The 144,179-nt window shown below is 41.2% G+C and overlaps 1 protein-coding gene across 1 annotated transcript; it reads left to right on the forward strand.

Annotated features, from left to right (window-relative positions):
* Positions 1–21,312: 21,312 nt before the first annotated feature.
* On the forward strand, positions 21,313–72,582 carry ZNF37A (zinc finger protein 37A). Its single transcript, XM_060108455.1, has 5 exons — positions 21,313–21,538; positions 23,271–23,329; positions 56,200–56,326; positions 56,605–56,700; positions 67,989–72,582. Exons 2-5 carry the CDS (start codon positions 23,315–23,317, stop codon positions 69,437–69,439), a joined length of 1,689 nt encoding a protein of 562 aa, XP_059964438.1. The 5' UTR covers positions 21,313–21,538; positions 23,271–23,314; the 3' UTR covers positions 69,440–72,582.
* Positions 72,583–144,179: the final 71,597 nt, after the last annotated feature.

The raw sequence follows: 144,179 nt of genomic DNA on the forward strand, positions 1-144,179 counted from the left end.
AAATCAGAAAATATTAGGCCCAGATGTTTTCACTGGTGAATTCTACCAAATTAAGGAAGAAGTGGTATCAGTTCTCTACAATCTCTAACAGAATGTAAAAGCAGAGAGAATACTTCTTACTCATTGTATGAGGCCAGCATTACCCTAGTTATAAAACCAGGCAAAGACATAACAAGAAAGGGAAACTACAGACCAATATCTCATGAACATAGATATAGAAATTTTCAACAAAATATCTGCAAATTGAATCCAACAATGTATAAAAAGAATTACATGCCATGATCAAGTGGGATTTATCCAGGTATGCAAGACTGGTTCAACATTTAATAATCAGTTAATGTAACCCATCATGTCAACAGGCTAAAGAAGAAATATTATATGATCATAACAATAGGTGCAGAAAAACATTTCAAAAAATCCTAACACCCATTCGTGATAAATAAGAAACTCTCAGTAAGCTAGTAATACTAGCTTACTATAAATAAATCCTAAGGAATTTCCTTAACTTGGTAATGAACATCTATAAAAATCCTACAGCTAGCATCAAACTTAATGGTGAGAAACTAGATGCTTTCCCAGTAAGATAAGGAGCAATGCAAGGAGGTTCCCTCTCACTACACCTTTTCAGCATCCTTCAGGAAGTCCTAGCTAATGCAGTAAGACAAGGGAAATAAAAGGTACAGATTTGGAAGGAAGAGATAAAACTATCTACGTTCACAGATAACACGATTGTCTGTAGAAAATTCCAGAGAATCAACAACAACAAAACCTCCTGACACTAGTAAGCAATTACAACAAGGTTACAGGATATAATGCTCAAGCAGATGATAAAAAGAAATGAGCTATCAAGTAACAGACACACGGAAGAACAGTAGATGCGTATTGCTAAATGAAGTCAATCTGAAAAGACTTTATACTGTATAATTCCAACTGTAATGCATTCTCATAAAGGCAAAATTGTGGAGACAGCAAGAAGATCAGGGGTCCAGGGTGAAGGTGGGAGGGATGAATAAGTGGATTACAGAGAATTTTTAGGATGGTTAAACTATCCTGTAGGATACTGTAATGGTGGATACATGTTATTGATTTGTCAAAACCTACAAAATGTAAAACACAAAGGGTCAATCCTAATGTAAACTATGGATTTCAGTTGTAAAACTGTATCAGTATTGGCTCATCAGTTGTAAAAATGTACCACACTAATATATTAATAATATGGAACACTGTGGAGGGAGGTGGAGGTGAAGGGGTATATAGGAATTCTGTGCCTTCTGCTCATTTTTTCTGTAACCCTAAAACTACTCGAAAAAATGGAGTGTATTAAATAAATAAACAACACTGCCGCATATAACAGTATAGATTAATCTGTGAGGATGCTTTCTTACATATTTACAAAATTGAAAACTCACATCACTCAGTACCAATTTTCCCATGTGGGGTTGGGCTGGGGAGGGGAATGCATTCTCAGAAATCATATATTGACAACCACTGAAGCATATCTTCAATTACAGCTTTCTGCTTTTCTAAGGCTTATTACCTTTTTTTTGAATTATCTTAAATTCCTTACCTCTCATTATAACATCTTGTTTCTGTACTAAAGGTTTTGTTTGTCAGTCATATGTTTTTGCACTGCAGCTGTAATCACCACTAATGAATATTTGGGTTGTTTTTATAGTCTTCATAATACTTTATTTTAATATTTATTTAATTATTTATTTGGCTGTGCTGGGTCTTGGTTGCAGCCTGCAGGATCTTTGTTGCAGCATCCGGACCCCCTGCATTGGGAGTGCAGGGTCTTAACCACTGGACCACCAGGGAAGTCCCCAAAATACTTTAAATTATAGCAGCTTAAGGCCCAGTGTAATAGTCTCTTAACACCTGAAACTAAAAGGGCCTCTAATGTCCTAACTGCACATTTCCCTCCCCATTCTACTCCCACAGATAAGGTCCTGTAATCAGACAATCCTCCTGTCTTACCAAGGCAACCGGGTGTACCTGTGGTTCTTGCTTTTCCCTGAGTAGCAAGTTTCACTTCCCTACCAGCCTGCAAGATTATTCAGAAAAGCCAGTCCCATCCTCTCACAGGAACCAGGGGTCGCTGCACCCTCTTGATAGTACAGAGCCATTTCCCACAACCCCTAGTTGTTCCCTCTGTTCCCAAGTGCGCTACCTGTGTGACCTTGGATGGCACGTGGTGCCCTCTTGCCTGGCCTGTGAATATGCATAACTAGTAAACTTATGTAGATCTCACCTGTCCAGTGTGAGATGTCATGTGTTCAGCTATTCCATTACCCCAGGGCAGGAACCCCGCCACCAACAGAGTGACTAGAAGGCAGTTAATACAGTTGGCATCATGAGCAGGATTATCCATCCAAGACAGGTCACCTAGCCAGTGTTAGCTAATTGCTCTTGGCTAACTGGTTCTGTGATGTGGCAGAGGCCACTTGGGATAGAACCACCAATTGCTGGTAGGCTTGCACTTTGGCCTGCTCTGCTCTGTGTTCTTTTTTTGGAGCGTCGCTCTCCCTTCCCACTCTGAGAGGCTGTTGTCGCTAAGAGAGAATTATTAATTGGCTATGCCCCTGTGTGGCTTGCCATTGGGTTCAGTCTGTTTGGCAGGTGGTCTCTGAGCTACCTATGAGGCCGGCTCCTGGACTTTGATACTCTCCCTTGTAACCACCCAGAAGGTCCATGCCATGGGTGATTGGATAGAGACAAAAACTGAAAGCCAAGACTTTATGTGGCTAGAAATCCAAAATAACGGAGGAAATTTGCACAGAGAAAACTGAGGGAGAAAGAAACCTGCGTGGCAGAAAAAAAGACCACAGCCATGGTAGACAGAGGATGTTCAATCAATCAGCCACTGGGTTATGGGCCCAGCATGCTTTTGCTGCACAACCTGCTACCTATTTCTATGTTGTAAAAAAAAAAAAAAGAAGAAAAAAAGTTCTGTGCTCATAGTTAGAGGGGAAAACTCCCATCCTGTGGCACAGCAAAGAGGTTAATTCAAATGCAACTTAAGCCTGGGATCCTTAAGCCATATGCAGAAACTATTGCCATGGAGCAGGCCCCTAACCCTGACGATCCTGATCGGAGGCTCTCTGGAGACAGAAATTTGTAAGTTTGATTAGAGTAAAAAGAACACCCCCTCCTCAGAAGTATATCCAGTAACCACAAAAAGAAAAGAAATGGAAAGAAACAATGAAGGGAGGGAGGCAGACTTAGACACAGGGAGAGGAAACAACAAAATAACTGATACAAAGGTCCACAGCTTTTTGTTTTTGTTTTTAATTGAGGTATAGTTGCTGTACAATATTATGTAAGTTAGGTCCACAGTTTGACCCAATTGGAAATCCAGAATTTACTAAAATAATTTATACAACAAAAGATAAAAGGTTGCTGATTGGCTTTTATACCTTCCAAATTAACTTTAATGTTAACTCTAGTATCTGCTGAAATGTACCATTGGCAAACTTTCATAGCCTTAATACAGGGTTCAATTTATAGTTATACCTGGGCATCCCACTAAATGTAATCACGTTACCCCCTAAAATCTTAGAGGAGTTACTGAACATAAAATAATGCTATAGACTCAATTGTGTATTGCTCCAAATTCGTAATATTGAAATCTAATCGCCAGTGTGATAGTATTTGGAGGTTGGGCTTTTGGGGGTGATTGGGTTATGAGGACAGAACCCTCATGAATGGGGTTAGTGCCCTTACAATAGAAACTCCAGAGAATTCCCTTGCTGCTTCTGTCATATGAGGACTTAGGAAAAGACAGCCATCTGTGAACCAGGAAATGGGTCCTCACCAGACATCTGGCACCTTGATCTTGGACTTCTCAGCCTCTAGAACTGTGAGAAATAATTTTTTTTTGTTTATAAGGCACCCAGTCCATTGTATTTTATTATAGCAGCCCAAACAGACTGAGCCATTTAGGACAAATAGACAGTATTTCTGTTGGTTAAGGTGAAACATCCTAAGATTCATAGTACCCATTGATTTAATTTTAACATAATCCCATAGAAGGCATGGATGCTCTGATTATTATTATAATTTTATAATAATAAAATTATATTTTTGGCACTTACAAATTGGATTGACAAAATGGGACCCCGTGTACCATATACCCCAACTGAAACCATTATAAAGACCTATCTAGAGAAGTGGTTATCACCTCTGCTTCTCTGTTTAATGGTCCAGTTTAGCTTATTCTTAGTCTGGAAATAATGATGATGCTTCACAAGGGATTATCACAACCTTAATGCTATGGCCCATCTGTTAAGGACCCAGTACCCAATTTATTAAAATTACTGCTTCCATCCAAATAGCAAGTAGTAAATATTTTGTTATTCTAGGTTTGGCTAATATGTTCTGTTCAGTGCTCTTTTCAACAGCCTCTCAGCCACAGTTTGCCTTCACCTCTGAAGGGACACCAGACACCTTTACCAGGCTACCGGTGGGATACCTCAGCAACTCTGCCATTGCACAGTCTTCGTGGGCAATACCTTAACTGCATCCAGTTTTCTCCAGGAGCACAGGTATGACATTACATTGATGACATCCTCCTCTGAGGAAATTCGTTTCACAAATCCATTTGGAACATATAAATACCCACAAAAGAACTCACAAAAAGAGGCATAAATTATATCACCACACATAACACAAAGATCTACTCCCTCAGTTAAGTTCCTGAAAATTATTTGTAAACCAAGGGCCGCTCCATCCCTGACACCGTCAGGAAACAGCTATCGACTGTTTTTTTTTTCATTGTGTGTTCTTAACACACACAGTGTTAATACACATATGTCCTTTAGTCCTTTTTGGGTTCTGTAGGCAACATTTCCTCACTTAAAATTTTTTTTTAATCTCACTGATGCTGTTACTTTCAAATTGGCCCAACTTGTGTAGGGCCTCCTCCAAAAGCAGGCTCAAGAATCAGTCCAAATTGAAATAAACAGGTACTCCCATTCATGCCCTCAGAGACTCTTTCACTGTGGGGGCTTTAGCAGCCTCCTCTCATGCCTCCTGGAATCCAAACCAAGGCTGCAAGGAATACCATGCTGGTGGATGAGGCATTTTGTAAATCTCTTGATGTTGGTTTTGACAGATGCATTGCAGGCAGGGAAGGCAAATCCATGTACTCTAAATCTTTTGATGGTAGGTATAAAATACTATCTGTTTTGCGATGGGAATGATCTAATGCAGTCACCCTGATAACAAGTAGCTGAACTAGTCCATCCATGGAATGGTGCCAAGTTGGTTGGTAATTGGTGGTCTCTACTGCTGGCAGATTAGGCACTTAACGGTGACTTTAGCCAGATCGGCCTTGACGACAGTAAGTCCGTTTTGCTGAGCCCATGCATAATCTCCTTCACTGCCGCTGTGGCCACTTCATTCATGAGCCCACTGGGCAGTGCCAGAAGTGTCTGGGAAAAAGGTCTGACTGACAGAAGGAGATGGGCATCCACAGAATGTGTCCTTAATTATGCAGTCCTCCAGTGAAGTTACTCTTTGGTGAGCATTCACATGGTACACAAATACCTTCACTCTGCCCATTTGGAAAGGTCTGGGCATGCACCTCTTCCCAAGAACTCCTTTTCAAAAATTTTCCAGTGTACCCCTTCTTAGTCCTTGACCATTTAGCTAAACCATTAGCCACTGTACATAAATACGTGTAGACCCATAACTTGGCCATCTCTGCTTCCAGGCAAAATAAACCAGGTGCACTGCTCAAATTTCTGCCCCTTTGGATGATTTCCTTTTACCACTGACTTTCAGGACCATCTCAGAGTGGGGCTGCATACTGTGCAGAATCATCTAACCCAAGCCTGAGGTTTTTTCTTTCTCAGTCATCTGGTCATAGGGAACTCCTCATGAGGCCATAGCTGTGGATTTTGGGGGGGGGGGGGCGTGGGGTTAACAGATATACCGAAAGCATTTGTAGGCATTGAGGATCTCAGCCCCATTGAAATCTGTTCTTATCTTCCCATCCCAGTTTTTAGGATTCTGTTCCCTACCAGTCAGTGCCCTAACTTTTAATGAGGCCGTGCAAGGTTGGAAATTCAGTTTGCATAGTAACTAAGCTACCCAACAGATTTGTCACTGGGTTTCCTTTCATAAATCTCAGCCCTGCAGCTTTAGGGGATGAGGTGCTTTCAAGATTATCATTGAAGCTTTAAGGTCCCTGTGTGGATCTTGAGCTGGGAATTTAAATCCCCGAGCTTCTCATCTTCTTTCCCCAAAGTTCTCCAGCACATTTAGAAGTAACAACCAGTTCCATTTTACTCCTTGTGTTCACTAAAATATCTAGGGGAGAAAATACTTGATTTCCCAGAGCCTTGGTTTCTATAGGCACTTGATTACAGGTATCTAAAGGTAATAATTTGAGTATCTGTATTGCCACTGCATGTCATGGACTATCACTGCCCCTTTACAACTGAAACAGGATCTTTAATAGCTTTAAATCTGACTCTAGTCAGATAACAGAATCTAATTAAGAAAAACCAGACCCAGTTCAGAAAAGCCAGATCCAATTTGGTACAAATTTATGATTCAGGAAGGATTTAATTAGAGACATAGAACCATAAGAAGAGTGTGTATATCTAAAGGGATTTATTACAGGGCTTTGGCTTTCTACAGCTGTGGGAACTGGTTGAGCAGTCTCTATAAGGTTGTTGTCTTCATGTCTGATGAAGGCACTTGAAGTCCACAAGGCAGACAATAAGGAAAGGAAGGTGGATGTAATGGGAAAAGAGTAAAAACAAACGAGAACTCACAACCATGAGTAGCGCCGACGAGGATGGGTTAAAACTGGAGTCAGTTCTCATTGCCTCTGACCTTGATGGTGTGGTGTCCTACAGAAGCTTGGTCCCTTAGTCACTGAGGTGGTGTGTGCATTGGAGGAGCTGAAGGATCCATGTAGAACACAGTCCTAGAGGTGTCTCATGCCAATGAAGTGGTCAGGAGATCAGCAGTAGCATGTGTGAGATACAAAATGGCTGTTACATCACTTATGCCCTCCAAGTCTTGCACAAGAATCTCTTTTATGGTCCACCCCATGGGAAACATAGGAAAAGGAATTTTGGGAAATGTAATTCAGCCTCGCCTAGGTAACACATTACAAAGCAACCACATTGGCCTATGAAGGAACTGTGAAATCAGTTCAATGAATCAGAGCTAATATTTTTAAAGAAATAAAACATAATATCAGAATTCATTATAGATATAGGTAAATACTGTTTTATGAAAAATATTTGAAGTCAGTTATATGTTATCCTGGACTGAAGTGGTTTTCCTCCAGATCCATCCTAATGTGACTGTTTTGGAGGTAGAGCCCTTAAAGAGAGAAAGTTAAATGAGGTCATAAGGGTGGGGCCCTAATCCAACATGATTGGAGTCCTTATAAGAAGAGGAGGAGACCCAGGGACGATCATTGCACAAAGAAAAGGCCATGCAAGGACACAGTGAGAATGCAGCCATTTGCAAGCCAAGGAGAGAGGCCTCAGGAGAAAACAAATCTACCGACACCTTGACCTTGGACTTCAGCTTCCAAAACTGAGCCAAATAAATTTCAGTTAAGTCACCTAGTCTGTGGTGATATTTTGTTATGGCAGCTGAATGTTTGTGTCCCACCACCCCAATTCATATGTTGAAATCTAATCTCCAGTGTGATGGCATTAGAAGGTGGGGCAGTTGGGAAGTGATTATGTCTGGAGAGTAGAGCCCTCATGAATGGGATCCCCAGCCTTTCCACCATGTGAGGACACAGTGAGAAATTGCTGTCTGTTAACCAGGAAGACAGTTCTCACCAGAATGCAACCATACTTGTGCATTAATCTTGGACTTCCCAGCCTCCAGAACTGTGCAAAATAAATTTCTGTTGTTTATAAGCTATCCAGTCTGTGGTATTTTGTTATAGCAGCCTGAATGACTAAGACAGTAGCCTTAGCAGACTAGTACGTGTGAGTACTAAAGATTGAATCAGTCTTCTGGCAGCTTTTTTAAAAAAAACGAAGATAATCTTTCTAGAGCGGTTTCAGGTTCATAGCAAAATTGAGGGGAAGGTACAGAGAGTTCCCATTTCCCACACATGCACAGCCTCCCGTGTTACCAACATCCTGCACCAGAGTGGTGTGTGTTATAATTGATGAGCCTACATTGACACATCGTAAAAGTCCATCATTTACATTGCAGTTCACTCTTGGTATTGTACATCCTATGGTTTGGACAAATGTATTGATGACATTTATCCATCATTATGGTATACTGAGTATTTTCACTGCCCTAGAATTCCTCCGCACTCTGCCTTTTCGTCCTTCCATCTCCACCCCCAACTCCTGATTTTTTTATTGTCTCCATAGTTTTTCGTTTTCTGTAAACTCTTTATCCCACTTTAATACTTTAGTTTTTTGCCAAGGTATCATTTAGTATACAAAATATTTTACTTAGTCTCTTTATTATTTTATAGTCCCTCACTAGAATATAAACTCCATCAGAACTGGGAGTTTTATCTATTTTACACACTACTGTGAATCCAGTGCCTAAAACTGGCACATTGTTAATATTCAATGAGTGGGGGGATTCCCTGGTGGTCCAGTGGTAAAGAATCTGCCTTCCAGTGCAGGGGACACGGGTTCAATCCCTGGTCGGGGAACTGAGATCCCACATGCCGTGGGGCAACTAAGCCCGCATGCCGCAACTACTGAGCTCGTACGCCTCAACTAGAGAGGTTGCGTGCCACAAACAGCAGACCTCACGCACTCTGGAACTCACGCACCACAACTACAGAGGCCATGCGCCCTGGAACCTGCTCGCCACAACTAGAGAAAACCTGCGCGTCGCAACGAAGAGCCCACACGCTGAAACCTAAGATCCTGCGTGCCTCAATGAAGATCCCACGTGCTGCAAGTAAGACCCTACGCAGCCAAAAACAAATCTTTAAAAAAAAATGTTGAATGTTTGTATTGGATCATGAATTTAAATGTATTTCTTACTGTAAATTGAGGTTGAAGATACTTGCAAACTTTGGCAATGTCTTACAAAAGTAAACCTAGTCTTATCATACAATTCAGCCATTGCTCTCCTGGGTAATTACTCAACTTATTTGAAAATTTAGTTTCACACAGAAGCCTGCATACAAATATTTATAGCAGGTTTATTTCCAAAATTGGAAGTAACCACGGTATGCTTCAGTAGGTGAATGGTTAAGCAAACTGTGGTACATCTATACAATGGAATATTATTCACTGATAAGAAGTGAGGTGTTAAGTCACTAAAAGTCATGGAGGAATCTTAAATGCATATTGCTTAGTGAAAGAAGCCAGTCTCAAAGGGCTGTACAATGTATGATTCATATTATATGACCTTGGAAGAGGCAAAACTATAGAGATAGTAAAAAGATAAGTATTTGCAAGACCTTTAGGGGGACGTTGGGAGGGTTAGATAGATGAAGCACAGAATATTTTTTCCTGATTGGTGAAGCTGTTTATTATTCTATGTGATACCATAATGATAGATACATGACATTATGCATTTGTCCAAACCCACAGAAGTTTACAGCACAAATAGGGAGCCTTAATGTAGGCAAATTTAAAAATCATTGAGGAGTTCAAAGAATACCAGGAAGTATTGCAGACTATGACAAGAGAATCTATGTAACAACTTCCCTGAAGGAGGTGGGCAGAGCAGGTGCTAAGTAACTTTGGAAATGAGACTGTTAGCCTCAAGACAAAAGAAACTGCACATAAGCACTCTAGATGATATAAAGTTGTTTTCCATGGGTTACAGGTTAGCAATTCTGATTTATACTGGATTGAAACAGTTAAGTAAGTGGATGGCAGATAAGGGAGCCAGGTTTATCACTATTGCATTGGAAGGTTACTTATCAGCAAGAAGAGGAGGCTAGAATGATCCACAAGATACTCTGGATTAGAGTTGGAAACATCAGTATGAACTCATGTTTAATTTAATATAGATACATATGGTTATATATGAGAATTATATAAATAGGCTTATATACACGTTAGTATACACAAAATATTACCTTGCTCTGTCATCTGAGACTATAAAAACACCAAAACCCTAATAGCAGTATGTACATGTAGTGCCCAGATCTTGGTTCCTAAAACCATATTCCCATAAAAGGAACCAGGGCTTCTTGGAGAGGTTGCTGATTGTAGGACTTGGGCAGGAAATAAATAGAAGCCTGGAGTATCTTATAGTACCAGAATGTAAGGAAGTGCTCAAACAAAAAAAATACCACCTTGATGAGGATATGTCAGAGGACCACAGGAGCCAATCATACTGATACAAATTATTGAATAAATGGGGGAGAACAGAGCTCCTATGTAAAATTCCAAATAATTTATGTAGATTGCCACCAAGGAAGAAGAGCGTAACTCCCCATTCCTGTGGCTGTGCATGGTTACTTCTAAAGTGTACCGTATGGAAAGAAGGACATAAAAATATAACAACCATGGAGAAACTGGACAAACAAGTGATCAAAGTCAGTATCAGCAGTGGTAAATCATGTTGATAGTGTGTACCTCCGGTCTGATGTGATGAAAGTGGCATTTTATGTGGTTTTCCTCCCCAAATCCCGCAACCACAGTTTAATCTTAAGAAAAAATTCAAATTTCAGCTAAGAGGCATACTGAAACGTACCTGACCAGTACATCTCAAAACTGTGAAGTTCATATAAAACAAGGAAAGTCTGAGAAACTATCATAGCCAAGAAATGCTTAAGTTGATATGACAACCAAATGTAATGTGATATTCTGGGTGGGGTCCTGGAACAGAAGACGACATTAGATGAAAACCAAGGAAATCTGAGTAAAGTGTGGATGTTAATTAATAGTAATTGATCAATATTGGTTCATTAATTGTAACAAATGTACCATACTGATATAAAATGTTAATAATATTAGGAGCTAGATAGTGTGGGTTATATGGGAACTTGCTGTACTATCTTCTCTTTTCTATAAATCTAAAATTATTCTAAACTTAAAGTCTATTTATAAAAATGTAATGATAGAATTAGGACATCATTATTTTGCCTCATCCAGTGAATTAATGGCATCATCAGTTGTTACATCACAAAGAGAGACTACTAGTTAATTATATGCCTCATGGTAAAAGGACACACACTGCATATGGTCTTGCTAAAGTGATTACCCTCAGCATGATTAGGCCTGTCAATCCAGCAGCCAGTTTGCATGGAGTACAGAGGACAAAGGAACACAGTGACTGCACCATGAATGTGTAAGCAGCAAAATATGGACTGCACCATGTCAGATGCCCCAGGTTTTTCAAGCCAAATTGAAAAGAACAGAAAGATACAGAAGAAAATCTGTAGAAAAAATTTAAAGCCATAATCAGTTCTTATTTTTTTGCTTTTTTAAATGGGAAAGACTAAACCATAATTCGAGAGATGCACACTTAGAGATAACACATGCTGTAAAGAAACGAAAAAAGAATGACTCTAAATTTCAAGATGGTATTACTATGGGGAGAGGTAAACTGGGCAAGGGAAAGGTTTTTAGGGTGGCTGGTAAAGTTCTATTTCTTGACCTAGTGGTGATTACTAGGATGTTTGCCTAATAACATTTATTTATGCTGTATATTTGTGTGGTTTTCTGTATATGTGTTTTATTTAGTAAAAAAAGATTTTTTTTTTTTTTTTTTTTTTTTGTGGTACGCAGGCCTCTCACTGTTGTGGCCTCTCCCGTTGCGGAGCACAGGCTCCGGATGCGCAGTCTCAGCGGCCATGCCTCACGGGCCCAGCCACTCCACGGCATGTGGGATCTTCCCGGACCGGGGCACGAACCCGTGTCCCCTGCATCGGCAGGCGGACTCTCAACCACTGCGCCACCAGGGAAGCCCCAAAAAAAGATTTTTAAAAATTGAATATACAGGATGAATTGGAGTTCAGGTGAGGAAGGGAAACCAGGAAGGAGTCTTTTATAATAGTTTAGATGAGAAGTGATGAATGCCTAGTATGAGGAAATGGTGGTGTGGAAGGGCTCTAAATAAGAGAGAAAGGCAAGAGGCATAATGAGTAAGATTGAGTAGACATTTGGGTGTTTGGTGTGAGATAGAGACAGATCAGGGAGTAGGTATCTTATATCGAGAAGACTTGAACTTTTATTCTTTTGAAAAGAGTAGGAGGTAATAATAGTTTCCACGGGGAACCAAAGGGCAGAGAGTATGTGCTGAACTTTGTTTTATTCATCTTCCTTCCACACTTCTTATCGGTCTGATGCTTGAGAGCAAAAAAAGTTTTTTCATTTTCTTCAATTCTGCCTCCCTCTATTAACTGCAGCCCTTCAGTGTAACTTCACCGTCTCTGCTATCTATAGAACAGAAGCTGAGGAGTCTGAGGTATCTTCATTCCAAGTGGATTTTATAAGATCACATATATGGAATTACATGAGTGCATGCACATTTATTTAATGGTTTCTTGGCTGTTACTGTTACTTTCAAATAAAGTGACCCTAACTGATATTGACATGTAATTTAATGATAGAGGTATAATTGCCTATAAACGTAGAAGAAAATTAAATGACCCCATCCTCTTTTAAAATAGGCATAATTAAATTAAATATGCATAAACTCCAGAGAGATTGATTAATTGATTGATTGATTTTAAGGAACTGGCTCACAAGAAGTGAGCTTACCAAAGGCTCCAAACAGCATCCCTATCTGCCACTAACACTTTAAGCATGTATAGAAGGATATCTTGACATGCTCCACACCACTGAACCCCTAGAAATTTCACTAAGGTAAAATTCCCCTGAATTTTTTCAGATTTATTTTTCACCTTTTGACATGCAAATATATTTCGGCTGTCTTTCTCTTGTCCTTCTGGGACTTCCATAATGTATTGCATATATTGGTTTTCATCCATGGATTGTTGTTAAATTGGTGTTTCTAGGGAGAGAGAGGGCTGGAATCTTATTTTTGCCATCTTGCCGATTTTCCATTTATTTAGATCTCTAAAACTCTTTCAGTGAACTTTTCATCAGGCAAGCCTTGTACAGGTCTTTCAGTTTTCTTTGTAGAAATGTTACACTCCTTTTATTAAATTCACTCCTAAGAATTGTTTTCTTTTGATGCTATTGCAAATGAGTTTGTTTTCTTAATTTTGTTTTTGGCTTGCTCATTGCTAGTGTATACAAGATCAATTGATACATATATATTGATCTTGTGTCCTGTAACTTTGCTGAACTCATTCTAATATTTTTCAGTGGGTTTCTAAGCATTTTCTATATACAAGATCATGCCATCTGCATATAGCAATAGCATTACCTCTGTTTCCCATCTGTATGCCTTTTGTTGCATCTTCTTTCCTAATTGCCGTAAGACCTTCAGTACAATATGAACTAGAAGTGGTGAGAGTGGTATAAGGGCAAATAGAAATGAAAAATAAGAGGATTATTATTCTCTGTTAAAAATAATGGAAGAGACATCCCCCTTTCGTTTTTGTAGAGCATTTTCTTTTGTAAACTTGTAAATTCTTTATCCCTTTGAGATGAATATGAACCTTTTAAAAAGCCTCTTGGCAGTTTTGCACCCCTACAGTATCTTTCTCAAGGAGCCTCAGAGCCATCTCTTTGAAATACTTCCAGGGAGATAGCACTCCTTTTTCCCAGTTTCTGGGGGAGGGTGGGAGCCTAACTTCAATGGGTTCCTTGCTCCAAGTTGCAAAATTGCCGCCTGTCATAAAGATATGAGAAGCTTGTTTTTCCTTTTATAAAGACAACAGATGGTCATCCCAATTACCAGACGAATTTTGGGTGAACTATGTGCAATAAATGGTACTGTCAAGTCCTCTTACTTAAGGACTAGTTATTGTTTATCTTGAGAACATGTATGTAATGAGTTGTACTTGCTTGGCTTTATAAAAAGGTGAGATTTCTCTCTGTCTTTGCAATCTCTTAGCAGATTGCCTGTAATGCACATCACATTCTGGTTTTATGCTTATTCTATAATAAAATTCACTGTCTTCTACCTTTGTAAGTAGGTTTTCTGTGTTGAGAGAAATTTTTATTTTTAATTATATTTCTCCAACAATTTTGGTAATAAGAATGGGATGAGGCTGGCAGTTCCTGATTTGAGCAAATCAGCTGAAAGTCTGTGGCCTCACAATAGTCAGTAAAAGACCCTAAGTTATTTTAGCTCTATGCTCCTTTGGAATACTGGCTAAACAAACCTCCCTGTTCAAATTCAAGATTTTACTATTGAATGAACATGGGTAATAATGGGCTCTAAAATCTCATCACGATCACCATATGGTTGGAAAATATGGGAAGCCAGGAATGTTGCCTGCAGGTCTCCTTTTTAAAAGCAGTTAATATCTGTCGGTCACATTGGGAATGGGCCTACACGTGAGACTCCAATCCTGCAGTGGCCAGAGGACAATTCTTTTGATTTGCAGAAGTTCTTAGAAGGACTTTATTCCAGTAAATGAGTTGCTGATATTTATGGGATGAATATCATTCTAACTATCCTAAGAGGAGTTAAAAATTATTTGGATAGCCAGAAGGAAATATTGAAAAAACAGAAGAGAAAAATATGAGAATTAAATACATTTTCTCTTTCACAGAACCCTACTCCTCCTCACTCTGCTTGTCCCTCCTCCTGCTTTCCCTGAATGTCTTTACCCCTCCGTGCCTCAAACTGACTCAGGGGAAGTGAGGTGATGATCTTTCAGATGGGTGGTTCCCTTCAGGGCACACCTTTTTTTTTTTTTTTTGCGGTTCGCGGATCTCTCACTGTTGCGGCCTCTCCCATTGCGAAGCACAGGCTCCGGACATGCAGGCTCAGCGGCCATGGCTCACGGGCCCAGCCGCTCCCGCGGCATGTGGGATCTTCCCGGACCAGGGCATGAACCCATGTCCCCTGCATCGGCAGGTGGACTCTCAACCACTGTGCCACCAGGGAAGCCCAGGGCACAACTTCTTTAGCTGGTAATAAATTACCTGCTCGGTTTGAGGACACAGAGTTATGTACTTTGTGGCCTAGACTGGGTCCATTTCATGTCTTAAACCAGGTGACCCCTTAAGTAGTCCCTTATTATCCACACATAGCTAGGAAGGCACAAATGATAAAGGGAGAATCATGGAAAGATTAAGAGCTTGGATAAAAGAGTCTGCGTAGGAAGGCAGCATATGGAGACTAGCTGTACTAGTCACTTGGAAAAAGGCAAACAAGGTGTTCAACTAATTAATGTAAACACAGGAAGGGAAACCAAAGTGCCCACATGATTCATATTTTTCTTGTCTCAACATGCAGGAAACCAGCCCATCCTATTTGGATCACCAGCACAGCTGATGCCATTGAGAAGCCACCCAGGACTCCTGGGTAATTCAAGTGCCTTTCTCACCAGCTGATGTTACTCACTTAAAGGCTTCTTTTCCCCATGCCCAGAACTTTGCATACACCTCAGTGTCTTTTCAATTTACAGCCCACGCATGGGAATGTATACTGATTATTGCATAGAATTCAGCAACCAGCAGCTGCATGGAATCCTGTAATTAGCAGATTTTGCTCCTTTGATAGAGCAGTCACATTAGGGTCTGGAAGATCACTACATAAAGGGGTGTGGTGGCCAGAGGGGAAGCTGAGTATCTGCCACGCCACCCCTCATAACTGTGGAGTAACTAAGGAAGTTACAAACTCTTTGAGAAGGGTTGCTAACAGCTGTACTTGAAGCCTTTCCACTGAAGTTGAACTGGGAGATGTTGCAACAGTGTACCCAGAAGACATGTGAGTCCCCCACTGATTTCCGTCAGTGGTTTGTTGAGGCTTTGTCAAAATTCCCTGATGTGAACCTGGGGTCAGGTCAAAATATGCTCTGGTTTTAGCAACCTTTGTTTTGACTCTCTAGCCAACTGTTCAAATCCAAATTAAGGAAAAGTGGGAGGATGGCAAGGACAGACTGTTAGTCAAATCTGAGCAGCAGCTACTCACTTTGGGGATAATCTAGAGAAAGTGAAAAAAAAAAGAAATTAAAGACTTCTGTGTTGGCTGCTCAGTTAGAACTCCTTGCTAAAGGGAATGCTCCCTACTCTAGTCAGCCTGTGATGGGATCAGTGAGAGGGGACCGTAGACAGAGACTCCGGAGGAGGCAGGGGTTGCAGGGACAAGAGAATCCGCAGGACCTAGAACAAAACCTTCAGCCAGGAAATACTTGGCAAATGGCTCAACATTGGCGGATTGTGAGACTCTCAGAGGTGGGACTGGTGAACCACATGTGTCAGTAACTTTCCTCAGGCTAGTCTCTGCCTGTTCTAATAAAGCCTGGTGCTACTTATTCTGCAATTTCCTCAGGAATTTCTCATTTTCCATCTGGCAGCAGATCGATACAGATGGTTGGTATTTTGCATCAGTCTCCTATTTGTTCCTTTTCCTCCACAGTTCCCATGCAGATAGGTCCTCTAACTTGGGAATGCATGTTCTTACTTTCTCCTGATTCTTCTATAAACCTACTGGGGAGAGACCTGTTGTGCAACTAAAGGGCTATCATATTCTGTACTCTGGATGGAGTAGCTGTGGAGCTCCTTGGGGAAAAGACACCTGATTTGGTCATGATGAGCCCTTTTGAAAGAAAAGGGGTATGGCAGAGAGTGGCAGTTTCACACCATGCTGGGCAAGCACACCAAGTGAAATGAATCGGTGCATCATGTTGGGCCTAGGAAATGATTTTTCTTTCCTTCTACCTATGTGGAGAGGTTTTCTGAATTGGAAGATTTTGTTTTGTCTTGTTCCTGATCTTTGTCTTGATTTTGTCTTTGTCTTGTTCCTGATCTTAAGAGGAAAGCGTTCAGTCTTCCATAATCAAATATGATGTTAGCTGTGGGTTTTTCAAAAATGGCCTTTATTAGGTTGAGGCAATTCCATTCTATTCCTAGTTCTGTCTTGTATCATGAAAGGGTGCTGGATTTTGTTGAATGCTTTCTTGCATCTATTGAGATAATCATATATTATTAAATGAGATAACAATATGAGTTTTTTCTGTTAGTATGATGTATTAATGTAATAGTCATTTTTGATATTCTGTAATTGATGGTTTAGCATCTTGAAATCATGGTCCAAGTTAATGGCTAAAGATGTTGGCATACATACCATCCCTGTGTTTCCACAGGTGCATAAAAACCCCACCATCTGTGTTTTGCTTCCTGCCCAATAGGGCACTTCCCCACCTAACATAGTATAGTTAGGTTACTATAGTTTATCACCACCACTGTAGTAAGAAAGGCTTTCATTCATGATTTCTCTTCATGTCTTCTGTCTCTTGACTGATGTTTCCCCATGTGGCCCTGCATGGTGTGGTGCCTCCCCTCCTCTTGAACATTGTAAGTAATGAAGTCTTCTTTCAAAGGCAATTGTCTCCATGTCTATCATTTTATCATGCCTGATTAAAACAAATCCCAGGTACGTCTTAAAACAATTGGTGCAGTGAGCAGGGTGGTTCAGTGACAGATGAGGATGACATGTCTCCAGACGGCTTTTGGCTTACTAACTGGATCCAACTGACAGCAAATAATGCTTGGGAAGGCTCTGCTGGCTGTTGACATACTTGTGCTTTAGCAGCCACCGCGTAGTGTTGTATCTGTTGGGTATTTCTGGTTATCCAGTCCAATTGTGTCAGAGCTCAGAAAGCTGAGCCCACCCTGAGCTTAGGGTGCTGTAGTCTGAGCAAAGAGGTCCCCACTTGGTCCCTATGTGTTGTGATGCACCTAGTCTGGATGCAGTCTCCAGGGGTGCTTAGGGTAATTGGCTATCATACTGAGCAAAGGTTCCCTAAAGGGATGGGAACAGTTACCCTCCCACCCTCACCTGGCAAGCTTGATCTGTAGGTAGGGGCTGCTCCAATATTCTCCCTTATTTTCCTTGTATGCAAAAGACATACTAGCCTGTCTCATTAGGTAGCAGGATGCTACCTGGCTAGGCATCCTTAAATTGGAAGGACCTAGTGACGATCAGTTTGAGGGCACCCACCCTACAGAGACCATGGCTCCCACAAATGTTATGTTATTGCAGAATCCTCTGCTGTTCTCCACCGTGCTGTTGTCACAGTTTGATCCCAGACCCAGTGATATAAGATATGAGAGCCCATCCCTGGAGACCAATGGCCCAGTGTTTAATGAAAAAGGGGAAAGGAATATCTGTTTCGAACTCCCCCCGCAAACTAAGGATGTGGTCCAATTAATAAAAACTTATAAAATACTAATAATTATATCTCCTAAATGCTGCTGATTATCGGTACACAAAAGGTGTTATACTCTTAACAAAAAATTTTAAAGCTAAGGCTGATGCCACTCTTGCAAATTCACAATGCTTTCAATGGTTCAACCTGTTTGTGGTTAGTTGTGAGTTCAGACGTGTGAATGACAGACACATTAATGTGTCATAGGATTATCAAGTTCAATCATTTCAATTTTTGCAGTGGTTGGTATTATCTGTTTTTATTTGTGTACATTTGAATCCTAAAACGCCAAAATGCAAGTGTAAACTTTACGATGAATTTTCTGAAAAGTGGAAATTTATTAAGCAAGGAAAAATTCCCTTTGAAGATTTTTTACAGTATGTAAAAATGGTAGTGGGAATTCCCTGGTGGTCCAGTGGTTAGGACTCCGTGCTTTCACTGCCAAGGGTATGGGTTCAGTCCCTGGTTGGAGAACTAAGATCCCACAAGCTGCGCAGTGTGGCCAAAGGCATAAAAAAAAAATGTAGTGAGTCAGATATAAACCGGCATATACTAACAGCTAAGCATAAGGGATGTATAATTTCTTCAGCTAGTACTATAGAAAGAGATAAAATAAATTTTTTGATTAATAGGAATTCAGATTGAGATATAGTAATCGCAGCGGAAGCTGTAAACACCCTCCATGCCATACATCATCACCAGTCTTTCAGCTCAAATGACTGAATGTAGTGCTGCTGGAGTATTTTCTAATTCCAGAGTTGCAATCAAAATTTCAAGTACCAGGGCTTCCCTGGTGGTGCAGTGGTTAAGAATCCGCCTGTCAATGCAGGGGACACGGGTTTGAGCCCTGGTCGGGGAAGATCCCACATGCTGCAGAGCAACTAAGCCCGTGCGCCACAACTACTGAACCTGTGCTCCAGAGCCCAGGAGCCACAACTCCTGAAGCCCAGGCGCCTACAGCCCGTGCTCCACAACAAGAGAAGTCACCGCAATGAGAAGCCGGCGCACTGCAACGAAGAGCAGCCCCCGCTCACCGCAACTAGAGAAAGCCCACGCACAGCAACAAAGACCCACTGCAACTAGAGAAAGCCCACGCACAGCAATGAAGACCCAATGCAGCCAAAAATTAAAAACCTTTTTTAAAAAAATTGCAAGTGCCAGGATAAAGTCCACTGCAGCAACAACAAAAATAATAGCTTCAGTTATGATTACAGAGATTATCACTGTTCTAAATGCTTCATCTTTTTTCTTTTTTTTTTTCTTAGCATCATCACTGTGGATGTAAGCAATTACAGTGCAGAAAATACATATTTTCCCCTTGCTTCTACATTGCTTTTGGTTGAGGTAATAAAAATACAAATTTTGGTGGATATTTGCATAAAGGTGCAGACATGTTTATTCCAAGGTTAAACAAAGCATGAATGATTCTGTGGAAGATGTTGACTCTGCTGCCCATATTCTGCACAATGCTTGCTGTTCAAATAGCTTCTGATGTTCTTTCTATTGATGTTGAAGTAATTGTCATGAAGTTGTTCTCTTCAGCACTTATGCGATTTGAATTGAGTGATTAAAGGATTTTTGTGATTTTTTTTTATTGGCATTCAGTATTTTTCATTTCTCTTGCATTCAGAAACTCATTGACTCTCTTTAACAAACACAGCTGTAAGAGTTCTCAGTTTATTTAAAGCACTGAAATAATATTTTAATTCTCAAGAAAAGGCTTCCAATTCTTGTTTAACCTTTAAATATTCCATTGAATGAAGCTAATTTGCTTATTTCTTGTACATAGATTTCAATATCTTTTTTGCAATAGGATTATGGAAATTGAAAGAAGAGCAAAAAGTGTTAGTGAAATATTCCACTGTTCAATGAAACTTAGTGAAATCTTCATGTCAGACTGTTCTTAAAAGGGAAAACATTACTTATGGAATAATCGGAATAGGAAAATAAATTTTGACTTGTGGATAATCATTATTGTACTTGCCATGACTGTATTTTGAAATGAGTTTCATCTCTGGAAGAATTTGATTCTTTTACATGGATGTTACTAACTGCTCTTATAGCATGAGGACAAGTGGAATTGTCATGTGTGGTGTTAAGAAGGAAAGGAAAAAATTGACAAAAAGTTTTCTTTTATCAGTGGACAGCATGTTAAAAACTTGTTAATCAAGAGATCCATCGTAATCCTGAAGAATGGAACAGGCAAGTTCTGCCATGAATAATGGTATTATGTGTTTCAACAAATCAAATCTGAAGAGCAATTCCTAGAGTTGTTAACTTTATGCCATTATATCTGCTCAGAACGCTAAAGTTGAATGTCTTTTCTCATTAATGAATGTCCAGTGGACAAAGAACGAAGTAAGTGAGATGTGACTACTGTAGAAGATATGTTATAATGAAAATGGAGCAATGTAACAGTCTCTGGAAGAAATTCTATAACTCAATTCTGCAAGGAACTGTTAAGGAGAGCCAATATATCAGGAAGATAGTTAATGAAAGATATGTAATTTAGATACTTAAAATTTATTTCAGATGAACAACGAATAAAAGTATGTCTCATGGCTTGTATTTGCTAAATCTGGCAATTTTACCCAATGTGCCCAAAGTCACAGACCCTTCTCTTTTTTTAATTGAAGGAAGTATACTTGATTTAGTGTTGTATTAGTTTCAGGTGCACAGCAAAGTGATTCAGTTATATATGTGTGTGTTTATATATATATAGAACTTCAGTTATATATAATCTATATACATACACATAAAAATACTCTCAGATTCTTTTCCATTATGGGTTATTACAAGAAACTGAATATTATTCCCCTGTGCTATACAGTAGGTCCTTGTTTATTTTACATATAGTAATCCCAAACTCCTAATTTATCCCTCCCCCCTTCCCCTTTAGTAACCATAAGTTTATTTCCATCGCAGAGCCTTTTCTAATTGAGGTGGCTCTAAGGCTTGCAGGAAATGTACCATACGCAGCTTTCTGGCACAGGACGGGGCTTTCACTATGGGCCTTCTGCGCATGTGCACTGCCTCCCCCCTCCCCCCGGATGCCGGGCGTGTTCCCGTTCCGCGGCCGCTGTCTCGCGAGGAGAAGGTTGCGGAGCCTCCGGCGGCTGCGGGCCCGGCGGCTGGCGAGCAGGACGCTGCTGCGGAGAACCGGGGGAACATGAAGCTCCAGGCCAGAGTGGGGGTGAAAGAGGAAACGGCTTTGTGTCCAGATTCGGTTTAAGTCTGGCCCCGTTTTTATGCACCTGATGAGAACCTGCACGTCCCAGCGCTTAATTTTCTCAACTCCAAGGTGCCCTGTCGTTTGAGGCCTCGGTAAGACCGCGCGGAAACTAGTCTTTGGCTGTCAGTAGATGCGCGCTTTTCTTCTCAGCAGAGACCCTTGTTCTTTTCCACTCAGGATATCGCTGAATCCTCCTCTCCTAACCACCTGTGGTTAGCGTCGCGTCCCCTTTCTAACAGTGAGGCTCCAAGACGGGGTAGGAATTCAAAGTGGCGAGGGGAGCAGGGGCAGGAGCAAGGATAGACCCCATGCCTCGTTCTCTGCCCAGCAGAAAATCTGAGCATGAGTCGGTCGCAGCAGTAAGCAGCTTGAGTACCCTAACCCCTCAAGGAAATAGTTTTGAAGTGAATGCAGCATTGGTTTGGGGGGGATTTCTTATTTCTAAAGAACCTGTGAACATAAATGGAGGCGTCCAGGCCCCTCTGACCCCCTCCAGCTTTGCCTGCGCCCTCAGTAGCACCAGTTTGCTTTTACAGGAGGTCCTGCTTAAGATCCAGGAGCTTTCGATCTTGGATGAATATTCTAACTGGCTTAGGTTCCACCTTTCTTGCAACAAAGCGGCTTTTGTGAGGTAGCAAGGGGGATTCCCGGGAGCGGGAATTGTCCCGGTAGGACAATCAGTTCGCCTGAGACCTCAGGAGAGATACAGAGCCCAGGTGCAAAGATGCTTGTTGCTCAGCCGGAAGCAATTTGGGTCCTCCTGCCGGAACCACTGTCATATGCAGACTGTCACAGACTGGGTGATGGTGGAAACTTTGGGCCAACTCTCCAGAGAGATGTAAGCTGTGGTTGGGATAGGAGGACAAGACAAAAGGAACAGAAGATACTGCTTCTTGGGGAGTTGTGAAGGCATCGTGTGGAGGGAAGAGCTAACCAGCCACAGGGGAGGGAATTACCTTCTTCCTCCCTTCACTCTTTACTCCACTCTTTCTGAGCTCTGAGCTGTTCCCACACTCGGCACAACTAGAGATATACTGATGCCCCCTGTATCCCGATCTTACAGAAGCACAGATGGTACTGCAAGACAGGTCGTTAAGACTTGGACTTAAGACAGGTCTATTTCTGCTTTACTTAAAAGATGGAGTTGGGTTCGGGTGGGCAAGAAGTGGGTCAAAAATGTTAAGTGGTTACAATTCTACATTTTGTTATGGCAGAATCAAGAGGAGACATGGAGTCTCTTGATGGTCTAGGCAGGTCTTTTCTGCATTAACAACAGATAAGTCAAAACCAGTTTTGTTTGGTTTGGTTGTTTTTTAATTAAAAAATACTTTTGAGACCTGAAACCAATTTAAGAGTAAACCCTTTTTTTCCTTCCAAAAAAGACCAGCCCTTTTTTCCTTCCAAAAATACCCCATCCTTTTTTTCAGAACCTTGTTGAGATTCTCTGGTTTGTAATGAACATTACAAATTTTTGTGCTGAATATTTTTGCTCAGCATCAGTTTTAATGAAAGCATTGTGTTCTATTCCTTGGCTTTTCCTAATTGACTTAATTAGTTTAATGTGTTGTTTATATTTTTTCTGTATTAGAGCATACATTGTTAACAAATCAGCAGAAAACAAATGTTTTTACATTTGAAAACTGGCTTGTCCAAACATTACATAGTCATCCCAGAGTCATGCATGGATACCTGAGTGCTTCCCTCCCTCACTGTTATCCTTTCTGCTCCTTCTCAAAGTGTCTCCCATTCTGAGGTGTTTTGCCAGCTGCTATGTGGAGCTTTCTAGGCAGGTGATGTCACTCATGAGCTTTCCTTCTTTTTCAGGTGTACCCCCTCAGTTCTCTACATTCTTGCAGGAACAGCAGAAAATGATCACATCCCAGGTGAGTCTAATTTATGCACAGTTTTGCTTAACACTGATTATTTAAGGTTTATAAAATATCTATGCATTCGTATGAAATAGTAGAAATAAATATGTTAACATCAGGAAAAATGTAGAACAGAAGTCAGCAAATTGCAGTCCATGGCCCAAATGTAGCATGCTGCCTGTTTTTTTATGGCCCACAAACTAAGAATTTTTAATCATTGAGAAACAAATCAAGAGTAATAGTCTGTGATGTGAAAATTGCATGAAATTCAAATCTCAGTGTCTGTAAAGTCTTTTGGGTTTTTTTTGTTTTTGTTTTTTTTTTGGTTTTGCAGTACATGGGCCTCTCACTGTTGTGGCCTCTCCCATTGCGAAGCACAGGCTCCTGACGTGCAGGCTCAGCGGCCATGGCTCACGGGCCCAGCCGCTCCACAGCATGTGGGATCTTCCAGGACCGGGGCACGAACCCGTGTCCCCTGCATCGGCAGGCAGACTCTCAACCACTGCGCCACCAGGGGAGCCCTGTAAAGTTTTATTGGGACACAGCCATGCTCATTCATTTATGCTGCCGTCAAATTACAAGGGCAGAGTTGAGTGGTTGTGACAGAGATTGTGGTTCACAGGACTAAAATGTTTACTATGTGGACATTTACTGAAAAGGTTTGCTGACTTCTGATATAGAACAGCAGATCAACAGTAGGACAAAGGTGCCATGTAGGTAAATGCAGATCCTGTGATCTTACTGAGTTGTGAAACTGGGCTATAAAAAAGTTTTTTGATAGACTTCATTAGGTGACATTGTGAACCTTTTTTTCCTTAATTTTTGGCTGCGTTGGGTCATCGTTGCTGCACGCGGGCTTTTTCTAGTTGCAGCAAGTGGGGGCTACTCTTCGTTGTGGCATGCAGGCTCAGTAGTTGTGGCACACGGGCTTAGTTGCTCCGCAGCATGTGGGATCTTCCTGGACCAGGGCTCAAACCCATGTCCCCTGCATTGGCAGGCAGATTCTTAACCACTACGCCTCCAGGGATGTCCAGTGACATTGTTAACCTTCTAGTGACTGTCTTGCAGTTGCGTAAAGAAGTGGTAGGAATAAAATGAATGATTTTTGTCTAATCCAGGGGAAAAGTTGAGATGTCAAAAGAAAATATGTGATAAATAATTCAAGTGAATTAGAGCAGCATTAGGACTCATGGTTGTTCAAAGAAGGGACAAGTCTGGGTAGACCAGGGCGACCTAGGTTGGTTAGTAGGATGAGGCAGGCTATGTGACAGTACTGAGGACTGGGCAGAATATAAATCTCTGTAGAATATGGCAAGGGATTCCTCTATTTTAATTGTGGCAAAATACATATAACATGAAATTCACATTTCAACCATGTAAAAGTGTAGAAATTAGTGGCATTTTGTACATTCATGATGTTATGCAACCATAAACACCACCTACTTCCAGAATATATTCATCACACCAAAAGGAAAACCCATACCCTTAATAAGCAGTACTATATAGCTTAATAAACAGTTACTCCCCATTCCCCTCAGCCCCTAGCAACTGCTAATCTGTTTTCTGTTTATGGATTTGCCTTTTCTGGATAGCTCATATAAATGGAATCATGAAGCCTTTTGTGGGTGGCTTCTTTCACTGATCATGTTTTCAAGACCCATCCATGTTGTAGCTTGTATTACTACTTCATCCCTTTTATGACTGAATAAATATTCCATTGTATGTATATACTACCTTTTGTTTATCCATCATTTGATGGGCATTTGGGGGTGACTCCATGTTTGGTTATTGAGAATAGTGCTGCTGTGAGCATTCATGTACAAGTTTTTGTTTGAAGACCTATTTTCAGTTCTTTCCTGGGAGTGAAATTGATGGATCATGTGATAATTCTGTGTTTAACTTATTTTGAAACTGCTAAACTGTGTTCTGCAGCAAGTCCCTTGCAAGGCTTTATGAATTTTATGTTAGCTTTCCTATTTCCGCACAAAAAGGCTGTTGAGATTTTATAATTTTTTAAACTAATTAATTACTTGTTTTATTTTTTTGGCTGAGTTGGGTCTTCGTTGCTGCACGCGGGCTTTCTCTAGTTGCGGCAAGTGGGGGCTACTCTTTGTTGTGGTGCGCGGGCTTCTCATTGCGGTGGCTTCTCTTTGTTGCAGAGCACAGGCACTAGGCACGCGGGCTTCAGTAGTTGTGGTGCACGGGCTCAGTAGTTGTGGTGCACAAGCTTAGTTGCTCCACAGCATGTGGGGTCTTCCCAAACCAGGGCTCAAACCCGTGTCCCCTGCATTGACAGGCAGGTTCCTAACCACTGCGCCACCAGGAAGGTCCAAGACGAGATTTTGATAAGGATTGCATTGAATCTGTAGACCACTTTGGGGAATCTTGCCACTTTAAGAATATTAAGTATTAGAATCCATGAACATGAGATGTTTTTCCATTAATTTAGGTTTTTAATTACTTTCAGCAATGTTTTGTAGTTATCAGAGTACACATCTTACATATGCTTGCTTACATTTATTCTTAAGCATTTTGTTCTTTCAATTTTTGTTTAAATTATTTTTAACATCTTTATTGGAGTATAATTGCTTTACAATGGTGTGTTAGTTTCTGCTTTATAACAAAGTGAATGAGTTATACATATACATATGTTCCCATATCTCTTCCCTCTTGGTCTCCCTCCCTCCCACTCTCCCTATCCCACCCCTCTAGGTGGTCACAAAGCACCGAGTTGATCTCCCTGTGCTATGTGGCTGCTTCCCACTAGCTATCTATTTTACATTTGGTAGTGTATATATGTCCATGCCTCTCTCTCACTTCGTCCCAGCTTACCCTTCTCCCTCCCCATATCCTCAAGTCCATTCTCTAATAGATCTCTGTCTTTATTCCCGTCTTGCCCCTAGGTTCTTCATGACCATTTTTTTTTCTTAGATTCCATATATATGTGTTAGCATATGGTATTTGTTTTTCTCTTTCTGACTTACTTCACTCTGTATGACAGGCTCTAGGTCCATCCACCTCACTATAAATAACTCAATTTTGTTTCTTTTTGTGGCAGAGTAATATTCCATTGTATATATGTGCCACATCTTCTTTATCCATTCATCTGTCCATGGACAATTAGGTTGCTTGCACGTCCTGGATATAGTACATAGAGCTGCAGTGAACATTGTGGTACATGACTATTTTTGAATTATGGTTTTCTCAGGGTATATGCCCAATAGTGGGATTGCTGGGTCATATGGTAGTTCTATTTTTAGTTTTTTAAGGAACCTCCATACTGTTCTCCATGGTGGTTGTATCAATTTACATTCCCACCAACAGTGCAAGAGGGTTTCCTTTTCTCCACACCCTCTCCAGTATTTATTGTTTGTAGATTTTTTGATGATGGCCCTTTGACCGCTGTGAGATGATATCTCATTGTAGTTTTGATTTGCATTTCTCTAGTGATTAATGATGTTGAGCATTCTTTCATGTGTTTGTTGGCAATCTGTATATCTTCTTTGGAGAAATGTCTATTTAGATCGTCTGCCCATTTTTGGATTGGGGTGTTTGTTTTTTTAATATTGAGCTGCATGAGCTGCTTGTAAATTTTGGAGATTAATCCTTTGTCAGTTGCTTCATTTGCAAATATTTTCTCCCATTCTGAGGGTTGTCTTTTGGTCTTGTTTATGGTTTCCTTTGCTGTGCAAAAGCTTTGAAATTTCATTAGTTCCCATTTGTCTACTTTTGTTTTTATTTCCATTTCTCTAGGAGGTGGGTCAAAAAGGATCTTGCTGTGATTTATGTCATAGAGTGTTCTGCCTATGTTTTCCTCTAAGAGTTTGATAGTGTCTGGCCTTACATTTAGGTCTTTAATCCATTTTGAGTTTACTTTTGTGGGTGTTATGGAGTGTTCTAATTTCATACTTTTACATGTACCTGTCCAGTTTTCCCAGCACCACTTATTGAAGAGGCTGTCTTTTCTCCACTGTATATTCTTGCCTCCTTTATCAAAGATAAGGTGACCATATGTGTGTGGGTTTATCTCTGGGCTTTCTATCCTATTCCATTGATCTATATTTCTGTTTTTGTGCTAGTACCATACTGTCTTGATGACTGTAGCTTTGTAGTATAGTCTGAAGTCAGGGAGCCTGATTCCCCCAGCTCCGTTTTTCTTTCTCAAGATTGCTTTGGCTATTTGGAGTCTTTTGTGTTTCCATACAAATTGTTAAATTTTTTGTTCTACTTCTGTGAAAAATGCCAGTGGTAGTTTGATAGGGATTGCATTGAATGTGTAGATTGCTTTGGGTAGTATAGTCATTTTCACAATGTTGATTCTTTCAATCCAAGAACATGATATATCTCTCCATCTATTTGTATCATCTTTAATTTCTTTCATCAGTGTCTTTTAATTTTCTGCATACGGGTCTTTTGTCTCTTTAGGTAGGTTTATTCCTAGATATTTTATACTTTTTGTTGCAATGGTAAATGGGAGTGTTTTCTTAATTTCACTTTCAGATTTTTCACCGTTAGTGTATAGGAATGCTAGAGATTTCTGTGCATTAATTTTGTATCCTGCTACTTTACCATATTCATTAATTAGCCCTAGTAGTTTTCTGGTAGCATCTTTAGGATTCTCTATGTTTAGTATCATGTCATCTGCAGACAGTGACAGCTTTACATCTTCTTTTCCAATTTGGATTCCTTTTGTTTCTTTTTCTTCTCTGATTGCTGTGGCTAAACTTCCAAAACTATGTTGAATAATAGTGGTGAGAGTGGGCTGCCTTGTCTTGTTCCTGATCTTAGTGGAAATGCTTTCAGTTTTTCACCATTGAGGATGATGTTGGCTGTGGGTTTGTCATATATGGCCTTTATTATTTTGAGGAAAGTTCCCTCTATGCCTACTTTCTGGAGGGTTTTTATCATAAATGTGTGTTGAATTTTGTCGAAAGCTTTCTCTGCATCTATTGAGATGATTGTATGGTTTTTCTCCTTCAATTTGTTAATATGGTGTATCACATTGATTGATGTGCATATATTGAAGAATTCTTGCATTCCTGGGATAAACCCCACTTGATCCTGGTGTATGATCCTTTTAATGTCCTGTTGGATTCTGTTTGCTAGTATGTTGTTGAGGATTTTTGCATCTATGTACATCAGTGATATTGGCCTGTAGTTTTCTTTCTTTGTGACATCTTTGTCTGGTTTTGGTATCAGGGTGATGGTGCCCTTGTAGAATGAGTTTGGAGGTGATCCTCCCTCTGCTATATTTTGGAAGAGTTTGAGAAGGATAGTTGTGAGCTCTTCTCTAATTGTTTGATGGAATTCGCCTGTGAAGCCATCTGGTCCTGGGCTTTTGTTGGAAGATTTTTAATCACACTTTCAATTGCAGTGCTTGTAATTGTCTGTTCATCTTTTCTATTTCTTCCTGGTTCAGTCTCGGAAGGTTGTGCATTTCTAAGAATTTGTCCATCTCTTCCTGGTTGTCCATTTTATTGGCATAGAGTTGCCTGTAGTACTCTCTCATGATCCTTTATATTTCTGTGGTGTCAGTTGTAACTTCTCCTTTTTCATTTCTAATTCTATTGATTTGAGTCTTTTCCCCTTTTTTCTTGATGAATCTGGCTAATTGTTTATCAATTTTGTTTATCTTATCAAAGAAACAGCTTTTAGTTTTATTTATCTTTGCTATAGTTTCCTTCATTTCTTTTTCATTTATTTCTGATCTGATCTTTATGATTTCTTTCCTTCTGCTAACTTTGGGGGTTTTTTGTTCTTCTTTCTCTAATTGCTTTAGGTGTAGGGTTAGGTTGTTTATTTGAGATGTTTCTTGTTTCTTAAGGTAGGATTGTATTGCTATAAACTTCCCTCTTAGAACTGCTTTTGCTACATTCCATAGGTTTTGGGTCATCGTGTTTTCATTGTCATTTGTTTCTAGGTATTTTTTGATTTCCTCTTTGATTTCATTAGTGATCTGTTGGTTATTAAGGTGTGTATTATTTAACATCCATGTGTTTGTATTTTTTACAGATTTTTTCCTGTAATTGATAGCTAGTCTCATAGCATTGTTGTTTGAATAGATACTTGATATGATTTCAAATTTCTTAAATTTACCAAGGCTTGATTTGTGACCCAAGATATGATCTATTCTGGAGAACATTGCATGAGCACTTGCGAGAAATGTGTATTCTGTTGTTTTTGGATGGAATGTCCTATAAATATGAATTAAGTCCATCTTGTTTAATGTATCATTTCAAGCTTGTGTTTCCTTATTTATTTTCATTTTGGATGATCTGTCCATTGGTGAAAGTGGGGTGTTAAAGTCCCCTACTATGAGTGTGTTACTGTCGATTTCCCCTTTTATGGCTGTTAGTATTTGCCTTATGTATTGAGGTGCTCCTATGTTGGGTGCATAAATATATGCAGTTGTTATATCTTCTTCTAGTATCGATCCCTTGATCATTATGTAGTGTCCTTCTTTGTCTCTTCTAATAGTCTGTATTTTAAAGTCTGTTTTGTCTGATATGAGAATTGCTACTCCAGCTTTCTTTTCATTTCCATTTTCATGGAATATCTTTCTCCATCCCCTCACTTTCAGTCTGTGTATGTCCCTAGGTCTGAAGTGGGTCTCTTGTAGACAGCATATATATGGGTCTTGTTTTTGTATCCATTCAGCCAGTCTGTATCTTTTGGTTGGAGCATTTAATCCATTTACATTTAAGGTAATTATCAATATGTATGTTCCTATTACCATTTTCTTAATTGTTTTAGGTTTGTTATTGTAGGTCTTTTCCTTCTCTCGTGTTTCCTGCCTAGAGAAGTTCCTTTACATTTGTTGTACAGCTGGTTTGGTGGTGCTGAATTGTCTTAGCTTTTGCTCGTCTCTAATGGTTTTAATTTCTCTGTCAAATCTGAATGAGATCCTTGCTGGATAGAGTAATCTTGGTTGTAGGCTTTTCTCCTTCATCACTTTAAATATGTCCTGCCAGTCCCATCTGGCTTGCAGAGTTTCTGCTGCAAGATCAGCTGTTAACCTTATGGGGATTCCCTTGTGTGTTATTTGTTTTTCCCTTGCTGCTTTTTTTTCTTTTTTTGCGGTACGCGGGCCTCTCACTGTTGTGGCCTCTCCCGTTGCGGAGCACAGGCTCCGATGCGCAGGTTCGGAGGCCACGGCTCATGGGCCCAGCCGCTCTGTGGCATGTGGGATCTTCCCAGACCGGGGCATGAACCCGTGTCCCCTGCATCGGCAGGTGGACTCTCAACCACTGAGCCACCAGGGAAGCCCCACCCTTGCTGCTTTTAGTATTTTTTCTTTGTATTTAATTTCTGATAGTTTGATTAATATTGTCTTGGCATGTTTCTCTTTGGATTTATCCTGTATGGGACTCTCTGTGCTTCTTGGAGTTGATTAACTATTTCCTTTCCCATATTAGGGAAGTTTTCGACTATAGTCTCTTCAAATATTTTCTCAGTCCCTTTCTTTTTCTCTTCTTCTTCTGGGACCCCTTTAATTCGAATGTTGGTGTGTTTAATGTTGTCCCAGAGGTCTCTGAGACTCTCCTCAATTCTTTTCATTCTTTTTTCTTTATTCTGCTCTGCAGTAGTTAATTTCCACTATTTTATCTTCCAGGTCACTTATCCGTTTTTCTGCCTCAGTTATTCTGCTATTGATTGCTTCTAGAGAAGTTTTAATTTCATTTATTGTGTTGTTCATCAGTGTTTGTTTGCTCTTTAGTTCTTCTAGGTCCTTGTTAAACGTTTCTTGTATTTTCTCAATTCTATTTCCAAGATTTTGGATCGTCTTTACTATCATTATTCTGAATTCTTTTTCAGGTAGACTGCCTATTTCCTCTTCATTTGTTAGGTCTGGTGGGTTTTTGCCTTGCTCCTTCATCTGCTGTGTGTTTTTCTGTCTTCTCATTTTGCTTAACTTACTGTGTTTGGGGTCTCCTTTTCGCAGCCTGCAGGTTCGTAGTTCCGGTTTTTTTTGGTGTCTGTCCCCAGTGGCTAAGGTTGGTTCATTGGGTTGTGTAGGCTTCCTGGTAGAGGGGACTAGTGCCTGTGTTCTGGTGGATGAGGCTGGATCTTGTCTTTCTGGTGGGCAGGTCCACGTCTGGTGGTGTGTTTTGGGGTGTCTGTGGCCTTGTTATGATTTTAGGCAGCTTCTCTGGTAATGGGTGGGGTTTTGTTCCTGTCTTGCTAATTGTTTGGCATAGGGTGTCCAGCACTGTAGCTTGCTGGTCGTTGAGTGAAGCTGGGTCTTGGCGTTGAGATGGAGATCGCTGGGAGATTTTCGCCATTTGATATTACATGGAGCTGGGAGGTCTCTTGTGGACCAGTGTCCTGAAATTGGCTCTCCCACCTCAGAGGCACAGCCCTGATGCCTGGCTGGAGCACCAAGAGCCTTCCATGCACACAGCCTGGGAAAGCTGAGACAATGCTCTGGTGTATCATGGGCGCAGGTGGGTGAGCCCAGCTGGACACGACCTGTGTTATGACCGTAACAGAGCCTGGATGGATCCTCTGACCCCTACACGGCCTCGTGCTGGGATCTAAGAACTCCTGCGGAATGTCCTACCCATGCTTGGGTCACTGCAGACATCTACTGAAGTTGGGGTCTGTCCTGCAAGGTGACCTGCTAGTGTTCGAGGGTCTCCTGCAGAGGCAGGGGTGGCTGTGGCTCACTGTAAGGACAAGGACACTGGCAGCAGAAGTTCTGGGAAGTACTCCTTGGCGTGAGCCCTTCCAGAGTCTGCCATTGGCCCCACCAAAGAGCCAGGTAGGCTTGTATTTTGTTCTTTTAGATGGTATTGCAAATGGAATTGTTTTCTTAATTTCTTTTTTGATTGCTTACTGAGAGTGTGTTGAGGTACAACTGATTTTCGAGTGTTAATCTTATACCCTGCTTGGCTGAATTTGTTCTAGTTCTAATAGTTGCTTTGTAGATTCTTTAGGATTTTCTATATTTGCTATCATGTCGTCTGCAAATAGAGATAGTTTTACTTCTTCCTTTCCAGTTTGAATACCTTTTATTGATATTTATTTAATTTTTTGCCTAATAGCTCTGGCTAGAATTTCCAGTACAAAGTTGAATATAAGTGACCAACACAGGCATCCTTGTTTGTTTTCTTACCATCTTAATGTTCTTAAGTGTACAGTTCAGTAGTGTTAAGTTTATTCACACTGTTGTATAACCAACCTCGAAAACATTTTCATCTTGCAAAACTGAAACTCTCTACTCATTAAACAAAAACTTCCTGTTCCCCTCTGCCCCCTAGCCAGTGGCATCCTCCATTCTACTTTCTGTTTCTATGAGTTTGACTACTCTTGATACTTCATATAGATGAAATCATACAGGACTTGTCTTTTTATGACTGGCTTATTTTACTTAGCATTAATGTCATCATGGTTCATCCATGTTGTAGTATGTGTTAGAATTTCCTCTTTTAAGGTTGAATAATAGTCCATGTGTGTATATATCACATTTTTGTTTATTCATGCATCTGTTGATGGACATTTGGTTTGCTTCTGCCTTTTGGCTGTTGTGCATAATGCTTCTACGAGCATGGGTGTACAGGTACCTCTTTGAGACTCTGCTTTCAGTTCTTTTGTATATATACCAAGAAATGGTATTGCTGGATCACATGGTAATTAAATTTTATTTTTTGAAGAACCACCATACTCTTCTTCACAGCAGCTGCACCATTTTATATTCCACAAACAGTGCACAAGAGTTCCAATTTCTACGTATCTTTACCAACACTTGCTATTTGTTTTTAGATTCCACATATAAGTGATATCATATGATATTTGTCTTTCTGTGTCTGACTTACTTCACTCAGTATGATAATTTCCAGGTCCATCCATGTTGCTGCTAATGGCATTATTTTATTCTTTCTAATGACTGAGTAATATTCCACTGTATGTATGTACCACATTTTCTTTATCCATTCCTCTGTCAATGGACATTTACATTGCTTCCATGTCTTGGCTATTGTAAACAGCACTTCGGTGAACACTGGGGTGCATAGATCCTTTCGAACCATGGTTTTCACTGGATATATGCCCAGGAATGGGATTGCTGGATCATGTGGTAGCTCTATTTTTAGTTTTATAAGGAACCTCTATACTGTTCTCCATAGTGGCTGTTTCAGTTTACATTCCCACCAACAGTGTAGGCGGGTTCCGTTTTCTCCACACCCTCTCCAGCATTTATTGTTTGTAGACTTTTTGATGATGGCCATACTGTCTGGTGTGAGGTGTTATCTCAGTGTAGTTTGATTTGAATTTCTCTAATAATTAGTGATGTTGAGCAGCTTTTCATGTGCCTCTTGGCCGTATGTCTGTCTTCTTTGGAGAAATGTCTATTTAGATCTTGCACCTGCTTTTTGATTGGGTTGTTTGTTTTCTTGATATTGAGCTGCATGAGCTGTTTGTAAATTTTGGAGATTAATCCGTTGTTGGTTGCATCATTTGCAAATACTTTCTCATTCTGTGGGTTGTCTTTTTGTTTTGTTTATGGTTTCCTTTGTGCAAAAGCTTTTGAGTTTAATTAGCTCCCATTTGTTTAGTTTTGTTTTTATTTCCATTGCTCTAGGAGACAGATCAAAAAAGATATTGCTGTGATTTATGTCAGAGTGTTCTATGTTTTCCTCTAAGAGTTTTTTGGTATCCAGTCTTAGATTTAGGTCTTTAATCCATTTTGAGTTTATTTTTGTGTATGGTGTAAGAAAATGTTCTAGTTTCATTCTTTTACATGTAGCTGTCCAGTTTTCCCAGCACCACTTATTGACTAGACAGTTTCTTTTCCATTGTATATTCTTGCCTCCTTTGTTTTACATTAATTGACCATAGATGTATGGGTTTATTTCTGGGCTTTCTATCCTGTTCCATTGATCTATATTTCTCTTTTTGTGCCAGTACAATGCTCTTTTGATGACTGTAGCTTTGTAGTGTAGTCTGAAGTCTGGGAGCCTGATTCCTCCAGCTCCGTTTTTCTTAGGATTGCTTTGGCTATTTGGGTTCTTTTGTGTTTCCGTACAAATTTTAAGACTTTTTTTCTAGTTCTGTGAAAAATGCCATTGGTAATTTGATAGGTATTGCATTGACTCTGTAGATTGCCTTGGGTGATTATTGTCATTTTACACTATTGAGTCTTCCAATACAAGAACATGGTATAACCTTCCATCTGTTTGTATCAGCTTCAGTTTCTTTCATCAGTATCTTACAGTTTTCAGAGTACAGTCTTTTGCCTCCTTAGGTAGGTTTATTCCTAGGTATTTTATTCTTCTTGAGGTGATGGTAAATGGGATCGTTTTTAAATTTCTCTTTCTGATCTCTCATTATTAGTGTATAGAAATGCAACAGATTTCTGTGTATTAGTTTTGTATCCTGCAACTTTGCCAAATTCGTTGATGAGCTCTGGTAGTTTTCTGGTAGCATATATTAGGATTTTCTATGTATAATATCATGTCACCTGCAAACAGAGTTCTACTTCTTCTTTTCTAATTTAGATTCCTTTTATTTCTTTTTCTTCTCTGATTGCAATGGCTAGAACTTCCAAAACTATGTTGAATAAAAGTTGCAAGAGGGACATCCTTCTCTTGTTCCTGATCTTAGAGGAAATGCTTTCAGCTTTTTATCATTGAGTATGATGTTAGCTGTAGGTTTGTCATATATGGCCTTTATTATGTTGAGGTATGTTCTCTCTATATTTATTTTCTGAGGAGTTTTATCATAAATGGATATTGAATTTTGTCAAAAGCTTTTTCTGCATCTATTGAGATAATCATATGGATTTTATTCTTTAAGTTATTAACGTGGTCTATCACATTGGTTGATTCGCAGATATTGAAAAATCCTTGCATCCCTGAGATAAATTCTACTTGATTATGGTGTGTGATCCTTTTAATATATTGTTGAATTCGGTTTGCCAATATTTTATCAAGGATTTTTACATCAATGTTCATCAGTGATATTATCCTGTAATTTCTTTTTTGTGGTGTCCAGTAACTGGGTAATGCTGGTCTTGTAGAATGAGTTTGGAAGCATTCCTTCCTCTGCAATTTTTGGGAACAGGTTGAGAAGAATAGGTGTTAACTCTTTTCTAAATGTTTGGTAAAATTCACCTGTGAAGCCATCTGGTCCTGGACTGTTGTTTGTTGGGAGGTTTGTTTGTTTGTTTTGCTTTGTTTTTAATTGCAGATTCAATTCAGTTGCTGGTAAGTGGTCTGTTCATACTTTCTCTGTCATCCCGGTTCAGTCTTGGGAGATTTTCATTTATTGTAATTTGTCCATTTCTTTTAGGTTGTTCATTTTATTGGCATATAGTTGTTCATAGTAATCTCTTATGATGCTTTGTATTTCTGTGGTGTCAGTTGTAACTTCTACTGTTTCATTTGTGATATTGATTTGGGCCCTTTCTTTTTTCCTTGATGAGTCTGGCTAAAAGTTTATCAATTTTGTTTATCTTTTTGAAGAACCAGCTCTGAGTTTCTTTGCACTTTTTTATTCTCTGTTTCATTTTTTATTACTCTGATTTTTATGATTTCATTCCTTCTACCTTTGGGTTTTGTTCTTTTTCTAGTTCTTTTAGGTGTAAGCTTAGGGTGTCCATTTTTTCTTGTTTCCTGAGGTAAGCTTGCATCACTATAAACTTCCTTTTTAGAACTGCTTTTTCTACATCCTATATATTTTGGATCATTGTGTTTTAGTTTTCATTTGTCTACAGGTAGTTTTTTAATTTCCCTTTGATTTCTTCAGTGATCCATTGGTTGTTTAGTACCATATTGTCTAGACTCCACATGTTTGTGCTTTTTGCAGTGTCTTCTTGTAGTTGATTTCTAATTTCATGGCATTGTGGTCAGAAAAGATGCGTGATATGATTTCAGTTTTCTTAAATTTACTGAGGCTTATTTTTTTTTTTTGGTGTCCTATCATGTGATCTATCCTGGAGAATGTTCCATGTGCACTTGAAACGAATGTGTATTCTGTTACTTTTGGATGGAATGCTATATAAATATCAATTAAGTCCATTTGGTCTAAAGTGTCATTTATGGCCAGTGTTTCCTTGCTAATTTTCTGTCTGTATGGACTGTCCATTGATTCAAGTGAGGTGTTAAAGTCCCCCCTATTATTGTGTTACTGTCGATTTCTCCCTTTATATTTAATATTTGTTTTATGTATTTAGGTGCTCCTGTATTGGGTACATATATGTTAACGAGTGTTGTTTCCTCTTTTTGTATTGATCCCTCGTTATGTAACTTTCTTTGTCTTTTGTTAAATACTTTGTTCTAAAATGTACTTTGTGTGATAAGGGTATTGTTACCCCTGCTTTCTTGTTGTTTGCATGAAATACGTTTTTCCATCCCCTCACTTTCAGTCTGTATGTGGCTTTAGCTCTGAAGTGAGTCTCTTCCAAGCAGCATATAGATTGGTCTTGTTTTTTAATCAGTCATCCACACCATGTATTTTGATTGCAGAATTTAGTCCATTGATTTTCAAGTAATTATTCATAGGTACATACTTATTGCCATTTTATTATTTGCTTTATTCTCATTACTAATGCTTCACGGTCTTTAGTAAATTGCTTATTTCTATTTCAGTATTTGCTTTTTCAGGGATTTTCTCTTGCTCTTTCAATTGAGACAAATTCTTCTGTCTTCTCATTTTGCTTAACTTACTCTGTCTCTATGAAATAGGTGAAGCAGTTATCTACTGCAATCCTGAAGAGGTGTCCTTACGTGGGAGCATTCCCATACTGTCTGCGTGTGCCCAGTGGCTTTGGTGGTATAGCTGGATTTGACTTGAACACAAGTCATGTCTTTTCTCAGGTTGTGCTGGCAATTATCACCTTGGTAGTAGGTGTTGCTGGAGATGTAGGGACTAGGGCTGGATACAGGTTTGAGCTCAGGCTTCCCCTCTGCTCAGTGGCTATCTCTGCCTTGTTGGGGATGGGGGTGGGTTCTGTGTTGCTGGTCTAGAAGCCCTGAGGGCTGGGTCCAAGCTGGCTCCATTCTCTTTAAGTATGTGCTCTCCCACTCCCAGCACTGGCACCCTTACTCCAGAGGGAAGCAGCTCTGGAGCAAGGTAGGGTACTTGGCTTGAGTCCTGTGCACAGACCATGGCAGTCCTGCCCGGGCAGAGATCTGGACTGCTGATGCACTGCCTGTGTGAGTGCCAGCAATGTCTGCCCCCACCTTTCTCCAATGCTGCTTTGGGTCTGAGCCTCCTTTTTCCCTCACAGCTGGGCTCTTCCCTTGGCCTCTGCTTCCCTTGACCTGGTGTGGAGTTGTGCTGTAGAACAAGTAGGGCCCATGTGGGCTCTCAGTGTGGGTCTGGGCATGGGCTGTGGTGTTCTGACTGCAGATGGAGATCATGGCTGTTTCTGATGTGCTAACTGTGTAAGCACCAGTAATGGCTGTCCCTGCTCTGTTCAGATGCCATATTGGGTTTGAGCCACCTCTGTTACACACATCTGGGACCTCACCCAGTGAGGAGGTGCGTTGTGAAGCAAGTGGTGCTTGAGCGTTTGCTGGGCTCAGGCTTGGGTGCCTGCTGGGTCAGTCGCAGGAAATTGGTCAGCCATGAATGCAGTTTTCAATCTGCCTTGCTTCAGGAGCAAGCAAGCATGTGCATGCTCCTCACTGGCAAAGTCCAGGTTTCCCATAGCCCTCCTGTTACTCTTACTGGCACTCCAACCAGCCGAGGGGCTCATCTTTCCTATGTTGGGTCCCTGAATTTGTTGCTCGACCATTCGCTCCCCAGAGAGGATTTCCATCTGTCTGATCTCCCTTTTCTTCCATGTCTTCTCTCAGGGGCACAGGTTCCAGCCTGATCACTTCTCTGAACTTCCTACCTGATTCTTTGTGGATCTTTCTTACAGCCTTGGTTGTACAGGATTCTTTCTGCCAGTCTCCAGTTACTTTTAAGTGAGAATTGTTCCACATCTAGGTGTATGTTTGGTTTGTGGGGAGAGGTGAGCTCCACATCATACTGTGCTATGTTGATCTCCTTCCTCTGTCAAGTGAATAGTTTGCCCACTAAGTTAAATCTGGTCTCACTTATTTACAAAGACCTATAATATAGATGTAGTTGGAGACATTCTTAAAGTAACTAGGAGATTTGTGTATAATACTAGGGTTTTACAAAGTTACAAAGCAAAGAATAATAAAAACAAATCACCAAGAAGTAGTTATTGAATCCAGAGAATCCTCAAGGGATCAGGATAAGATGGATCATTTTTCATATGAAAGTTAGAATTATTTTTCATCCTTAAATTCTCCAGTTTTCTCAGAAATATCTTGTACTGATATTTAAAGTATAAGAAATGAATGAACCCTTCAACTGATTTTATCACAACTTTATTCATCACAAAAATAAATCTTTGTAATTAGTTTATTTAATTTAACTCAGGTATTCATTCAGCAACTACTTATGAGAACCTACTAAGTATCCTTTGCTCTGTACTGTAGGTTCTAACAAAAATGAAATACTGGCCCCTGCAAAAGAGCCGCTCTCAGTGGGGCACAAGTGGGAGACGGGTGCACTGACAGGATACTTGAAAAGCCTTGTAACTGAGGTGCACACAAAATTCTGCTTCATATTCTTTTTTAAGAAATTGCAGCTGTTTTATTGATCACCTTATCACACTACCCTGTAGTAAAAAAATATGAATAAGTTGATATTTAAGTGCTGTTTGAAAAAGTTTCCCATCATGATAAAACTCTCAGTCTTATTATTTCAACTAATCAAAGTGAATATATTTCAAATATTTATGAATAAGTATTAAATACAAAGTAAAATTTTACTGGAAAATCATCTTACAGAGATGGAGTTAGATTTTTTTTACAAACTAGTTTATCAGTGGATGAGAATTACTAAAATGAGAAATAGTCGGCATTAATTCTATTCCAAGTTCAATTCCATGGATGTAAGCATTGAGAAAATTTGTTTGCATAAATAAGTAGATATGAATGAATGGAGTTTTATTATAGTAATGCCTCTAAATTTTTTGAATCCTTACAAATCATATGCCACTAAAGATCTAACAAAGAAAAATATACTTTTAATGATCTGTCAGCTGGTAACTCTGATTAGGTTCTCTCTCATCTTAACTGAAAGCAAGTATAGTCATCCCTTGGTATTTACAGGGGTTTGGTTCCAGGATCCCCTCTGAGGATACCAAAATTGACTGATGGCCTAAGTCCCTTAGTTGGCCCTCTGTATCTGCGGGTTCAGCATCCTTACATATGGAGGGTGACTGTAACTGAAAACCACTTGACTTGTAAAATGGTAAGTTCTCACTCACCAGTCAGTTGTTCCTTTCTTTGATGTGCTTGAGGGTTTTGCATCATGGGGATATTTCACCTTAGTAAGGTTTTCCATATTCTTTATGAGTATGTTTTTTGGTAAAGAACATGTATCCTGACATTTTAATTCTAATATGAAGTACTCTGCCCTTTATATTGAGAATTTAACCTGTTTTCATTTTGTTATGGTTACTTATTTGAATTTATAGTAGCTTGACTTCAATAACCTGCAAAAAACTGCTCCTTTATATCTCTGTCCCCACCCCTTTTGGTTGTTGATGTCACAAAATTACATCTTTCTCTTTCTTTCTTTTCCTTCTTTCTTTCTTCCTTTCTTTCTTCCTTCCTTCCAGTATAATTGCTTTACAATGGTGTGTTAGTTTCTGCTTTATAACAAAGTGAATCAGCTATACATATACATATATCCCCATATCTCTTCCCTCTTGCATCTCCCTCCCTCCCACCACAAAATTACATCTTTATATAATGTGTGCTCCAAAACGAAAATGAATACTTTTAAATGTCTTAGTCTCCAAATTATGTAGGAAAAAAAAGATTTCGAATTACAAACCAAAGTTACATTAATACTAACTTTTATTCTAAATTTTAAAAAACGTATAACTCTCTTAAATCGCATAGAAAAGATCAAGTACAGTTAAAAATGATTGCTATAGTAATACTAGTTCTATAATTACCTATGTATTTGCCTTTATTGGATCTTTATTTGTACGGCTTCAAGTTACTGTCTAGTGTCTTTTCATTTTACTTTGCAGGACTCCCTTGAGCATTTCTTGCAGGGCACATCTAGTGGTCATGAACTCGCTCAGCTTTTGTTTATCTGGAAATATCTTGGTTTCTTCCTGACTTTTTGAAGGACAGTTTTGCTGGATATAGTATTCTTAGTTGACAGGTGTTTTCATTTAGCCCTTGAATATACGGATCTGCTGTCTTCTGACTGTCAAAGTTTCTGATGAGAAGTCTGAAGATAATCTTAATTGAGGATCTGTTGTATGTGATGACTCTCTTCTCTCTTGCTGCTTTCAAGATTAACTCTGTCTTTTGAAAGTATGATTATAAAGCGTCTTGATATGGGTCTCTGATTTCATTTTACTTGGAGTTTGTCGAGCTTCTTGGATGTTTATATTCATGTATCATTAAATTTGGGAACTTTTCATTCAAATATTAGTTTGTCAAATATTTTTTGTATATTTCTGTGAATTTCTTCAAAGATTCTCTGTGCCCCTTTCTCTCTCTCTCCTTCTTCTTCTGAGACTCCCATGATGCGTATTTTGCTCCAATTGATGGTGTTTCACAGGTCCTATATGCTCTGTTCACTTTTCTTCAATCTTTGTTCTTTCTGTTCCTCAGCATTGATAATTTCCATTGTCCTATCTTCAAGTTCACTGATTCTTTTTTTCTACCACCTCAAATCTGCCTTTGAATATCTGTATGAATTTTTCATCTCAGTTATTATACTTTTCAGCTGCATAATTTCTTTCTGGTTTATTTTTAGGTTTTCTGTATCACTGACATTTCCATTTTGCTCACACATCATGTTCTTGACTTTCTCCACATCTTCTTCAAGTTCTTTGAGCATTGGTAAGACGGTGGTTTTAAAGTCTTTGTCTAATATATCTGCCATTAAGTCTTTTGCAGGGACAGATTCTGTTGATTTATATTTTTCTTTTTCATGGACCATACTTTCCTGCTTTTTTGTATACTTTCCTCTGTGTGTGTGTGTGTGTGTATAAACATGGAATTTCTGGCTCATATGGCAATTTTATGTTTAACTTTTTGAGGAACAGCTAAACTGTTTTCCACAGTATCTTGAACCATTTTTCATTTCCACCAGAAATGTGTGATGGTTCCAGATTCTCTAATCCTGGCCAAAATGTGTTTTCTGCTTTTTGATTATAGTTATCCTAGTGTGGGTAGAGTGGTACCTCATTGTGGTTTTGATTTGCATTTCCTAAATAACTAATGATGTTGAGCATTTTTTCATGATTTGCACATTAAAAAAATCTTCAGAGAAATATCCATTCAAGTCCTTTACACGTATTTTATTTGGGCTGTTTTTCCTTTTTGTTGAGTTGTAAGAGTTCTATGTATATTCTGGATAATCAGATATTAGATACATGATTTGAAAATATTTTCATCCATTCTGGAGATCGTCTTTTTTCTTTCTTGATAAGATACTTTCATTTTAATTTTGATGAAGTCTAATTTATCTGTTTTTACTTTTATTGTTTATGTGTTAGTGTCATATCTCAAAATACATTACCAAATTTTATATTTTATTCTAAGAGTTTTATGGCTTTACCTCTTATATTTAGATCCATGTGGATTTAATTTTTGAATATGGTGTTGACATAGTTGTCTAACATCATTCTTTCCTTGAGATATACTGTTGACCCAGGTCCAGACTATTCTTTCCCCATTGAATGGTCTTGGCCCCCTTGTTGAAAATCAGTGGTCCAGAGTTATGTGTTTATTTCTGGATTCTCTGTACTGTTCTGGTGGTCTTTGTATTTGTTTTTTTTAATATTATTTATTTGGTTGCATGGGGTCTTAGTTGTAGCAGGCGGGCTCCTTAGTTGTGGCTTGTGGGCTCCTTAGTTGAGGCTGCAGGGCTCATTAGTTGTGGCACGTGGGCTCCTTAGTTGTGGCATGCGAACTCTTAGTTGCAGCATGCATGTGGGATCTACTTCCCTGACCAGGGATCAAACCTGGGCCCCCTGCATTGGGAGCATGGAGTCTTATCCACTGCGCCAGCAGGGAAGTCCCTGGTCTTCATGTTTATACTTACACCAGTACCTATAGCTTTGTACTAAGTTTTGAAATCAGGAAAGTGTGACTGTTCCCAATTTGTTATTTTTGTTTGTTTAAGATTGTTTGTGCTATTTAGGACTGCTTGCAGTACCATAATTTTTAGTATCAGGTTTTCCATTTGTGCGGAAAAGGCTGTTGGAATTTTAATAGGGATTGCATTGAATCTTCAGATCACTCTTGGTAGTACTGCCTTTTTTTTTTAAATATTTGTTTATTTGGCTGGATCTTTAGTTGCAGCATGCATGTGGGATCTAGTTCCCTGACCAAGGATCAAACCTGGCCCCCTGGCATTGGGAGTGCGGAGACTTAGCCACTGGACCGCCAGGGAAGTCCCAGTACTGCCATTTTAACAATACAAAGTCTTCCAATCTATGGGCATGGAATATCCTTCCATTTATTTAGGTCTTCTTCAAGTTCTTTTCACAGTTTTTTGTAGTTTTGCATATCCCTGGTTAAATTTATTACTAGGTATTTTACTCTACCGGATAATATTGTAAATAGAATTTTTTTTAATTTACTTTTTGTGTTGTTCATTGCTAGTATAGAAAAAAAAAAACCTGATTGTTGTGTGTTGATTTTGCACTGTTATATAAATAAGTTCCTTTGTACCTTTTTTAAAAAAATGGATTCCACATATGAGTGACATATGATATTTGTCTTCATCTGTCTTAACTTTGCTTAGTATGATAATCTCTAGGTCCATCCGTGTTGCTACAAATGGCATTATTACATTCTTTTTTATGGTTGAGTAATACTGCATTGTATATATGTACCACATCTTATTTATCTATTCCTCTGTCAATAGACATTTAGGTTGCTCCCATGTCTTGGCTATTGTAAACAGTGCTGCAATGAACATAGGCATGCACGTATCTATTCGGATTATGGTCTTCTCTAGGTATATGCCCAGGAGTGGGATTGCTGGATCATATGGTAGTTCTATTTTTAGTTTTTCAAGGAACCTCCATACTGCTCTCCATAGTGGTTGTACCAATTTACATTCCCACCAACAGTATAGATGGGTTTCCTTTTCTCCACACCCTCTCCAGCATTTATTGTTTTTTAGACTTTTTGGTGATAGCCATTCTGACTGGTGTGAGGTGATACCTCATTGTAGTTCTCATTTGCATTTCTCTGATAATTAGTGATGTTGAGCATCTTTTCTTATGCTTTTTGGCAATCTTTATTTCTTCTTTGGAGAAATGTCTATTTAGATCTTCTGCCCATTTTTTTTTTTTTTTGACATACGTAGAGCTGCATGAGCTGTTTGAATATTTTGGAGATTAATCCCTTGTCAGTCACGTCATTTGCAAATATTTTCTCCCATTCTTTGGGTTGTTTTTCCATTTTGTTGATGGTTTCTTTTCTGTGCAGAAGCTTTTAAGTTTCATTAGGTCCCATTTGTTTGTTTTTATTTCCGTTATTCTAGGAGATGGATCAAACAAGATATTGCTGCAATTTATGTCAAAGAGTGTTCTTCCTATGTTTTCCTCTAAGAGTTTTACAGTATCTGATCTTACATTTAGGTCTTTCATCCATTTTGAGTTTATTTTTGTATGTGGTGTTAAAGAGTGTTCTAATTTCATTATTTTGCATGTAGCTGTCCAGTTTTCCCAGCACACCATTTTTTGAAGAGACTGTCTTTTCTCCATTGTATAGTCTTGCTCCTTTGTCGCATATTAATTTTTTTGTGTGTCACTTAGATGTGATTTACAATTTCACTTCCAAAGGTCCTTTTCAGAAGATGGCTTTTCAATGAATTTTTTTAAATTTTGTTTTTGTATTTTTTTGCAGTACGTGGGCCTCTCACTGTTGTGGCCTCTCCCGTTGCAGAGCACAGGCTCCGGACGTGCAGGCTCAGTGGCCATGGCTCATGGGCCTAGCCGCTCCACGGCACGTGGGATCCTCCCGGATCGGGGCACGAACCCGTGTCCCCTGCATCGGCAGGCGGACTCTCAACCACTGTGCCACCAGGGAAGCCATTTTCAATGAATTTTAACACAAAGTGTAGAAGTTTGTTAGTTTACTAATTCTACTTTTGTCATACATTGGCAATCTCTTTACTATCTAGAGACTAGATGTTATAAAATTGGGACCCATTTGTCCAGTATATATATAATATATACAGTAAAGTTAAATGAAATGCATATAACATATAGAGCAATGGGTAAGTTGAAATGTTCTAGTACACACTGGCAAAACATCCTTTGCCATCTTCCCTCCCACCTCCCTCAACCCAATGAACAAGCACAGAGTACACTGTTCAGAGGGGAGGTTTAACAATTCCATTTCCAAAGACAGTATTTCCCATCAGTTTTTAAAAGATATTTACAAGAAGCATTATTCTACTGCTTCTACTTTTAAATACATAAAGCACTTCTAAATATCTAGAAAGACTAGATATTTCACATAAGAACTTACTTGTGCACTATGTACATAGCACTGTTAAATAAAATTGCACACATGTAACAATGGTTATAATCTGAGGTATCTTCTAAATATGACCATTTTGGCCTGAACTATTCCTTCCCTCACTTCCTTCTCTCCACCACCAATCCAGTGGACAAGTACAGGCATGTGTAATCTGAGGTGGTTGAGCAAATTCATATCCAAAAGTCATTTACAGAAGATAAGTTTCCCAAGCTTCCCTATGAATTTCAACACAAATTGTACAAAATGTGCTAATTGTACTACTTTGTCATACACTAGCAACCTCTTTAACATCTAGAGACTAGATGTTGCAAAATTAGGACTCATTTGTCCATTATATACACTATATACACAGCAAAACAAAATATACATAACATACAAAAAATGATTTTGTCTGAAAATGTCCAGGTACAAACACACTAGCATATTACCTTTTGCAATTCTTTCCCTCCCATCTCCTCCAAACCACTGAACAAGTTAGACAGTAGTATACTGCTCACAGAGGTGGTTTAACATTTAACATTCCCCAAGATAGTACTTCCTATGAATTTTAGCAAAAATATATTTACAGAGCGATATTTTACTACCTCTACATTTACCATACATTGGGCACTTCTAAACATATAGCTGGACTAGATGTTTCAAATAAGGACTTAATTTGTCACTATATACAGAGCAGTCTTGAATAAACTGCACACATGTGACAGTTATAATCTGAAAGTGTCTTCATCATATGTGCATTCTAGCCTAAGACCAACCCCCTTCCCTTCTCTCCCATCTCCACCAACCCAGAGAGCTATAATGCCCAAGTTTTCAGAGGACAATCTTTCCTAGAAATTTTAACACAAAATGTATTATTTACTAACTCTATTTTTGTCATATTCTGGCAACCTTTATAACATCTAGAAAGACTAGACACGAACCCATGTCCCCTGCATCGGCAGGCGGCCTCCCAACCACTGTACCACCAGGGAAGCCCCAGTCTTTATTTTGAAGTCTATTTTGTCTGATATGCTTATTGCTACTCCAGCTTTCTTATGATTTCCATTTGCATGGAATATCTTTTTGCATCCCCTCACTTTCAGTTTGTATGTGTCCCTAGATCTGAAGTGGGTCTCTTGTAGACAGCATATATATGGGTCTTGTTTTTGCATCCATTCAGCCAGTCTCTATCTTTTGGTTGGAGCATTTAATCCATTGGCATTTAAGGTAGTTATTGATTTGTTTGTTCCTATTGCCATTTTCTGAATATTTTTGGATTTGTTTTTGTAGGTCTTTTTTCTTTTTCTGTTTCGTTCTCTTGAGGTTTGATGACTATCTTTAGTGTTATGTTTGGGTTGCTTTTTCTTTTTTTGTGTGTGTATCTATTGTAGTTTTTTGGTTTGCAGTTCCCAAGTGGTTTTGATATAGTAGTCTATATAAGATTGTTTCAAGTTGCTGGTCTCTGAATTTCAAATGCAATCCCCTTTTCCTGCATTTGTACTCTCCTCTTCTAATGGTTGCTGGTTTTGATATCATATTTGTGTGTGGATGATTTCCTACTTTTACTGTATCCTTCCCTTTACTGGTGAGGTTTCCCATTTGTGATTTTCTTATTTCTAGTTGTGGCCTCTTTTTTTTTCCCCCTGCCTAGAGAAGTTTCTTAGCATTTGTTGTAAAACTGGTTTGGTGATGCTAAATTCTCGTAGCTTTTGCCTGTCTGTAAAGCTTTTGATTTCTCCATCAAGTCTGAATGAGAGCCTTGGTGGGTCAAGAATTCTTGGCTTTAGGTTTCTCTTTTTCATCACTTCAAATATATTGTGTCACTCCCTTCTGGCCTGCAGAGTTTCTGCTAAGAAATCAGCTGATAACCTTGTGGGGATTCCCTTTTATGTTATTTGATGCTTTTCCCTTTTTGCTTTTAAGGTTTTTTTCTTTGTATTTAATTTTTGTTAGTTTGATTAATATGTGTCTCAGCATGTTCCTCCTTGTGTTTATCCCGGATGGGACTCTCTGCACTTCCTGGACTTGGGTGACTGTTTCCTTTCTCATGTTAGGGAAGTTTTCAGCTATTATCTCTTCAGATATTTTCTCAGGCCATTTCTCTTTCTCTTCTTCTTCTGGGACCCCATAATGCAATTGTTGGTGCATTTAATATTGCCCCAGAGGTCTCTGAGACTGTCCTCAATTCTTTTCATTCTTTTTCGCTTTATTCTGCTCTGTGGAAGTGATTTCCACCACTCTATTTTCCAGCTCAGTTATTCATTCTTTCACCTCAGTTATTCTGCTATTGATTCCTTCTAGGATAGTTTTCATTTCAGTTATTGTGTTGTTCATCTCTATTTGTTTGTTCTTTAAGTATTGTAGTTCTTTGTTAAACATTTCTTGTATCTTCTCAGTCTGCACCTCCATTCTTTTTCTGAGATTTTGGATCATCTTTACTATCATTACTCTGAATTCTTTTTCAGGTAGATTGTCTATCTCCTTTTCATTTAGTTCTTCTTTGGGTTTTTAGGTTGTTCCTCTGTCTGCAATATATTTCTCTATCCTCTCATTTTGTCTAAATTTCTGTGCTTGTGGTTTCCTTTCTGCAGGCTTCAGGATAGTTGTTCCTCTTGCTTCTGGTGTCTGACCCCTGGTGGGTGAGGTTGGTTTAGGGGCTTGTGCAGGCTTCCTCATTGGAGGGACTGTTGACTGCTCTCTGGAGGGTGGAGCTGGGTCTGGTTCTTCTGGTGGGCAGGGCCATGTCAAAGGGTTGGTTTTGAGATGGTTGTGAGCTCAGTACAACTTTAGACAGCCTGTCTGCTGAGGAGTGGGGCTGTGCTCCTATCTTGCTGGTTGTTTGACCTGAGGCTTTCTAGCACTGGAGCCTTCAGGCTGTTGGGTGGGGTCGGGTCTTGGTGCTGAAATGGGGACCTCCGGGAGTGCTCACACTGATCACTATTCCCTGGGGCCTCCACTGCCAGTGTCCTTGCCCCCACAGTGAGCTACAGTCGATCCCCGCCTCCCCAGGAGCCCTCCAAGACCCCTAGATAGGTCTGCCAGGTTCCTTTGGAGGTACTGCTTTGTGCTGTGTCCCAGTGCACATGAGGCCTAGTGTGCACGCCCTCCAAGAGTGGAGTCTGTTTCCCCCAGCCCTGTGGAGCTCCTGCACTCAAGCCCTGCTGGCCTTCAAGGCTAAATGCTCTAGGGGTTTTTCCTCTCAGTGTCAAACCCTCAGACTGTCTTGGAGGGCGATTTTTTTTATTTAATTATTTTATGTATTTATTTTTGGCTGCACTGGGTCTTCGTTGCTGCACACGGGCTTTCTCTAGTTTTGGTGAGCGGGGGCTACTCTGCGTTGCAGTGTGCGGGCTTCTCAATGCAGTGGCTTTTCTTGTTGCGGAGCACGGGCTCTAGGCGCACAGGCTTCAGTAGTTGTTGCACGCAGGCTCAATAGTTGTGGCTCATGGGCTCTAAAGTGCAGGCTCAGTAGTTGTAGCGCACAGGCTTAGTTGCTCGGCAGCATGTGGGATCTTCCCAGACCAGGGCTCAAACCCGAGTCCCCTGCATTGGCAGGTGGTTTCTTAACCACTATGCCACCAGGGAAGCCCTGCAGGACTATTTTTATGTGGGAAAGTCCGTGTAGCCTGCATGGGTTTAACATTTTTTGGTCCGAGGGCTGTTTTCAGTATGGGTGTCTGCCATCTTTTTTTTCAGCTTATGCTTATCACCTTGGTAAGAGGTGTGACTGATGTTTTAGTGACCAGATCCTGCACTGGGTATTGAGTGGGGCCTCGTCTTTGCTCTGTGGTTGTCACTGCCCTGTTGGGGGGGGGGGGTCTGCTCCCTAGCTGTTGTTGAAGAGGCCCCCAGTCTGTTTCTTAGCTGTGTTTCTGATCCGTGGTGCAAGGTAGGCTGTATTGGACCACTTCCACTGGGAGAGAAGCCACTGAGTACACCTCCTCTGCATGTGTTTACTTCTGAGCATGCTCTGCTGCGTCACCTTTCACCTGTTGTCTGAGCTCACAAATTCCAATCTTATTGGCACTGCTTTCAGCCCCACCTTAACTGTGGGTATGCCAGCAATTGGCCCTCGTGTCTCTAAGGCATTGTTTTCACCAGGCCACCAGCATAGATCCACTGAGGTCAGTTCCCAGGACTGCAGTAATCATGCATCTGGAACCACTGTGGGCACTGTGGAGGCAACGCAGACTCTGGCCTAGCCAATCTCCCACGTGTACTTGCTCACAAAGTCCACAGCTGCTAAAGCTAGACCCATCTCAGCTGCAGGAACACTTTTTGTCCCTTCAGATGTTCCTGAGGTGCTGAGTTTACAAAGCCAGTCATGGGGGTGTAATTCCGTGGTTCATGCAGTGGGAGGAGAGATTTCAGCTCTTCTTTCTTAGTTGCACGGCTCCTGGGGCTCTGCTGTGGTTTCAGCCTCACCTCTGCACATGCATCTGCTCCCGGGGCTGCCCTGGAGCACACGAAGCCCTCCCAGGGGGGTGGGGGCTGAGGCAGCAACCAGGGGCGCATGAGCCTGCCCAGGCAGGAGGTGGCCACTGACTGTGCCATGCGTGCCCGCCCAGGCGGGAGGGGCCACCGGGGGCACACAAGCCTGCTCTGGCAGGAGCCCCTCCTAGTGCCCACGGAAGAAGTAGCCAGCACATGGGGAAAGAGGCAACAGTAGCAGCCCTGCTCTCTGTGTGTCACTCAGCAATGATGCTTCGTGTCTAGGACAGCCTGGGCTTTGTCCCTGAGCATTCGCAGTTACGGAGCTCCTCACTCCCACCCCTTCACGTTGTCTGCTTGCAGCCAACAGCAGTCCTCTTTTCGGATCTGTTCTCCAAGCACCCTGTTCCAGCACGCAGCCCCCGTTGTACTGGTGGACACACCTCAGCCTGGGGTGCACAGGGCTGTGGCACGGACCACCTTTATAGGTCTCACTCTGTCCTGCCTGCCACAGACAGATTGCTGCTCTCTCCTGCAAGCCCCTGAAGCTCCCCTTTTGTCCCACTTGATCTCGCCACTGGTTAGGGGGCTCTCGGGTGTGGCAACCTCTCCTCTCCTTTAGCTCCGCAACAGGGGTGCCGTCCATCCTGTTTCTGGGCTTTTTTTTTTTTCCTTTTGTCCTACGTGGTTACATGGGGTTCTTTCTTGTCCTTTTAGGTGTCTGAGGACCTCTGCTAGTGTTCAGCAGGTGCTCTGTGAGAATTGTTCCATTGGTAGATGTGTTCTTGATGCGTTTGTGGGGGGAGGTGAACTCCACGTCCTCCTACTCCATCATCTTGACTCCTACCTCTCTTTTATTTTTTAGAGCATATTTAATACAGTTGATTTAAAGCCTTTGTTTAGGAAGTTCAATGTCTGGTCTTCTCAGGGACATTTCTGTCAATTTATATTTTTCCTTTGATTGGGCCATACTTTTTTCTTTGTTCTTTTTGTTTCTTTGTGTGCTTTTTGATTTTGTTGTTGAAACTGGACATTTGTGTATCATAATGTTGTAATTTTAGAAATTACTTTCTTGCTCTTCTCCAAATTTTGCTGTTCTTGATTGTTGAAGACTACAGTTATCCAAATGACTTTTCCAAACTGCTTTTGTTTGTTTGCAAAATCTGTATTTCTTATCTGTGGTCACTGAATTCTCTGTTCCTTTAGCTTGTGTTCAGTTAGTGTTTTGAACATCCATCATCTCATATAGGTACGAAACTAAAGAAATAGAAAAAAAATTTTTTTCCTTGTGATGAGAATGCTTAGGATTTAGTACTCTCTTAACTTTCATTTATAACATACAGCAGTGTTACTTATCTTTATCATGTTGTACATTACATCCCTAGTACTTATCTTATAACTGAAAGTTTGTATGTTTTGTCTACCTTCATCTAATTCCCCTTCCCCCTCCTCCCCACCTCTAGTAGCCACAAATCTGATCTCTTTTTCTATGAGTTGGTCTGTTTGTTTTTGAAGTATAATTGACTAACAGCACTATTTTAGTTCCTTGTATACAACATAGTGATTCTACATTCCTATACGTTTCAAAATGATCACCAGTAATATGTCATTTGTTACTATATGAAAATATTATATAATTATGTTCCCCACACTCTACATTTTATACCTGTGACTCTTTTATTTTGTTAACTAGAAGTTTGCACCTCTTAGTCTCCCTCACCTATTTCTCTCCTTCCCCTACCAACCTCCCCTCTGGCAACCACCTATTTGTTCTCTTCACCTATGACTGTTTCTGTTTGGTTATATTTGTTCATTTGTTTTGTTTTTTGGATTCCAGATATAAGTGAAATCATGCAGTATTTGTCTTTCTCTGACTTATTTCACTTAGCACAGTACCCTCTAGGTACACCCATGTTGTCACAAATGGAAAGATTTCATTCTTTTTATGGCTGAGTAATATTCCATTGTGTACATGTGTATGTGTTTGTGTGTATGTATACACACACATACATACCATATTTTCATTATACATTCATCTGTTGATGAACAATTAGGTAGCTTCCATATCTTGGCTGTTGTAAATGATGCTGCAGTGAACATGTGGGGGGGGGATGAGCGAATATATTTTCAAATTAGCATTTTAATTTTCTTCAGATAAATAGCCAGTAATAGCCAGAAATGGAGTTGCTGGGTTGTATGGTAGTTGTTTTTAGTTTTTTGAGGACTCTCCATACTGTTTTCCATAGTGGCTTTACCAGTTTACATTCCCACCAACAGCGTGTAAGGGTTCCCTTTTCTTCATATCCTCCCCAACACTTGTTATTTGTTTTCTTTTTGGTAATGGGCATTCTGACAGATGTGAGGTGCTATCTCATTGTGGTTTTGATTTGCATTTCCCTGATGATCAGTGGTGTTGAGCATCTTTTTGTGTGTCTATTGGCCATCTGTGTATCTTCTTTAGATAAATGTCTGTTCAGTTCCTTGCCTGGGTTTAATTGGATTGTTTTTCCGATGTCAAATTGTATGAGTTCTTTGTATATTTTGGATGTTAACCCCTTGTTGGAGATAACCATTTGCAAATATCTTCTCCCATTCATTAGGCGGCCTTTTCATTTTGTTGATAGTTTCCTTCATTGTACAAAGCTTTTTAGTCTGACGTAGTCCCACTGGGTAGTTTTTGCTTTTGTTTCCCTTGCCTGAGCAGAATATCCAAACCATTGCTAAGATTGATGTCAGAGAGCCTATTTATTTTTGAATTTTATTTATTTTTTTATATAGCAGGTTCTTAATAGTTATCCATTTTATACATATTAATGTATACATGTCAATCCCAATCTCCCAACTCATCACACCACCACCACCCCTTGCCACTTTCCCCCCTTGGTGTCCACACGTTTGTTCAGAGAGCCTATTTTTTGTTTGTTTTTGCCACACAGCACAGCTTACAGGATGTTAGTTCCCTGACCAGGGATTGAACTCATGCCCCCTGCAATGGAAATTCAGAGTCCTAACCACTGTACTGCCAGGGAAGTCCCCTGTGTATGTTTTCTTCCTTTTTTTTTTTAATTAATTTTATTTATTCATTTTTGGCTGGTTGGGTCTTCATTGCTGTGTGTGGGCTTTCTCTAGTTGCATTGAGCAGGGGCTACTCTTTGTTGCGGTGTGCGGGCTTCTCATTGCAGTGGCTTCTCTTGTTGTGGAGCATGGGCTCTAGGTGCACAGGCTTCAGTAGTTGTGGCTCGCAGGCTGTAGAGCACAGGCTCAGTAGTTGTGGCACATGGGCCTTGTTGCTCTGAGGCATGTGGGATCTTCCCAGACCAGGGCTTGTACCGGCAAGTCCCCCTGCGTATGTTTTCTTATAGAAGTTTTATGGTTTCAGGTCTTACATTTAAGTCTTTAATTCATTTTGAGTTTATTTTCTATGGTGTGAGAAAGTAGTCCAGTTTTCCCAGCAAGAAGCTGTCTTTTCCCCATTGTATATTCTAACCTCCTTTGTGGTAGATCGTCTCATACACTTTAAATTGTCTCTAGATTACTTATAATACCTAATACAATGTAAATGCCATGTAAATAGTTGTAAATAAAATGTAAATTCTATATAAATTATTGCTGGTATGTGGCAAATTCAGTTTTGCTTTTTGGAACTTTCTGGAGTTTTTCTTCCCCCAAATATTTTCATTCTGTGGTTGGTTGAATCTGTGGAGGTGGAACCTGTGCATATGGAGGGCCAACTGTATATTGATATGTTAAAAAAAAAAAAGTGTCCTGACTTTATAGAACGGCTGCACTTCAGCTTTGGTCTTCATTAACTGCTGGATCTCCACAGAGTGGAGGTCCACCAAGGTGCCCTAGGAGTCAGTTACTTTGTCAGTGAGTTACTTTGCCAGTCATTCATCTTAGCACCTATGCTGACCCCTGGCCCTGGTTGGAGGGCTTAGAGATTGGTAGTCTCTGGCTGTGGTTGGAAGCTGCTGCTTCTGCCCACTTCTGTGCTTGTATAAATTGTAGGTACCATGCTTCTAGTTTCTTTTGTCTGATACTATCCACTTATATCACCCAGAAGTTGCATAAAATTGTCTTTCTGGTGTATTCTGTTATTGGCACATTTGTTTGTTTTACTTTTGTTTCTTCCACTTATATTGTTGGAGGCATCAGAGATAGATGTGTGTTTTAAGTCCACCATCTTTAATTGGAAGTGTCAGTTATTTGTGAAACTGTGTTATTATTTCCCACTATTCTCTTGTCATCTGGTTCTGTTCTTACATTTCAGAAAATTTCTTCTCAGCCTTCATAGCCTATTTTTCTTTTTTCTGCCAGCCTCTCAAATATTGGTGATCCCTCAGATTCTGTGCTGTTATTTTTTCTTTCCTGAATTTCTCTCCTCTGTGACCATCTGATTCACTCTGGTGACTCCAGTGACAGAGTTGTGATTTTCACCCAAATCCTTATTTTCATACTACACTTCTAAATTCCAGATTCATCTATCCAAACTTCCAGTTGATATTTCTACTTCCATGTTCTGAAGACATCTGGCATACTGTATGTCTAGCATCTGTTTCATTGTCACTATGCGTCTACCCTGCTCTTCCTCCCGTTTCCCCAGACTTGACAAGAGGTTTCCAGAGCCTCCAAGGCAGATCATGCAGACCCTCTGGGAGTAACTCTTCCTCTCTCCCTTTGCTCAGCAAGTTCCCTGTTTAGCATCTCTGCTAATAATATAGGCGACTCCCCTCTTAATACAGGCGATCCAGCACAGATATTTACAGCGTTCGGATTACAGCATGTGAATTGGCCAGTGGGCAGGTACCTTTCCAGGACATGCACAGGACTCAGATGTTGTTACAGAAACTGAAAGGTCCTCCTCAGAGCCCACTGGATATCAGTATTTTCCCTCAATCAGAATCCAGAATGAAAAGTTCCCCATCAGGTGTAGACTCTGGGATTGGAGAAAGTGTACACGTCTCCAGGGGAACTCGCACAGTAAATTGTGACAGATTGCAAACACTGCCCTCAAAAATATTCTCTCCTGCCTTCCTTAGCTTGGTACGGCTCTGTCTGCAACAAGATCCTGAGAAAAGGCCATCAGCAAGCAGTGTATTATCCCACGTTTTCTTCATACAGCCTTATTTTGAGTTTCTGTAGCAGATGAAGGAAGAAAGCCAGAGTTTAGCACTTACACTGTTGCCTCCTGCTTGTCACAGGCCATCCATAGCACCACCTCCAGCCTCACCTTGGACTGAGCTGGAATGGGATTTTCCTGATGATAAAGATTCAAACTGGGAATTCTAGGGCTGCCAAATCCTTTCATGTCCTATATACTTGACACTTCCTCCCTGCTGCTTTTTCTTCTGTATTGCTAGGTACAAATACTAGAATTATACTTGAAAATACAGCTGGGTGCACTGGAGAATCTATCATTTAGAACCACTCTGTTCAAAGGAGCATGAGTTTATAGCCCCTTTGGTTAGCTCAGAGTACTATTATAACTCTAGGGAAACTTTGGAATTATTCATCTAACTACATTTAGTGTCACCTGTTCTCCAAATTTTTTCCCAAGCTGTGACTAGCTCTTCTTTTTGATCTCTCAATATAATTTTTGAGCCAGTTAAATTTTTCAGCATTTTGCTGCCCTTAGGAGAATGAAGCCTCAGAAGACATTGCTTCCAAGTACATTTTTTTACTTCCAGATTCTCTAGCCTTTTTAATCAGCTATGTTAAATCAACAGGCTAGTTTATCCTGGCATCAAACCCATTTTTGATAGAAGGGGAAATGTTTATACTTTCCCATTTTATTCTGTTAATACTTATAGTAATATCAAACTGAGCCTCACACATTAAATGATTCACCTGAAAAAAAAAAAAACCAACTTTGGGATCATTGCTTCCTCGGCAACAATTAGTTTATATAACTAGGACGGAAGTGTGTATTTCCATTTCACTATTGGCTTCATGGTATTCACAGCAATGACCTAGGGTGAGTGGAGATGGGGGGAAGAGAGAGAGGCTGTGCCCTAAGGGAGTGTGCAAGAGGATTCTGCATACATCATATACTGTCAGTCCTTTAGGGCATGGGAAGAAAATATTAGCTTGTTTATTTACATTTCTATCTGAAAAGTAAGAACAGAATTAAGCTCTCCTCATATATGAATTGACAATATTTAATTTATAGATAAATATAAATAAAAACTGGTGGTTCCTCAAGAATTTTATGGATTAGATGAGTGATGAAATATTTGGAGATCACCAACAGAATTTAAGCCAAATATATTCCCTAGTTTCCTCCCCTGAACCTTTTGCCCCTGCCTCTGCAGCCTTTATCTCATCACAGGTTCAGACCTGTTCTCCTGTCCTGCTGTACAGTCCATTGACTTGCCACATGTTTTTTCAGGTCTTCTTAACGTTTCTTGCAGTTTTGCCGCATATTTGCAAAGAAACTACTATTTATATTTAAGCACTGAAAGTTTTATCTGCTCAGTGAAATCCAGGGTGCTGACACTCTCACATGAACTTGCACGGAACCCCTTTATGATCTGTCTGCATTGTACCTATTTGTGATATGGGTCCTTTAAGTCCTATGGTAGGTATATCTTTATATCTTTCCTTATGAGAATAAGCTCTTTGAGACCAGGAAGAGTATATTTTTCAACTTGGAATTCTCAAAAACTAGGACACTTTCAGGCACATAAAAGCATGCAGGTATTTTTCCATTAAGTAATAAATTAATCCACCAATGGTATTTCTACCATGGTTTCTTGTTTAATCACAAAGTGTAACACAAAACATGCTATATAGTAGAGGTCCTTTGTAACATGTTCTGGTCAATTTTCAGCAGGAAAAATGGTAAGAATTAGTTTTTAAACTTCTTTTTCCACATCACCTGACTCTGACCACTGCAGATTGAACAGAAGTGTGTTTTTCTAGGGATCACTGTCATTCAGGGATGTGACTGTAGGCTTCACCCAGGAGGAGTGGCAGCACCTGGACCCTGCTCAGAGGACGCTGTACAGGGAAGTGATGCTGGAGAACTACAGCCACCTCATCTCAGTAGGTAGGTAGTGCTTATTTCCCATGTAGACCCCCAGTATACATGTCCTTTCTTATTTACAGAAACCTGTGGAATTTTTGTAGAATATAATAATATTTAGTTTTGGGATTTACAGGCCAAGGACAATTTATCCCTTTTGGGTAGCAGAAAGAATGTGTTGTCCTCTGCCCCATAACAAGATGAGATGAGCTTTTTTTTTATTGTATACTCTTCGAGAACAGTATCTCAAAGACCCTGACGCTCATCCAATTTGTCTCATGTCATATAATTCTCATTCACAGGGTTTTTCATCCCTAAACCAGAAGTCATCCTCAAGTTGGAGCAAGGAGAGGAGCCATGGATATTGGAGGAAGAGTCCCCAAGCCAGAGTGTCCCAGGTGAGTCTTAGAGTATGAGCCAGACGGAGTTTAGGAGGAAATCAGATCACAAAGGGGTAGTTCAGAGATTAAGGCCATTGAAATGGTCTTCAGAAATCATGTTTTAGTGGCTCTGGACCTTTGGAAGTAGCATGTTAACATGACTCAAATATCCAGTGTCACTCTTATACAAAAATGGTATCCTTTTTTTAAGGTGTAAATTACATAGAGTTAAATACACAGATGTTTAAGTGTTCAAGTAAATAAAGTTTTGTATATGCATACACACATATAGCCATTGTCAAGATGAACATATGGAACATTTTTTTAGCACCCCAGAATGCTCCCTGGTGTCCTCCTCCCAGTAAATAACATCTCCCCCTTCTATTATCATAGATCAAGTTTGCCTGTTTTTCACTTCAGATAACTGTAGTCATACAGTAGGTACTATGTATATATGTGCACTATGTGTATACATACACACAGTATGTAAATGTGTATATATACTGTGTGTGTGTGTGTGTGTGTGTGTGTTTGCCGCCTTTGGATCAGCACTATGTGAGATATATATGCCATATACATTAGTCGTTTGTTTATTGCTTTATATTGCTGTGCAGTGTTCCATCCTGACTATCCCAGAATTTATCTGTCCATTCTATTATTGAAACATAATTAGGGTACACATTTGAAACATACTTGTTTTAAAATATATTTATTTTGAATTTGGGGGTATTTGAAAAATGGTGTTATATTTTTTAATTAAAGTATAGTTGATTTACAATATTACATTAGTTTCAGGTATACAACATAGTGATTCAATATTTTTGCAGATTATACTCCATTATAAGTTATTACAAGATAATGGCTATAATTCCCTGTGCTGTACAATATATCCTTGTTGCGTATCTATTTTATACATAGTAGTTTGTATCTGTTAAACCAAACACCTAATTTGTCCCTCCACCCTTCAGACTCCCCTTCAGTAACCATGTTTGTTTTCTGTATCTGTGAGTCTGTTTCTGTTTTGCATGTACATTCATTTGCATTATCTTTTTAGATTCCATATGTAATTGATATCATACAGTATTTGTCTTTCTCTTTCTGGCTTATTTCACAAAGCATGATATCCTCTAGGTCCATCCACATTCCTGCAAATGACAGAATTTATTTTTTTTCTTTATGACTGAGTACTGTTCTGTTGTGTGTGTGTATATATATGTGTGTGCATGTGTGTGTATATATAATTTTCTTTATCCAGTTGTCTGTCGATGGGCATCTGTGTTGCTTCTGTGTCTTGGCTATTGTAAATGCTGCTGTGAACATTGGGGTGCATGTATCCTTTAAAATTAGTGTTTTCATTTTCTCCAGATATATACCCAGGAGCATTATCTGCAAATAGTGACAGTTATACCTCTTCCCTTCCAATTTGGATACCTTTTATTGTTTCTTTGTGTCTGTGATTGCTGTGGATAGGACTTCCAATACTGTGTTTAAATAGAAGTGGCGACAGTCTGCATCTTTGTCCTGTTCCTGGAAATAACAGGAAGGCTTTCAGCTTTTCACCATTGAGTATGATGTTGGCTATGGGCTTGTCATAAATGGCCTTTATTATGTTGAGATATGCTCCCTCTATACCCACTGTGATGAGAGTTTTTATCGTGAATGAATGTTGAATTTGGTCAAATGCTTTTTCTGTGTCTACTGAGATAATTATGTGATTTTTATCCTTCCTTTCATTAATGTGGTGTATCACATTGATTTGCAGATATTGATCCATCCTTGCATCCCTTGAATTAATCTACCCACTTGATCATGGCATATGATCCTTTTTATATAATGTTGAATTTGGTTTGCTAATGTTTTATTGAGGATTTCTGTATCTATTTTCCTCAGAGATATTGGTCTGTACTTGTCTCTGGTTTCGGTTATCAGGGTAATTGTCACCTTGTAGACTGAATTTGGGAGTGTTCCATTCTCTTCAGTTTTTTCAAATAGTTTGAGAAGGATAGGTATTAGTAGTTTGTTATGTGTTTGGTAGAATTCCCCCATGAGCCACCCAGTCCTGGACCTTTGTTTGGCTGGGAGTTTTATTAGAAAAACAAACTATTATGGGTTTTTGATTTGTAGTTACCATGTGGTTCATGTATGTTGACCTAGAACTGTATTTATTTGAAACTTATAGTCGTTTAAATTCAGACACATTCTAGAAGATCTACATTCCCCCACGTTTTGGTTTTTAACATATTTTACATCTTCATGTCTATCTCTTAACTGTTTATTGTAGTTTCAGTTTATTTTACAAATGTTGTCTTTTAACTTTCACAATAGCTAATTTTAGTGGTTGATCCACAGCCTTTCCTATATTTTTGCCTTTTCTGGTGGGATTTTCTCCATCCTATAGTTTCTTATTTCTTTTTTTTTTTTTTTTTTTTTGCATTACTTGGGCCTTCCACTGCTGTGGCCTCTCCCGTCGTGGAGCACAGGCTCCGGATGCACAGGCTCACCGGCCACGGCTCACGGGCCCAGCCGCTCCGTGGCACGTGGGATCCTCCCAGACCGGGGCACGAACCCGCATCCCCTGCATCGGCAGGCGGACTCCCAACCACTGCGCCACCAGGGAAGCCCTAGTTTCTTATTTCTTCTTGTACCTTCCTCCCACCTTTTTTCACTTAAGGAAGATCCTTTAACACTTCTTATAAGGTCAGTTTAGTATTGATGACTGTTTTAATTTTTGCTTGTCTGAGAAGTTCTTTATCTCTTCTTCAATTCTGAATGATCATCTTGCTGGGTGGAGTATCCTATGTTGGAAGTTTTTCCCTTTTAACACTTTAAATATCTCATGCCACTCCCTTCTGGCCTGAAAATTTTCTGCAGACAAATCAGCTGATAGCCTTATTGGGGTTTCTTATACGTGACTCTTTCTTCCTGCCTTTAGAATTCTCTTTATCTTTAATGTTTGCCATTTTAATTATGATATGTCTTGGTGTAAGTCTCTTTGGGTTTTTCTTGTTTGGGACCCTCTGTGCTTCCTGTACCTGAATATCTATTCTTTAGGTTCAGGGTTTTGAGCCATAATTTCATCAAATATGTTTTCTACCTGTTTTTTCTTTCTTCTCCTTCTGGTACCCCTATAATGAGAGCATTAGTATGCTTGATGTTATCCTAGTGGTCCTTTATAAACTATCCTTTTTTTTTTTAAGTTTGTTTTTCTTTTTGCTAATATGATTAGGAGATTTCCATTATTCTATCTTCCAGATCACTTCTGCATTCTTCTATATCACCTATTTTGCTCTTAATTCTTTCTAGTGTATATTTCATTTCACTGTGTTTTTCACCTCCAAGTGGTTTTTTTTCTTTCTAGTTCCTTGTTAAAATTCTTACTGTGTTCATATATTCTTTTCATTAGTTCAGTTATGCTTATTACTAATGCTTTACAATCTTTAGTAAATTATATGTGTTCCATTAGTTGATTTTGTTAGGGTTTTTTTCTTGTTCTTTTGTTTGAAACAAATTCCTTTGTCTTCTCATTTTTCTTAACTTTGTCTTTGTGAAATTAGGGGAAACAGTTACCTATCCTGGTCTTGGAGTGGTGTCCTTGGGTGGGTCCCTGTATAGTCTGTGTGTGCCCAGTGGCTTTGGTGGGAGTATCTCCCCCCAGGGTATTCTGGCACCTACACCTTGCTGAGGGCTAGGGCTGGAGATGGAGGGGCTAGAAGCCAGGTGTCAGCCAGGGCTCCTCCTATGCTCAGTGATGGACACCATCTACCAGGGCCAGGGCTGGTGTCAGGTCTTAAGTTAGTGGAGCAGAAGCCTGGAGGGTTGGGTCGGAGCTGGTTCCAGTCCCCAGAAGAAAGCAGTGGTTGGAGCAAGAGGGACTGGCGTGTGTGCCCAGTGTGGGCCAGGGTGCACTCTGTGCTTGTCCTGGCACACAAGTCAGTGTTCTAGGACACTCCTGATCTGCTGCCCCTCCCTGCACTGGTAGTGGCCCCCCCATACCATTCAGATGTAGTGTCAGGTCCAACCTAGCTCCATGCCCCGAACTGCGTAGGGTCCTCAGTAGCAACAGCCTTTGCCCTAGTGGGGACTTGCGCTGTGGAGCAAGAGGGGCTGGAGTGGGTGCTTTGTGTGGGCTGGGGCATGTGCTGGGTCAGTTGCAGGAAACCAGCCCAATTCCTGCAGTCTCAGTCTGCTTCCTCTGCCTGTTCCCTGAGCAAGCAAGCATGTGTGTGCACTTCAAGAGCAGAGTCCAAGTTTCTCACAGCTCCCCACACCGTGGGTCCCACTGGTCTTCATACCAGCCAAGAGGGCTAGGGTGCCCAATAAGGGGTTGGAACTGCTTCCCACCCCCAGGGAGGATCTTGACCCTCCTCTTCTGTGTCCCCTCCTAGGGACACAGGTCCTGAACTGTTTCTCTTCCCTTCCTTCCCAACTCTATGGATCTTTTTTATAGCCTTAGTTGTGTAAGAAGAGTCTTTCTGCCAATCTCCAGATTGTTTTCAGTGAGACCTGCTCCAAAATAGATGTATTTTTGATGTGCTCCTGGGGGGAGGTGAGCTAAGTGTCCTCTATGGCTGCCATCTTGATTTCCTCTTCTGTAAGTATGCTTGTGTATGTCTTTTGTAGGACCTAAACTCTTATTTTTGTTAGGTGCAGAGCCATAAATATACTTAGCTTTAGTAATATTTAAACTGTTTTCCAAAGTGGTTGTACTGAATTATATTGCCACCAGCTATGTATGAGTTCCAGTTACATTACATCCTTCTGAGAACTTGATATTGTCAGTCTAATTAATTTTATCCATTCTAGTCATTGTGGTATGTTACTAAGTTTTAATTTCCATTTCTCTGATGACTAATGATGTTGAGCATCTTTTCATATGTTTGTTGCTTATTTGGATATCTATCTCCTTTAGTGAAGTGATTATTCAGGTCATTTCCTTTTTTTATATTACTAGGTTGTTGGTCTCTTACTGATTTAGAGCTGTTTCACAATATATTCTGGGTATGAATCTTTTGTCAAATTTCATGTATTGAAAAGTATCTTTCCAGTTAAAGCTTATCACTTTCTTAATGATACCTTCTGATAAACAGAAGCTTATTAAAAAGACTGTCCTTCCTTCCACTGAACTGTGGTGTTCTTTTGTTTTTGTTTTTTGCAATTCACCCTTTACTCCCTTTTTTTTACGACTATGTAACTAGAACCCAAGTTTGTGGATGAAGAGACAGCCATGACAGACAGGACCCTTAGAGAAGGAAGGGAGTTCAGTCAGACATCCCGAGTTAACACACTCTGCTTCCCCAACGTTGGAGTGATTCTCAGGGGTTTGCTGTAGAGCTGGGCAGTTTTAAACAGCTGACATTTCTCTGTTTGGGCAGCCTACGAGTGCTTGTATGATAATCATATAGGATGGTGAGGTGGGCATGGGCCCCAATTACTTATTACCTTTTTTCACATGGTGGAGCTAAGTGAAACTGTTCAAAAATGTTTCTCCAGCTTTTAAAAATACAAAGAATGATTTCCAGAATTCCACAGGAAGTAAGAACTGTTCCTTTTGAGCCGAAGAACGTATTGCATTTTCTACTTCACTGCAGAGATATTTCCTACTCTAAAATACCATTGTCTTTTCATCCACATACAAATTGTGGAACAGAGGGGAACTGGGGCCAGGCACGGAGTATGAAGAGGAATGATTTCACATCAGGTGGGCTAGAAGCCAATAGCTAAGTTTTTTTTCTTTTTAATTTTTATGGGAGTATAGTTGATTAATAATGTTGTTAGTTTCAGGTGTACAGCAAAGTGAATCAGTTATAAATATATATGTATCCATCCTTTTTCAGATTCTTTTCCCATATAGCTTATTACAGAATATTGAGTAGAGTTCCTTGTGCTATAAGGTAGGGCCTTATTATCAATTTTATACATAGTAGTCTGTATATGTCAATCCCAATCTCCTAATTTATCACTTGCCCCCGTATTTCCCCTTTGGTAACCATAGGTTTGATGTCAAGATCTGTGAATCTCTTTCTGTTCTGCAAATAAGTTCATCCATTTCATTTTTAAATTAGATTTCATTTTTAAATTAGATTCCACATATAAGTGATATCATATGATATTTGTCATTCTCCTTCTGACTTACTTGGCTTAGTATATGATAACCTCTAGGTCCATCCATGTTGCTGCAAATGGCATTATTTCATTCCTTTTTATGGCTAATATTCCGTGGTATATATATGTACCACATCTTCTTTATCCATTCCTCTGTTGATGGATGTTTAGGCTGCTTCCATCTGTTGGGTATTGTAAATAGTACTGCTATGAACATGGCCGGGAGGGGGTGTGTGTGTATATCTTTTTGAAGTATGGTTTTCTCTGAGTATGTGCCCTGGAGTGGACTGCTGGATCATAGGGTAATTCTACTTTTAGTTTTTTAAGGAACCTCCATACTGTTCTCCATAGTAGCTGTATCAGTTTACATTCCCACCAACAACGCAAGAGGGTTCCCTTTTCTCCACATCCTCTCCAGCATTTATTGTTTGTAGATTTTTTTGATGATGGCCACTCTGACCAGTGTGAGGTGATACCTCATTGTGGTTTTTGATTTGCATTTCTCTAATGATTAGTGATGTTGAGCATCCTTTCATGTGTTTATTGGCAATCTGTATATCTTCTTTGGAGAGATGTCTAGGTCTTCTGCCCATTTTTGGATTGGGTTGTTTGTTTTTTTGATATTGAGCTGCATGTAAATTTTGGAGATTAATCTTTTGTCAGTTGCTTCATTTGCAAATACTTTCTCCCATTCTGAGGGTTGTCTTTTCGTCTTGTTTATGGTTTCCTTTGCTGTGCAAAAGTTTATAAGTTTCATTAGGTTCTGTTTATTTTTGTTATTATTTTCATTACTCTAGGACATGTATCAAAGAAGATCTTGCTGTGATTTATGTCAGAGCATGTTCTGCCTATGTTTTCCTCTAAGAGTTTTATAGTATCCAGCCTTACATGTGAATTGCGGTTTTATCTTTCTTTCAGGTGATCATATATGTATGTTTCTGAGCTTTCTTTACTGTTCCACTGACTGATTTATCCATCTTTATGACAATACCACACTGTCTTTTATTATAATATTATAAGTCTTGACATCTGGCAGTGTTAGCCTTCTAGGTTTGCTGTTTTCTTCAAGATTCTTGGGTATTCTACAGCATGAATACAGAATGTTGCCAAGAACATCTTTAATCTACAGAATGTATTAAAATGATATGTTTTTTAGACATTCTGGACAATTCTATACTGTTATAGGTCTTTTGTATTTTCATTAAATTTTAGAATCACCTTGTTAATTTCCACAGACACACCTGTTAGGATGTTATTTGGGATTGCATCACTCATCTGGGGGAGAACTGACATCTTGACCATGGTATACCTCTACTTAGGTCTTTAAATTCTCAGTTGAGCAGTTTTGCTGATTTTTCTTTAAATATATTCCTAAATATTTTATATTATTTTTGTCTTTATACTAGCATTAAACAATTATAGAAAAAAAACAGTACAAATAGTATATAGAAAACAGTTTATGTTTTCACATTTACCTTGTATCCTGCAACCTTGCTGATGAATTCACTGTTTCTGGTAGTTGTTTTGTAGATTTGTAAAAATTTTCTATGTAAACAATTCTGTCATGTATGAATACAGACTTCTTTGCTACTGGCATTCCTAAAGTGCTGTACAAAAGTTCTGACCTCAGGGAGATACTGTTCAGTATGTTACCATTAATTTTGATGTTAAGGATTTCTGTAAATGCCCTTTATCATTTTAAGGAAGTTCTCTTCTATTCCTTGAGTTTTTTTAAAAAAAAAAAATTATATTCAATTCTGTCAAATGCTATCTATCTCTGTATGAGATAAATCATATGGCTTTTCCTACTTATTCTGTTGAGTAGTCTTGATTAAACCAATCTGATATTTCTGAAATACATCCTCCTTGATCATAATGTATTCAGTTTTTGTAATCACTGAGTTTTTCTGTGTGTATTCTGTAGCTTTCCTTTGTTGTAATCTTTCCAGGTTTGGGGTTCAAGACTGTCCTATTTTCGTAAGATGAGTTGAGCATTGTTTCATGATGATTTTTCAAGATGGTGTTATTTCTTCTTTATTGTTTGGAAAATTCAAAAAGCCATTTCAGTCTGAAGTTATTTCTGTGGAGATTTAAAATTTCAGAGTGTTAAATTTTTTAACTTGGTTAATATTATAAGTACAATACATGTAGTTTCTGGAACAGAACAGATGGTGAAATATTATTTACTTAAAACCAAATAACAACTGTGTAGTTCCAACATACCTTAATATCTTACTCTTGGTGCAGTGAGACAGAAGCTAGGTGTCCTACACATACACACAAAGTTGGTATTGCAGGTGAAGAACACTGATAAAATGAATCTGGCCTTGCTCCTGTAGAAGGGAGAGATAGCTGTCCCACTCCTCTTTTAAAAGGAGAAAGAAAAACCTTTGTTCCCTTGGGGAGGATCCTGAATTCTTTCTTTTAACCTTTTGGTATATAAATTTCTTCGGGGGGAATAAAAGACCGCTGTCTCCAGCTTCATACCTAGGATGTCATCAGGGCTCCCAGGTTTCAGCAGCCCCACTGAAATGTAAATCTCTCTAGCCTTCTACCCTTAATAATTACTCTCCCAATCTCATTCTTTGACCTTAGGTTCCAAGTTTCATTAACATTTGCTCACAAAGTCCTAACTGCAGAAAAGTAACATTATTTTCCATAGAGTCCCACAGTGCTACTCATTTTACTTCTCCATAGGTGACTTCTGGCCGGTTTTTCTATGTATGTGCTGTTCCTCATTTTGTTTTAGCCTTTTAACAACGAAGGTCTGTGGTAGAAAGCTGGATAGTTTCCTCTTCAAATTCTTCTCTTAGCCCTTTTGCCTGGCCCAGCTGTACCCAGGTGCAGCAGGGTATACTAATATTTTGCCTACACTTTGCCCTGGTCTGCAAGGAAGAAGTCTGTGGCACATTTTGCCATCCATACAACTCTGGCCAGTCAGTTGAAGCTGATTTAAATGCCTTCCAGGCTGAGGCAGGATCATGCATCATTTCAGCTAAATTTAGGAACAAATTCCACACCTCTTTCTAGCGGAATAACAGCACTATAGGTAAAACTCACAGACTGCATGTCTGAGGTCTCCTCTTTCTTACACTACCAGGTATTTGCACAAATACTTGAACATTTCTGATAACTATCCCCAGGTGAAAATCACACACATATTCTGATGTAGTAGCCACAAAATAACACAAAGCTGTTTTTTAAAAATTACCCTTTTGAGTGATGTCAGCATCATGGCAGTTTGAGATATTCATTTTGTCACTCCCCTTCAACCTACAAACAGTAAAACATCTGTAACTCAAGAAATCCTCTGCCCAACACACCAGGACAACAAAGAAAGAGTTCCATACATCAATACATCTACAGGTGGGTGGATGAACACACAGAGGAGACAGAACCAGGGGAACAGCAAGGAGTAGATGACAGTAGATGAAAATGAGCAATTTATAGGGGATAAACAGCTGGCTTACCCAAAGAAAAATATATTCATTCTAGATTTGTAAAATGATGGCTAAAAAATGTTTGTCTCAGTGATACTTTAAAACAATATATTGTCAGTTCTCAAGGGCTTAATTTCCCAAGTATACAAACAGCTCATACAACTCAACAAGATAACCCAATCAAAAAATGGGCAGAAGACCTAAATAGACATTGCTCCAAAGAACACACAGATGATGATGGCCAATAGGCACATGAAAAGATGCTCAACATCACTAATTATTAGAGAAATGCAAACCAAAACTACAACAGGATATCACCTCACAGCTGTGAAATGGCCATCATTAAAAAATCCACAAACAACAAATGGTGGAGAGGGTGTGGAGAAAGGGAACACTCCTCCACTGTTGGTGGGAATGTAAATTGATACAGCTACTATGGAGGTTCCTCAAAAAACTAAAAATAGAATTGCCATATGATCCCACAATCCCACTCGTAGGCATATATCCAGACAAAACTCTAAGATAACATGCACCCCAATGTTCATAGCAGCACTATTTACAATAGCCAAGACATGGAAGCAACCTAAATGTCCATTGACAGAGGAATGGATAAAGAAGATGTGGTACATATATACAATGGAATATTACTCAGCTATAAAAAAGAATGAAATAATACCATTTGCAACAACATGGATGGACCTAGAGATTATCATACTAAGTGAAATAATTCAGAAAGAGAAAGACATATACCACATGATCACTTATATGTGGAATATAAAATATGACACAAACGAACTTATATATGAAACAGAAATAGACTCACAGATATAGAGTACAGACTGGTGGTTGCCAAGGGGGAGGGATGGAGTGGGAGTTTGGGATTAGCAGATGTAAACTAGGATATATGAGTGGATAAACAACAAGGTCCTCCTCCCTGTACAGCACAGGGAACTAGATTTAATATCCTGTAATTAAGTATAATGGAAATGAATATGAAAATGTATATATATATATATATATATATGTATATATATAACTGAGAAACTCTTCTGTATACCAGAAACTAACAACATTGTAAATCAACTATACTTCAATAAATTTAAAAATATATATTGTAAGTTTTTTGACATTAAACTCAAGGATATAGAATATTGTAGATAGTAGAGGAGTAAAAACAGCCACATGTAAACAAAAAAATCATAAGGTAAAGGTAAAAGAAATTTCTAGGACCAGGTTTAGAATTTTATTCCTTACAGTTTTCATGGTATACAGAGATGTTGAAACATGGATATGAAAGCAGGATTGAAAACTGATACTAACTCAGGTGAAATCTGGGGGAAAGCCAGAAGGGACTGAAACAGGGTTTGATGGTCAGAAGAGGTCCACTGCTGACCAACTCTGATGTAATGAAGGGAACATACCATACCTACAATAGAGCTGTAAGTCTGAATCTGTGGCAAGAATGGCTTGTCCACTCATTGATTTGCTCTTTTGTTGCTTATTTTTATTCCTCATGAATCAGAGCTAGAAAAGAATTAGACCTTGGGTTTTAGTACTGTTCCTTTATGAATTAGGGCTCTTAGAATATTGATTTGTTGCTGCTGGGTAGAATGGAAAAGAGAGAGAAGACTGGACGTATACACTGTTGTCATAGTCTAGGCATGAAGAGATAAGGACCTAAACTGATCAACTCCCCGAAACCTAATGCTAACTATTTCCTCTAAATATCCTTGTGAACTAATCTTTCTTGTCACTCTATTTCAGAATTAATTAATCGCAGTAGAAACTATTCAAGAAAGAAGTTTGATGAGTTTAACAAAGGTACAAAATGGTTCCATGATGACAAGCATGAAGGAATTCACTCTGAAGAGAAATCTTATGAATATAATAAAAATGGGAATGGCTTCTGTCTTAATGAAGACTCTGTTCAGCATCAAAAAATTCAAATTTTGGAGCAACCTTTTGAATACAGTGACTGTAGGAAAGCTTTCCATGAGAATTCACTCTCTGTTATACATAAGAATCCTTACACAGGACAGAACACCTGTGAATACACTGAATACAGAAAAACCTTCTGTGATATGTCATCTCTCTTTGCTCATCAGAGAACACATCCAAAAGAGAATCACTATGAATTTAATGAATGTGGAGAAAATTTCTTTGAGGAATCCATTCTCTTTGAACATAATGTTCACCCTTTGAGCCAGAAGTCAGATCTCATTCCAATTCAGAGAAGCCACTCAATTGACAATATTATTGAATATAATGAATGTGGAAACTTTTTCAATGAAAAATTAGTCTTTGGCATACAACAGAGCATAGAAACAGGGGGAAAACCCTATGAATGTCATGAATGTGGAAAAACCTTCAACAAGAAGTCAGCGCACACAAGACATCGGAGAACCCACACTGGGGAAAAATCCTGTGAATGTCATGAATGTGGGAAAACTTTCTGCAAGAATTCAGACCTCATTAAACATCAGAGAATTCATACAGGGGAGAAACCTTATGAATGTCAAGAATGTGGGAAATCCTTCAGTGAAAAGTCAACCCTCACCCAACATCATAGAACACACACAGGGGAGAAACCATATGAATGTCATGAATGTGGGAAATCCTTCTCATTTAAGTCAGTCCTTACTGTACATCAGAAAACACACACAGGGGAGAAGCCCTATGAATGCTATGAATGTGGGAAGGCTTTTCTCAGAAAATCAGACCTCATTAAACATCAAAGAACTCACACAGGGGAAAAACCTTATGAATGTAATGAATGTGGGAAGTCTTTCTCTGAGAAGTCAACTCTCACTAAACATTTGAGAACTCATACAGGCGAGAAGCCCTATGAATGTACTGAATGTGGAAAATTTTTCTGCTACTACTCGGGTTTCACAGAACATCAGAGGAGACATACAGGAGAGAAACCTTTTGGATGTAATGAATGTGGGAAAAACTTCCGTCAGAAATCAGCCCTAATTGTTCATCAGAGAACTCACGTAAGACAGAAACCCTATGAATGTAATGAATGTGGAAAGTCATTCTGTGTGAAGTCAAAACTCACTGCACATCATAGAACACACACAGGGGAGAAACCCTATGAATGTAATGTTTGCAGGAAATCATTCTATGTGAAGTCAAAACTTACTGTACATCAGAGAACACATTTGGGAAGAAACCCTATAAATATAATAAACGAGGGAAATCACTCTGGGTGAAGTCAAGAGTTTATAGAACAAAGAACACAAAGCAGGGAGAAAAATCTATTAAGATTTTGAGAACATCTTTGGTCTAAAGTCAGTTCTCATAATACAGCAGAGAACGTACAGAGGGAAGAAAATAATATGAAGATATTCTGGACATAGGAAAATTTTTTACTGGAATTTGGACCATACAGTGTATCAGAAAGCTCAGAGTACAGAAAACCTATTGGTGAATGAATACAGGGAACCTTCTGCCCAAAGCCACACCTCACTAAACATCAGAGAAATCACACAGGGTAGAAATCTCTATCAGTATTCATAGAGAAGACTTCATCCACAGGCCAGAGAAAATGCACAAACTAGCAAGTTATAGGAAAGCATTTACTATGAGTTGGTGTTTTATTGGACTTGTGTGAAATGTTTGAAGTAGCATTTCAGTGGACATCAGATAGTAATTTAAGTGGATAGAAGCTTTAAGTTAAACCTAAGCTTATCATACATCAGCAACTTTGAACTGAAGTGTCTAGCATTTAGGAAATGTGGAGAATGTTTGCATTTAGACATAGCATTTATACAATTTGGCCTATTGCTGGGTGTGCTATTCCTTCCAATTTAAGGTACTGGACATCAACTGGAACCAGGGGTTGTAAGCAACTCACATGTTTATTGCTCAGGCATATGAAAAACAAGGGAACATTTTTAGCAAGGGGACCTACCTGCAAGAAGATTTTCTGATGTCCAGGTAGAGAGAGATATCCTGGTCTTGGTGATATACATAGCACAGGAACTTGCCAGCAGGATTTCTGATTGTGAGGCTGACTAATTTTGAGTGGCCTGTCCTGAAATGGTGGATCAAAGGGGCAATGTAGGTTCCTTGAATACAGCTACCTGGTGTAGCGGAAGTGGTATGAAATATAGGTAGTTTCTGCCTTACCAGTGTTGAACAGTTTGGCCAGATGCCATCCTGCTGTGAAGTGACTTACTGCAACCAACTTTATTTATCCACATACTTAACATGTTTCTTTAAAAAGCAGAACATTCATGTACAAACATATACACTGTTAAGTATGGAGCTTTTAAAAGCACAAATAGATTTTACTACTGAGTAAGATACAGTAGTTTGCAGCAGACCAGTGCACTCACTAAGAACAACTAGAAAAGCAGTTCACTAAAGTCATCTATTTACTTGCAACCTATTGCAGAAGCAAAGAGGGCTAGAATGGTAATATTCAGGAGAGGAGTGAATGACAGAAAGTATATGGGAAAATATAGCTGTTTTTCCTGGGAGCACTTGCCAATTCTGGCTACAGGGAGGAACCTGAATATTGAGCGTGGCTCAGGCAGAGGGCTATAGCTTGGTGGGGAAAGGGAGGTTAGGGCGCAGGGAGACCAGAAACCAGGTGAACGGTGAACTCTGCCAGTCAAGGCTGGAGTGAAAAATTCTGAAACATGAGAGGCTTTCAAACACATAGCCAGTTTCTCAAAATTTTGAGAATACTGACACAGGGCAGGAACTTGAAAATCTATGCTCAAAAACACAAGTAGATTTTTTCAGTACTGAGAAAAAATGAATTCAGGAACTGCCAGTAGGATGGGCCCCTGGCAAACACAGCATGCTATCAATAAAAGCACAAGGTCATACCAGAGGTCAAAACTGCCAACAATCTGAGTCATATTTTAAAATCTACCAGAAAGAAAACTCATAGGAACAGATGGCTTCACTGCAGTTATTCTAAATATTAAAAAAAGACATAATACCAAACTTTTATAAACTTCCAGAGATAGGAATATAGGAATTTTCCTGTTCACTTTATGAGGCCAGTACAACTTTGATACCAAAACCTTCAAGACACTTCAGGAAAGTAAAGTTATAGACCACTATCTTATGAATTTAGATACAAAATCCTAAAATTAAAAAAATTCCAGCCATATCAAAGGATAATGTATCTTGACTAAATGATGTTTACTAGAGGAATCAAAGGATAGATTTAGTATTGCAAATTCAATCCATTTGGCCTTCTACTCCTCTCTCTGATTCTCCTTTCTCCCTTGCACTTTGTAAATTTCTCTTCTGCTGTCCCTTCCTAGAGTTGAAGAGGCAGAATAGGCCTGCCGTGAGGGATGAGAAAGGTGTTGTGGTGATGTGCCAACCTGCATCAAGAGTGCTGGAGGCAAATGGAAGAGATGGTTAGCATGGCTGAGATACTGGTAACATTGAGCTGATAAGTAAATGTTGAAGATGATGAGAGCCAGGTTCCTCACTGTTGGAAAAGGTATCTATAAAAATGGAAAGGGGGGAAGCTAGAAAACCACCTGGAGTGTTGGACTGTAATGATACTCATTTTAACTACACAGAAATAATTATAGCAGTTGTGTGTGTGTGTATTTTATGGATCTGTCTACTGACACCTCAGTAGCACTGAGCACACCAATTACCAGGTTATTAATTACTAAATACTATCCTCCCACCAAAAATGGAGCAGGTCTCTGGAGTGGTAGATATTTCTCCCCATCTCTGACTTGGAATAAGCTATCAGACAATAAGAAAATGTTCTAAGAATTATGGAAACATGTCAAAAGAAGCACCTTGGACAGGTTGCAGTGGCCAAATTTGAGACAGTTTGAACATCAAAACAAATAACAATAGCATCATAATATAAGTGACTTAAAAATGGGAATCCAATAATTTGTACAGATATAAATAACTGAATAAATACATAGAGGAGGGAAAGCTTTCTTTATAAGCCAACTAATAAATGTAGGAGGAATAATGGCAATAGAAAAAACACTATTTGGCAACCATCATACTGGTGGTTGATTCAGTAAATAGTTGCCAACATAGGCTAGAGTTTGTGGGTAGAAGTTTAATGAAGAACAGGTATTGGCATTATCTCCAAATATTTTGCCACAAAATACTAATCAACTACAAACGTGAAAATGGTGATTTTTATGATAAACCTGGCAGACACCAACATAATCAAGTGATCAAAGTTCACTTCACCAGGGGCCTCCCTGGTGGCGCAAGTGGTTGAGAGTCCGCCTGCCGATGCAGGGGATACGGGTTCGTGCCCCGGTCTGGGAGGATCCCATATGCCGCGGAGCGGCTGGGCCCGTGAGCCATGGCCGCTGAGCCTGCGCGTCCGGAGCCTGCGCGTCCGGAGCCTGTGCTCCGCAACGGGGGAGGCCACAACAGTGAGAGGCCCGCATACCGCAAAAAAAAAAAAAAAAAAAAAAAGTTCACTTCACCAATGGTAGGACAGGTCAACGTAATGTACTCCCTGGTGAGATGCTCTGAGAAGAGCCAATGCATTTGTGCTGTATTCTTACCAAGAAAGCATAGCCAGAGTATGCTAATGCGGGAATATCAGATGAACCCCCTTGAAAGGTTATATTATAGAATGTAAAGCCTGTATTTAAATTGTCAAGGACATAAAAGGAAAAGACTGGGAGACTGTTCCAGGTTGGAGTAGACTGAAGATGTTTTAAAATAAAAACAAAAAGGAAAAATAAAATAGTTGGGACAATGAAGAGTGTGTAAATTTGATGGTAGTGTTTATTTCCAGACTTGGGTCCATAGGTAAGTGTTTTGTTTCAGGAAAATACACACTCAAGTACATAGGGGAAACGAAGTCTCGTGTGTGCAGGTTATTTTCAAACACTTTAAAAAAGAGTAATGAGTGTGTGTGTGTAGAGACAGTTCAAGTATGTGCTCAAGGGACAGATGGAGGAAATGCAGTGCACAGGGGGAAATCAGAGTGAGGTTTTTCTACTAGTGACTTTAGTAAATTTGAAATCATATCCAAGCAAATACTTAAAAGTTTAAGTTAATTGATGTAGCCTACCACATTAGAAAAAAATAAGTTAAACCATATTAGTGTCTCAGTAGATGTGCAAAACATTTGATAGAACTTTACACACATTCATGATTAAAATACACTAGGAATAGAAGGAAACTTCATTAAAAACAAATAAAAAGCTAACATACAACAAATATCAAACTAAGTAGACAAATACTAGAATATTTCTTCCTGATATTAATAATGAGACAAGGACCTCCCTGGTGGTGCAGTGGTTAAGAATCCACCTGCCAGTGCAGGGGACACGGGTTCGAACCCTGGTCCAGGAAGATTCCCACATGCCACTGAGCAACTAAGCCTGCGTGCCACAACTACTGAAGCTTGCATGCCTAGAGCCCGTGCTCCGCAACAAGAAGCCACCGCAATGAGAAGCCTGTGCATCACAACAAAGAGTAGCCCCCACTTGCCACAACTAGAGAAAGCCCGCACGCAGCAATGAAGACCCAATGCAGCCAAAAATAAATAAATTTTAAAACATAATAATGAGACAAGAATGCTTGTTACTACCACCACTACTATCTAACAGTGGACTGAAGGTTTTAGCTAGGTCAGGTCAGGAAGGCGAAATAAAAATAAAAATAAGACATAAAAACTGGGAAGACTGAAGTAAAACATTATTTGCAGGTAATACCATTGTTTACATTTAAAAGTCTATGGAAAAATTATTAGAAATATGTGAATTTAGCAAACTGGCTATATAAAAATTATATTTTTATGTATAAACAACCAATAGAAAAATTAAATGATGCCAGGAGAATTGCATCCTTCCTGGATAGGGTGGCAAAGACCAGATTTATTCTCCTGCCTGACATAATTGGGGAAAGGGGAAACAGAAAAATAAAGGAAATAATTATGTTCAAGTCTCTGGACATACAACAGCCCTAAAACAGTTCCAGAAATCCAAAAAGTGCATCACAAAATTAAGAGAAGTTCAAAGACAAAAATAAATGAAAGGGTGTTAAGAATGACTTGTGGGGAGAAGATGGCAGAGTAGAAGGAAGTGAACTCACTCCTTATGGAACCATCAAAATCACAATGAACTGAACAACCACTGACAAAAAAAAAAAAAAAAAAAAATGCTGGAACCTACCAAAAAAGATACCCTACATCCAAAGACGAAGAAGAAGCAACAAAGAGACAGTAGGAGGAGCACAATCACAATAAAATCAAATCTCATATATGCCGGGTGAGCGACTCACAAACTCAAAAACAGTCATACCACAGTTCTCGTACAGGAGTGAAAGTTCTGAGCTCCCAGGCTGGGGGTCTGGCAACAGGAGGAGGAGCCCCCAGAGAGTCTGGCTTTGAAGGCCAGCAGGGTTTGATCACAGGAATTCCCCAGGACTGGGGTAAACAGAAACTCCACTCTTGGAGGATGCACAAAGGGTCTTGTGTGTACCAGGACCCAGGGAAAAAAAGTGGTGACCTCGTAAGAGACCGGGCTAGACTTACCTGCTAGTGTTGGAGGGTCTCCTGCGGAGGCAGGGTTGGCTGTGACTCACTGCGGGGACAAGGACACTGGTGGCAGCAGTTCTGGCCAGGACTCACGGGCCTAAGCCCTCTTGGAGGCTGCCATTTTCTCACCAAGACCTGGCCCCACCCAACAGCCTACAGGCTCAGTACTGGGGCACCTCAGACCAAAAAACCAAGAGGGCAGGAACACAGCCCCACTAACAGCAGACTGGCTGCTTAAAGTCCTCCTGAATAAACTGCTGCCTGATAAACACACCCTGATACGGCCCTGCCTACCAGAACGACAAGACCCAGTTCCACCCACCAGTGCGCAGGTACCAGTCCTTCCCACCAGGAAGCCTGCATAAGTCTCTTAGCCAGCCTCATCCACCAGGGGGTAGGTAGCAGAAGCCAGAAGGAACTACAACCCTGCAGCCTGCAAAATGGAAACTGCAATCACAGAAAATGAGACAAAATGAGACAGCGAAGGAATATGTCCCAGATGAAGGAACAAGATAAAACCCCAGAACACCATCTAAGTGAAGTAGAGATAGGCAATCTACCCGAAAAAGAATTCAGAGTAATGATAGTAAAGATGATCCAAGATCGTGGGGAAAAAAATGGAGACACAGATAGAGACACAGGATACAAGAAATGTTTAACAAAAACCTAGAAGAACTAAAGAACATACAAACAGATGAACAATACAATAATTGAAATGAAAAATACACTAGAAGGAATCAATAGAATAACTGAGGCAGAAGAATGGATAAGTGAGCTGGAAGACAGAATGGTGGAAATCACTACCATGGAACAGAATAAAGAAAAAAGAATGAAAAGAAATGAGGACAGTCTAAGAGACATCTGGGACAACATTAAACACACAAACATTTGTATTATAGGGGTCCCAGAAGGAGAAGAGTAAGAGAAAGGACCTGAGAAAATACATGAAGAAATAATAGCTGAAAACTTCCCTACCATGGTTAAGAAAATAGTCACCCAAGTCCAGGAAGGGCAGAGAGTCCCAGGCAGGATAAACCCAAGGGGAAACACGCCAAGACACATAGTAATCAAATTGACAAAAATTAAAGATAAAGAAAAAATATTAAAAGCAACGAGGGAAAGGCAACAGATAACGTACAAGGAAACTCCCATAAGGTTATCAGCTGATTTCTCAGCAAAAACTCTGCAGGCCAGAAGGGGGTGGCACAATGTATTTAGTTATGAAAGGGAAGAACCTACAACCAAGAATGAACAGCAAGCTTCCCATTCAGATTCAACAGAGAAATCAAAAGCTTTTCTGGTAAGCAGAAGCTAAGAGAATTCAGCACCACCAGACCAGCTTTGCAGCAAATGTTAAAGGAACTTCTCTAGGTGGGAAAGAAAAGACCACAACTAGAAACAAGAAAATTATGAATGGAAGAGCTCACCAGTAAAGGCAAACATACAGTAAAGATAGGAAATTATCTGCACACAAATATGATATCAAAACCAGCAATTGTGAGGAGAGCACAAGTGCAGGATATTGGAAATGCATTTGAAATTAAAGATCAGCAACTTAATACAATCTTATTTTTTTGATATAGACTGCTATATCAAAACCTCATGGTAACTGCAACTGAAAATCTACAATAGATACACACACAAAAAAGAAAAAGGAATCCAAACACAACACTAAAGTTAGTCATCAGATCACAAGAGAACAAAAAAAGGAAGGGAAGAAAAAACACCTACAAAAATCCAAAACAGTTAACAAAAATAAATGAAAGGATTTACTTAGTGTTGATGACTTTGAAGACTGATTTCTCCCTAAATTGAATGATTAATTCAATGCAACCCTAACTGCCATCCAACAGCAGGTTTTGTTGTTGGAAATTATGAATTTAAAATGTATTTGCAGATGCACTGACCAACAATAGCTGACACAGTCTGCAAATAGCAAAATAAAGCTCCAGGACTCAGACTGCTACATAACTAGATTGTTACAGGCAGACCTCAGAGTTATTGGCTTGGTTCTGGACCACAGCAATAAAGTAAATATTGTAATAAAGCGAGTCACACTGGTTCCTCAGTGCATATAAAAGTTATGTTTATACTGTAGTCTATTAAGTGTGCAACAGTGTTATATCTGTTGATAAAAAATGCTAACCACCATTAGAGCCTTCAGCAAGTTGTAATCTTTTTGAATAGTAACATCAAAGATCACTGATCACAGATTGCCTTAACAAGTTTAAAAATGAAAAGTTTGAAATACAGGGAGAATTACCAAAGTGTGACACAGAGACATGAAGTGAGCAAATGCTATTGGAAAAAAAATGGCACTGATAGACTTGCTTGATGCAGGGTTGCCACAAAACCTTCACTCTGTAAAACATGCATTATCTGTCAAGTGCAACTAAGTGAAGCACAATAAAATGAAATATGTATAGTCACAGCAATGAACAATGTTGAGAAACAGGTCCAAGCATACTGATAAATGACAAAGGTCACATGTAGTACTGTGGTGAAAAGATGGTTTTCATCATAAGTGGTACTGGGATAATTGGCCCGCTATATGCAAAAAAGAAACATCTTGGCTGTAACCACCTACCATGCACATAAGTCAGTTTCATATAGATTGTACATCTAAATGTGAAAGGCAATACAATAACACTGGTAGAAAACGGGTGAACATCATGACCTTGGGTAAGAGACGTTAAACAAAAACAATATAGAAAAATTTGCATTGGAATTAAATGCTGTTTGTTCAAAAAACACAAGTTAAAAGCCAGTGGCATACTGGGAGGAGACAACTGCAGTGCATGTTTCTAACCAAGGACTCTTACACAAAATAGGTAAACAGCTCCTATAAATCAAGAAAAGTCAGAGAAATTAGCAGAAAAATGTAAATCGAACATAATTTACAAAGAGTATATTTAACTGGCAAGTAAACATGTGAAAACTTGATCAGCTTCAGTAGCCATCAAGGAAAGGTAAATTATAACAAAAATTTAATACCACTACACACCAGAATGGCTAAAATGATTTTTTAAAAACTGATGAAGATATGAAGCAACTGGGACTCATACAAGTTTGGTGGAAATCTAAATTGTACAACTTTTGGAAACAGGCTTTTTCTACTAAAGCTGAGCATGCATGTTAATTTTGAGTTTTGTTTTTTGTTTGTTTTGCTAGTTTTTTGTTGTCGTTTTTGGCCGTGCTGCGCAGCACCCGGGATCTTAAGCATGGAGTCCTAACCACTGGACTGCCAGGGAATTCCCCTAAATTTTGGATGTGTAATTGTACTTCTAGGCATATATCCAACAGATAAATACAAATATTTTTACTGAAAGAGTATTCACAGTAGTACTATTCTCAATAGCCCGGATACAGACAACAGCACAAATGTCCACCAACACTAGAATGGATATATAAATGTGCTCTATTCACTCAGTGATACACTCTACAGCAGTGAGAGTGAACCAACCACAACTGCACACATACAAAAGAAACAGCACAAAGGGGTACATACTGTATTTCACTCAAAAAGGCAAATTTAATATGTGGTGTTGGAAGTTGGGATGGTAGTTGCCTGGATGGTGACAAGTTGCAAGGATTGACTTGAGGGAGCTCCTCTGGTGTTAGCAGTGTTCTGGTTTTTTATCTGCATATTGATTGTAGGTGTATTCACTTGGCAAAAGTTATTGTGAATATTTATATACACTCATAGTTTAGTATAACTGTTCCTTAATAAAAAACAGAAAGTCTGAACATGTTGGCTCCCTGAAATCCCTCCAATAGTTTCTCAGTTCTTAAAAAACAAACAACACAAATAAGATGATTCATTAGGATAACAGCAGTTAAGTATGTAAGTGAAGAATCCCTGTGTGATGTGCTAAAGGTATGTGAATATATTACATAACATATTTTGTCCCCTTAGCTATGTTACAAAGATTTTTCACATTAAATGCTAACCAATTTCTCTTAATATACATTTTAAGGCAAATAATATTTTACAGTTGTCAAGTTTACCATACCTAGTATATGTTCTCTTATGGTTTCCTAGCATATATAAGTGGATATGGCCAGTGTTTTCTATTAACTCTGATAAAGAATTTAAACATTGTGTTTATTAAGTTTTCATGTGCCTCAGCATCTACCAGTGGGTATAATGAAAATACTAATTAAACAAAATAAGCATTATCATGTTAATTAAAGAAAGCAGATTTGAGCTACTTCAATTCAACACAGTATTGCTTTCCATTATATGAAGAAAATATCCTGTTAAACTGTTCAGATGAGACATCTAGGTATGAGTTGTATAATCCAAGCTAAACAGGAAATACTTACATCTGTATTATGATGTTGTGTATATATTTTTTCCTATTCCTTTCTTCCCAATAAACAGGAGGATGTAGAGTTAGATACCAGATTGCTTGAGTTTATATGCTCTCTGGCTTTGTCTCTTAAAAGATTTGTGACAAATTAACTATCTGTACTCAGACCCTCATCTATAAAATGGGGAGGGACATTAGTAGTGCCTACTTCATAGCAGTGCTCAGAATAATTTATGAACTATCAGTTATGCATGCATTAGCTGTTATTTCTTGAATTAGCTTTCAAACAATTGATAGATTCTTACAAACTCTTTATTCCCCTATACTCATTTTTTTCCCTTGGTAGCATAGCCTTGATTTGTATTTTTTTACCTTAGTCTTAGAATGCTCAGAGTAAACCTTGATTAGATTAAGCCAGTCATGGAAAAGTTTCTCCTCAGGGATTTGTTTGGGATTGGCACATGTCCTCATTCTGGCCAGAGCTGTTTGCATAGGTGTTCTGAAAACTTCTGGAAAGGCTTCTTTCTTGTGCAGCTGAAATTTTTCATGTCTGGACATGACCCTTAGTTATATCCTGCATCTCTGAGCAGTAGGTGAAGACTGAGGGTGGTAGAGCAGAGAGTGAACAGATTTGGATTCATGAGGATGTCATTCAGCTCTTTAACTGTTCTGCAGTGAGGATAGTTGGAGGCTGTACTCAGCAGTGGGCAGAACTCAGAGTAGCTTCCCTGCCCAGGCAGGGCCACAGAAAAGCCCCCAAGGCTGGCAAGACTCTTGTTTGGAGAGTTAATCAGGGAGAACTGTGCCCCAAGTTCCTTGGCCAGACATGGCCCAGTGTCCTGGTTCTGCAGATGTGCAGTGCTGCTGGCCGTGCTCTCTGCGGAAGTGCTGTTGGGTTAAGCAGCTTTCCAGGCGCTCAGGTCAGGCTTCCTGGTAGGGTGGGGCTATGTATTAGCTCCCCTGCCTGGCTGGAGTGGGGGAACAGCTCCACCAAGCCTTGCAAGGCTATTTTTTTGTGTGTGTGGTCTTAACTCAATCCAGTTCTGTGGTCCTGCCTGGGCAGGGAAGCTACTCCATAGCTCTACCCATTGCTGAATACAACCTCCAACACTACCAATCAGGAAACCTAACCAGAACTCCTGGGAATCTCAGTAGCTCACCCTGCAGCCCTGATTACAGTGGCACTTGAGCAGAGAGTTTCGCCAGCAGCTCTGCATCTGCAGAACAAAGACAGTGGCCCCATTTGTCCAGGGCGCTTAGTGCACAATTCCGTCTAACTTGATCCCCAAACAAAGAGCCCTGCCAACCTTGGGGGCTGATCTGCAGCCCCAACTGGGCAAGGATGCTCGTTTATAGTGACACCCAAAGTGAATACAGCTTCCAGCCTGGCTTGACCAAGAAACCTAGCCAGATCTCCTGAGAATCTGTGTAGCCCATCCTGCAACTCTGATTACAGCAGCACTTGAGTAGAGAGCCCATCCAGTGGCCCTACCCATTTGACAGAGCTAGGACAGTGGTCTGTCAGGTCACGGAACTTGGTACATATTTCTGCCTAATTTGATCCTCAAACAAGAGACTTGCCATGCTTAGGGCCTGTACAGGGGCCCACCCTGATAGGGAAACTAATTTGTAGCCCCTTCCATTGCTGAATAGAGCCCTCAGTCCATCCAATTAGGGAGCCTAACCAGAGCACAAGAGGAGCTGCCTAGCCCATCCAACACCCCTGCTTACAATGGCACTTGAACAGAGAGCAAAGCCCTTGGCTTTCCTCATCTGCAGGGAAAATCTGGTGGCCCCATCTAGCCAGGGAATTTGATGTACAGACTTGCCTTATTTGGGTTCCCAAACAATGAGCTGTGCCGGCCCTGGGACCTGTTCTTCACCCCACCAGGGAAGAGAAGCTCATTCATAGCTCCATCTAACTGCTGAGTATAGTATTGATACCTAGTCCTGACTGTCCAGGAAGCATGACCAGAGAACCCAGGCAATAGCAGAGCCCATCCTATGGCCTCATTTGAGCAGGAAACAAAGTCAGCAATTTCTATTCAAATGTTTTCAGCCAGAGGCAGCCCCTCCTGACCTCAGAGCTTGGGCAGAGGCCTTGCTCCAAAAGAGATGGAGAGCAAGCCCCAATTGCCCAAAGTATGCTACCAGTTGACATGTCCAGAAACCGAAATTGAGCTGACTGGTGAAGAACTGACTTTACCAAAGTTAACCTGTGAAGTCTGGAAGAGGGACTGTTTGCTCAAATGTAGAAACCAACATATGGATTCAAGGATCATGAAAAATCAAGTAAACATGACACCACGAAAGGAAACTAATAAAGCTCCAGTAATACCCTAAAGAAATGGAGATCTAGGAACAGTCAGACAAAGAATTCAGAATAATCCTCTTAAATAAGATTAGTAAAGGGCTTCCCTGGTGGCGCAGTGGTTGAGAGTCCGCCTGCCGATGCAGAGGACACGAGTTCGTGCCCCAGTCTGGGAAGATCCCACATGCTGCGGAGCGGCTGGGCCCATGAGCCATGGCCGCTGAGCCTGTGCATCCAGAGCCTGTGCTCCACAACAGGAGAGGCCACAACAGTGAGAGGCCTGCGTACAGCAAAAATAAATAAATAAATAAATATATAAGATTAGTAAACTACAAGAACACAGATATTTAAAGGATATTAGGAAAACAATGCATGAACAAAATGAGAAGTTCAACAAAGAAATCAAAAAAAATTAAGAGCTGAAAAAAAAAGAAACTGCACTGAAGAATTCTGTAGTGTTTCAACAGCAGGCTCAACCATGCAGAAGAAAGGATCAGAGACCTAGAAGTTATCCAGTCAGAGGAACAAAAAGAATAAAGATTGCAAAAGAGTGAAGAAAGACTACACGATGTGTGGGGCACCATCAAAAGCAACAATATCCTCATTATAGGAATTCCAGAAGGAAAAAAAGGACAGATGGCATATTTAAAGCAATAATGTCAGACTTCCCAAACTAAGGGAGAGAAATGGACATCCAGATCCATGAGACCCAAAGGACCCCAAATATGTTGAATCTGAATAGGGCTACACTGAGACATTATAATTAAATTGTCAACAATCAAAGACAAAGAATTTGCAAAGCAGGAAGAGAATGGAGACAAGTTACATGCTAGGGAACCTCCATAAGACATGGTGGATTTCTCAACAGAAACTTTCCAGGCCAGGAGAAAAAGGAATGATAAATTAGAAAATGCTAAAGGAAAAAAAAACCCTGTCAACCAAGGATTCTATATCCAGCCAAGCTGTCCTTCAGAAATGAAGGAGAGATAAAGACCTTCCTAAACAAATAAAAGCTGAGAGAGCTCATCACCATTAGATCTGCCTATAAGAAATGCTAAAGAAGCTCTCTGGAAGAAAAGGACACTAATTATATAATCATAAAAACATAAGAAGGTAGGACAAAACTCATTGGTAATGGTAAATATATAGTCAAAGTTAGATTCTGTAATATAGTAATGGTGGTACATAGTTCCCTAACTCCAGTTTAAAACTTAAAAAAAAACAGTAAAAATTAGCATAAGTAAAAAAAATCTATTATATTCGCAATATGAAAAATATGTAAACTGTAACATCAATAACCTAAAATGTGAGGGGGAGGAGAAGTAAAAGTGTAAAGCTTAGGAATGCTATTGAAGTCTTGTTATCAGTTTAAAACACGGTGTTATAATTTTAAGATATTTTACGTAAGCCTCATGGTAACCACAAGGAAAAAACCTGTAGTATTCATACACACAAAAAACATGACAAGTCAAAGTATACTAATTCCAAAAGACATCAAACACAAACACAGCAGGATAAGAAGCAAGGAACAATGGATCTACAAAACAATCAGAAAACAATTAACAAAATGGCAATAGTAAGTTCTTACCTATCAATAACTGCTTTAAACATAAGTAGATTAAAGTCTCCAATCAAAAGACAAAGATGGCTAATTGGATAAAACAATAAGATCCAATGACATGCTGCCTACAAGAGACTCACTTTAGCCTCAAAGACATACATAGACTAAAAGTGAGGGAATGGAAAAAAATATTTCCTGCAAATGGTAACCAAAAATAGCAGAGGTAACTATACTTATATCAGACAAAATAGACTTTAAACTGACGCTGGTAGAAAGAGAAAAGTTTTATACACACACACGCATGTAAAGGGATCATTCCATTAAAAAGGTATATAATGTTTGTATATACTTATGCACCAACATTGAAGCAACTAAATATCAACATATAAAATAAAACTACAAGGGCTAAAAGGAGAAATAAACAGCAATACAGTAAGAGTGGGGGATTTTAATACTGCACTTTCAAAAAGGATAGATCATCCAGAGAGAGAATCAATAAGGACCCAGTGGTTTTAAACAGAACTACATACCAAATAGACCTGATAGACATACAGAACATTCTATCCGACAACAGCAGAATATGCATTCTCATCAAGTGCACACGGAACATTTTCTAGGACAGACCATATCTTAGGCCACAAAACAAATTTTAGCAAATTCAAGAAAATTGAAATCATACCAAGTATCTCCTCGGACCACAATTACAAGGAACTAAAAATCAACAGGAGGATAACTGGAAAATTCATGAATACACAGAAAATAACAGCACACCCTGAACAACCAATGTCTTAAAGCAATTAAAAGGGGAATAAAAAAGTATCGAGACAAACAAAAATGGAAAGACAACATACCAAAACTTATGGGATACAGCAAAAGCAGTTCTGAGAGGGAAGTTCATAACAATAAATGCCTACATTAACACATTATTGACCGGAGATGTATTAATACATCTTTTGTTACCCAAATGTTACTGACCAGAGACATATCAATATGTTTTTAGAAAGTGACATAATTTACATCACCATGCGAAGTTGTTAGAGCTTAGAATTGATCAAGGGTTCATTATACAACTTATGATTGCCATTATCATTCACATTTTGCTCCGTTAGGTTTTTGTTCCAACCTTGTGCATAGTTTATTACCATAAGGTTTTCAAAAATGACACATTGCAAAATTTTGAGTGAAGAATAATTTTTCAGTGAATTTTATGCACATACTTTCTCTGACTGTCTGAGAGGCATATATACTAGTGTATCAGAAAATGATAGTTCTTCAGAATATAGTTCTGATTCAGACAATGTAAATATTAGACCAAAAAGACAAAACATCTTAGTGACTGATTCTGATACAGAAAGTGAAAATGAAACTTACAGTGCTGGAGAATGCTCCTTTGCTTCTACAGAAGAGTGGATTGAAGACAACATTTCAGGAAAATTAGAAGACTTTACAGGTGTGTCAGGTATAACTACTGAATGTAATAACCAGCAAAGTGTTAGTGAAATAACAATTAATTTTTGGTAACTTGTTCGAGTTGGTCACTTCTAAAACTTGTATCACCAACAGAATGAAAAATCATTTAAAAAGTATGATAAGGCTTTAAAATGGACTGCTGTAACCAACGGTGACATGAAGAAGTTTCTTGGATTAATAATTTTCATGGCACAAATAAGAAAGTCACACTGGAAAGGATATTGGTCAACTGATCCCTTACTTGAAACACCTATCTTTCCAAAGATTATGACGAGAACAAGGTTCAAACAAATAATGACATTTCTTCACTTTAACGATAACTTGGAAACTCCACTTCCTGCAGACAGAATTTCAAAAGTTAAACCTCTTTTGGATTATTTTCTACCAAAATTTCAATCTATCTATATACCCAAACAAGAGTTATCACTTGATGAGGCAATGATAATGTGGAGAGGATGACTCAGATTCAAAATCTATAATCTGGGAAAACTCACAAAATATGGAATTTTGGTCAGGATGGTTAGCAAAAGTGAAACTGGATATATATGCAACCTTGAGATTTACACAGGTGAAGGAAAGAAACAATATTATCAGTCCTACAACCTTATCTTGGTTCATGGCACTATATTTACCAAGACAGTTATTACAACAGTGTGTCCACATTTGAAATATTGTTGAAAAATAAAACCAGAGTTTGTGGGAATATAAGAGAGAATCATCATCTACCAAACCAATTAAAGGAGAAATCTAAAAATCTATGGTGGGGGGAGGGAAATGACATTCTTATGGAAGGGAGAAGTGATTCTTCTTATATGGAAAGACAAGAGGCTAGTCCTCATGGTGACAACTATTCATGACGCCTCCACAGCATCTACAGGAAAGGAAGACAGAAGGATTGGCCATTAGACAACTAAGCCCACTTATGTATTAGAGTATAATAAATATATGAAAGGAGTTGATTGATCCGATCAATAACTGGCAAACTTCAATATCTTCCAGAAAACTTGAAAATGGTATAAGAAAGTGGGTTTCTATTTGAGTAATGCAGGGGGCCCGGGTTCGATCCCTGGTTGGGGAACTAGATCCTGCATGCATGCCACAACTAAGATTTTGCATGTCACAACTAAGAGCCCACATGCTGCAACTAAGAATCCTGCATGCCACAATTAAGAGTCCTCATGCCACACTAAAAAAAAGATACTGCAGGCCACAACTAAGACCCAGCACAGCCTAAATAAACAAATAAAATTTATTGTAGCCTTAATGCACAGAATAAAATGACTCACAAGCAATTTTTGTTAGCAGTAGCTAGAGAAGGGATAACTGACCATTCTGGTGAATGTAGTGGTAGTCCCGCACCTGGTCCTTCTTGTGGCGTTTCTAAAAGAGCCCCCCACAAGTCGATCTACCTTGTCAACTATCAGGTAAAATAAAACAACATATTCTAGAGGAAATAATACCCACAGGACTAAAACAAAAAAATTTTAAAAATGCTGCCATAAAGTGTAGAGTCTGCTCTTCCAGGGGAAACTATAGTGAAACAGAGCATATTTGTAATAGATGTTCTGTTCCCCTGCACAGAGGTGCCTGCTATATTGCCTATCACACTCCAATAAAATACTAGAATGCTTTAGTAAGACATGTACAATGTTTCAAATAAATACATTAAGTGCAAAAAAAGTTGATATTTACTCAAACACAGGTGTTTCAATATTCAATTACATAACAAATTGCCAGCCACAGGCATTAGTTTCTGCAAAAATCCCCTGGTCAAATAGTGTGTTAAGAAACTGAAACCATGCCCCACAGGGTTAGAAAAAAATCTTAAAACCATGCCCCATAGGGTTAATAGAAACTGGTGATTTACAGAAATTGAGTTTGTATTACAGCTTGCTAAAAAAAACCCTCTGCTTGTAGCCTGCCTTCACTGAGCAAACTTGCCTTATTATTTTATTGCAAATTACATGCTGTTCAAGCTTCATGTAGCTTAAACAATAAAATGGTTGCCTGAGTTGTTTTCCAGGAACTTGCAGTCACCTGAGTCTAGTTCAAGCTGAGCCAGTTAAGACTGGTTGGGACCCTAATCCTAAAACTGGGCCTATGCAAGTGTTTGATGAATGGCTTTTTGATGTCAGAGTGCCCAAAACTAGACCCTCATATCACGCTACACACCTCCATTTGTTTTTTCCTGATTACATATCTTTCTTTTTTTTTTTTTTGCGGTATGTGGGCCTCTCATTGTTGTGGTCTCTCCCGTTGCGAAGCACAGGCTCCGGACGCGCAGGCTCAGCAGCCATGGCTCACGGGCCCAGCCGCTCCGCGGCATGTGGGATCTTCCCGGACTGGGGCACGAACCCGTGTCCCCTGCATCGGCAGGCGGACTCTCAACCACTGCGCCACCAGGGAAGCCCTCTTTTTTTTTTTTTAACATCTTTATTGGAGTATAATTGCTTTACAATGGTGTGTTAGTTTCTGTTGTATAACAAAGTGAATCAGCTATACATATAAATACATCCCCATATCTCCTCCCTCTTGCATCTCCCTCCCACCCTCCCTATCTCACCCCTCTAGGTGGACACAAAGCACCGAGCTGATCTCCCTGTGCTATGCGGATGCTTCCCACTAGCTATCTATTTTACACTTGGTAGTGTATATATGTACATGCCACTCTCTCACTTTATCCCAGCTTACCCTTCCCTCCTCCCCGTGTCCTCTAGTCCATTCTCTATATCTGCATCTTTATTCCTGTCCTGCCCCTAGCTTCTTCAGAACCATTTTTTTTCAGATTCCATATATGTGGTAGCATATATTGTTTTTCTCTTTCTGACTTACTTCACTCTGTATGACAGTCTAGGTCCATCCACCTTGCGACAAATAACTCAATTTAATTTCTTTTTATGGCTGAGTAATATTCCATTGTATATGTGTGCCACATCTTCTTTATCCATTCATCTGTCGATGGACATTAAGATTGCTTCCATGTCCTGGCTATTGTAAACAGAGCTGCAGTGAACATTGTGGTACATGACTCTTTTTGAATTATGGTTTTCTCAAGGTACATGCCCAATAGCATGCCTCCATTTTCGAACATATATCCCATGAAGAAAAATGTAATTCAGATACGCCTGCACAGAACACAGATTACCTCACCTCTTCCCTACATCCGATCACCTTTCCCCACACCTGCTTCTTTATCCCATAAATATCCCAAGCCCCCCACCATTAGGGAGGCAGATTTGAGACTTGTTCTCCCATCTCCCCCCTTTGTTTGCTGCAAACCTCAGTGCCTCAGCATTTTAGCTTGTTGCACATCAGGCAAACAAACTTGGTTTGGTAACAAAACAAGAAGATTCCTCACTCTATGCCTCAGAGTAGTAGAAAAAGAACAAACTGAGCCAAAAGTAGAAGGAAGGAAATAATAAAGATTAGGGCACAAATAAATAAAAGAGAACAGGAGAACAACAGAAAAAAATTAATAAAACAGAGTTGGCTCATTGAAAAGATAAACTAAATTGACAAACCTTTAGGTAGACTAACCAATAAAAAAGAGAGAGGACCCAAATCAACAACATTATAAATGAAAGAGGAGCCATTATAACTGATACTACAGAAAAACAAAGGATCATAAGCTATCTGAAAAAGTATACACCAACAAACTGGATGACCTAGAAAAATGGAAAAATCCTTAGAAACATACAACCTACAGACTGAATCGGGGAGAAACAGAAAATCTGAGCATATCAATAACAAATAATGAGAGTGGACCAGTGATTAAAAAATAAAAAAAAGAAATCTGGGCTTCCCTGGTGGCGCAGTGGTTGAGTCTGCCTGCCGACGCAGGGGACACGGGTTCGTGCCTCAGTCTGGGAAGATCCCACATGCCGCCGAGCAGCTAGGCCCATGAGCCATGGCCGCTGAGCCTGCGTGTCCGGAACCTGCGCTCCACAACGGGAGAGGCCACAACAGTGAGAGGCCCGCATACTGCAAAAAAAAAAAAAAAAGAAAAGAAATCTCTCAACATCGAATACCCCAGGACCAGATGGCTTCACGGGGGAATTTCACCAAACATTTGAAGAAGAATTAATCAATCATCAAATTCTTAAAAAGAAAATCAAAGAGGTGTGAAACTCTGAAACTCACTTTATGAGGCCAGCATTACTCTAATACCAAAGCCAGGAAAGGACACCACAGGAAAAGAAAACTATGGGTCAATATCCTTAATGATTGCCTCGGGGAGTACAGTCATTTGCAGCAACATGGATGGACCTGGAGATTATCAGACTAAGTGAAGTCAGTCACACAGAGAAAGACAAACATATGATAGTGCTTATATGCGGAATCTAAAAAAAATGATACAAGTGCACTTACTTACAAAACAGAAACAGACTCACAGACTCAGAATTAACTCATGCTTACCAGGGGGGAAGGATGTGGGTGTGGGGAAGGACAGACTGGGAGTTTGGGATTGACGTGTACACACTGCTGTATTTAAAATAGATGACCAACAAAGGACCTACTGTATAGCACAGGGAACTCTGCTCAGTATGCTGTAATAACCTGAATGGGAAAAGAATTTGAAAAAGAATAGATATATGTATAAGTGAATCACTTTGCTATACACCTGAAACTAACACATTGTTAATCAACTATACTCCAATATAAAAAAAAATTATTTTGGGCTTCCCTGGTGGCGCAGTGGTTGAGAGTCTGCCTGCCGATGCAGGGGACATGGGTTTGTGCCCCGGTCCGGGAAGATCCCACGTGCCGCGGAGCGGCTGGGCCCGTGAGCCATGGTCGCTGGGCCTGCGCGTCTGGAGCCTGTGCTCCACAACGGGAGAGGCCACAACAGTGAGAAGCCCGCGTACCGCAAAAAAAAAAAAAAAAAAAAAAAATTTAAGGTAATATCCCTGAGAATATAGTTGGAAAAGTTCTCAGTAAAATATTAGCAAATCAAATTCAGCAGCACATTAAAAGGATCATTCACCATGATTCAAGAGGGATTTATCCCTGGGATGCAAGATTGCTTCAACATACACAAATCAATAAACGTGATACATCATTCTAATAGAATGAAAGAAAAAAATCATATGATCATTCGATAGATACAGAAAAAGCATTTGACAAAAGTCAACATCTGTTCAGGATAATAACTCATAACAAATTAGGTCTAGAAAGAATATACCTCAACATAATAAAGGCTATATATGACAAGCCCACATCATCATACTCAGTGGTGAAAGGCTGAAAGCTTTTCCCACTAAGATCTGGACAAGGATGCCCACCCTCATCACTCCTATTCAACACAATAGTGGAAGTCCCAGCCAGAGCATTCATGCAAGAAAAAAGGGCAACAGAATTGGAAAAGAGTAAGTAAAATTGTCTCTATTTGCAGATGGCATTGATTTTTATAGAAAATCCTAAAGACTACACACACACACACACAAAAACCCCACCCTGTTCTTTCTAAGCAACAAATTCAGGAAAATTATAGGATACAAAAATAACATTAAAAAATCAGCATTTCTATACACTAACAATGAATTTTTGAAAAAGAAATAAAGAAAACTCTTCCATTCACAATAGCATCAAAAACAGTAAAATACCCAGGAATAAAATTAACCAAGGTGGTTAAAGATCTCTACACTGAAAACTACAAGAAACAGATGAAAGAAACTGAAGATACCACAAATAAATGGAAAGACATCCCATGCTCATGGGTTGGGAGAATTAGTAATATTTAAATGTCCATACCAACCAAAGTCATCTACAGATTTAGTGCAATCCCTGTCAAGATTCCAATGGCATTTTCTTTTATAGAAGAAAAAAAAAATTCTAAAATTTATGTGGAACAGCCAAAGACCCTGAATAGCCAAAGCACCCTGAGAAAGAACAAAGCAGAGGTTCATTCTTTCTGATTTCAAGCTATATTATAAAGCTAAGGTATTCAAAACAGTATGGTACTGGCATAAAACAGACACATAAACCAATGGAAAAGAATTGAGAGCCCAGAAACAAACCCACACATATATGGTCAACTAATATTTGACAAGGGAGCCAAGAATACTTAATGAAGAAAAGACAGTTTCTTCAATAAACAGTGCTAGGAAAATTGGATATTCATAGGTAAAAGAATTATACTAGATCCCTATCTTACACAACTCACAAAACTTAACTCAAAATGGATTAAAGACTAAATATAAGACTTGGAAAACAGGAAAATAACTCCTTGACATGGGGCTTGGCAATGATTTTTTGCATGTTAACACCTAAAGCACAAGCAACAAAATAAACATGATTACATCAAAGTAAAAAGCTCTGCAGAGCAAACAAAATGAAACAACAAAATGAAATGGCAACCTATTGAATGGGAAAAAAAATTTTGTAACCCATATATATGAAAAGGGTTAACATACAAAAGATAAAAAGAACTCATGTAACTCAATGTCAAATCATTATCATCATCATCATCATCCAATTAAACAATGGGCAAAGGATCTGAACAGATGTCTTTCCAAAGATGACATTCAAATGGACAATAGGTACACAAAAAGGTTCTCAATAATTAGAGAAATGCAAATCAAAACCATAATCTCTCTAGCCTGTATCAACCTAAATAAAAAAGGAAAATGAGGCAAGCTCAAATTGTCAAAAAGATGACTTTATTCAGGAATAGCAGAGAAATAAAAATCAGGACATGCAAACTGAAGCAAGCTACAGGTGAGTCCACTGAGGGTCTGGGGTAGGCTGTATTTATGGGCAGGGAATGTAAAGAGAGTTCAGCTAGAGTCTGTTAAAAAAACAAAACACACACACACACACACACACACACACACACACACACACACACACACACACACACACACACACACGTCAGCTTTGAAATTTTCCTGTACAGAGAAAACCAGTCTAGTCATACAAACAAAGCTCAATTCAGCTTATTTTTTGGGGGACTAATCCGACCTGGGTCATTTCTTGTTCATGACTCTGGAATCCATAAGTAAAATTTCCCAAGGTTGATTTCCCTTGACCAACTCCCTATTATTTAAGAAAATTAGAATATTAACAGTTTTCTGTAAATCAGGCACATACAGGAAATCAGTCCTTAACTTTTGTTTTTCTGAGGGCACATGTATAAGATTTTCCATTTTATATCCTTTGGTTCCACTTTATTTTTTTAATCAATTATTTATTTTTGGCTGCACTAGGTCTTTTGTTGCTGTGCCCAGGCTTTCTCTAGTTGCAGCGAGAGGGGCTACTCTTCATTGTGGTGCCTTCTCTTGTTGCAGAGCACGGGCTCTAGGTACGTGGGCTTCAGTAGTTGTGGCACGCAGGCCCAGTAGTTGTGGCACATGGGCTTAGTTGCTCCATGGCATGTGGGATCTTCCCAGACCAGGGCTCAAACCTGTGCCCCCTGCACTGGCAGGTGGATTCTCAACAACTGTGCCACGAGGGAAGTCCCTGGTTCCACTTTAGATTGAAATTCTTTCACACCTGTTAGAATACCTATCAAGAAATGAATGCTGGCAAGGATATGGAGAAAAGGGAACTATTGTGCACTGTTAGTGGGACTGTAACTTGGAACAGCCACTATGGAAGACAGTGTGGAGTTCCCTCAAAAAATTAGAACTACCATTTGATTTGGTAATTCCACTAGTGGGAATATATATGAAGGAAACAAAAACACTATGTCAAAGAGATAGCTGCACCCCCATGTTCCCAGCAGCATTATCTACATTAACTAAGACATGGAAACAATGAAAGTGTCCACTGCAAGAGGGAGGAGATATGGGGATATATATATATGTGTAGCTGATTCACTTTGCTATAAAGCAGAAACTAACACACGATTGTAAAGCAATTATACTCCAATAAAAATGTTTTTAAAAAAAGGTACCCACTGATGGATGAAGGGAAAAAATTGTATTTATATGCAGTGAAAGAGTCAGCCATAAAAGAAGGAAATCCTGCCATCTGTGACAACATGGAAAGACCCTGATGATTTATTCTAAGTGAAATAAGTCATACAGAGACAGACAAATACTGTAGGATCTCACTTATACGTGTAATCTAACAAGCAAACAAACAGAAAAACCAAACTCATAGAAAAAGAGCTGAGATTTGTGGTTACCAGAGGTGGTAGGTGGGGGTGGGCAGTGGATGAAAGTGGTCAAACTGTATAAACGTTCAGTTCCAAGATAAATAAGTCCTGGGTATATAATGTAAAACATAATGGCTATAATTAACTCTGCTGTATGGTATATTTGAAAGTTGTTCAGAGAAGATCCTAAGAATCCTCATCACAAGGAAAATAGGTTTCTTCTTTTTTCTGTATCCATGAAATAATGGATATTAACTGAATTTACTGTGGGAACCATTTCCCAATATTTGTAAGGCAAGTTACTACGCTGTACACCTTAAACTTGTAATTCACACACAGCACTGTGTCATGGAGTGAATATGTTTATAAAAGTGGAACCTGTATTCTACAATACCTATAGAAGAGTGTTATTTAAGAAAAGAATGTGAAAGGGGGGACAAGATGGCGGCGGAGGAGGAGGACGTGGAGCTCCTCTCTCCCCTCAAGGGCATCAGGAACACATCTGCCAATGGAACAATTCTCACAAAGCACCTGCTGAACACTAGCAGAGGACGTCAGACACCTAAAAGGACAAGATCCCCACGTAACCGGGTAGGGCAAAAGAAAGAATAAGGAAAAAAGGAAGAGGAGAGGACACGGGACGGGACCTGCGCCCCTGGGGGGAGCTGAAGGAGAGGAGAGGTTCCCGCATCTGGGGAAGCCCCCTCACTGACAGGAGATCAGCTGGGACAGAAGGGGGCTATGAGGCGAGTGCACAACCAGACTGTGGCAGGCAGGACAGACTGAGACCTGAACAGAGGGTCTGAGCCACAGCCCTGGGTGTCCCAGCCTGAGAAGTGTGTCCCCGGTGCGGACGGGGACTGGGTGCTGGAATGTGGGGTTTGGAGAACAGACCCGGGGAGGGAACTGCTGTTGGCCGTGAGAAGGGGACAGCCTGAGGGGATGGGAGTGAGGAAATCCACAACCGGGAATGCTCGTGAAGGAAACCTGGACCACCATAGGAGCAAGGCACCAGTTGTTGAGTGACGCACAAATGGTGTGGCCACCACTGCAGCCTCTCTCCCCACCCGCTGGCACCTGCCTCCCAAGGTACTAGGAAGGGCTCCCGCCAGCACTGGCTCTCTCGCGCCCCCACGTGCCCCACCCCTCCAGGCCAGCTCTCTCACACACGCTGCCGCCAGCTCTCCACGCAACGCAACCATCCCTGCTGGGGCTGTCTTGTACCCGAGGCCTCTGGATACACTGCCTGACCCGTCCCTACCAGAGTGGACTCATGTGTTCTGGGGCAGCCTCAGGAGCAGATACCTGTGGGTGGCCCACATGCAGAGGTGGAGCTGAAACCACAGCTGTGTCCCAGGGGCCATGCAATGAAGGAAGAAGCTGAAATCTCTCCTCACAACTGCACAAACCGTGGAATCACACACACACCCAATGACCAGCATTGTAAACTCAGCACCAGCAGAATATCTGAATGGTCGACGAGTGCTCCCGCAGCTGAGACGAGTCTAGCTTTAGCAGCTGTGGGGTTTGTGGGCAAGTACATGCAGGGGATGGGCTGCCCCCATAGCGCCCACAGTGGGTCCAGATCCATGATTACTGCAATCCTGGGACCTGACTTCAGTGGATCTACGCTGGTGGCCTGGTGAAAACAACACCTGAGAGACACCAGGGCCAATTGCCAACATACCCATGGTTAAGGTGGGACTGAGAGCAGTACCGACAACAGAGTAACTTCTGAGCCCACACAACGGGTGAAAGGTGACACAAAAGAGCACGCTCACAGGTGAACATCTCCAGAGGAGGAATACTCAGTGGCTTCCCTCCCAGTGTGAGTGCTCCAATCCCATCTATCTTGCATCGCAAATCAGAAACACAGCTAAGAAACAGATCTGGGGGACTCTACAACAACAACCAGGGAGCAGACACCGCCCCTGACAGGGCGGTGACAACCACAGACCAAAGGGGAGGCCCCACTCAATACCCAGTGCAGGATCTGGTCACAACACCAGCCAAACCTCCTATCAAGGGGATAAGGGCCAGCATACACTGAGGAAAAGATGTGGCAGACACCCATACTGAAAACAACCCTCGTAACAACAACAACAACAAACAAAAAACGCAGGCTACACAGGGACGTTCCCACATAAAAATAACCCTCCAAGACAGTCTGAGGGTCTGGCATTGGGACGAAGAACCCCCAGAGCATTTAGCCTTGAAGGCCAGTGGGGCTTGAGGGCAGGAACCCCAGAGTGTGGGGAGAAATAGACTCCACTCCTGGAGTGTACACACAAGGTCTCATGTACACTGGGACCCAGCATGAAACAGCACCTCTACAGAAACCTGAGCTAGACCTACCTAGGGGTCTTGGAGGGTCTCCTGGGGAAGCGGGTATAGGCTGTAGATCACTGTGGGGGCAATCACACTGGTAGCAGAGGCCCCAGGGAATATTAATCAGCATGAGCTCAGCAGGAGGTCCACATTTTGGCACCAAGACCCAATCCCACAAAACAGCCTGCAAACTCCAGTGCAGGAATGTCTCAGGCCAAACAATAAGCAAGATGGGAACACAGCCCCACCCATCAGGAGCATATTACATATTAATCAAACTAACAAAAATTAAATACAAAGAAAAAATATTAAAAGCAACAAGGGAAAAGCAACAAATAACATACAAGGGAATCCCCATAAGGTTATTACCTGATTTTTCAGCAGAAACTCTGCAGGCCAGAAGGGAGTGGCATGATATATTTAAACTGATGAAAGGGAAAAACTTACAACCAACAATACTCTACCCAGCAAGGCTCTCATTCAGATTCAATGGAGAAATCAAAAGCTTCACAGACAAGCAAAAGCTAAGAGAATTCATCACCAACAGACCAGCTTTGCAACAAATGCTAAAGGAACTCCTCTAGGTGGGAAAGAGACCAGCAACTAAAACAACCTTGTACATATATAGACTACTATATCAAAAACTCATAGGAACAGCAAACCCAAAAACTACAATACACACAAAAAAAAGAAAAAGCAACCCAAACACAACACCAAAGATGGTTATCAAACCACAAGAGAACAAAAGAGGAAGGAAGAAAAAAGACCTACAAAAACAAATCCAAAAATATTCAGAAAATGGCAATAGGAACATACATATCGATAATTACCTTAAATGTGAATGGATTAAATGCTCCAAACAAAAGACACAGACTGGCTGAATGGATACAAAAATAAGACCCATATATACGCTCTCTACAAGAGACCCACTTCAGACCTAAGGACACATACACAGTGAAAGTGAAGGGATGGAAAAAGATATTCCATTCAAATGGAAATCAAAAGAAAGCTGGAGTAGCAATACTCATATCAGACAAAACAGACTTTATAATAAAGCCTCTTAACAAGAGACAAGGAAGGACACTACATAAAGATCAAGGGATCAATCCAAGAATAAGATATAACAATTGTAAATATATGTGCACCCAAAATAGAGCACCTCAACATATAAGCCAAATGCTAACAGGCATGTAAGGGGAAATTGACAGTAGCATAATAATAGTGGGGGACTTTAATACCCCACTTACACCAATGGACAGATCATCCAGACAGAAAATTAATAAGGAAACACAAGCCTTAAATGACACATTAGACCAGACAGACTTAATTGATATCTATAGGACATTCTATCCAAAAGCAGAAAAATACACTTTCTTCTCAAATGCACATGGAACATTCTCCAGGATAGATCATATCTTGGGTCACAAATCAAACCTCAGTAGGTTTAAGAAAACTGAAATCATATCAAGCATCTTCTCTGACCACAACACTATGAGATCAGAAATCAATTACAGGGAAAAAACTGTACAAACACATGGAGGCTAAGCAATATGTTACTATACAACCAGTGGACCACTGAAGAAATTAAAGAGGAAATCAAAAAATACCTAGAGACAAATAACAACGAAAACAGGATGATCCAAAACCTATGGGATGCAGCAAAAGCAGTTCTAAGAGGGAAGTTTATAGTAATACAATCCTACCTCAAAAAGCAAGAAAAATCTCAAATAAACAATCTAACCTTACACCTAAAGGAACTAGAGAAAGAAGAACAAAGAAAACCCAAAGCTAGTAGAAGGAAAGAAATCATAAAGATCAGAGCAGAGATAAATGAAACAGAAACAAAGAAAACAATTGCAAAGATCTCAAATTGATAAAACTTTAGCCAGACTCATCAAGAAAAAAAGGGAGAGGACTCAAATCAATAATATTAGAAATGAAAAAGGAGAAGTTACAACTGACACCACAGAAATATAAAGGATAAGAGACCACAACAAGCAATTATATGCCAATAAAATGGACAACCTAGAAGAAATGGACAAATTCATAGAAAGGTACAACCTTCCAAGACTGAACTTGGAAGAAAGAGAAAATATGAACAGACCAATAACAAGTACTGAAATTGAAACTGGGATTAAAAAACTTCCAACAAACAAAAGTCGAGGACCAGACGGCTTCACAGGCAAATTCTATCAAACATTTATGGAAGAGCTAACACCTATCCTTCTCAAACTCTTCCAAAATATAGCAGAGGGAGGAACACTCCCAAGCTCATTCTATGAGGCCACCATCACCCTGATACCAAAACGAGACAAAGATGTCACAAAAAAAGAAAACTACAGACCAATATCACTGATGAACATAGATGCAAAAATCCTCAACAAAATACTAGCAAATCAGGGCTTCCCTGGTGGCGCAGTGGTTGAGAGTCCGCCTACCGATGCAGAGGATGCAGGTTCGTGCCCCAGTCCAGGAAGATCCCACATGCCACGGACTGGCTGGGCCCGTGAGCCATGGCTGCTGAGCCTGCGCGTCCGGAGCCTGTGCTCCACAACGGGAGAGGCCACAACAGTGAGAGGCCCGCCTACTGAAAAAAAAAACAAAAAACTAGCAAACAGAATCCAACAGCATAAGGATCATACACCATGATCAACTGGGGTTTATCCCAGGAATGCAAAGATTCTTCAATATACGCAGATCAATCAATGTGAAACACCATATTAACAAATTGAAGGATAAAAACCATATGATCTACTCAATAGATGCAGAAAAAGCTTTCAACAAAATTCAACACCCATTTATGATAAAAACTCCCCAGAAAGTTGGCATAGAGGGAACCCAGCTCAACATAATAAAGGGCATATATGACAAACCCACAGCCAACATCATTCTCAATGGTGAAAAACTGAAACCATTTCCTCTAAGATCAGGAACAAGACAAGGTTGCCCACTCTCACCACTATTATTCAACAGTTTTGGAAGTTTTAGCCACAGCAATCAGAGAAGAAAAAGAAAGAAAAGGAATCCAAACTGGAAAAGAAGTAAAACCCTCATTGTTTGCAGATGACATGATACTATACATAGAGAACCCTAAAGATGCTACCAGAAAACCACTAGAGCTAATCAATGAATTTGTAAAGTAGCAGGATACAATATTAATGCACAGAAATCTCTTGCATTCCTAAACACTAACAATGAAAAATCTGAAAGAGAAATTAAGGAAACACTCCCATTTACCACTGCAACAAAAAGAATAAAATACCTAGGAATAAACCTACCTAAGGAGACAAATGACCTGAACTCAGAAAACTATAAGACACTGATGAAAGAAATTAAAGATGATACAGATGGAGAGATATACCATGTTCTTGGACTGGAAGAATCAACACTGTGAAAATGACTATACTACCCAAAGCAATCTACATATTCAATGCAATCCCTATCAAACTACCAATGGCATTTTTTCACAGAACTAGAACAAAAAATTTTACAATTTGTATGGAAACACAAAAGACTCCGAATAGCCAAAGCAATCTTGAGAAAGAAAAATGGAGCTGGAAGAATCAGGCTCCCTGACTTCAGACTATACTACAAAGCTACAGTCATCAAGACAGTATGGTACTGCCACAAAAACAGAAATATAGATCAATGGAACAGGATAGAAAGCCCAGAGATAGACCCACACACATACGGTCACCTTATCTTTGATAAAGGAGGCAAGAATGTACAATGGAGAAAAGACCACCTCTTCAATAAGTGGTGCTCGGAAAACTGGACAGGTACATGGAAAAGAATGAAATTAGAAGACTTCCTAATACCATACACAAAAATAAACTCAAAATGGATTAAAGACCTAAATGTAAGGCCAGACACTATAAAACTCTTAGAGGAAAACATATGACATAAATCATAGCAAGACCCCTTTAGACCCACCTCCTAGAGAAATGGAAATAAAAACAAACAAATGGGACCTAATGAAACTTAAAAGCTTTTGCACAGCAAAGGAAATCGTAAACAAGATGAAAAGCCAACCCTCAGAATGGGAGAAAATATTTGCAAATGAAGCAACTAACAAAGGATTAATCTCCAAAATATACAAGCAGCTCATGCAGCTCAATATCAAAAAAACAAAGAACCCAATCCAAAAATGGGTGGAAGACCTAAATAGACATTTCTCCAAAGAAGATATACAGATTACCTACAAACACATAAAAGGATGCTCAAATCACTAATCATTAGAGAACTGCAAATCAAAACCACAATGAGGTATCACCTCACACGGGTCAGAATGACCATCATCAAAAAATCTACAAACAATAAATGCTGGAGAGGGTGTGGAGAAAAGGGAACCCTCTTGCACTGCTGGTGGGAATGTAAATTGATACAGCCACTATGGAGAACAGTATGGAGGTTCCTTAAAAAACTAAAAATAGAACTACCGTATGACCCAGCAATCCCACTACTGGGCATATACCCTAAGAAAACCATAATTCAAAAAGAGTCATGTATCACAATGTTCACTGCCACACTATTTACAATAGCCAGGACATGGAAGCAACCTAAGTGTCCACTGACAGATGACTGGATAAAGAAGATGTAGCCCATATATACAATGAAATATTACTCAGCCATAAAAGGAAACGAAATTGAGTTATTTGTAGTGAGGAAGATGGACCTAGAGTCTGTCAATACAGAGTGAAGTAAGTCAGAAAAACAAATACCATATGCTAATACGTATATACGGAATCTAAAAAAAAAATGGTTCTGATGAACCTAGGGGCAGGAGAGGAATAAAGACGCAGATGTAGAGAATGGACTTGAGGACACGGGGAGGGGGAAGGGTAAGCTGGGAGGAAGTGAGAGAGTGGCATGGACATATATACACTACCAAATGTAAAATAGATAGCTAGTGGGAAGCAGCTGCAAAGCACAGGGAGATCAGCTCGTTGCTTTGTGACCACCTAGAGGGGTGGGAGGGAGGCACAAGAGGGGGGCGATATTGGGATATATGTATACACATAGCTGATTCACTGTTATACAGCAGAAACTAACACGACACTGTAAAGCAATTATACTCCAATAAAGTTGTTTAAAAAAAAAGAGTGGATATATAACTGATTCATTTTGCTGTACAGCAGAAACTAACACAATATTGTAAATCAACTATACTCCAAAAAAATTTTTTAAAAATGGATGTGACAGAATTCCGCAGTGCATTTAGAAAGTAATTAAAACACATGTAATAATAATGGTTATATGAGTGTGCATGCAAGCTACTTGACAAAAGTGTTATTTAAGGCAACAGGTGTGATAGCTGTTCTCTAATGCATTAAGAGAAGTTTTTAGAAACACAATAAAAGTGGTTATAGTACTATGTGCATGTTGCTTTGAGAGGAGTGTTATTTCAAGGAATGCATGTGATAGCCTTCTAGTAATGCATTTTGAGAAATATTTAAAAACACATGGAATAATGATAGCTATAAGAGTGCAACCCATTTGCTACATTAAAAAGCTGTGTTATTTAAGGGAATGCTTGTAATATCCACTCTGTAATGAATTTAGAGCAGTGTTTAGAAAGACATGTAATAAAGATGGTTATTAGAGTGCTACATATCAGCTTCACTGAAAAGAGTGTTATTTCAGAGAATGCATATGATAGACATTCTATAACGCATTGAGAGAAATGTTTTAAAACACATGGAAAAATGGTTAAAACAGTGAAACCTGTTTGCTACACAGAGAAGAGAGTTGTTTAAGGAATTGGATTTGAAAGACATTCTGTAATGCATTTAGAAAATTGTTTTAAAACCTATGTAGGAAAATGTTTAAAAGATTGCTATGTACAAGCTACTTTGACATGAGTGTTATACCAGGGAATGGATGATATAAACATTCTTTAATGCATTTAGAGAAGTGTTTAATGCCCTTTGATAATCTCCTCTGCTTGCTTCCTTTGCTTGTTATGGATTAAAAATGGTTATATGAGCGTTCTGTGCAAGATACTTTGACAAAAGTGACGCTTCTATCTCTAGCAGTATGACAAGAAGGAGCCGGCCAGTCACAGGTCTGGAGATATTCAGCACAGAAGAATGCACAGCTGTGTAGAGACACGGAAGCAGAATGTATCTGGCCAGAGATGAATTTAGTAAGCAGGCCAGTGTGGCTGGAAGGGGGCGTGGGCGGAGAATAGGGGAGAAGAGTATGGGGAGGGCATGGCCTGGTATGTAATGACTGAATTAGCGATCTGTTGCTATGGGACATTTCCCAATGCTGGTGGCTTGAGCAACAAACATTTATTATCACAGGTTTCTGGGACCAGGAATCGAGCGTGGCTCAGCTGGATGCTTCTGCCAGTGTCTCCTAGGAAGTTTGGGGCTGTGAACAAAAATGAGTCAGCATCTGACCTCACTGAAGGAGTAGTATAAAGATGCAGTTTGGACTGAAGTTCTGATTTCTCCTGTCTGTTGCTTTCCTCAGTTCTGGGCCATGTGGGCCTCTCCAGATAGCAAGGGACCAGACAGAGGGCAGGAGGGAGAGACAGAAGGGGAGACAGAGAGAGAAACAGAGAGAGAGACAGGGAGGGAAGGAGGTTAGACACTGACTGTCGACAACCAAATCTGGGAAGTGACCTTGAATCACTTCACCACCGTCCATAGAATAGAATGAGACACTAAGTCCAGTCCACACTCAAAAGTAAGAGATGACACAAGGATGTGTTCACCAGGACGTGGGGACCACAGGGGTCCCTCCATGAGTGGAGAAGGGGGAGGTCCTGAGAGCCTTACTGCCTTGCCCAGAACCACATACTGCCAATAGGCAGAGCCAGGTATGAACCCAACTCTGTGTCCTCAAAGCTGGGGCCTGGCTGCATCCAGGTTCTCTCAGGGGCTCTGGAAAAGGCTGTGCTGGTGTAGTTAGAGCAGATATGGAGATGGCATGAGGAAGAGGGACAGCATTTTGCAGCCCAGATGGGTATCTGGCAACTTCTTCTCCTAGGAGGTGCCTATGTCATGGGAACCCTGAGTGAACCCCTGTCCACACCACAACCAGGGAAGAGGGATCTAGAGACAGCTCTATGCTGAGTTTAGTTCTTGTACATCTGAATCTCTCTCTCACTGGACAGTTGAAAACTGAGGTCCATAGACACACAGGGACTACCACAGGGCCCACGACAGGCAGCGTGCAAGAGTAAGGGTGTGTTATGACCCTCGAGTCCAGGCTCAGACCCCTTCCATAGGGATTGCTTTGGTAATGAGAAACCCTAAGATCTTGGTAAGTTCTTGTCCATTTTCTCCCTATGGGGGGGTGGGCATTTTCTACTGGGCATTCAGGGAGTGAACACTGGCAAACACACACACACACACACACAGTGATGTTAGACATATAGACTGTGGTGTCAGAAGAGAAACAGATGCAGGGAGGTGACAAGAGAAAGAAAAAAGGGTTTGGAGGCACTTCCAACATGTGAGACCACTCCTCCACTTTTACAGGTATTATTCCACATAGGCCTGAGGACACCCCTAGAAGTACAGGCCACAACAGTCTCCATTGCACAGACAGGGAAACAGAAAGGTCCTGAGAGACACAGTGACTTACCCAGGATGGAGGACAGGTAAAATGGGGAATTGAGTCTGGAACCCAGGTCTGCCTCCTCAAAGCTGCGCACAGACCCTCCCCGGGAGCGGTGGAGAGGGCTGTGAGGTGTGACTGTGTGAGATATGGGGTTGCATGGAGAAGGGGTGAGCCGTCGGCAGCCCAGAGGGCTGTGTGTAGCGGTATTGTCTGAGGAGGGGATTCAAGTAAGGGGCCCCCAGGAAGTGAAGTCACCTCCTTGGCAACAGACCCCAACAGAACTCGGACCCCAGGAGCCAGGCACACACGTCCTAGCGACAGCCCCACAGCCCGCTCGCTTGGCTGGAGACGCTTCACAGAGACGGATGTTCTCCTGCTGTGTCCTGACTTCCCAGGGCTTCTGCTTCAGGAAACCCCTGAGTGGGAGGTTTCTCAGATGCGTTAGACGGTTCAATACTTAACCTGGACGACTCTGGTCCTTTACCAGGAGGTCCCTAAGGGCACATGAGGTGGCCTAGAACAGGCCAATCCAGGCCCAGCCGCGTCTGGGAGCCCGCCCTGGGCAGCCTCACAACCCCGCATCTCCATGTCGGGGGAAGGGGGACTTGAGGGGAGGGCTGTAATGGGGGAGGGATGAGCTTGGGGCCGTTAGCCAGTAGCCGTCCTGCTCCACCACCGGTCAGCATCGCAGTGGTCCCCACAGCCGCTGTCTCCCTGGGTCGCAGGCCACGGGACCTGGCCCCCATTTGCACACTCACCCCCTTCACCAGCGCAGTCACCATGTTACTGAATGCCAAGTCCATGTGCCCAATGCACAGTGAGGTCAAACGATACCAAAACGTCAGAGTTTGGAGCAGAGAAAGGTTTATTGCAGGGCCATGCAAGGAGATGGATGGCTCATGCCTTAAAAACCCCGAACTCCCCAAAAGCTTTCAGCAAAGCCCTTTTAGAGGAAAGGTGAGGAAGGGGCGTGGCTAGCTGTTGCAGACTTCTTGGTGTCAGATACTTTGTTCTTGGGGTCAGGTCATGGTCAGGACACGATGTTCCTTTAAACCTCCACCAAAACAAATGTTATTCTCTGTTCTGACAAGAAAGGGGAAGGTCCCAAGGCTCAGCTTTCGCCCTCCAAGGTCCAGGCCCTGGCTAAGAGGAGGGGGTCCCTGCATGGGCCGCTTAACCCTGCCCCAGAGCGTTCATCCAGCACCCAGTCTGGGTCCTCCCATCAGTGCCCAGGTCCGGCTGAAGAGGCAGATCTCAGCTGGTGGCGCCCTTAGGGCTGAGTCCCCAGACCCTGCCCAGCCGTCATCACTGAGGGAGCCAGGCACCCAGCACCCAGCCTGCCCTTTGGCTTTTCATTTAAACTGGAGAGAATCATCTGTATAGGATCAATAGCAAATACCAATCAGGTTATTAACAATTGTCCTTCCCAGCTCACAGCAATTGTCCTTTTTGAGAATAACCTGAACCACAGAGGTGGACCTTAAGTAAAGATGGGCCATGTCCTTGCAACTTAACCCTGACCTCTGGCCACCTCCTAGCGGTAGACAACTGATCTAAGCTGTACCAATTTTTGAAACTTGGAGAGACTGAAGCTGGTTGAAGCTGTACCTTTAGGCAGTGTCCACGTACTCATGGACTGTGACCCATGGAGACTACCACCGCCATTAGGTGGTAGAAATGGGAATGGTGGAGAGGTGCACTGCTGCTTCAAGGCCTGGGCCTGGCCAGTGGGCAGCTGTGGCGAGGGCTCTGGAGCTCTGCAGGACACAGCCCTCAGCCTGTCCCCAGGTCCCCAGCTCGCCCACTAGCCCGAGGCCAGAGGCCCCAGAGGGCCCTGGGGAGAAGGCTGGGATCTGTCTCTCATGGCACCCTGCCACGAGGACCACTGCGAGGCTGACTGTGCATGGAGTAGGACCTCTAACCACCAAGCTAACGGTCTTGCGCTAACAGCTGCATGCCTGCTCCATCCCTGTTACATCCTGCGAGGGCGCTGCAGGGGCCTGGACAGCAGCCGAGCTGGAGGGTTCACACTGTCCAACAGCAGATGCTGGGCGTGTGGGTGGGCACAAGCACCTCAGGCCCCAGGCCCGTGCACCGAACGGCCCCTGTACTGGGGTGGAGGGCCATCTTGGGGGTCAAATCCTGGGTCCTAGTGGGGCAGCCCCGGCCAGCCCACCTGTCCAGGCATGTGCAGCCGCGCCTTGGAGAGGGCTTGGTAGGAGCCAGCAGGCCAGACGTGCAGGCAGCTGCATCATCGCCTGTGGGGCCGTTTAGTCCCCTCCCCAACCTCAGAAGGGCGAACGCCCGTGCTTCATGGCCTCCCCTTGCTCCCAGTGGTGACCCCACCGCAGCCACACTGGGCCTCCACACATCCGAGCGGGCAAGCCCGTGCCGGGGCCATGACCGCCTCTGTTCCAGCCATGCGGGGCAGCCACCCATGAGGTAGCCACCATGGCTCATGAAAGCTCCAGGACAGCTGCACCCTTGGCCGGCAGCGACGGCCCACCTGCTACCTTGAGGAGTGACGACGGCAGAGGCAACCTCTGGCCGAGGCTCACACCAGCTGCCCGGCAGGCGCCACATGAGCCTGTTCTGACATCGTGGGAGGCTCCTTGAGCCCCTTCTCTGGCTGTTACCTTTAAGAGTATTACACTTTCAGATTCAAAAGTTGCAGAACAGAGAATAGTATCTGTTTTGTTGGAGGTTTGCAGGAACATCGTGACCTGACCGTGACTTAACCTACGTAGACAGCTAAAAGAAAAAAAGATTTCTGCACCAAGAAGTTCTCACCAACCAAACACCCGCCGCCTTTCTGGTATAAAAGAAGTCTGAATTCTGACGGGGGAAATATGGTTCTTTGAGACACTAGTCTGCCATCTTCTCGGTCTGCTGGCGTTCTGAAGAAAGCCAGTATTCCTTGCCCTAACACTGTGTCTCCCGATTTATTGGCCTGTCATGCAGCGAGCAGGACAAGCTCGGACTTGCTATCAATTCTGGTGAGCCAGCCAGTAGCCTTGCTGCTTGTGGCCAGACAGCCCGGGTTGGGAAATTTTGGGGTAAGGCCCTAGCTACCAGCTGCTGGGACCACTTATCCTGAGGATCTTCTCTTCAAAATTCCCTGCAGTGGCACTGGCTGCCCTGGTGCTTGGCAGCTGGAGCAAGTGATTGAATTTGGGAGCCGATGGGCTCTGTACAGTAGGGTAAGTCACTCCAGTGTGTACAGCCGGGAACATTCTCCCCCGCTCAATTAGGGCTTTTTCTGTAAGGTAAAGGCCAGTTTGTTTTGCATTTGATTGGGGTACCCTGTTGGAGAGGAGAATTATTGTGGGACTCTACCCCATTTGTGAACCTGTTCGTTTGCTTTTGTTTTGTGTTCATTCAGGATGGAATTTGTTTGTGGTTGTGGTATTGGAATTTATGCCTTTTGTGTTTTGTTGCTCTTGAACTTGTAAATATAGGAAACACTCCATCTGTCCCTAAGGAAAGCTCTTTGGGGCGTATCTCAAATAAATGGGCAAAATATAGCTGTGGGCCTATGACTAAGAAAGAGATAATATTCTATTATAATAGCATGTGGCCCCAATATATGTTAGGATTAGGAGAGCAATGGCCCTTGAATGGCTCAATTATTATACGATCTTGCATTTAGAACTGTCTTGTGAAAGAGCAGGTAAAAATGACGAGATTCCATAGGTAGAAGCATTTATGCTATTCATCAGGAGGAAAAAAGCCAGATGGCTGCCACCCTATGATGCAGCAGTCTAAAAGGAAAACCAAGGGAAAATCTGTTCTACAAGAGGGAGAGTGAGAAAATGAGACTGAGGACTTGTTATTTCAAAACTTAAACCCTCTCTGACCAAGCCAGCTCCCCCACTGGCCCAGCAAGCTGCACCAGCGGTTGTTCTGATCACCCCCATGCCACCAATATATGCACTCCTTTTACCAATTCCTGTTTCCCCTACTTATGGGGATCAGTTAGAAGTTTCTATGTTAACCCCTGGGGCACAGGGGCCTGCTTTGGTGTCACCATCTAAGACCCGACAGGGCACCCAATTTGGACCGGGAGCCACTTCTGGATTGGGGCAATTTCCCTTGTGCCAATATCCCACAGGAGGCCTTAATGCAAATGGCCAGCCAGCTGGGTTTCTACGGATGCACAATCCACTTTCAACTTCAGATTTGTTTAATTGGAAAAACCATAAGCCTGCTTACTGAGAGGACCCCTCCACATGACTGAACTTTTCACTTCTATCTTTGCCACTCACCATCCCCCCTGGGTGGACAGTCACACAGTTATGAATATGATTCTTACTGGGGATGAAAGGAGGATGGTCACTGGCTAGCAAGGAAGCACACCAGCTTCATCCAGCAGATCCAAATGGAACTCCAGAAGCAAATCTGGCAGTTCCTACTGCTGAGCCTGACTGGGATCCTAATAATGGAGATATACCACATCTAGAGCATTATAGGAAGTGTATCTTAGTGGGTCTCCAAAAGGGGTACCTAGGCAAAAGAGCTTAAACAAAATTCAGGAGATACACCAAAAATCCAATGAAGATCCATAAGACTTTCTAGAAAGAATTTATCAAACTTATAGATGCTTAACTGATGCAGACCCTGAGGCCCCGAAAATATGAGAATGGTAAATATGATCTTCATTGGGCAAAGTGCCCCAGATATAAGAAGAAAATTACAAGAATTAGATGGTGCATTTTGGAATGAACCCTTCTCAATTGGTAGATGTTGCTTTTAAAGTGTTCAACAACAGGGAACAATGACGGAAGGAAGATGATGCAAAATGGAATTCCACTTTCCTGGCAGGAGCATTAGACTCCCGGAAGGTGAGTAACCCAAACAGAGGTAAGCCACCATTGGGGAGGGAACAATGTGCTTACTATAAGGAGGAAGGGCAATGGGAAAAAGATTGCCCTAGGCTAAAAAATAAGAAGGAAAACAATAAAAGAAAGACGGGAACATTTCATATGGTAGAAAGAGAGGAACACTCTGATGATGAATGAAGAGAACCAGGGGCTCCCTGCTCCCTTGGACTTCAGGTGTCCAATTCCAGTTTCCCCACAGGAGCCCCAAGTAACTTTGACAGTGGGGGACAAGTTGATTGACTTTCTGATAGATATGGTGCAACATATGCTGTGGTAAACACCAAGGTGGCACAGAAAACATCTCAATCCATCCTGGTCATGGGAGTTTCTGGGCAAGTACAAAATCGTTCTCTCTTACAGCCTCTAGAACGCCAATTAGGGGACCTCACCCTGAAACACAGTTGCTTATATATGCCAGCGTGTCGATCCCTCTTTTGGGTCGAGATCTCCTTTGTAAATTAAATGTTCAAGTAACTTTTTCACCCGAACAGCCTGACATCAGGGTCCCATTGAAGCACATTTTAAGCCTACAGAGGGCACTCATGGACACCCCAGAAACGGAGACAGAGCTCTTTCCCTCCGAAGTCTATGAAAAGGCAAGGCCAGAAGTGTGGGCTGATAGCACCCCAGGGAGGGCCAAATATGCATGTCCAATACAAATCCCGTTAAAAAGGACCCCTGGGACACCTAATCTAAAACAATATCCTCGGAGGCAAGAGGCCCAAAAGGGAATTGAGACAATTCTAAAAAAGTTTTCGGGAAAAGGACTAATTAAACCTTGCAGGTCCCCGTATAAGACCCCTATTCTCCCAGTCAAAAAGCCAAACTCAGCAGAGTATCACTTTGTCTAAGACTTGAGGGCTATTAATGAAACAGTCCAAGATTTGCTCCCTGTGGTACCTAAGCCATACACTCTGTTCACAACTATTCTGGGAGAATACAGGTGGTGCTCAGTTTTTGGACTTGAAAGATACTTTTTTTCTGCATTCCTATTGCAGAAGAATCACAGCAGCTATTTGCTTTTGAATGGCAGGACCCAGAAACACAGGCAGTCCAACAGTATTGTTGGACAGTCCTGCCCCAAGGATTTAAGAATTCCCCTACCTTGTTTGGGGAAATGTTAGCTAGGGACCTTAGAAACTTAATATTGGATGAAGGACTCTTACTCCAAAATGTGGACAATTTGCTCATAGCGAGCCCTACATGTGTAAGTGTCTACAAAATACCATCAGAACACTGAACTATTTGGCCAACAACGGATATAAAGTTTCCCAGAAAAAGGCCCAAATATGTAAGCAACAAGTCATGTATCTGGATTTTGTCCTTTCCCAAGGACAGCAGGATCTTTTGCCTGATAGAAAACAGGTAACTGCAGGCTTGGGAACACCCAAGACTCGCAGACAGCTGAAGGGGTTTCTGGGAATGACAGGGTTCTGTTGGATATGGATCCCGAACTGTGGGCCCACAGAAAGCCCCTCTGTGAGACTTTAAAGGGACATGATCTTGAGTCCCTTACTTGGACTAAAGTAAGTTTCAAACAGCCTTTGAAACAATAAAAACAAAGTCAGTTTCAGCCCTGGCTTTGGGACTACCAGACTTAAAGAAACCTTTCAAATTGTGTGTACATGAGAGACAAGGCATAAGTCTCGGGGTGTTAATTCAAACTCTGGGGAATATCCCTCTACCTGTTTCCTACTTCTCAAAACAACCAGAACAGACTTAAGGGATGGCCTCTCTGCCTTCAAGTTGTAGCAGCTACTTATGACATACTTCAGGAAACTCAGAAGTTTACCCTGAGGCAACCCACCACTGTGTATGTCCCTCACCATGTTCTTTCTTTACTGGAACAAAAAGGGGGTTATTGGCTGACTTCTGGGAGAATGGGAAAGTACCAAGCCATTCTCTTAGACAATTTCAATGTAAGACTTCAGGTCACTTGAGCCCCAATCGAGCCACAATGCTCCCAATTAATGCTGCACAAGCCCCAGAGCACAAATGCCTAACCGTCATCGAGCTAGTGTACTCTAGCAGACAGGACGTAAGCGACTAACCCTCGGCTGAGCCAGATATGGAACTGTTTACCGATGGAAGCAGCTTCATGGACCAAGGTAGGTGACGTGCTGGGTATGCGGTGGTAACCCTTAGAAAGACTGTTGAAGCAAAAGCCCTATCCCCAGGCAGCTCAGCCCAGAACGCAGAAATCATTGCTCTGACAAGAGCCCTACTACTGACTGAAGGAAAGTGAGTAAATATATACACAGACTCTCACTATGCAGTCTCCGTGGTGCATGCTCACGGGGCAATCTGGAAAGAAAAGGGGCTCCTCACTTCAAACAGTAAAGACATAAAGCATGCTTCTTAAATCCTGTCACTATTAGAAGCAGCCCACAAGCCCTCACAATTGGCCATAATGCACTGTCCAGGCCACCGAAAGGGTGAAGTTCATATAATAAAAGGCAACTGGTTAGCTGACCAAGCTGCAAAGAAGGCAGCAAAGGAAGGCAATTATCAAGCAGTAACAGGGTCACTTCTCCTGCAGATTGACTTGTCAAAATGCCAGGAGGCTCAGATTAGTTAAAGCCCTCCTTAAGGAAAGTATCTCCTGCCTAATACCCTTCAAAGTGATAATGGGCCTGCTTCTGTCTCTAGCATAACCCAACATGTGTCTAAAGCACTGCAAATTGGAAGCTACATTCACCCTGGAGACCACAATCAACAGGAAAAACCAAGAAAATGAATTATACATTAAAAAGGAGCATTGCTAAAATATGCCGAGACTAATTTAACTTGGGATAAGGCTTTGCCAGGTGCCATGCTACAGATCAGAGTGGCTCCCAGAAGCAGGCCTAAATTAAGCCTCTTTGAAATACTGTATGGTAGGCCATTCCAGATGTCTTCTCTGTTCCACCCCAAGGGAAAAATGTGTTCACAGTGGGCAGGAACGAGACCTGCATGGTGTGGAGCATCCAGGCAGGCAGGCTGGAGAAGCTGGTGGGAAACCTGGTGCCTGCCTTCCTGGGCGGGGCCCCCTCCAACCTCCCCACATTCCTGGGCACCTACAGGGCTTTCCCTACCACCCAGCAGATGCTGGAGCTTCTCTTCACAAGGTGAGCACTTTCCCCACTGTGGGACATTGGTGACTCGGCCACCTATTAGCTGTGACATGTGGGAATGTCCCTCCACCTCTCTGAGCCTCAGTTGGCCCCTCTGCACACTAGGGTAAAGAGAGGACCAGCGCCCTACAGTGACTGTAGGGACCAGCAGGTCCTTCACGGAAAGTGCTTTCTGGGGACCTGGCCTGTGGAAAGGTCTGCTGGAGGTGCCGTGTTTGTGCTAATTCATCACGTCCCTCCTCCCCATGAGGAAGCCTCTGCCTCAGTTGTCACTGTGCCTCTGACCTTGGGATGAACGTTTTTCCCATGTGCAAGGTGATGAGTGATTCTATTAGGGGTGCCCTGTCCTGGATGAGTGAGAGCAGGGATCCTTGGGGGCGAGCAGTGGGGCCCCAGGCTGCTCAGATGTGTGCAATGGGGCTGGTGGGGCTCATTCATTCTTCACATATAGAGGAAGGCCCACTAGGTACAGGCATTTTTCTAGGAACACCCATCATTTAATGCACCAAGCACACAACAGTCCTGCCCTCCAGGGCTTCCATTCTAGTTTGGAGTCAGACAGTCACACTAGACCTCACAACCAGGGCTACCCTGGGAGCACAGTGTGGAAGGAAATGCCCGGTCTCTGACTTGGCTGCCCAACTGACTCCCCCCCAGGGCCGTGTCCTCCATGCTGGGCACCTGGCTGCACCATTACCCTGAGCATTTCCACCAGCCCCCAGAATTTCCCCGCCTGAATATGCTTCTGGCTTACACAGAGCTCAGCATGCCTGGCTAAGACCTGAAGCAGCAAGCCCACCTTCTCCTGGCACAGCTGGAGCACCTGGAGCCCCCTGAGACAGAGGGTGATGGTGAGGAAGACTCAGGGTGGGTGATGGGGGTCGAGTGGGGAGGGGAAGGGGCGAAGCCACACAGAACAGAGCTTCTCGAGGCTGGAACTGGGCCTCTGAGGAGACTCAGATCACTGGTTCCCCAGACTGCAGTCTGGGAAGACTTCCTGGGGGTGGCATCTTGGCTTGAGACTTCACTGATTGGCAGTGAGAAGTTTCCTGTCTTTGGAGGCACTGGAAAAGCAGTCCTGTTGATATTTTCTCTTCTTGGAGCTACAGCACAAGCTCCAGAACAAGCTCTGGAAACAAATCAAGACCTAGAGCCAGGTACACCTCTACTGCCCACTACAGCTCCAGAGCCAGAGCAAGCTCAAGCCACAGCTATTGTTCAAGCTCAAGAGCCAGAATATGTATTACTGCCAGTTCCTCAGCCAGAACTAGAGAATGGTCATGCCCTAGCTCTCATTTAAGCCACAAGTTATCAACTTATTTCCAAGATCTATTGCAGTGATTTACAACAGAACAAACAAGTAAGCAAACCAATGAAAACCCAGTATGGCCCATCTGCCCCTCATGGAAATATTAATGATTCAAAGGTATAAGCTTTATATTATATCTATAGATATTACAATATATAGTTATATATAACTATCCAAAGAGTAATACTTTTATCTCTGAATAAGAGCACAGAATTTCAGAAAATACAATGTGCATCAAAGAAAATAAACATTCCTCCTTTAGTCACCTTCCTGGTATCCAAGGTCAAGACCTGTGATGGGGGAGACAATGTTTGCTCTCTCACAGTCAGACTGAGCTCGCTGGCACACCCTCTCTCTCGATTACTCTTACCATCAAACCAGTCAGTTTCTATGTCAGTCTTTCTGTCTCTGTCTCTGATTCCCTCCTTCTACCTGTCTTTGTCTGTCTGTTTTCCTCCCTCTCTATTTCTGTCTCTCTCCTCTTACTCTCACTTGCTCTCTTTTGTTTTTTTTGCCTCATGGATGCCTGAGTAATGTTTCTCTGTCTCTCTTAAGTCACCTTAGGCAGTACTGTTTCATAACATACAGTACATTGGTAAGTGCCCCTGTCAAAAACTCACTAAACCCAGATGACAATAATTAAAATCCCGTGCTGCCTGGGAAGTACTCATTTACAGTTATTTACCTCTTAGTGGATACAGGCCACAGTCATTTCTAAGTCAGGACACACGGATGTACCCGATCCCCATCTTTGAAATGTGTGCCACTGACTTCAACAGTGAAATGACGCGCTTGCTTCCTCATTACTGAAGACCAAAGAGCACCGTGTGTTCATTTTTCAGTCATTTCTGAATGTTGTGTGTGGATCATTAGATAAACCAAGAAAACATTTCAATAGGGAAAGACAGCCCACCTTGGTTGACGTGTTGTGATGTCCCAGGCCTTGTGCTCAAATGCTAACTCTCTTCCTTTAATTACTCCTCTCAAACCTGACCAGAGAGGAAGCCTTCACAGGTAGTTCTTTGGAGGCAAGCAATAAAGGAACAGACTCCATGGCAGAACAAGCCTCATGCTTCACTGTTTCACGGACTTTTCTTTCTCACCATCCATTGGAATGGGCCTATAGGCACTCGTCTCACTCTGGCCACATGTTCCCAAGGGATATGCACAATCACGGCCAGGATTTGAGTCACTGTTGTCTCAAGCACCCAGAAGAGAAGCACCGAGAGAAAGAAGTATGTCCCCTCCCTAGCGTGCCCTCAAAACTGAAGTCCCTGTAGCAGACGGCATATTGGGTGTACACCCCACGAGAAAACCCTCATCTCATACCCTTTCTCTAGTACGTCACTTTCACTTGCTGGGTTTTTTTTTATTTCGTTCTTCACATTGCATGACACCATCTGGCTAATGTTTATAAGCAAATTTCCAGACCTTAAAGATTGACTCCAGATTGCTTAGCCCTGACTGCTTCTGGACGTGGACCCTGAGAGAGAATGAATAAAGACATTCAAGTTTACCTGAATTCTGCTTTCTAGAATGCCAAGTTCTCAGGCCAGTTGTTCTCTGGTAGTTAACCAGGGTAAGGGTTCTTTTGAAGCAGTGCTTGCATAGCATCCTTTTGACATGGCTTCAAAACAAGTCTCCTTCCTCACAGTCCTCTTGGGAGTCGCCTGTTGAAGAGCAAAGGGGAAAAGCCTTAGGAGGGATTCCATATAAATGCAAAACGATGGTGCCAGCCCAGCTGTTGTCTTTATGCCACGTGTAAAACTTCTGAGTCCAGAGATTATACTCCATTTTTAACTGAATGGGACACTGGGAGTTCAACATACGCCTATCAGAAAAGAAGATAGTCAATGTTATCGGGATCTACCAACCACTAACAAATAATCCATAGAATTACATGCAAATGAAATGCAAAGCTACAGAAAAACAGGATTTCATTCAATGGATGGAAGAATTTTTCACATATTGATTCACGGGAGAGTCATTATGGCTTATGCTAACTAGAAAAGCCTGTCTTATGGCCTGTCGTACGTACATTGCACATCTGCTTGAACTATTAAAAAAACACAGAATGCCTTTATCAGATTGTTTTCAATACCTACTTTCAAGATAAGGGCAAACGTCCCCCTTCTGATGATGCCCAGGCTGGTTCTCCTTGGAGGATGAGTTTCTCTTTCCAGACAGTGAGGTCATGCTGCCTAGCTGTGTACGTACTAAACTTTCTCTTTTGAAACCTTGAAGTGACGTACTCCATACCTGACGTTTGTTCCTTGTTATGAAAAGATATAAAACTGTGTTTCAGGCATTCCAACTGGAGCCAGATGGCCATGGTGGATGTGGTTTCAGACACGTTCCTGCACCAGAGATCTTGGATTTCCTGAACTGTATCAAACTCCAGGACACCACCAGCCCTTCTAAAGGAAAAAAAAAAAAAAAAGAAAAAAAACTGCTAAAAGCTGCCAGCTGCAAACTTATGGCCTCAAGGTCTTCCCCTGTGAGTAGGCAAGGGTTTCAGACCCCAACAAATACTTACTTAACAACACCCTTACTTCTTGCCAGCTCCAATTATAATTCTTTAGAAATAACTCATGGAACTAAGTGCAACATTGCAGATTTTGCCTTTATAAGCCGCCTCCATTTTGTACTCCAGGAGAGGACAATTCAAGTGCTTCTGGAATCTGTCTTCTGGGGTCTAGTTTTCAGTTTGGCAAAAATAAACTCTCTTGTATTCTTACTACAGTTTGTTGATTATTTCCATCAACACAATAGAAATTAACCACTTAAAATTGAAAACAAAACACAATAAAACAAACAACAAAAAAGAACCAAACCAACACAAAATCCCAAACTTGGTCTACTGGAAAATAAACATATATTTTTATCAACTGAATTGAAAACATTTGAAAATTTATGTAGCATTCTGTCCAATTACAGTACCAACTTTAAGACTTTTGATAGAGAAGCCACTGATGGGCAACAGGGCTACCAACTTCCTTTTCCATTTCAAGAAGATGCCCAAGCCACTCTCAATCTTTTCCCCCAATTTATTCCTGAAACACAGCCCAATAAAATCCGTCACTGCAATCTTAATGGTCACTTATACCTTCCTTAACCCTGTAAGGGCATCAAGGCATCCGGATGATCCAACAACAAAGTCCAGATGCTGATGTATACTTACCGCTTGATGTGCTGATGAATCCATGTTGGGAGAGCCACCTAGACTGCACAGAAACTGCTGGCCAATTGCTCAGTTCCTGGAAGCACAGGACTTATAAAAGTACAGGGATGCCTCACTGACCCTATTTATTTCAACAGCTTCCTACAGTAAACCCTCATTCAAAATTTATGACCTTGAAGGAATCCCACGAAGCAAGTGGAAATTAAATGAAAGGCAAGTTCAGAGGCTACCAGGTACTTCTGAAGCTGCCATCATCCTTTTGCCAGTACAATTTTGTTTCAGGGCTCTCTAGTTTTCACATACTCAAACAGTTTGCTTTCGGTTGCAGTCCATGACTTGGGTTCCTCAGGATTAGGTTTGGGTGTGTTCTTTCCAAAATGAAGAGCCTAGCTTCCTTGTGTACACTGCACATAACCCTCAGCATCTCCAGAAACCCACTTCATTCCATGCCTAAGTCATTTCCTTCATTTGAGGGTGAGATCATGATACTTCGAACACTAAGGTGAATGGATAAGTCCAGGGTCTACCCACACATCACCGTCTTGAGTCCCAACTTCTTGGCAGCTTCCTGGGTGTAATCTGAAACTCACCCCATTACTCACATGCAACAGAGAGTCTGAAGAAAGGGGTAGACCACACTAGGGTAGATAGCATGTTTAACAAGCAAGGGAACTTACTTCTGAAGCTTGTCTTGGGCAACCACAAAATGATTAGGTTTCCCACCTGTATGCCAGAACCTTAAAAAAGGTTAAATAGAGGCATTAAGGGTTCAGTCAGCTATACTGTCCAAAGGTGTCAACAACACCTTGCTATCTCAAAGTCGTGTCCTTGTTAAGCTTACTTCTTGGGGAAGCCAAGCAGAATGCACATTCCAAGGACAAGGCTCGGGGGGTGGTTTGAGGTGGTTCCATTACCCGGGTCCATCTCCCAGGTCAATCTAGGTTATGTTCTCTCCATGAATTCCAACAACACATGCCCAACATCACTGAATGCTTGGCTGAGGGTAGCCCATCTCATACAAATACAATGTATTCTAAAGCAATGTTCCCTGACAAAATCCCCAAAAGGGAAATGAGACATAACTGTTTAATGGTTTAAGGGAAGGGAAACTAACCATCTTTAGCTGGTTACTCCTCCTCTGGTCTGGGAATGTCAGAAAATATAGAAGTGCAGAAAAGGAAGGGCATGACACGACCTGTGAGAAGAAAAAGACAATTCAAATAAGGTGGGAAGTACAATGATAGCCCCACAGCATCCAAGACAGACATTGCTATACATAATATGAAAACAAAACACAGACCCGAAGTACCGACTTACATTTAAAAAATGGTGTGTTTAAAAAAAAAGAAAAAAGAAGGCAGCAACTTAGATGATGGATGACACAGCTGGGTTTGAAAGGAATGATTTGGATGAAAAATACTACCATGCCAACATTTCAGTTTAGTTTGGTCTCGTGACAATTCAAAGATTAAAAAAAATACAGAAATTACCAACTTTACTGCATTCTTTTCCCACCCAGGTTTATGAAACTCAGAAATGTGGACTAAGATGAAGATAATTAAGCCTATTTAGAATTGGGAATGAGAATAACTATACCAGCAATTCATTAAAATCAATTAGGTTAAAATAATGCTGATGTGAGTGTGTTGACATGTGTGTTTGTGTTTATGTACATTTGGGAGAATGGCCACTGGCTCCACGCAACCAAAACATCATTATTTTAACTCAGCATACTGTTTGGTGGAAGCACGGGATTCCTCCCAAATAGGAGTTTGCTCTCCACCTTCAGATGCAGCTAGGGCTTGTTTGAGAACTGCCTTACAGCACAAGCGGTTGCCTGAGGAGGAGGCCTCCAGCGTGGGCCCAACGATTTTCAGAAGGAGGGCCTCAACTGTAGCATCTGTGAAAGCATAAAACCCCCAACCTGGTCCAGGATCTGTGTCTTAGTTATGGCTCCTGAGGCCAAATGGCCATTCTGGCTGCTACATGTTTTTGTTTGTTCTTCTGTCCACTCTAAAGATGGTCATCAGGTGGTACCATGGATGGCTGCCACCGGGACCAGAGCTGTCTTCAAAAGTCTCAGGAGAACGTCTTGAAGACACCCAGATTCTGGTCCCTTGTTCTCAGGTGCCAGAGATTGGAGGGTGATGGGACCATCTTGTTGGATCAGGACAGTCTTTCTCGAGAAGGTGGAAGTTTTTGCGGATAAAATTCCCTGAAGCTTCTGATTAGATAGCTGCTCTCGCCAAAGCACTGGCTGCCAGACCTCTACCAGCTCCCAACTGGACAACTCGGGTGGTAGGCTGCTTGTGAGAGCGGAGGCCTTTTTTCTGGCAGTGCCACGTGGCTTGCGGGATCTTAGTTCCCCGACCAAAGATCAAACCCAGGATCCCTGCAGTGGCAGCATGGAGTCCCAACCACTGGACCACCAGGGAAGTCCTAGAGCAGAGGCTTTGATATGCATAGCATCCAGGGCATCCCGAGAGAACGCAGATGTACTTCCACACAGGCCATCAGATGATGGTGTGGGCTCCAATGCCCATCCCTGGGCTCCTCTACAGCGGGCAGCACTGGACACACAAGGGGCTAAGCCACAGCCCTTAGCTCTGTCTACAGTCCTGCCAACAAAGGATCTGAGTGTTTCCAGCCACCCTGATGCAGTCTTCCTCTCACTATATTGAAAAACACAATCCTTTCCACAAGGAGTCCCTTTCCAAATCTCAAGCCCCATTTGTCCTGAGGCTACTGTGTTCAGGCTCTTTTTCCAGAAGCGCTATCCCACTATGTGTGGCCATTGTAACAGTCTTCCTGTCAAGTGAAAATAGAGATAGATCTGTACATATAGATAAGGGGAACCGGAAAGATGGGACAAGTAAGAATGGACCAAACCACAACCAAGAAGTCACACTGAGTTCAAAGATATACCTGTTGAATCAGTGGAATGTCACATACAACCTGAAAATCCAAGGCACACTTTTCAAAGGAAGGCAGCAGGTCCTGTTGATGGAAGACCACCAAGAGCCTCAGAACGTAGACTTTTTTCAAAATCCACGAGGAAAAAGTACAGGTACATATACAGGCCCATACATATAAACATGCTAAAATGATGGAAAGAGCAAAGTTCCTATCCTTTCCTGAGTGATGGGTTAGAGATGCTATTGGACCTTTCCCTGCCATTTTTTATACTGCAAATGGTCCCGGGGCAAATAATATGCAAAGTCTCCACTGTACGAAGGACTGAAGCTCTGAAGCAATCATCGCTAGTTAGAGGCTTAAGTTGCTTCCAGTTGCCAGAGCCGACATTCACAGCCATGATAAGAGCTCACGTTCCTGGACCCACATGTTTGAGCCACGTCACATCCCCTCCTCTTCTATACACCAAGCACACTTCAGATATACCTTCCGATCTTGCCAGGAAGGTAACGTGTGTGAATGAGTCCTTCTTCTATCTAATCTCCTTGACTTGTTTTGATTCCAATTCAGGGATGGTGCAGACAGAAGAGTTGGGTCACATTTGTCATTACAATGCTAGATTTCCTTAAGGCTTCAGGAAGGGTGCCCCTCCTGGTGTCCATGCTTCCTAAGAGTTTGTGTGGAGCTGGACAACACTCACTGAGGCAACGAAGTGCCGCCAATAGGACAGAGGGGAGACACGTCCTTCAGGCTTTCAAGTGAAGGATGGGTCTTTCTGCCTCGGTGTTGCTTCCAAACACTAAGTGTTGCTTGTTCCTTCTTTTTATCATTATGGCCCTGTATCCCAGGAAAGAAGGCCTGGAAGGGGCTCTGGAGAAGGTTTCCTTCCTCCTCCTAAGTCTGAGGCCCTGGTGAGCTTGGGAGCATGTCGAGAAGAGCCTGAAATTCTTCCTTGCTGAGGGCTGCTTCCGGAATTCCCAGTGGTTCCTCTTCCCGTGCATTCACATTCAGGAAGGGCTGTACCTTTTCCTGAATGTCTGTGGCTGACAAGAGTTCATCTAAGAGGCTTGATGAACTTCCAAGTGCTGAGTGCTGGTGCTGGGCCAGTGGAGATGTCTCTTCACCTGAGTGCCTGCTGTTGCCAGACGTGTGTCCCAGCCTGTGCAGGCTGCAGAATCTTCCATTCCTGAGGCTCCCATCTTGAGATGACAACTTGGGTCCCCTAGCGCCACCACTGCATGGCTTGGGAGGTGCATGGCCAAGCCAGATCCTGCAAGTGCGGCTGAGGATTGCCAAGGTCAGGCTGAGGGGAGTCTTGGAGGGGGAGTGCGGCCAGGCCAGTGTGCAGGTTGTTCTCCTGGCATGTTCCCTGGGATGGAGGCCAGAGAGCTGTGTGAACAGGTGAAGACCCAGTCCCGGATTTGGTCCTGCTTAGGAGTGACTTGCAACTGCTCCCAGAGGTTCAGATTCTCTCTTCCCTGCACAGTGGAGTGAGCTGCACCACCATGGACCTCAATGACGACCCCTCATGCCCCCAGAGGGAACACGAGGAACCAAGAACGTGGGGGAGAGAAAAGGAGCTGCTGTGGCCAAGGACTGGATGCTCTCAAGCAGACTGGAGGGAGGAAAATGATGAGAGCTACTGTGGGCAGTGGACAGGTGGCTTTGGTCCCACGAAACAGTCAGAGCTAGTCCGGCACTGGGGCCTTCTGCCAGTACCTTCACGGGCCCACCTCTGCTCTGCTCTGGCTGCAGAGCTCTTTGGTTCTGAAACCACATCTAGGGAAGAAGGGAGGCAGGCACATCAGAAGTAAGACATTCCAGATCGATTTGCCTCAATCTGTCTGGCAGAGGGCAATTTCGGTTAGGCCTAATCTCAGGGGAATTTGATCTAGACCTGCAACCTGGTCCTTGGAAATGAGGGGTACGTCAGGTCAACACTGGACCCCTGGCTTCCAGCAGATCCCTTATTGATTGGCTAGAATGTCAGGCCCTTCACACACCGCCCAGCACCTCTATTGCTCTCTTCTCTTCTGGAAATGGACACCTTCAGATCAGCCCCCTAGGAGTCCAGTGGGGAATAGTTAGAGATTCGCCTGCACTTCCTTATGCACTAGGCTTTAAGTCCTCAGCTATACAGGCATTGCTCCAAATCTTTCCCATAATTGTCAGTGCCTGGAATCCAAATGAAAAGTCACCTTTCCTGGATGGCATGCTTTTCCTGGATCAGGCGTGAGTTGACATACAGGGCTCCAGTCCCTATGTCCACTGAATATGTCTACCAGCCCATCTCTTATGGACAGGGATCCAGGGCCAGGTAGGTACTGAGTCCAGATGAAAATCACCTGGGTGTAGATTCAACTCCCAACGTCCTGGGCTGGATCAAGAAAGGGGCTCCCCTGATCAGGTTGAGGTTCCTCCCAATCCATGGTGAACAGATGCAAGCCACTTGAAGCACAGCCATAGGTTCTCGATTCAAATGTGAGTCTTTCAGAGACTCTGTCTCCATATACCTATGGATCTGCTTCCTGACTCCTATATTCAAAAACACTGTGTCAATAACGTATGGAGAACAACAATTCTCACCCGGGCAACAGTCCTTCCCCCCACTTGAGGATAATGCCAAAGACCCTACATCATTAAGGTATCCTTGCAAGAGGGGAGGGAGGTTGGGTGGGTTGAGGGCAGGCTCTGCACAGGTCCAAGGGCCCTGAGGCCCAAGATGCGACACGGACGAACATGCTGCCACACAGCTCAGCGCCCCCACTTTTATAACCAAGACGTCTCTCGGGCAATATAACAGCACTGCTAAGCCTCAACAGCAGTGATGCTATTTCCTACAAAGAGAAGCAATGCTCACTTCTCCCACTTTTGTCCTGCCGCTCTTTCTACATGCATACGCACTGCTGCCAATTTGATTTTGAAACTCTTACCTTGGAAGGACTCTCACTTGCAATGCCAGGCCTTTCCAACCCACAGCTTTGCCCTCAATCAGCGGGATAACCACTCCTAGAGCCTACGTGTATCCAGCAGCATCTCAGGGGTTAACAACCCTTCCACACGGGATAAATCATGTTCCACCCACTGAGAACTTACCTGGATTTGAGATTCTGGAATTCCTGTTTGACAAGCCAATTCTTCTCTGGTTGCGATGCCAGGAAATCAGTTCTTCTTGAAGGCTTGCACAAGGATACTTGTTTGAGATGGAGAGATGAATGTCCACTTTCTCCTGGCCCCTTTTGGGAAGCATTCTGAAGAATAAATAAAGAAGAGATTTAGGCCAATTGCACATTCAGTGCAGATACAATGTGTGATATGCATGGAATATAATATCATTCATATATAATTTATCTTATACACATATATGTAGGTATATACATATATATTTTTTCTCACCACCTTTCTCCCCACTAAGTGCTCAGAAGTACTCACTCAACAACCCTAGCTCAGCAGTCCTAGGATAAAATTGCTGAGGTGGTGGAAGAGGGGAACTCTGACTTCTTCGCAGTTTCAGGACCAGAAGATTCAAAGACTTCCTGGCCATGCATCATCACACCCTATAACCAGGGACATGATGCTCATATCTGCAACACTAATGGGGCAAGAACCAAATTACCATTGGTTTCTCTCCTAAGCATTCTTTTATTTTTTTCTTATTATTATTTTTTTTTTCGGTACACAGGCCTCTCACTGTTGTGGCCTCTCCCATTGCGGAGCACGGGCTCCGGACACGCAGGCTCAGCGGCCATGGCTCACGGGCCCAGCCGCTCCGCGGCATGTGGGATCCTCCCAGACCGGGGCACGAACCCGTGTCCCCTGCATCAGCAGGCGGACTCTCAACCACTGCGCCACCAGGGAAGCCCTCTCCTAAGCATTCTTTGCCACACAGTTATCATTCACATTCAGAGGCGATCCTGTCTCCGGGAGATCCTCTGAGGAAATGCATTTGGAAATGATGGGTACTTACTTTGAATCCAAGGCTGAGGCTGCTGCTGATGATTTAAGTGCCCCCTTCTCTTAAGGTTTTCATGGACATCAACTGGCTCTGCCTTAGATTTCTTCTTCACTGGTTCTGAAACCAATCCTAAGCACAAATAGGGAATCCACTGTCACTCAGTGCTTATGCACATATTTCCAAAGATCTTTTGCAGTGATTTACAACAGGACAAACAAATAAGCAAGCAAACTAATGAAGACCCAGAATGGCCATCTGTCACCAGTGGAAATATTTGATTCAAAGGTAGCAGTCTACATAAAGAATAATGCTTCTATCTCTGAATAAGTGCACAGAATTTCAGAAAATACATAATCTGCTATCAATAAAAGTAATCATTTCTCCTTTAGTCATCTTCATGGTATCCAAAGTAAAGACTCATGATAGGAGAAAATGCTTGCTTTCCCAAAGCCAGAATGAGCTCGTTAACATACCTTCTCTCACCATCATCCTCTTCGGGTCAATATTGCCAGTTTCTCTGTTGGCTTTTGTCTCTGACTGTCTCCTTCTACCAGTTTTTGTCTATCTCTGTTTTTCTCCCTCTCAGCCTCTGTCTCTGTTTCTTTCTCTCCTCTTTCTTTCAATTGCTCTCTTTTGCTCTTTTGGCCTCATCTTTCCTGTGGTTGATGCCTGAGTAATGTTTCTCTGCCTCTTTTTTTTAAATTTTAAATTACTATTTCAAGAATATTTCTTTTTTATATTTATTTTATTTATTTTTGGCTGCATCGGGTCTTAGTTGCGTCATGTGGGATCGTTCGTTGCGGCATGCAGGCTGCTGTCTAGTTGTGGCATGCAGGTTTTTCTCTTCTCTAGTTGTGGCACACAGGCTCCAGGGAGCATGGGCCCTGCAGTTTGTGGCACAGGGGCTCAGCTGAGGTGCACGAGCTCAGTAGTTGTGGCTTGCGGGCTTAGTTGCCCTGCAGCATGTGGGATCTTAGTTCCCTGACCAGGGATCGAACCCGTGTCCCCTGCATTGTACAGTGGATTCTTTACCACTGGACCACCAGGGAAGTCCCCCTCTGCCTCTCTTATGTCCCCATAAGCAGTACTGTTTTGTAACACACAATGCATTGGTAAGTGCCCCTGTCAAAAATTAACTAAACCCAGACAACAGTAATTAAAATCCCACGCTGCCTGGGAAATACTCATTTACAGTTACCTCAGTGGATACATGTCACAGTCACTTCTAGGTCAGGAGACTGTTATGTACCTGATCCCCATCTTCAAAACGTGTGCTATTGTCTTCAACAGCGAAATGATAGTCTTGCTTCCCTGTTACCAGAGACTGAAGTGCAGTGCGTTTTTTTTTTTTGGTCATTTCTGAATGTTTTGTGTGGAAATTCTAATAAATCTAGAAAAACCTTCAATAGAGAAACACAACCAGTTTCTGTGGACTTGAGGTAACGTCCCAGGCACTGTGGTCAAATGCTAGCGCTCTTTCTTTAATTATTCCTTTCAGACCTGACCAGAGATGAAGTGTTCGGCACAGGTAGTTCCTTGGAGAAAAGCTATAAAGGAACAAACCCACGAACATGAACTTTCATGAACTTTCCTTTCTGAGCATCCACTGGAATGAGCCTATAGCCACTCAAATAACTCTGACCACATTTTCCCAAAGGATGCACCATCATTGCCAGGATTTGAGTCAATGCTGTCTTGAGCACAAAAGTAACTGACTGTCACTTAATCCTTGTCAACATACTTGCAAAGGTTAGCTAGTGATTCACAATTGAACTGTTACCAAATAAAGACTCACTGCCCTATAAGCATAAAATTCAATACTCTGGCACCAGCTTTTAAGAAAGAGCTTTAGGAGGACATCGAGATGGTGGAATAGAAGGACATGGAGCTCACCTCCCCTCAACAAACACATCAAAAATACAACTACATGTGCAACAGTTCTCACAGAATACCAGCTGAAAGCTGGCAGAAGATCTCATACAACCAAAGCTGCAAGAAAGATCCCCACAGAACCAGGCAGGACTAAAGGGAAAAAAAGGGAATTGAGATAGGACCTGCACCCTTGGGAGGGAGCTGTGAAAGAGGAAAGTTTCCCTCACCCTGGGAAACTCCTCTGCCAGCCGGGATGGAGCTGCAGGGGCCTGAAATTTGCCTGAGAGGAATGTGCACTGGCGGGCTGGCTGGCTGGCTGCCAAGCAGGACAGAGAGGTACCAGTGCTGACGGCTGCCACTTCGCTGCACTTCCCAGCCCCAGACACACGCCTGCTGCTGTGCACAGCGGTTGGGTGCTGAAACTCAGGCTTCGTGGACAGACAAGGGGAGAGGACTTGGTTTGGCTTGCGGAGACAGCCCAAAGGGCCTGGAGCGTGGACCAGGCTGCAACTGGGGGTGCGCGTGGGATGGAGCCCTGGTCCGCCACAGAAGCCCCATTATCAGTGTGAAGGGCAGGGCATAGGTCAGCCGTAGAAGCCTCACTGTCACCGTGCTCACAGTGGGGCATTGGCTCCGGCCGTGGCAGACCTTATGAGTGTGCACACACTGGGGTTGACATCCGAGCCAGCTGTTGGTGCTCCTAAATCGGGGGACAGCTTCAGTGGGCTTTGAAAGCTCGTGGCCTTGGCAGACTTTGGGAACTTGGGCTTTGCAAGCATGCACACGCTGAAAGCAGGAGGGGCTGGTGCATGAGCCAATTATCGGTGCTCCCACAGCAGAGATGGGTCTGACTTTGTGGGCGTGCACAGTGGGTTGCGGGTAGTGTCACAGAGTCACACGTTCCAGCAGACAGCTCCTGAGGAGGAGATCGTTTCCCAGAGGGAGCGTTCCAGTCCCACATACCTTACAGTGCAGTTTAGAACAAGACCTGTGGGTTTCTACTCCAACAAATAGGGAGCAGACCCTGCCCCCAACAGGGCTGTGACAACCACAGAACGAAAAGGAGGCCCCACCCAACATCCAGTGCATGCTCTGGTCACCACAACACCAAACACACTCCCTATCAAGGGGACAAATACAAGCACACCCTGGAGAAAGATGTGGCAGGTATCCATATCAAATACAGCCCATGCACCAAAAATATTGGACTGTACCCACCAGTGGGCAGGCAATGACCCTTCCCACTAAGAAGCTTGTACTGGCCTCTAGACCAGCCTCACCCACTGGGGAGCAGACATCAGAAGCAGAAAACTAGAATCCTGCAGCCTACGGACCAAGCCTGCCAACAGCAACAGCAAGCTAGACCCTACCCTGGGTCCAGCGGGGCCCTGGCCCTGCCCACTAGCAGGTCACAGCAACCTTCAGTACACCCTGGACCCCATACCCAACTGTGTCAGGAAATGCCCCTTCCCCCCAACCAATGATCTGAAACCAGATCTGGGATCCCTGAGCCCTGCAGCCTAACTTCAAGAACCAGCTCTGCCTGCCAACAGTCTGGCACTAATCCCAGGATCTGGCTTCACCTGCCAGTACGTAAGCAATGGCCCCAGAGTCTTTGGGACCCTGACTCTGCCTACCATTGAGCCAGCACTAGCTCCAAGGCCACCTAGGGTTCTGCAGCTGCCTCGTGACCAGGTCCCACTAAACAGCAGCCAGCAGCATCCACACAAGGCAGGGCCTGGCAGCCAACCAGACTAGGGGACAACCAAGCCTACCAGACCACCCACAGAGTCAGCTCGCCACAACAGAAGGATCCACACAGCCCTCTGGGGGGAACACTTAGTGCACACAGCTTGGGTGACAAGAGAGGAGTGCACTTTTGTGACATACAGGACATCTCCTACAGAAGGCCACTTCTCCAAGGTTGAGAAATATAACTAACCTATCACATAATACATTAAAAAAGTAACTTAGACAAAATGAGGTGGCAGAGGAATATGTTTCAGGCTAAGAAACAAGACGAAACCCCAGAAGAACAACTAAGTGAAGTGGAGATAGGCAATCACCCTGAAAAAGAGATCACAGTAATGACTGTAAAAATGATCAAAGAACTCAGGAGAAGAATGGATGCACAGAGTGAGAAGTTAGAAGTTGTTAACAAAGAGTTAGAAAATATAAAGAACAATCAAACAGAAATGAAGAATACAATAAGTGAAATGAAAAATACACTAGAAGGAATAAATAGTACACTAAATGATACAGATGAGCAGATCAGTAGGCTGGAAGACAGAGTAGTGGAAATCACTGCCACCGAACAGAAAAAAGAATTAAAAGAAATGAGGACAGTTTAAGAGACCTCTGGGACAACATCAAGTGCTCTATTATTTGCATTATACGGGTCCCAGGAGGAGAAGAGAGAGAGAGAAAGGGCATGAGAAAATATGTGAAGAGATAATGGCTGAAATTTTCCCCAACCTGAGAAAGGAAACAGTCACCCAACTCCAAGAAGAGCAGAGAGTCCCAGGCAGGATAAATCCAAAGAACACACCAAGGTACATTGTAATCAAAATGACAAAAATTAAAGATAAAGAGAGAATATTAAAAGCAGCAAGGGAAAAGCAACAAATACATACAAGGGAACCCCCATAAGGCTATCAGCTGATCTTTCAGCAGAAACTCAGGGAGTGGCATGATATATTTAAAGTGATGAAAGGGGAAAACCTACAACCAAGATTGCTCTACTTAGCAAGGCTCTCATTCAGATTTGAATGAGAAATCAAAAGCTTTACAGATAAGCAAAAGCTGAAAAGAAGCACCAACACCAAACCAGCTTCACAAAAAATGTTAAAGGAACTTCTCTAAGTGAAAAAGAAAAGGGCATAGCTAGAAACAAGAAAATTATGAACTAAAAAGCTCACTGGTAAATGCAAACATACAGTAATGGTATGGAATCATCCACACACAAAGCTAATAGGGAGGTTAAAAGACAAAAGTAGTAAAATCACCTGTATCCACAGTAAGCAGTTAAGAGATACACAAAACAAATGTAAACTATGATATGAAAACTATAATCATGAGTGGAGAAGAATACAAATGCAGGATTTTTAAAATGCATTTGGGGGCTTCGCTGGTGGCACAGTGGTTAAGAATCCACCTGCTAATGCAGAGGACACATGTTCGAGCCCTGGTCTGGGAAGATCCCACATGCTGTGGAGCAACTAAGCCCACGCACCACAACTACTGAGCCTGAGCTCTAGAGCTCACGAGCCACAACTACTGAAGCCTATGTGCCACAACTACCAAAGCCCATGCCCCTAGAGCCCATGCTCTGCAACAAGAGAAGCCACCACAATGAGAAGCCCACACACCACAATGAAGAGTAACCCCTGCTCACCACAACTAGAGAAAGCCCGTGTGCAGCAAAAAGACCCAACACAGCCATAAATAAATAAATAAATTTACTTATTTTTTAAAAATGCATTTGAAATGAAGAGATCAGCAACTTAAAAAAATCACAGATATATTTATACATATACATGTACATACATATATATGTGTGTCTGTATATATATACAAACTGCTCTACAAACACCTCACAGTAACCACAGCCAAAAATCTATAATAGATATACACACAAGAAAGAAAAAGGAATCCAACCAAAATATTAAAGATAGTCATCAAATTACAAGAGAAAAGAACAAAAGAGGAAAAAAGACCTACAAAAACAAATCCAAAACAATTAACAAAGTAGCAATAAATACATATATTGGTAATTACCTTAAATGTAAATGGACAAAATGCTCCAACCAAAAAACAGAGTGGCTGAATGGATACAAAAACATGACCCATAAATATTCTGCCTACAAAAGGCTCACTTCAGCTCTAGAGACACGTACTGACTGAAAGTGAGGGGATGGAAAAAGGTATTCCATGCAATAGAAATCAAAAGTAAACAAATAGCAATACTTGTATCAGACAAAATAGACTTTAAAGACAAGAGACAAAGAGACACTACAAAATGATGAAGGGAACAATCCAAGTACATATAACAATTGTAAATATATATGCACCCAACATAGCAACACCTCAATATATAAGGCAAATATTAACAGACATAAAAGGAGAAATCGACAGTAACACAATTAACAGTAGGTGTCTTTATCACCCCACTTATGTCAATGGACAGATCCAAAAGGAAAATCAATATCCAAAAGGAAACACAGGTCTTAACAAATTAGACCAAATGGACTTAATTTATATATACAGAGAGAGAGAGCATTCCATTTGAAAGCAGAATACATTCTTTTCAAGTGCACATGAAACAATCTCCAGGATAGATTACATACTAGGCCACAAAACAAGCCTTGGTAAATTTAAGGAAATTGAAATTATATCAAGCATCTTCTCCAACCAAAATGCTATGAGACTAAAAATCAACTACAAGGAAAAAACTGCAAAAAACAAACACATGGAGGCTAAAAAATATGCTACTAAACAACCAATGGATCAATTAATAAATCAAAGAGGAAATAAAATACCTAGACACCAATGAAGACAAAAACATGATAAACCAAAACCTATGGGATGCTGCAAAAGCAGTTCTAAGAGGGAAGTTTACAGCAATACAATCTTACCTCGGGAAACAAGAAAAATCTCAAGTGCCCTAACACTACACCTGAGGGAACTAGAGAAAGAAGAAGAAACAAAACCCGAAGTTAATAGAATGAAAGAAATCATAAAGATCAGAGCAGAAATAAACAAAATAAAGCCTAAAACAATAGAAAAAAATCACTGAAACTAAAAGCTGGTTCTCTGAAAAGATAAACAAAATTGATAAACCTTTAGCCAGACTCATCAAGAAAAAAGAAGGGAGAAAGCCCAAATCAAAAATCAGAAATGAAAAAGAAGTTACCACCACAGATATACAAAGAATCATAAGAGACTACTATAAACAACTACAGCCAATAAAATGGACAACCTAGAAAAAATTGACAATTTCTTACGAGGATACAATCCCCTAGGACTGAACCAGGAAGAAACAGAAAATATGGACAGACGAAATACCAGTACTGAAATTGAATCAGTAATTTTAAAACTCCCAACAAACAAAAGTCCAGGACCAGATGGCTACACAGGTGAATTCTACTAAATATTTAGAGAAGAGTTAACACCTATCATTCTGAAACTATTCCAAAAAACAGCAGAGGAAGGAACATTTCCGAACTCATTCTATGAAGCCACCATCACCCTGATACCAAAACCAAAGATATCAAAAAAAAAAAGAAAATTACAGACCAATATCACTGATGAACACAAATGCAAAAATCCTCAATGAAATACTAGAAAACTGAATCCAACAATACATTAAAAGGATCATACACCATGATCAAGTGGGATTTATCTCAGGGATACAAGGATTTTTTTCAGTATCCACAAATCAATCAATGTGATACACCACATAAACAAACTGAAGAATAAAAACCATATGATCATTTCAGTAGATGCAGAAAAAGCTTTTGACAAAAATCAACATCCATTTATGATAAAAATTCTGCAGAAAGTAAACACAGAGGGAACATACCTCAACATAACAAAGGCCCTATACAACAGCACACAGCTAACATCATACTCAACAGTGAAAAGCTGAAAACTTTCCCTCTAAGATCAGGAAAAAGAAAAGAAAGCCCATTCTCACCTCATTTATTCAACACAGTCTTGTAAGTCCTAGCCACAGCAACCAAAAGAAATAGAAATAAAAGGATTCCAAATTGGAAAGGAAGAAGTAAAACTGTCACCATCTGCAGATGACATACTATACAAAGAAAATCCTAAAGACACCACCAATAAACTACTAGAGCTCAATGAATTCAGTAAAGTTGAAGGATACAAAACTAATGCACAGAAATCTGTTGCATTTCTATACAGTAACAATGAAATATCAGAAACAGAAATTAAGGAAACAATCCCATTTACCATCACATCAAAAAGAATAAAATACCCAGCCATAAACCTACCTAAGGAGGCAAAAGACCTGAACTCTGAGAACCCTAAGATGCTGATGCAAGTAACTGAATATGACACAAACCGATGGAAAGATATACCGTATTCTTGGATTGGAAGAATCAATATTACAATGACCATACTACTCAAGGCAATCTACAGATTTAGTGCAATCCTTATCAAAATACCAATGGCATTTTTCAAAGAACTAGAACAAAACATTTTTAAAATTTGTATGGAAGATCCTGAATAGCCAAAACAATCTTGAGAAAGAACAGAGTTGGAAGAATCATGCTCCCTGACTTCAGTCTATAGTACAGTGCTACAGTAATCAAAACAGTATGGTACTGGCACAAAAACAGACACACAGATCAATGGAACAGGAGAGAATGCCCAGAAATAAACCCACACACTATGGTCACTTATCTGTGACAAAGGAGGCAAGAATATACAGTGGAGAAAAGACAGTCTCTTCAATAAGTGGTGCTGAGAAAACTGGACAGCTACATGTAAAAGGATGAAATTAGAACATTCTTTAACACCATATACAAAAATAAACTCAAAATGGATTAAAGACCTAAACGTAAGACCAGATACTATAAAATTCTTAGAGGAGCTTCAAGATGGTGGAAGAGTAAGACACGGAGATCACCTTCTTCCCCACAAAAACATCAGAAATACCTCTACATGTGGAACAACTCCTACAGAACACCTACTGAACGCTGGCAGAAGACCTCAGACCTCCCAAAAGGCAAGAAACTCCCCACATACCTGGGTAGGGCAAAAAAAAGAAAAAACAGAGACAAAAGAATAGAGATGGGACCTGCACCAGTGGCAGGGAGCTGTGAAAGAGGAAAGGTTTCCACACATTAGGAAGCCCATTCACGGGCGGAGACTGCGGGGAATGGGCGGAGACTGCGGGGAGTGGAGGGGGGAAGCTTTGGGAGCCATGGAGGAGAGCGCAGCAACAGGGGTGTGGAGGGCAAAGCAGAGAGATTCCCACACAGAGGGTCGGTGCCAACCAGCACTCACCAGCCCAAGAGGCTTCTCTGCTCACCTGCCAGGATGGGTGGGGGTTGGGAACTGAGGCTCGGACTTCGGAGGTCAGATCCAAGGGAGAGGACTGGGGTTGGCTGCGTGAACACAGCCTGAAGGAACTAGTGCGCCACAACTAACCGGGAGGGAGTCCGGGAAAAGATTGAGAGCTGCCGAAGAGGCAAGAGATTTTTTCTTTCCTCTTTGTTTCCTGGTGCGCAAGGAGAGGGGATTAAGAGCGCTGCTTAAAGGAGCTCCAGAGACGGGCACAAGCCACGGCTAACAGCGCGGACCCCAGAGACAGGCATGAGACGCTAAGAATGCTGCTGAAGCCACCAAGAAGCCTGTGTGCAAGCACAGGTCACTATCCACACGACCCCTCCCGAGAGCCTGTGCAGCCCATGACTGCCAGGGTCCCGTGATCCAGGGACAACTTCCCCAGGAGAACGCACTGCATGCCTCAGGCTGGTGCAAAGTCACGCTGGCCTCTACCGCAGCAGGCTCGCCCTGCATCCATACCCCTCGCTCCCCCCCGGCCTGAGTGAGCCAGAGCCCCTGAAGCAGCTGCTCCTTTAACCCCGTCCTGTCTGAGCAAAGAACAGACGCCCACAGGCGACCTACACGCAGAGGCAGGGCCAAATCCAAAGCTGAACACCTGGAGCTCTGCGAACAAAGAAGAGAAAAGGAAATTTCTCCCAGCAGCCTCAGGAGCAGCGGATTAAATCTCCACAATCAACTTCATGTACCCTGCATCTGTGGAATACCTGAATAGACAACGAATCATCCCAAATTGAGGAGGTGGACTTTGGGAGCAACAATATATATATATTTTTTTCCCTTTTTCTCTTTTTGTGAGTGTGTATGTGTATGCTTCTGTGTGTGATTTTGTCTGTATAGCTTTGCTTTTACCATTTGTCCTAGGGTTCTGTCTGTCTGGTTTTTTTGTTTTCTTTTTCTTTTTTTATTACTTAAAAAATTTTTTTCTTCATAATTATTTATTTTAATAAATTTATTTTATTTTACTTTATTTTATCTTCTTCTTTAATTCTTTTTTTTCTCCCTTTTATTCTGAGCCATGTGGACGACAGGCTACTGGTGCTCCAGCCAGGCGTCAGGGCTGTGCCTGAAGTGGGAGAGCCAACTTCAGGACACTGGTCCACCAGAGACCTCCCAGCTCCATGTAATATCAAACGGCGAAAATCTCCCAGAGATCTCCATCTCAACGCCAAGATCCAGCTCCACTCAATGACCAGCAAGCTACAGTGCTGGACTCCCTATGACAAACAACTAGCAAGACCGGAACACAGCCCCATCCATTAGCAGAGAGGCTGCCTCAAATCATAATAAGGCCACAGACACCCCAAAACACACCACCAGACGTGGACCTGCCCACCAGAAAGACAAAATCCAGCCTCATCCACCAGAACTCAGGCACTAGTCCCCTCCACCAGGAAGCCTACACAACCCACTGAATCAACCTTAGCAACTGGGGACAGACACCAAAAACAATGGAAACTACGAACCTGCAGCCTGCGAAAAGCAGACCCCAAACACAGTAAGTTAAAAGCAGACCCCAAACACAGTAAGTTAAACAAAATGAGAAGACAGAGAAACACACAGCAGATGAAGAGCAATACAAAAACCCACCAGACGTAACAAACGAAGAAGAACTAGGCAGTCTACCTGAAAAAGAATTTAGAATAATGATAGTAAAGATGATCCAACTTCTTGGAAATAGAATGGATAAAATACAAGAAACATTTAACAAGGACCTAGAAGAACTAAAGAGCAAACAAACAGTGATGAACAACACAATAAATGAAATTAAAAATACTCTAGAAGGGATCAACAGCAGAATAACTGAGGCAGAAGAACGGATAAGTGACCTAGAAAATAAAATAGTGCAAACAACTACTGCAGAGCAGAATAAAGAAAAAAGAATGAAAAGAATTGAGGACAGTCACAGAGACCTCTGGGAAAACATTAAACGCACCAACATTCAAATTATACAGGTCCCAGAAAAAGAAGAGAAAAAGAAAGGGACTGAGAAAATATTTGAAGAGATTATACTTGAAAACTTCCCTACTATGGGAAAGGAAATAGTTAGTCAAGTCCAGGAAACACAGAGAGTCCCATACAGGATAAATCGAAGGAGAAACATGCCAAGACACATATTAATGAAACTATCAAAAATTAAACATAAAGAACAAATACTAAAAGCAGCAAGGGAAAAGCAACAAATAACACATAAGGGAATCCCTATAAGGTTAACAGCTGATCTTTCAGCAGAAACTCTGCAAGACAGAAGGGAGTGGCAGGACATATTTAAAGTGATGAAGGAGAAAAGCCTACAACCAAGATTACTCTACCCAGCAAGGATCTCATTCAGATTTGACAGAGAAATTAAAAGCTTTACAGACAAGCAAAAGATAAGAGAATTCAGCACCACCAAACCAGCTTTACAACAAATGCTAAAGGAACTTCTCTAGGCAGGAAACACAAGAGAGGGAAAAGACCTACAATAATAAACCCAAAACAATTAAGAAAATGGTAATACGAACATACATATCAATAATCACCTTAAATGTAAATACATTAAATGCTCTAACCAAAAGACACAGACTAGCTGAATGGATACAAAAACAAGACCTGTATATACGCTGTCTACAAGAGACCCACTTCAGACCTAGAGACACATACAGACTGAAAGTGAGGAGATGGAAAAAGATATTCCGTGCAAATGGAAATCAAAAGAAAGCTGGAGTAGCAATACTCATATGAGACAAAATAGACTTTAAAATAAAGACTATTACAACAGACAAAGAAGGACACTACATAATGATCAAGGGATCAATCCAAGAAGATATAACAATTGTATATATTTATGCACCCAACATAGGAGCACCTCAATACATAAGGCAAATACTAACAGCCATAAAAGGGGAAATCGACAGAAACACAATCATAGTAGGGGACTTTAACACCCCACTTTCACCAATGGACAGATCATCCAAAATTTAAAAAGATAGACTTAATTGATATTTATAGGACATTCCATCCAAAAACAACAGAATGCACATTCTTCTCAAGTGCTCATGGAACATTCTCCAGGACAGATCATATCTTGGTTCACAAATCAAGCCTTGGTAAATTTTAAAAAATTGAAAGCGTATCAAGTATCTTTTCCGACCACAACGCTATGAGACTAGATATCAATTACAGGAAAAAATCTGTAATAAATACAAACACATGGAGGCTAAAAAACACACTACTTAATAGCCAACAGATCACTGAAAAAATCAAAGAGGAAATCAAAAAATACCTAGAAACAAATAACAATGAAAACACAATGACCCAAAACCTATGGGATGCAGCAAAAGCAGTTCTAAGAGGGAAGTTTATAGCAATACAATCCTACCTTAAGAAACAAGAAACATCAAATAAACAACCTAACCTTACACCTAAAGCAATTAGAGAAAGAAGAACAAAAACCCCCTGAAGTTAGCAGAAGGAAAGAAATCATAAAGATCAGATCAGAAATAAATGAAAAAGAAATGAAGGAAACGATAGCAAAGATCAATAAAACTAAAAGCTAGTTCTGTGAGAAGATAAACAAAATTGATAAACCATTAGCCAGACTCATCAAGAAAAAAAGGGAGAAGAGTCAAATCAATAAAATTAGAAACGAAAAAGCAGAAGTAACAACTGACACTGCAGAAATATAAAGGATCATGAGAGATTACTACAAGCAACTCTATGCCAATAAAATGGACAAACTGGAAGAAATGGACAAATTCTTAGAAATGCACAACCTTCCAAGACTGAACCAGGAAGAAATAGAAAATATGAACAGACCAATCACCAGCACTGAAATTGAAACTGTGATTAAGTATCTTCTAACAAACAAAAGCCCAAGATCAGATGGCTTAACAGGCAAATTCTATCAAACATTTAGAGAAGAGATAACATCTATCCTTCTCAAACTCTTCCAAAATATAGCAGAGGGAGGAACACTCCCAAACTCATTCTACGAGGCCACCATCACTCTGATACCAAAACCTGACAAAGATGTCACAAAGAAAGAAAACTACAGGCCAGTATCACTGATGAACATAGATGCAAAAATCCTCAACAAAATACTAGCAAACAGAATCCAACAGCACATTACAAGGATCATACACTATGATCAAGTGGGGTTTATCCCAGGAATGCAAGGATTCTTCAGTATACACAAATCAATCAACGTGATACACCATATTAACAAATTGAAGGAGAAAAACCATATGATATCTCAGTAGATGCAGAAAAAGCTTTCGACAACATTCAACAGCCATTTATGATAAAAACCCTCCAGAAAGTAGGCATAGAGGGAACTTTCCTCCACATAATAAAGGCCGTATATGACAATCCCACAGCCAAAACTGTCCTCAATGGTGAAAAACTGAAACCATTTCCACTAAGATCAGGAACAAGACAAGGTTGCCCACTCTCACCACTATTATTCAACATAGTTTTGGAAGTTTTAGCCACAGCAATCAGAGAAGAAAAAGAAAGAAAAGGAATCTACATCAGAAAAGAAGAAGTAAAACTCTCACTGTTTGCAGATGACATGATACTATACATAGAGAATCCTAAAGATGCTACCAGAAAACTACTAGAGCTAATCAATGAATTTGGTAAAGTAGCAGGACACAAAATTAATGCACAGAAATCTCTTGCATTCCTCTACACTAATGATGAAAAATCTGAAAGTGAGATTAAGAAAACACTCTCATTTACCAATGCAACAAAAATAATAAAATATCTAGGAATAAACCTACCTAAAGAGACAAAAGACCTGTATGCAGAAAATTATAAGACACTGATGAAAGAAATTAAAGATGATACAAATAGATGGAGAGATATATCATGTTCTTGGATTGGAAGAATCAACATTGTGAAAATGACTCTACTACCCAAAGCAATATACAGATTCAATGCAATCCCTATCAAACTACCACTGGCATTTTTCACAGAACTAGAACAAAAAATTTAACAATTTGTATGGAAACACAAAAGACCCCAAATAGCCAAAGCAATCTTTTTTTTTTTTTTTTTTTTTTTTTGTGGTACGCGGGCCTCTCACTGCTGTGGCCTCTCCCATTGCGGAGCACAGTCTCCGGATGCGTAGGCTCAGCGGCCATGGCTCACGGGCCTAGCCACTCCGCGGCATGTGGGATCTTCCCGGACCGGGGCACGAACCCGTGTCCCCTGCATCGGCAGGCGGACTCTCAACCACTGCGCCACCAGGGAAGCCCCAAAGCAATCTTGAGAAAGAAAAATGGAGCTGTAGGAATCAGGCTCCCTGACTTCAGACTATACTACAAAGCTACAGTAATCAAGACAGTATGGTACTGGCACAAAAACAGAAATATAGATCATTGGAACAGGATAGAAAGCCCAGAGATAAACCCACGCACATATGTTCACCTTATCTTTGATAAAGGAGGCAAGAATATACAGTGGAGAAAAGACAGCCTCTTCAATAAATGGTGCTGGGAAAACTGGACAACTACATGTAGAAGAATGAAATTAGAACACTCCCTGACACCATACACAAAAATAAACTCAAAATGGATTACAGACCTAAATGTCAGGCCAGACACCATCAAACTCTTAGAGGAAAACATAGGCAGAACACTGTATGACATAAATCACAGCAAGATCCTTTCTGACCCACCTCCTAGAGAAATGGAAATAAAAACAAAAATAAACAAATGGGACCTAATGAAACTTCAAAGCTTTTGCACAGCAAAGGAAACCATAAACAAGACCAAAAGACAACCCTCAGAATGGGAGAAAATATTTGCAAAGGAAGCAACTGTCAAAGGATTAATCTCCAAAACATACAAGGAACTCATGCAGCTCAACATCAAAAAAACAAACAACTCAATCCAAAAATGGGCAGAAGACCTAAACAAACATTTCTCCAAAGAAGATATACAGATTGCCAACAAACAGATGAAAGAATGCTCAACATCATTAATCATTAGAGAAATGCAACTCAAAACTACAATGAGATATCATCTCACACCAGTCAGAATGGCCATCATCAAAAAATCTACAAACAATAAATGCTGGAGAAGGTGTGGAGAAAAGGGAACCCCCTTGCACTGTTGGTGGGAATGTAAATTGATACAACCACTATGGAGAACAGTATGGAGATTCCTTAAAAAACTAAAAATAGAACTACTATATGACCCAGCAATCCCACTACTGGGCATATACTCTGAGAAAACCATAATTCAAAAAGAGTCATGTACCAAAATGTTCACTGCAGCTCTATTTACAATAGCCAGGACATGGAAGCAACCTAAGTGTCCATCAACAGATGAATGGATGAAGAAGATGCGGCACGTATATACAATGGAATATTACTCAGCCATAAAAAGGAATGAAAGTGAGTTATTTGTAGTGAGGTGGATGGACCTAGAGTCTGTCATACAGAGGAAGTCACAAAGAGAAAAACAAACACCATATGCTAACACATATATATGGGATCTAAAAAAAAAAATGGTCATGGAGAACCCAGGGGCAAGACGGGAATAAAGATGCAGACCTACTAGAGAATGGACTTGAGGATACGGGGAGAGGGAAGGGTAAGCTGGGACAAAGTGAGAGAGTGGCATGGACATATATACACTACCAAACGTAAAATAGATAGCTAGTGGGAAGCAGCTGCATAGCACAGGGAGATCAGCTCGGTGCTTTGTGACCACCTAGAGGGGTGGGATAGGAAGGATGGGAGGGAGGGAGATGCAAGAGCGAAGAGATATGGGGACATATGTATATGTATAACTGATACACTCTGTTTTAAAGCAGAAACTAACACACCATTGTAAAGCAAATATACTCCAATAAAGATTTTTTTAAAAAAATCTCTTAGAGGAAAACATAGAACACTCTGACATAAATCACAGCAATATTTCTTTGGATCCATTTCCTAGAGTAATGGAAATAAAAACAAATGGAACCTAATCATACTTAAATGCTTTTGCACAGCAAAGGAAACCATAAACAAAATGAAACAATGTATGGAATGGGAGAAAATACTTGCAAACTTGTGACCAGCAAGCGATTAATTTCCATAGTATACAGAAAGCTCATACAGCTCAGTATCAAAAAAAAAAATCCCATCAAAAAATGGGCAGGGCCTCCCTGGTGGCGCAGTGGTTGAGAGTCCGCCTGCCGATGCAGGGGATACGGGTTCGTGCCCCGGTCTGGGAGGATCCCATATGCCGCGGAGCGGCTGGGCCCGTGAGCCATGGCCGCTGGGCCTGCGCATCCGGAGCCTGTGCTCCGCAACGGGAGAGGCCACAACAGTGAGAGGCCCGCATACAGCAAAAAGAAAAAAAAAAAAAAAAAATGGGCAGAAGACCTAAATAGAAATTTCTCCAAAGAAGACATCCAGATGGTCAAGAGGCACATGAAAAGATGCTCCACAGTGCTAATTATCAGAGAAATGAAAATCAAAACTACAATAAGGTATCACCTCACACTGGACAGAAGGGCCATCCTCAAAAAGTCTACAAATAATAAATGCTGGAGAGGGTGTGGAGAAAATGGAATCCTCTTGCACTGTTGGTGGGAATGTAAATTGGTGCAGCCACTACAGAGACTAGTCTGATGTTCCTTAAAAAACTAAAAATAGAGTTACCATACGATCCAGCAATCCCAATGCTGGGCATATATCTGGAAAAGATGAAAACTCTAATTAGAAAAGATACATGCACACTATGTTCACAGCAGCAGTGTTCACAATAACCAAGACATTGGAAGCAACCTAAATGTCCATTGACAGATGAATAGATAAATATGGGGTATATATAAATATATAATGAAATATTACTCAGCCATAAAAAGAATGAAATATTGCCATTTGCAGCAACATGGATGGACCCAGAGATTATTATATTAAGTGAAATAAGTCACACAGGAAGACCAGTATCATATGATATCATTTACATGTAGAAACTAAAAAAATAAAACAAATGAACTTATTTACAAAACAGAAACAGACTCACAGCATAGAAAACGTATGGTTACTAAAGGAGAAAGCGGGGGGGGCAGGGGGGGAGAGGGATAAATTAGGAGTATGGGATTAAAGATGCACACTATTACATATAAAATAAACAACAAGAAGTTACTGTATAGCATAGGGAACTATACTCAATATCTTGTAATAAACCATAATGGAAAAGAATCTGAAGCTGTACACCTGAAACTAACACAATACTGTAAATCAAGTATAGTTAAATTTTTTGAAAAATGAAAAGTTTAATGTGAGGTCAACTGGTAAGGAGACAGGAGGCAAGCCTCCCAAATCTGTCTCTCTGGTCCAGGGTTCGTGGAGAACTTCTAAGGGTTAGAGGAATTTCAAACTTGGAAGCTGACTGGCTATTCTCAAATCAGTCCATATAAGCTACTCATGCTGCTGGAACATAGACTTTCCTTATTGAAGGCCTTTGCACATCTTAACGCTCCCATGGCAGCACTTTTATTCTTTCCGTCCATAGACTAAATTGCGTAGAATTCATGGTTCTGGGGTCATCCTGTAGACATGGGTTCCTGTCATGCACATGTGCAATGCTGTCTCTAATATAATTCAAGGTTTGATTATTCAAAACCCTATTTATGGAGGCAAATCCAGTTAAAGCTGGTGAATGTTTAAGTGCTACTTCAACTCTTTTTTTTTTGGTACATTCCTAAATCAAGGGAAATAGGGCAAAGACCATTCTAGCTTCTTCCTTCTGATTAGGTGCGTGGATTTTTTAATAAGATAAATGACATTGCTTCTCATTGAATTGTAAACATTCGTGATTCCTACCTTAAACCCTTAAGTCTCAGACAATCATCTTGCCAGTGGGGGAGGGCTTTTTAAAGGAGATAAACAGTAAGTACAAAATTTGGTGAATGAAAAGATTAACCCTAATATACTTAGAACTATGACTCCTAATTTTAACTGTCCTTCCAAAACAGGCCCTATTACTTTGGGAATCCATGAAAACATTTTATTGTAAACATTTTCAGTGATTCAATTGGCAATAATACTTAGTCTTAAGGAAGGGTCTCCTATATAACATTCCATAAGGGCTCAATTGGAGCTTGCTTCTAGGGGTTACTCTTAATCTAAGCAGGACAACTAGTAAGACATCCCTAGTTAATTGGTTTCTTGACATATTTTGGTGATTGTCTTTACGGTATAATTCATCTTTTCAGTCTTTCCCACAGCCCAAGGTCTCCATGAAGCCTATAACTTCCATTGTATTCCGAGGGCCCCAGACACCAAGTTACCTTGGCTATGAAAGCTCCCCGGCTGTCACTTTGAACTGAAGGAGGCAACCCAAAATAAGGGATAATTTCTTTTAGTACGGACTCTGTTACCCTGTTGAGCGTGGAAAGGCTTCGACCCATCCTTTGAAGTTGCCCACAATTACCAGCAAATATCTGTAATTCCCCACAGCTCTTAGCGTAACAGTAAATGCTATTTACTAATCATATCCTGGTTTTGTCCCTAAGGTTTGCACCCCTTTTATTATTGGGGGTGACCCGGTTTTAGGATTGTTTCTGGAACAGATCAGTTTTGTGGTACCTTTTGGATGGTCCTTTGCATTTGTGAACCAACTATAAACATTTGTAGCCAGTGGCAGGTTGCATCCCTCCCATTAATGGGTTCCTTGATGTAGGTGAGTAATTATTTTTTCCACTAAATGCTTGGGTGTAAGCACTAGTCTCTGTTCATTATAAATCCAGCCTTCTTTGATCGTTTGGTACTGATCACCATCAAAGTCTCAAGAGTCAGCATGAAATCCCCATTTGTCTGCTCTCCCTAGATCTATTTCAGAATACTAGGGCTTAAACAGGTATTGATCCACACTCAGAATTGAGTGTAGGGTCTTGGGAATCTGGGGTTTTGGTTCTGGCTGTCTGTTTTATGGCTGATCAGCTAAATTACTTCTGTTAGCTATATATACCAGTCTTTTGGTGTCCCAGGCAATGTACCATGACTATTTCTTCTGGCACATAACAGAATCTAGTAAGGTCAGTATCACCAGTGTGTTTACTTTCTTTCCTTCCTGATGTCAGCAGACCTCTCTTTCCATATGGCCCTATGTGCATATACAACAGAGAAGGCGTACGTAGAATCAGTGTAAACAGTTGCCTTTTTCTTAGCTCTAAGATGCAGGGATCTTATAAGGGCTATAAGAGTACATCTTCTGGGCAGATGTACTTCTGCTTCCAGGACTTCCTAATGAGTTGCTATTGCATACCCAGCCTTCCAAAGTCTGTGGTCCATGAAGCTGCTCCCATCCATAAACGTGTCCTTAACTGTATATTCTAAAGGCTGATCAGTCAGGTCAGATGTATGAGAATACACTTCTTCAATTATCTGTATGGTATGGAACACCTTATGGCAAGCCACAGCCCAGCTTAATGGCTCAATGTCATTTCCTTTAAGAGCCTCATATAGATGTCTGGCCACGAGTCCAAAGTTAGGAATCAAAATATGACAAAACCCAGCCATTCCTAAGAATCCTCTCAATTGCCTTCTGGTGGTGTGTACAGTAACCCAAGCTAATACTTCCCTTTGATCCAGCAATACGTTTCTTCGTCCTTTTGCTAACTCAAGCCCTAGATATTTTACAATTGGTTGAGAAATCTACACTTCTCCCTTGGAGATTTTATATCCCTGGTCTGCCAGAAAGCTTAATGTGAGGATTGTATTTTTTCCTACAGCTTCCTTAGTTTTACAAGCAATTCGTGTATCATAGTAAGACTCCCTCATTTAACTGGAAATCCCTTAAGTCCTTGGCTAAGGGTTCCCCAAAGATGGTGGGGACACTCTTAAATCCTTGTGGAAGTACCATCCAACAATATTGTTATTTTATATTAGTGTTTCAGTAGTGTCATTTAAAGGCAAACAATTCCTGGGACTCAGGACTTAGGAGTATGTAGTAAACAGCATCTTAAGTCCATAACTGTAAACCAGCAAAAGTCTCTAAATAAAGTTGTAAGCAAAGTGTAAGTATACACCACTGCATGTATATCCTCTACAATTTGGTTAATGGCTCTCCAATCCTGTACAGAACAATAATCTCTGGTCCCCAGTATTTGTACCAGCAGGACTGGAGTGTTATATGGGGACTGGCAAGGTCTGATTAATTGGCACTTGAGAAAGGTGGTTATCAGCGGCTTTATACCTTCCTTCACATGCCTCTTTAAAGGGTATTGCTTTAAATTGGGAGCCTTGGTGCATGGATGGAGTTCTACTATTGGGTTAGCTGTCTTGGCTCTTCCTGGCCTACATCAGTGCAAATATCCACTCTTATCTTTTGTAGAATTTCTTCAGGGACTTCTGGTTGAGGCTTGCCTCCCAATTGTAAAAGCGCAACTTGGAGGGAATAGGCTTGATCTGGGAATATTTTAATGTCTACTTCTTCTGATAAAATTCATTTAATTTTGTTAGTAGATCTTGCCCCAAGAAGAGAATAGGACATTCAGGCACATACAGAAAGCTGTACTTTAAATATGTTTTTTTCTCACTTATATAGATCAGGGATAGAAAATGGGGAGTTCACACATATAAATCCCCTGGGGGGACTTTGGTCATCTAGACCTTCGGGAACCTGTCTCAGCAGATACTGCCCTGCCTGAAGCAGAGTACCCCCTGGCCTGAACTGAGTACCCTGGCAGGTATGGGGAGAGGAGACCAATCCCTTTGGATTAGCTGGTAAGGAAGGGGCTAGGGCTAGACCTGTGGCTCTAGGAGCACTGTTGGCAGAAGCCTTCGCAGGGCTCGCAGAGAGCCCCCCTTCGTACAGCAGGGGAACCGCAGGAGGCACCAAAGGAGGAGCCAAGTATTGTGGCGATCATGAGGCTCTGATGCAGGCAAGACAGGCTTTTTCTGAAGGCCTCCCCTGTAGCTGCTGAACAGGGTACAAAATAACCTAGAAAACCCAAATCGGGGTCAAACGTTGTGAGCCATTCCTTGTTCCTGACTACTTCTGATCTGAGGAAAGCTGATAATCACAGTGCAAGGCAGTGTGATGGGAGGACAGCCAAGAGTTCTCCATCTGGGAGTCTATCCTCTGAAGAAAAGCCCTTAGTGACGTTACACTCTGCAGTTGGCTGACTGGATTTCCTCCAGTAAGCGCTCACAATAGTTTACTTCTCAACCAACAAGAACACGGAAGAGCCTGGAACAAGTGCCTTTAGCAAACGCCTGCCACCTCTTCCCAGGCTTCATGGATTGGGCCCAATGTCAATAGCAGTCTCATCAGAAGCTCAGGGCTGTGTGATGCAGCAATGTTGGCTGCACCTGGAAAATCCCTGAGTTCATGAAAAATGAAAGAACCATGGTTTGTCAATTGTTGGCTCAGAACACACTTTCCTTTATAGGAAGCACCTGGGCACACTAGAAGCTTGCCCTCCTCAACTACTCTCCACCTTAGTGCTGGTTCTGAGGGGTTAGCCTGCCCCTCTGAGAATGGGGAGAGAGATGGGGGAGAGAAAACATGCAAGCAACTCCTAAGTCAAAGGCTTAGTTAGTATCCCAGGTTTAAAACCCAAGAACTGAAAACTGTCTATGGATTGCTAATTTCTAGAAAATATCTTTCCCTCAACTCCCCCCCACCAAAAAAAAAAAGCGTAGAGAAATCATACAACCTCAAGAGGCGTGAGAAAGCAAGAGTCTTGGGATTTAAGAACCAATTCCATCTCCTAGTTTGGTTTCTGGAAAGGAGCAAACAAATGCAGTAGCAACTATCCACGATTTGGCTGTAAGAGTTCCCTGGAGAAGCCACTGCAGAAGATGGACAGTCTCCATGATGACCAGTTTGGATGTGAGGGTTCACTTAGGGAACACTGAGCAGCTTTCCATTAGAGATGATTGTCAAGCACTGTAGCCTGAAAGTCACACATGCTACCCAGCAAACCAAGGAATCTGTCCAAGGCTGTAGCCAATCTGGCCAGAGGTTCCTAAGAATTGCCCCCACCCCATGTGCTGAAGGCAGGCTTGCCTATTACAGAGAAGTCTATGAAAGTCCAGGCTCTGTGTCGCTCACCACCTTGAAAAATTTACTGGATGAGGAGGAGGGTAGAAGAGGTGACTGTACCACCTTGAAGAAATGCAAGTGAGGAGACTATTTTAGACACATCTGAGCTGAATTTGGGGAGGAATTCAAGAATACACAGGGTGAAATACTGAAGCCCTCACTTCCTTTCTGAGCATGTACAGGTATAATCTTCCTGGTAGATGACTAAAACATTTTATCTCCCCAGCAGAGATCACAGACAAGTTAATCTAGATGTCTGGGCAACTTCCATGTAGAACTATTCATCCCAAGGCCTCCATATGGCCCATGGCCTCTAGCACCACCACCAATTTCTTCCTCCTGGTAAATTAGTTACACACACACACACTTAAGAGCAGTTCAATGCTAACTCCCTGTTAGTTTGGCTCATACAAAAGAAGATTAAAATTCTCAGTGAGG

The sequence above is a fragment of the Mesoplodon densirostris genome, chromosome 1 (genome assembly GCF_025265405.1).
Source record: "Mesoplodon densirostris isolate mMesDen1 chromosome 1, mMesDen1 primary haplotype, whole genome shotgun sequence".
Lineage (NCBI taxonomy): Eukaryota > Metazoa > Chordata > Mammalia > Artiodactyla > Ziphiidae > Mesoplodon > Mesoplodon densirostris.

What these genes read in the sequence shown, in the direction of transcription:
- ZNF37A (XM_060108455.1), top strand. An exon ending in CAGCCACCTCATCTCAGTAG is followed by an intron (nt 56,327 to 56,604) that starts GTAGGTAGTGCT and finishes TCTCATTCACAG; the next exon opens with GGTTTTTCATCCCTAAACCA. An exon ending in CCCAAGCCAGAGTGTCCCAG is followed by an intron (nt 56,701 to 67,988) that starts GTGAGTCTTAGA and finishes ACTCTATTTCAG; the next exon opens with AATTAATTAATCGCAGTAGA.